The following is a 144154-nucleotide window of genomic DNA, read 5'->3' on the forward strand; positions in this document are numbered from 1 at the left end:
TGGTAAAATTTAAGTGGTATCATTACAAAATGGAGTGGAGCTGCCAAGTGCTGAGGCCCATACTGTGTAAAAGTCAGTTCTCTGCTGGCTTTGGCATTAACATCAGCACAAAACTACGTTCTAAGAGCTTCATGCCATGGGTGTCCAAGGCTAAGCAGCTCTTTTAGGTGTAATGTGCAGGTGGCCTTTTGTACGTATAGCCTGTCTAATCAATCACATTTCAAAATCAATTCCAAAGCATACAGGTGCCTGTGTAATGGAGTGCACATAGGTTATCTCTCACATTGGAATGCAAAAGTTTGGGCAACCTTGTTAATAGTCATTATTTGCCTGTATAAATCATTGGTTGTTACAATAAAAAAATGTCAGTTAAATATATCATATAGGAGACACACACAGTGATATTTGAGAAGCAAAATGAAGTTTATTGGATTTACAGAAAGTGTGCAATAATTGTTTAAACAAAATCAGGCAGGTGCATAAATGTGGGCACCACAAAAAAGAAATGAAATCAATATTTAGTAGATCCATCTTTTGCAGAAATTACACCACCATATTTTACTGTAGGTAGCAGGTGTTTTTTTGGAATGCTGTGTTCTTTTTCCTCCATGCCTAACGCCCCTTGTTAGGCCCACATAACTCAATTTTAGTTTCATCAGTCCACAGCACCTTATTCCAGAATGAAGCTGGCTTGTCCAAATGTGCTTTAGCATACCTCAAGCGGCTCTGTTTGTGCTGTGGGTTGAGAAAAGGCTTCCTCTGCATCACTCTCGCATACAGCATCTCCTTGTGTAAAGTGCTCCGAATGGTTGAACGATGCACAGCGACTCCATCTGCTGCATGATGATGTTGTAGGTCTTTGGTGCTGGTCTGTGGGTTGACTCTGACTGTTCTCACCATTCGTCGCTTCTGTCTATCCGAGATTTTTCTTGGTCTGTCACTTCAAGCCTTAACTTGAACTGAGCCTGTGGTCTTTCATTTTCTCAATATGTTCCTAACTGTGGAAACAGACAGCTTAAATCTCTGAGACAGCTTTCTGTATCCTTCCCCTAAACCATGATGGTGAACAATCTTTGTCTTCAGGTCATTTGAGAGTTGTTTTGAGACCCCCATGTTGCTACTCTTCAGAGAAAATTAAAAGAGGAGGTAAACTTACAATTGACCCCCTTAAATACTCTTTCTCATTACTGGATTCACCTGTGTATGTAGATCAGGGGTCACTGAGCTTACCAAGACAGTTTGAGTTCCAATAATTAGTTCTAAAGGTTCTGGAATCAATAAAATGACAACAGTGCTCAAATTTATGCACCTGCCTGATTTTGTTTAAACAACTATTGCACACTTTCTGTAAATCCAATGAACTTCATTTCACTTCTCAAATATCACTGTGTGTGTCTCCTATACAATATATTTTACTGACATTTTATATTGTAGCAATGAATGATTTATGCAGGAAAATAATGACTATTAACAAGGTTGCCCAAACTTTTGCATCCCACTGTATTTTTGCTGCAATGCTTTGGATAAGGACAGAAGTGGACAGGCTGCATTAAAAGGATGTCATGAATGATGGGGAGAAAACTTCTACAATTTCTTGGATGAAATTATTTTATTTTCATTTTAAAATTCAAGAGGCATTAAGAGGCTATAAAGAATTGTAGAATATATAATAAGTGGCCTTACTGATAGAATATAATATAAACAATATTAAACTGATCACTTGTAAGACAATGTAGCATTCAGATGAGAAACTAGGGTGTTATCTGCATTAAAAAAAATAATTAATGTGATACTTTTTGTAGCTGTGACCTACAGGAAATAATAGCAAAGGAGGCAAAACAGGAGTGTATGTCTACCCAATGCTTGGCTCCTCTTCAGGTGTTTCAGGCAGTCCCAAAGGAAATTCTCCAGTGTGTGATAACAATGTATTTTAACCACTTTTGTTAAGTGAGGTTTCATTTACTCAAGCATAATCAGCATTTTTGTTCATGAAATCCCCCAAAAGGCCCATTTGTAGCTGGAAAAACCTTGAAGTTATTGTCTCATTAGCTTATTGTCGGGGCTCATTTGAATGATTACTACAAATGGGAAGCAGATTTTATCTTTATCTTTAAGATAAGAACATGGTTGCCATTGTTGGAATATCAATCCATCCTTCCAGGTTATAAAAGGTAGATTTAAAGGATTTACAGACCTGAGCTGTCTGATGGTTTGAATCAAGTCAGAAACCAAAGGAAGCACGCTAATCAACCCTCCTGTTGAATTTATATGCAGTCATATAGATTGGAGAACAGGTTTATGTTCTGAGAAAATCTGCTGTATAAAGACAGAAAGGCTTTCCAAATAAATCTTGACTCCTGTTAAACCCAGAGGAGGTTCCCATGTGGAGGAGCAGACCTCTAATTCCATGTTCGGGTCTTATGGAGCCATAAATCAGATCCAACTCAATCCATCACAGCTGAAGGCTGTGCTTTTTCCATTCTGAAAGTAGTTCAGTGGGTAATGTAGGTCACAATGAATCTGAAAATTGTTTTATCACCTCAAACTGGGGACTATGAGGCCACAAGGCCTGGTGGTGCATTTACACTGATAACTCCCACAGAACCAATAAACAAAAACATGCTTTTAAACTTTAAAAAGTAAAAACTGGGCCTTCAAGGATAGTTTATTTTCCCACATTGGCCTATATTTAATGCAGCATAAATACAAAAAAGCTTCAGCAATCAAGATTCCTTAATTAGACCAAGCCTCGATGCATTTTATTGTCTCTTTTTGGGGTTTAAGTATTAAAAACAGACACAGTTTGAAACCGTTGTCTTCATTCAAAAATCAGTGCTGAAGTTCTTTTCTGTTTAAGTTCAGAGTCTCAGCGAATGTGATTGATAACACCTGTGTTTACTTGCAAGGTCACTTCAAGGTGACTCCTGTGTAAAAAGCCACACGGATACATTTTTCAGAAAAGGTGTAAATATAAGGTTTGTTGTGAAAAAAAGCTTAGTTAGTAACCAGTGAATTCCTAGTTCCATATGAGGCATTCAGGGCCTGCTGCATGCATCACTGCAGTCGACTCCACTTCGCCGCTGCACTTTTGACTGCTTGTTAAACAGATTCCTGCTTTGGTTTCTGTTTGTTTTCCACCGTCAATCATGTGACTCGCGTTGGCTCCATAACTCTGTCTGGAGTTTATTTTCCATATTCTAAAACATTTTGGCCTCATCTGCAATACAGTAGACGCTCAAACTGTTCTGATTGTCTGTCAAATAACATTTACTTTGTTAGGATTCTGAAGTCTGTGGTCTACTTTCAGCTGCGGAAAACGGCAATAGATGGGTCCTTGGTCTGGATTTTCTTTTCCTCAAACTTATGTTTTTAAGATGTTTTGGTTGTATTTTTAGTAAGTTGGTTTGTAAAAATTTCTTTTGACTTGGTCTGACTCTTAAATTAAAACTTCTTTATTATGTTTGAACTGCCACAACTCAGAAAAATCTGACTGCCTTGTTTCCATTAGGCACAGAATCTGTGGTGTTTGCTAGAAGCACTAAGGAAGTCTTTATGTCTTATAAAAACCTTTATGTAGTGTATGGTTTTCTACATCTTACAAACGTTGATGTCAAATACAAATTCCAGTGAGCTTCAGTAAAATGGAAAATTGGCGTCTTTGTGTTTTGAAAGACACATTTAAAGATCGTAATGACACCTGTGCAGAATCATTCAGTGGAGGTTTATGAAGATGGATGGTCCATTGGGACACGACGGTCAGCTTCCCAGGAGAACCAGCTCATCCAAAACCCACATTAGAAGCTGTTCTCTTTCTTCTGCTGCTGCTGCTTCTGCTCAGCTGGTGTGGCGATTTGGAAAGTGCTTGCAGATGTCGCCTGTGCAGGCCAGCGCCACCATGTCAGCTCCCCCACTTGGAACGTCTCAGGTTTGGAAAGCAGAGCAGAGAAGAGGATGGCTCATTTTCCATACCAGCTTACATGAAGCAAAGCTCTGTGAGGCCTTGTGAGGAGAGAACGCCTCTTTAGATAGTCTATAGCAAAATAATCCTCCTCTTTAGTTCCAAGTGAGAGACATAAATAAGAGAAGCTCTTCCAGAATTTAAGGAAATCCCCCAGAATCCCAGATAGATTTTACTCTGAATCTAATTTTACAGCACTGCTAGGTTGGATTTGATTGGAGTTCAAGCTGAACGTAATAAAAAAAAGCAGGAAAGTCTCTGCTGAAACTCATTGAAGGTGGAGTAACAATTTGCATTTCATGTCTCTACGAGTTGATTATATAAAAATAAATAGAAATTAATGATGGACTTTAAGAAAGCAAATCAAGAAACAAACTGATGGTTGAGCTGGAAAATGTGCAGCAGCTAGGCTGCACATTTAGGCTGAACATGTGAGGCCACCTCTTTTAAAAGCTGAGTCCACTCATTTGTGGACTGTGGTTGTGAAACTACATGTCTGGCACTCCTGTCTCTTCAGGGCTCCTATAAATGCTCACTTTCTTCTGATTGGCTGACTTATGGAAGCCTGCCTGGGAAAGCACTCACAGCAGCACAAAAAGAGAATTCAGATAAGAGCAATCTGAATTACAGAGATTTTATTTTAAACTTTGTGCAAGCTTCAACTGGGGCTGCAATTTCAACCCAATATCACAACAAAACTTGTAATTGACACCATGTGCATTTCCCACTTTGCCTCCTCAAAACACATGCAGAAGTTTCAGTAAGTTGCTGTAGAAACAGAGGGCGATATTTTACTTCAAGCCAACATGAAAATAATTACGGGAACGTGTTTAAACAGACATTAATAATATATTTACATTTATATACATATTAACCACGTAGCTTAATCGTTTCGGACCCTGGACTGCACTTTGGACATTTTTTGTCTACTAACAAGTTCTTGGCTTTAAATAAATTATCTCAACTTGCTGTTACTGCAACTACTGCATTCATGTCCATGTCATGTTTTGGAGAGGCAAACTGTGAAATGGACACAGTAGACAGGCGTGTCTTATATAGGTTTTGCAGTGATACTGAGTTGTAGTTTTAGGTTCAAGAGGTCCAACAAAACAAAAAAGAATCATTAGGATGCTGAAGATTTTACTATTAACACAATCCCTACCCCCCCACTTACCACCCAAAAAAACATTAACCCCATATATTTGATGGCCCAGCCCCATGATGAGAAATACTGTCCCCATCACAAATAAAAAGAACAACAAAAAAAGAACATTCAAAGCCATTCAAACATAAATGGCTTCTCTTCAACTGGTTCTCAGCTCATGAAGCCAGTTTACAGTACAAGATGAGCAGGCTAACATTAGTTTGGGCCTCTGAATAGGATGCCTCCTAGGTTGCATGTTTCAGACAAGATTAAATGAGCACTTTAATAGTTTGGGGCTCAGACTGTTGTAGCTGTATAGTTTGCACAGCAGTTAAGATTGTGCAGTCAGCATAAATTGCAACAAAAAGAAAATTTGATGCTGAAGGAAGACAGTTTGAGCTGAATTGGGAAATACAGACATTTGGCACACAATTGGTTTCATTTCGTTTGTCTATACATCTGCTTGTTAGCAGTCTAGCATCCACAGTTTTCAAGATGGATTTAATTTGGGGGGAAATCTGGTCAAAAGTTACACCAAATGTGAAAATCAGTAAACTTTGCCCTTCGGGGGGGAGTCATGCTCACTAAGTGCTTTCATTTATCCATGTAACCACATTGTTTGGTCTCTCAAATCTCAAAGCAATGGAGCTTTAAAGGTTTTACTGTTAAAATATGAACAAAAAAATCTGAACTTGATGTCTCATGAAACTCACCAAAGTGTGACTACATGTCAAATGGGACTACAATCTCAAAATTATGACTATTACTCACAAACTGAAAATATCAGATTAGTACCTCAAAATTTCCAATAGTATCTGATAATTTTAAGATAAGTCTAATAGTAACTCTGCCTGAAAACAGCTAGTGGGAATAAGTTTCCATATATGTGAGTGCCGTCAGGCGATGGCTCTGATGGTTCAGTCTCTTAAAGTTTATCATGGAACAAAAGAGACACATTGTTTCTATTTTTTGGAAAAGGCTCTTGTGTCACATTAGTCTGTGTACCTGGACTGGATGTTGTGTGGCCATCTGTTCACAAACATTTAGCTGTCAATCAAATATTGCTTCATCACTGTAATCTGATTGGCAGTTCTTGCTTTGTCTGCCTGGACTTCTGTTATACTTGGAAAAAGACTCAATATCCATTAATCTACTGCTCAGTTTTTGCCATCAGGCTGAGATTGGTTTTGACCCTGGAGATAACATCTCTGGAATGCTAGCAGCTTCAGTTGACTGTTGCGTGTCTTTGTAATTCAGAACGTTTCAACTTTCAGATTTATAAATGCAAATATGTTTCCTGCTGTATCAAGGACGTCTGTGTCCTTCCTTGGAGAATTATTCCATCTCAACCCATCCTCACATACTTGCTTTGCCTCCTCATTTTTTTTAATCTGAACACATGGAACTCCAACTGTGAGCTGCTGAATTGATTCACTGTCCTAACAGCAAGTGTCCTCACAAACGGCCCTTTTCCATAGCTACAGATAGACTTCTAAAAAGAAAAAAAGAAGAAACAGAAGTTGATCCCTTCTTTCAGCAGATGTTATCACGTTATTGTTGTTATTGAGAGCAGAATTGAAACTACATGCAGTTAAGTTTGTGGCAGTGATCTCTGTTTTGGACACAGGCAGTGAAAGCATCACGTCCGGGGGTTTCACCAGGTTTTCCTGAATGGCCTCCAGCTGCAGACGACAGATTTTCTGTGTTCCTGCTGTCAAAGCAATGAAGCAAACTGCTTCAGTCCAGTCGCTTCAATCAGCACAAACAGCTGCAGTGGAACAAGTTACTGCCTTCAGACCATATTCTGATGTTTCAGTCTCCAGAGCGAGAGACAAAATATTCCAAGATGAGCATAAGGAGATGGAATAATAAGGACTCTGTCTTCTAAGGAGGACTGCAGATAGCACACAGAGCAATGTCTAAAGTATGGCTGTAGATTAATGTCTATAACCTTCATATAAACAAGAAAATATGAGTCTTTGTAGAGTGTTACCAAAGTCCCTTTCTCTTGTTCTAATTTAAACTATTTGGCTCATCAGTTTCCAACAAATGTGCAACCCACACTGACGTAGCCACCATCAGGCCTCAAGCTAACCATTTGAAACCAGACGTGACAAGGGAGGGGTGTTTCTAAACTGCAGCTCCATATTAAATCTTCCCCTGCTTTCTGGGCCTGTCTGACTCTAATGAGACCATAATTTCCAAAATGAACATCATATTTTATTAAATAAGACTTGAAGCTAGTGACTGGAACTATAAACTCATCAGGAAAGTGTTTACAGAGCTCAGCGATCAGGTGAGCAATGGGCTCATTTTCTCTAAGACATCACTTCTTTCTTTCTTTTTTTACAATCAGAGGAGTTGCCATCTGATGGACATGCAGGAGGAAATGCAGGTTTAAGAAGCATGTCCAAACTGAAAAAAAAAAAAACTGAACAAAAAGCACAAGCCAGCAATCAGAGAACTGGTAGAATATGCTAGCATATGTAGGTCCCAGTCGCACAGGCCTAGAGATTGGTAGGTTACTTGTCGCTCAGAAAAAACTAAGCATTGCTAATAAAATTGGTAACAAAAAGGTATACTGTGCTGCACCAAAAACGTCCTTGCAATGCCTTTGGTTGCTAGTAGTTTAAATGGAAGATGCTGATTCGTCTGGAAACACTAGCTAGATACTCTATAACTGGTACAGAAACTGTGAAGAGTGCAACACAAACAGCGATTGATTCCCTTCAAAGTAAAATTTTGCTATTGCTTAGTGGTTAGGCAGGGAGTATTTGCAGACAAAACAGCATCTTTGATGACAACTATGCATGACCGCAGCAACCTGGTAGCAACAACACAATCACAAGGTTTTTGGAGCAGTATCATCACCTAGCAATCTCCTGAAAATACTTCCCAGCAGCATACGTAATGTCCTAATGTAAGCTCACTCTTCCAGATGAGGAAAGTTGATGCTTTATTTTCTAGATGTTTCATTTTCATTGGGAGAAACATTTAATCAATAATCCAGGTAACCATCCTTCTTCTTTAGTCTCTCTCCAGGTTTCCCGAACCTGATAAACAGTACATTTGCTTAAAAAACAAAACTGGCATCGTTGACTGACTGTGGGCCTTTGGATCAGTTTCATGACAGACCATTAATGACAGGTCATTAACAGACCAGGGACAGACACAGCCAGTCTCTAGGCCTGTGTAACCAATCCCTGAGCAGGCAACTATAGACTATTGTAAGATAGATGCTGGATACATGTACATGTATATATGAAATATATATGTTGTTCAAACAAAATCAAACATAAAAAGGGTGGTCCAGGATTGCAGCCTATGGTCCACATGTCAGCAACCTGGGACAGGAGAACAAATCACCTGAATGAAGCTAAAGAAAGAGACACGGAAGTTATTTTACTTTCATTCTCACAGTAAAACTGGAGATTTACATTTGGCATTACATACATCAACCGAGAATGCTTTTCCTCATAATAAAATGGAAACTTTACAACTTGTCCATAAAAAAGACAGTTTTTTCTTTAAATATCTTCAGCGAGACCAGCTGGTTTTAATATTTACCACCCTGCATTGCTCAGTGTTTTATCTACCTCTGATGTCACGCTGGCACTCAGGTAAGCTGACCTGCGACCCGTGCTGTCGTCTCCATTAAAGCTGCCGACAGTCTCAGATGATCCAGACGTCACCTGTTGAGTGGAGCTGCAGCCTGAGGTGACGTCAAACAGTTATTTCATCCCTCACGTCTGCTTTTTCCAGCACATGAAACTCAACCTGAGATCCATTAGATGAAACTGATCACTCCAACCTCAAAGAAGAAGTTTTTTTTGGGAGGTTTTTTGTTGGGTTTTTTTGTGTGGTTTTTTTTTTTTTTTTTCAAAAAAAGGAAAACACTTCACAGTTTCAAGGTTTTTCTTTTGTTTTTTGAGAAGCGGTTACACAACCGAAGCTAACTGTCTGTGACAGGGCCTCGGCTCAGACCGCCGAGGGGGACAATCAGAGGGGCGCTTGTTCTCTCCAAGGACTGAGTTTCCCATTAAATCTCCACATGGCCCAGTCCCGATACTTTCCAGAAACCTTTCAAAGAGACACCTGCCCGAGCAGAGCCACTGTGGAGCCAAACTCCGAAATACTGTCTCAACCCTGGAAATGATGCATTATCGCGACGTCAGAGGTCCAAATGTTCAGCCAACAAGACAGTTTTCAACATTTACTGTGAGCTCACTTCTATCAGAGTTTGGAGGCATTTTCTTCCTAAAGAGAGGCAGAAGTGAGGGAAACTGAGCTAGAAGGAGTGCATTGTGGGAGATGTAGGAACTCATGGATTCTGGTGGAAGCTGGTGATTTATTCAGGCCCCAGTGGCTTACCGGTGTGGGGCAGAAGAGCGACATGAACCATCTGCAACAGTCATAAAGAAGCAGCGCAGCCTTCAACTGGTGGTTTTTGCAGCACTCCGGTTTCACTATGGCACCGACGCCAACCTAAACAAGTCTGTGGCTTCATAATTCAGCCTTAAATGAAAAGAAAGTGGCCTACAGTTGCGGCCGCCGATTCTTCATGAGCTGATTTAACTGTCAGCAGAGGGACCTGGTTTTCCTGCGGCTTCATCTCCTCCCATTTCACTGGAAGAGCTGCAAGCGCATCTGGATTCAAATGAGTTCAGGACTTCGGGGCTGAAGACTTTCAGCTCAAAACAACCAATCATGTGTTTTCTGAACAAACCTACTTCACCGATAAGATTCAGGTGAATTTATTCTGCCCTTACCTGAGCCATACTACAGGGTGGGCCATTTATATGGCTACACCGTAATAAAATGGGAATGGTTGGTGATATTAAAGTCATGTTTGTGGCACATTAGTATATGTGAGGGGGCAAACTCCTCAAGATGGGTGATGACCATGGTGGCCATTTAGAAGTCGGCCATCTAGGATACAACTTTTGTTTTTTCAATAGGAAGAGGGCCATGTGACACATCAAACTTATTGGTAATGTCACAAGAAAAACAATGGTGTGTTTGGTTTCAACGTAACTTTATTATTTCATGAGTTATTTACAAGTTTCTCTTTGTTCACGGCCATTGACATGTCGAAGAGGTTAACACGTGAGGAGTGGATCGAAATTGTGTTGATATCTGGTGAACGCAGTAACCGGGTCATTGCAGCAGATTTCAATGCAAGACACCCTACGAGACCACCCATCTCCCATGCTACAGTTAGCAAACTGCTTGCTAAGTTTCGTGAAACTGGTTCAGTGTTGGATTTGCCAAAATGTGGATCCAAGAAAACTGTCACTAATGAAGAAACATCAGTGGCTGTCCTAGCTTCATTCAGCAAGAGCCCACACCGCAGCACTCGCCGCATGTCACTGGAGAGTGGCATTTGTCGAACATCCCTTCGGCGGATATTAGCTACTCACAAATGGCACCCTTACAAATTCCAGCTACTGCAGCATCTCAACGAGGATGACCCAGATCGGCGCACAGAATTTGCAGAATGGGCAAAACAAAAATCAGGTCCCTCAGTTCATGCAGAAGATTTTGTTCAGTGATGAGGCAAACTTTTATGTGAATGGTGAAGTTAACAAACAAAACCACCGCTATTGGTCTGACACTAACCCACATTGGATGGATCCCTCCAAGACTGTTGGAACAACAAAAGTGATGGTTTGGTGTGGTATATGGGGTACAACGATAGTGGGTCCATTCTTCATCAATGGAAACCTCAAGGCCACTGGATATTTGAAATTGCTACATGATGATGTGTTTTCCTCTTTATGCACTGAAGCTGGCACGTTCCCTGAGTTTTTCCAGCAAGATGGTGCACCACCACATTATGGGTGCCAGGTCCGAGCATTCCTAGATGAACAGTTTCCTGGAAAGTGGATTGGTCGTCGTGGGCCAGTTGAATGGCCCCCAAGGTCTCCCGATCTGACCCCCTTAGACTTTTATCTTTGGGGTCATCTGAAGGCAATTTTCTATGGTGTGAAGATACGAGATTTGCAGCACCTGAAACTACGGATACTGGATGCCTGTGCTGGCATTTCTCCTGCGGTGTTGCTATCAGTGTTTGAAGAGTGGGAGAAGAGGGTTGCATTGACAATCCAACACAATGGGCAGCACATTGAACACATTTTATAAGTGGTCAGAAACTTGTAAATAACTCATGAAAGAATAAAGTTACGTTGAAACCAAGCACACCATTGTTTTTCTTGTGACATTACCAATAAGTTTGATGTGTCACATGGCCCTCTTCCTATTGAAAGTTGTATCCAAGATGGCCGACTTCTAAATGGCCACCATGGTCACCACCCATCTTGAGGAGTTTGCCCCCTCACATATACTAATGTGCCACAAACAGGACTTTAATATCACCAACCATTCCCATGTTATTACGGTGTATCCATATAAATAGCCCACCCTGTATTAATATTGGAGTCTCACAGCTTTGCATGAGTCACAGCTCAAAATAATCACTTTTTATATTATCCTGGGCCTTGAAACAAGCTGCTTTACTGCATCACCCTTAAATCAAAAAAAAAAATTCATTTTCATTTTAGTCAGCTTCTGGAATCTTGCAGAGGGGCATAAAAGAGAAAAAGCAATGTAGAAAAGGCAAAGATAGTAAGAAGGGAAATAGGAAAAGGAAAGGTAATGAGGAAAGGAAAAGAAATAATAAAATAATGAAAGGAAAGGAAAAGAGGAAAGTGAATGACAGTAAAGGAGAGGGAAGGAAATAAGTACTGGATAGAAAAGATAAAGAAAGGAGGAAATAGGGAAGGAAAAAATAATAGGGCAACACAAAAAAGGAAAGGAAGGAATAATGAAGGGAAAGGCAAGCTAAAGTGATAAAGAAAAGAAAAGAGGTAATTAAGGATTAAATAAGAGATGAAGGGGACTAAGGAGAAAAAGGAAACAAAGAGGATGATGAGTAGCGGAGATGGATTTGTGATTGGTTCATCTGACATTTTAATTGTCAGGAGCTCTGTCAGCAGGGAGCAGGCGAGCATTCCCATGATGCATCTGTCTGCAGCTTCTGATGTCATCATGGAGTTATTGCTCCCAGGTGAAGCAGCTGCTTCTCATCAGTCCAGGTAACCTTACATAACAATGTTTCCGACTCAGATCCCAAACGCTCAGGTCATTGTGGCCTCACAGAGGACCACGTCACCCAATGCTTTTATTTTGTCTTTGTGCTCTGCTCTGTCTCCACTGCTTTCAAAATAAAAGGATTCAACTCGACTTCAGTTAAAACTGAAACATAGTTAATGACACAATGCCACCTTTAAACTCTGCAGGTTTAAAGTTGGTGTTGTGCTTTGAGAGAAATAGCCTGAATAAAACTCTTCTGTTCAAACAGCTTCAGTCTCGTTTCACTGTCTGAAATCCTCCAGAAACATATTTGTGCAAAATCAATCAGCTTACAGACATTGTTTAGACTCACCAAACAGAAACCCCTGATATCAATAAGAAAGAAGAGAGTCTGTTCTCTACCAGCATTTGCCTGCCTAAAGGTTTCAGAGTGTTTAGAAAGCCTTGCAAGTCAGCACCACTTCATAGTTTTTGGATACTTAAGAAGAAATCATAAAAAAACATAAAAACATAAAAGACTTAAGTTTAAACATTCCTGTGATTCATCAGAATAAGAACTCTGATCTTTCAGCTGCTTTTACTTTCTCTTCCACGACTACACTTCCTGTCTGAGTTTCTGAGTTTGCCCCTCATATCTCAGTAACAAGCATGTGGAACTAAAGGACTATTCAATTTTTCTTTTAATCCTGTTTGTTTCATATTTTCCAGTTTATTAAAGGGATGACTTGAAAAGTGATCAGCTGCAGCACAAAGATGGCATTTAGAGGATGAACTGTTCAAAACTCAAGCAGAAACTTAGCCAAACATCTGATTTTAGACCTGCATGTCCTGCCATCATTATTGTACTCAGATGATTGATGAACAAACCGCTGAACTCCAACACATTGTGTGTTAACTTTGATTCATTTAACCTTTCATGGTTTAAGTTACATTTACTCCAGCTGTGTCCTGATCTGACACCTGCAGGTGTCTTCCTTTCTAAAAATCCACAGAATTAATACATTGTGCCTCCACTAAAGGAGGTTTTACACAAAACAGTGTTTTGTGTAAAACTTCTGCTGGCATTCTTAAATGCCAGCAGAAGATCCAGCTGGCATTTAAGAATTCTCTCCAAATCTCCTCCTCCAAAACCCCCATGACTCCCGTGCTGGTCCATTGGCTATAAAATCCATTGCTTTGCCACTTGATGATTTAGCCCCTTCCTGCTCTACAGTAAGTTCAGAGACTGTGCTTGTAAAAAACAAAAATACCTTTAAAAACTTGGTCATCATCTGTCCTTCAAGGTTGACTTCTTGTGCACCTCCAGACCTTCAGATCACCTCTGCACCTAGAGTTCTGAGAGCATGCTTTGTGCATGTTCAATGTTTCTTCTTGAAGTTCTCCTGATCAAAGAATAAGCACAACTGGGTGCTGGCTCTACAGAAATTATGATCTAAATGTTGTAGCTGTTTACTGTCACCAGAGGGCAGTGACACAAATATGTAGGGTTTGTTACTTATGGTTGGGTCTGTGCTGTTGTTGATCTTTAAAGCTCAGAATAAAAAACTGCACTGTGGTTCTCATACTGCTTTTTGATTCTTTTTTATTTCTTCCTGCATTGGGCCAGGGTTTTTGACCCAGTGTTTTGATTTCGGTCTTTAAAGTTTCATCATGTCATCCTTTCTCTGTTCTGTGGATACTATCCAGGGGTCACGGGCTGGCCCTTCCTATGTGAATGTGCCTAAAGACTTTCACAGAGTTACAGCTATAAATCCAACATAGGATTTCAAAGCAGAGACATGGTGTAACATCCTGGGGTGTCTGAGGAAGAACATTCAGAGGAAACCATTGGAACAGCACTGCTTGTAATGAAAACTTATTTGACCACACCAACACAACTGCTGCTCATCACAACTTTGTTCTCTTTTCCAGACTAAAATTCAGGTTGAAGGGTTGCTGTTTTGACACAGCAGGACCTCCAGGAAGCAATCTAAACATAGCAGGAGTTCTAGGAGTTAGCTAGCCCTGTACACGGTGACCACTTCAAAGCAGATGGGAGCCAACCAAATCTGTCTTTGATTGTTAGCACTGCAGAACATTCTGATTGCACCTTTCTGAATCTTCTTCTTGTGCAATGAGATATTTTTAAGGATCCACAGCTGCAGACAGCTTGTTCTGCTCATAGTTTGTTCCAACAATAATTAAACAGGCATCCAAGACTTTGCTGGAGATACTTTTTTTAACATCCAATTATTATTTTTTTTCTTCTTTGCATGAATGTGTTAGGAAAGCTCTTGGAACTTTAGTTTTGAGAAAAAAATAACCCTCTACGGTGTAAGTCATCATCATGACAACCCTTACCACAAACCTTAATGCCAACTCTAACCTTAGGCGATGAGAATATGTAACTATAGTTTTTATGAAATTGTTCCCCAAAGTCTAAGCAATCAAGGAACAAAGAAAACAATCATTCTGACTAATGTGCCAGTAACTACCTTTTACCTAAATATCAAGTACGGTGGCTTAGACCTCAGGGAATTAAAGTTCTTGAAAGTTTTCATGACAAACAGCTTAGATTTTTCCAAGAAGGGACATACATCATATGTAGACTTTGCTTCATCCAATAAACACCCAACCTCTTTGCTATTTGGCCCAAGCCTGGTGTATGGAGAACAGAGACAACAATGAATGCAGTTTGCTTCATGAACCTGCTCTTATTTCTCAATTTCAGATGTATGAAGCTATTATATTTCATCATGTCACACGTTCTAATTTCTGGTTTTCTCTTTGGTAGAAGCTTCTTGCATTTTACTGCTTACTTTGTTTAAATTTTGAAGTTTTTTCTCTTCTTCTGTTTCTTGCTGGTGTCTAAATGTCTGTTTGACCCTAAATGAGCCCAAAACAAGCTGACAACAACTTGTGTCAGAGCTCAGAGAGGAAGAAGTGTTGAACATTATTAGGTCCATCAAACACGAGTGCTCAGAAAATCAAAAACACGAAGGAGGGAGAAAGGACAACATCCAAAACGTGCAGCAAATTTTCTCATCAAATCAAAAGCAAGCTATGGAAAAACTAAAAATAGAAAGCAGGAGGAGAAAATGAGGGCTTTTCACACATTTGAGCTGAAAGTTTCCAGAGTATCAACTATGGAAACATCATCACTATGGAAATAAACATGTTCATCAAGGACAAACTGCTCGGGGATTTGGATCCTGTGATGTTTAAGAGTCCAGCAGACATCAGTCATTCCTGACAGCTGAAAGTTCAAAAACAAAATGCTTACAGGCTTCCTGCTGAAACACCACCACACCCTTAGCATTACACAACAACCCCCCCCCCCCCCCCCACCACCACCACCACCACCCCCCCTGCCAGTGGCAGACGCCCTCAGACATTGGTGCGTCGGTGGTTCTTGGTGTCTGGGGATGGGCGTCCAGGTACGCACCGGCTCACTCCTGGTGGCTGCTTATCGGGGCCTGGAGCCTGGGGCTCGCTCGGGCCCCTTCGGGGTTGGGGTGCCCTCGGCCTCTGGGCCTGGGGCTCGGTCACTCTGTCACAGCTGGCTGCCGGCGGAGCTCACGGGCACGTCACTGCAACCCCCACTGGCTTCTGCTCTGCGGCTGCTGTGACCCCTCATCTGGGACTCTCCTCAGCTCTTTCCAGGAGAGTGGCGCAGCTGCCCCTCTGTTGGTCTTCCTTGGTCTCTTGTGCTCTGAGGGTCTCTGGATGTCTGGAGCCTTGATCTCCTCCATCACTTCATGCCCTGGAGGACGGGGCTATGGCTCCCCACACCCTCTAGCAGATCATTACATGAAGGAACCTTTTGAATACAAGCACGCTCATGCTCACAGGTGTACACACGGGTGCTCACAGACACAAACTACACCCTTTTTGGCTCCTACCTCAAAGCACACTGTGCGCTGTCGATCTTACGTGCTGCACAATAATATCCAATATTTAGTATTTACTGTTATATTCACATAGATTATCACGAATATGTTGTTTATTATATTGTTCTATTTTTTTGCTTGTTTTCTCTTTTTTCTTTCTCAACAGGTGATCGATATATATTTATGTATTTTTTGTCTGTTTGTTTTGTTTGTTTTTGTTTTTTGCCCTTTATCACCGTTCCTCTTCCCCACTGTTTTTCTTTCCCTACCTCTCTTTCTTTCTCCCTTTTCTTTCCTCCAGTCATGTCTGTCCCGTGTGTAGCAAGTGAAAATAAAATAAAATAAACAATAAAAACAAAGGTCAATCAAATGGACCAATACGGCAAGGCCGGGATGGTCCATTTGGTAAAGTTAATCCGTTGGGCATCTTTCTTGGCCTTTAGACAATAATTCTGATGGCAAAAGAACCAAATGGGACAAATGGGAATATTTTCCCATTTGTTCCTTTATCTGTTTGACATCAGTCTCCCTGAGTGTCTGAATTTAGTATGTCAGATGATGAAGAAAGAGATATATCAGCAGCCTCATCATTCTCTGCACTAAGACTGTTAGCTGAAAGTACTGTATGCAAAAGTCTTGAATCACCCCTCACTCCTTTATATTTTTCTTGGAAAATGGGAAATAGGTACACTGATTTATTGAAACATGTATTCACAGAAATACAGTATGTCAGGCAAAAAGTTTGTACAGTTCTAAAGAACTTGAAAATCATAGTCTGAACTCTCTTAGCCAAGCTCTCTCATAATTTCTTTTAGTCCTCATAAATGGTTCTCTGGGATTCATGGACAATCTATGCTGTTCTTTGGATGTTGGCTACAGTGAGATGTTATCCACTGCTTCAGTAATGTTAAGGTCCGGGCTCTGGGGAGGTCACTCCATGTCCCATGATTTTACTGCACCAACAGTGTGTTTGGGAGTCTTCCCATGCTGAAAATGAATGAAGATTTTCAGATGTTTTCCAGATAGGATTGTATGGTGGATCAAAATCTGATGACATTTTTCTTCATTCATAATTGCAAACAAGATCTCCAACACCACTGGTTGAAATGGAGCTCCAAGCTATGACAGAGCCTCCACTGTGTTTTACAAATGGCTGTAGAGACTCACTGTTGTAAACTGATTTTCAGCCCAGTTCTTGTTTAAGTTTGGCATTGTTTGGCATTTTTCAGAGATTCAAATAAAGATATTTTCCATATACTGAAAGTAAAATAAGAACATTTCAACAAAAAACAACAAAATATTTCAAAATGTAACATAAAATGTATGCTAGTAGTAGTAGTATATATAAGGATCAAAGAACTATTTACACAAAGAAATTTTAAGAATAAAAACAGAGAAAGAAAGAGCAAAAGGGAAAGCATCACATTTAAAACCAGGAGAAACAAATAGACAATGAACCTGAAATCTTATTGTTGTTATAGCTTTTATTCACCTTTACCTCTGCTGTCAGTAAGTTGTTGTGATAATGAGTTTGACTGACAGCTTGTGTATTTGCTCACCTCGGTCACATTCCTCCATCTGACAGCAGTCAAGGGGTTATTACAAGAAACCTTCTTGTAAATGAAAACGACTGGAACATCCAGACTTTGTTTCATCAGACTGTCAGTCACTGTTAACTCTTATGTTTATCAGCATTTAGTAAGTGTAAGTTGAAGCATAACATATTTAATTTACAGTTTACATTCTTTACCACAGAAATTTTGAAAACATTAGTGGTATATTTCATCCGTTCTCATTAGAAGGAAAAAAAAACCTGTGAGACAAATGATTTTGTAAAAAAAAATCCTTTTATTTTAGAAAAATGTGACTGTGCTAGCTCACAATTACACATCATGTCTGAATAGTTTTTTCTCTTCATGCTATTATTGGGTGAAAAATTGTGGCTTGTTAGGGTCATTTTAAATCAGTGAAAAAATAATAATATAAAGAAACTTTCAGAGTGGCCAGACAGATTTAATAATTGGATAGAAAGAAAGAAAATATTAAGGTATATGATATCCTTATTTATAGTAAAAGTTTATATAAAAGTGGGAAATTTATGGAAAAACACTAAAACAGAAACTTGGAGTTGGATGATTTTTTTAAAGTGACAAACATACACCAAGCCTAAACATATATGAAAACAAATATCAGTGGTTGTACTATCAACTACAGTTAGTACAAATCATTTAGTTCATAGCAACAAACAGAAAATTCAAGTACTTAAAAAGAGAAAACATGAAGACAGATTTTAAGAGGCTGTTTTGCAAATGAGAACTTCTATTCTATTTATTTCATCAGTCATAATAATTTGTCTCTCTCTTAGCACCTGGTTCATAAAACTGGAAGTCATGAATTTTTTATAAATGTTTGCTTTCATGTAAGTTAACATCTTGTGCAAACATAACAGCAAATGAATGAAATTTTCAAAACTTTCTCAGTGTAATTTACATAATATTATAATACCTCGTCAAAACCATAACTTCTTGGGGAAAGTTAGTAACTTGTCAGTACAAAAAAATACCTGATTTGACCACCAACACCTTCTCAGAACAAGTCAGTCACCTGTCTGAATAACACCTGTAAAATAATGTTTTACATTGGCAGAACAATAATAGTTACTTGAAACACGATAGGAATTTGTTCAAGCAAGATAGTAAGATACTGCCTTAAGAAAACAAAAAGTACTATATTTATCAGAAACATAACACCTTGGTAGAAAACAATAATGTGTTGAAATGAGACAGTAACTTGTGCAAATACAATAATAAGAATATTAATTTCTTGAGAAAAGGAGAGGAACTTACAGTCATGAGAAGAAGAAAGTTTTTTACAACAGTGTAGTTTTGTGAAAAACCAAGTGAACCCAATGATTTACTGGCATCTCGAGGGGGATTCTACAAGATGTATGGATGGAACTTAAAGTAATCGGTTTCTGTTTGACATTATCATGTCCCATCATTGTGTAAGAATTTTGGCCCACTCCTTTTCTTTGATGGTGCTTCAGCTCATTGAGTTTTGCACAGCTCTCTTAAAGCCCCACAGGATTTCAAACAGGTTGAGGTATGGACTTTGCCTGGATCATTGCAACACCTTCATTCTTTTCTTTTTCAGCCATTCTGTTGGAGATTTGCTGTGTTTGAGATCATTGTCTTGCTGCATGATCCAACTTAACTGCTGGACAGATGATTTGACTTTAGAATACTTTGGCAGGCAGACAAATTCATGGTCACCTCAATGACCTCAATGCCCATGTCAAGTGTTGGCAAAACAAGCCCAAATCAACACCCTTCCACCACTGTGTTGACGGTTGGTATGAGGTGTTTGTGCTGAGGTGCTATGATTGGTTTTCTCCAAACATGATGCAGTGCATAATTGGTAAACATCTCCACTTTTGTCTCGTCTGTCCAAAGGACATTGTTCCAGGAGTCTTGTTGTTTGATCAGATGCAACTTTCCAAACCTAAGCTGTGCTGCCATAATCTTTTTAGAGAGAAGAGTCTTTCTTTTTTCTAAAAAGATTTGCTGTGATGTCCACTCCTCTAAAGATTGTGGCATTGTGTTAACATACACCTGAATGCCCAAGACAAGTAAAATGCCCAAACTTTTGCTTTTGTAGAGGTCACACTCACTAAGGATCACTGACTAAAATGCATTTATTTAGCAGCACCTGTCTGCTACTTACCCTCAAGAATAGATAGTCTGGAAGAAGACAGTACCTGCAGTGACTTATGACTTGTCAGAACATGACGGTGCCTTCTCTGAAGAAGAGAATAACTTTTTGGAGAAAGATAACTTTCTTGAACTTCACAAAGATATACAACACAATGACAGGCTATGCATGTTCAATACATCAGTTAATGTTCCAGCAAGCACTGACTAACAAATGTAAACATTCCCATTTGCAAAGTGACTGGGTGAACATGAAGCAGAAGGGAAAAAAAAGGAATTTTGCTGATTCAAGCATGGTTTTATAGTGATGTATATATTTAAAACAAGGGCTCTGAGATTCTACACATCATATCCCAGAAAAAGCTACCAGAGCAGCAAAGGCACTGATGGGGATGAGCGTTGCAAGTCACAGCTGTCCTGAAAAACCACGTCGGAAAAACAGAAATTAATACCAAAAGACATATATTAAAATAATGTTACTGGTGCAAAAATTAAAAACTATATTTCAGACGCGCTTCTTTAATATGACAGCAGTGACAGGCAAGTTGGGATATTATCAGAAACCCTTGAATTTAAGCTAAGGTGAAAGTGTAAGACAGAGGTATGCAGCTGTGAAACTGTTGAGAGGTTAAAAAGCAGTTACTGAAGTCTTTGTACAGAATAAATAAGCAACACAGTGAATACAGGAAAAGTTGAAGTTTCAAGGTAAGAGAAGAGGCAACCTCAAGGATCCCAAGTTCATTTCAGGGTCCCTCAGAAGTAAAACACTGTTCTTTGAAAATAAACTCCAAGATTGTTGAACATTTGGTCACCTTCACCTCTACTCCCATCCTCAACACACAGACGAAGGCAGGTTTCTGTAGAGAAATTAGGACATTTATGCAGGTCAATAAAACGTTTTTCATCACATAAACAACTAAACTAAGCTTTTATTGTGCAGGAATGTCAGCAAATCTAAGGAGAAAATCTGAGGAGTTAAACATCTCCCAAGCTGAGATGTTTGCAGTGATGCTAATCCCTTTCAGCCACTCTAGATAAAGTCTTACTCTTAAGGAAATACATGGTGAGAATTGTTCTTTATATTTCCATCAAATACTCATTCTTTGGTCAAGACGGGGAGGTCAGGAGATACTTTTGGTTCTATGTATAGTTCGACTCTGAGACAACTTTTGTTATTTTAGCTATTTACAAAATAATATTAAAGTTCTTGTAAGAGTTCACTTTTTGAGGGGTTTAATAGAAATAAAGCAAGAACCATTGAAGAATTAAATGTATTTGTATACATAGTCGACTGTTTTCAGATACTCAAATGCAGTTGAGCAAAACAATGAAAAGCTGGACAAAATTCATAACATGACTTCTTCTTCATTTAAGCAGATTGAAGATGTGGAGATGGTTCCAAGTGAGGAATTTGTATCTGTGAAGCAAAACAGTATGTCCTCAGACTGCAAACAAAATAAATTCATCAGAGAAAACAGTGGGAACATTGGGCAAGCATGAATCACAAATGTGTTCATTCAGAAAACAAAACTACACACTGGTAAGTTCACCAACATTAAAACCTGGACCTTCACAAAAGACAACAGAGGGTGATGAGTCCATCTCCATGGAAAATCCCTTCACAAGATCCAGGCAAGTGACCAACACTCTCCAGGAAGTAGATACATGAATACAGAAAAATCACTTAATATAAAAAGATTACTTCGCAGGGAAAATCCAGAGGATTCCTGTATCGACAGACGCATACAGCTCAGGAACAGTGTTCTTTGGAAAAATGAATCAGAGATCAACCTCTAGCTGGAAAAGCTGGAGGTAACTTGGAACAAATCATGACCTGAAAGGCACAACACGAGCTGGAACACACACACATCTGTTCACGTTAATCCAAATGTAGGGAAACAGTAGAATATTGAACAATTAGACCTGAACCAAGTGGAGCTAGATTTCACTGTTGAAGACAAAACCAAAGCCAAAAAGAGCCGTGAATAAACAAAAAGTGAAGCAAAGAGGAGATAACTTGTTTAGTCAATGAGTTCATTGTCGGCAAAGGATTCTCCAGAAAGGGTTACAAATCAACAATGTAGCCTTAGTTTTATTTGAGACCCTGAAAATAAAGGACTGTAGAGGAAAAAAAGGATGCATGTGCTTGATGGTTTATGCACTGTTATTGTTAAACCGCTCAACTTAAAGTCTGAACTTTGAGTCTATATTAATCTTCATATTCATCATAAAATCATCATATAACTTTAATATGTTCTGGGACAAAACTGAAATAACAAATTGCATATTTCCCTAAGACATGGTCATCTTCATACACACATCAAGAAATGTAGAAGTAACATCTATTTCAGCTGTACATGACCTGTACAGATGAAATCAGCTTAGCCAACATTTTCCTAGTGGCCCAATATTTTTCAGACTTTCCAAAACCAACAATTTGACTTTATTCCACTTTTGCTTTCAGACATGTTCACAGTTTGCCTGTTTTGTTACAAATCAGTGAACAAATTGGAAACAGCGGCAGCAGCCCAGGGTTGGAAATCAAAACCAAGTCCTAGAAATCTACAAACCTTTATTAAAAATGTAAAAAAAAAAAAAAAAAAAAGCAAAAGATTTATGTGTCATGAGAGGAGGAAAATTAGAACAATGCTCCTGGCTGGGTCTGGCTATACTGTCTGAATATAAGCCAAGATCAATCAAATATCAGGACAACAGGAAGGAATCGCACATGGTGTAGATTTGTCTGTGGTTCAAAAATTGTATTCAATATACAGTTAAATGCAGACACTGAGGTGTAACTATCAGTGGGCATAATGGAACTGTGACCGCGCTCTTCATCCTCAGAAATGATCTAACTTTGCCATGTATTTACCTTAGAGAATGGGGATATGTTTCAGATAATTACTATCTCTGCTGTCCTGTAGCTTTAATTCTGTCACATTTTCCAGTGTACTGTAAATACATTTCAGTGGGTGGGTTTGTTGGTACCTGGTCAGAGGCTGCTGGATGGTTATGTGGTGGAGCTCCCTCTCCTCTCCAGGAATCTGGTCCACCAAACAAGAGAAAATTGGATTAGTTTGCTGGTTTTGGCTGCTGACTGATGAGGTCCAAACAGGCGACTTCCAAACCACAAAAAAAAAAAACCCCAAATTAAACCGAAACATAAACAGGCGAGCAGAGAGAGGAAGGAGGATTATTGTTTGTATGTTTCTGCACATCTGAGGTCAGAGTGTAGTTTAAAGCCACTCGCCAGACCATTCCTGCTATTTTTAAATGTTTCCAATGTTTTTCCTCAACTAAACTCTCATCATGATGGAGATTAGGCTGAGTTTAAAGCAGTTTGTTTGGTCTGAAGCTTCTGCACAGGCCGTTAGTGTAACCGCTGAGGAAGTTTCACTGGGTTTTATTTCCCTGGAGTACAAAAGATATTTTTCATACACTTCACGATGAGAGTTTAAAATCATCAACTTAACCACAAAAACCTACAGAGTAAACTCATTACCAGTGGCATGGTGTTTGGATATGATTTGTTTGAGTTTGGCTTTCATTCATTGTATTTTTCATTTTAACATTTATGTACAAAGCATTTCTAAGTTATATTGAAACATTCAGTTTTTTTCCAGTTGCACCCTCGTTTTAGCATTTCAGAAATCATTAAATTCCTCGCTCCATGTTAGTCATACTAGGATTGATCAGAAAATGCAGCTAATACGAAGATTATTTCTTTAGCTCTTTTTAAATTGGATGTTCACACCTTCAGCTTATGTTCACTCTACAAACAGCAATTAAAAAGCTTACATTTGAGTCTGTCGCACAAATTCTGCAAAGTGTTGATCCCTTGCGCACAGCTCGATTATCCTCAGGCGTTCTTGAATCTCCTGCAGAGAGGTTAGAGGTCAGCACAGAGAAAACATGTTTGTGTGAGAGTCGGTCTAGAGGAGAAAGAGGAGGGGAAGAATGAGGACGAGGAGGAGTTCCTGCATGTAAAAATACCCGTCTGCGTAGTACAGACCTCCTGCTGAGACTGAAAACCTCTGATCCAGAAAAATGTCACAACAGTTGGTCGGCTCTGTCTGAGGTGTCAAATTGATTTTACTTGAAGTAAAGCTTTGTGTAGGAGGTGAAAGTCACTTCCTTTACCTGCTGCCCTGTGATCCAGAACTATAAAAATCAAACCCATAAACTGGGTCCTCTTGAAAAGTTTCCTTTTCTAAACATTGTTGATGTTATAAAATCAGCACCCTTACTGTTCTTGATACAACATGCTCAGTAGTTACCCAATTCTGCGCTACATAATAAATTTTTCAAAATCCTAAAACTAAATAGAAATTCATATTTTTCCACTCAATATCTGACACTCAGCTTGTTTATTTAAGCTACCTTTTTTTTTTACTATTTGAGGGCATGTTCATGGTGTTCCACAAGGCTCAGTTTCGGGCCCATATTTTTTTGCAAATGCAACAAATTCCCCTTGTATGCAAATGACACCCAGCTTTACGCAGCAGAAATTTTGCCTTTTTCCTACCTCTTTACTGAGTGTGGTGTTTTGATAGATGTTTTTTATCTCTTCACTGCTGAGGTCTTTAGAATCGCCTACACTGGCAGAGCTGCTGAAGTGAGGGAGCCCGCGATCAGACTCATGGTAGTACTGGGGCACGTCATCATTGTAGCGGCGGTAGTACTGGGCAGTAACAGGGTCACTCTCAAACATCGGGTTGAACTTGGTGGCACGTTCAAGTGTTGGCAAACTGTCACCTCGCCTGGAAGACAACGCAAGTTCAAAAGGTTTGCTTTCTAGAAATGTATTTTTTCTCATTTAATTTGTTTTTAAAACTCCAATGATATTGTTGTACCGTAAAGGGTCCTCTGTGTCCTCGCCATCATACTGCTCTTGTAACGACCTAGCCAGGAAAAAGATAATCCCAGCCGCCACCATCAGGAAACCAGCCACTGAGGCAATGGCGATGCCCACCACCAATGGCTCGGAAACATACTCTTCACAGTGTTCACCACGATACCACCAATTTTCTCCAACACGACACCTGCAGCAAAGATTACAAATTTGTAGTACAAAGTTGCAGTAAAAACACCAAAGATTATACTGAAATGGTCTAATGGTATAGTTTCAGGCTTTTTCTGCCCTCTTTTATTTAATATTTATAGAACTGGCCTAGCATTCATCTACACATAAGTCAATATTCACATTTCTGCAGACAATGCAACTATATGTTTTAATTTTGCTGTAATTTTCATTTAGTATACAGCTGAACATCTAAATGCTTTACAGGTATCCTTCAACCTAGGAACATTTTGTGTTCATATTATTTATATTCTCCAAAGTGCTATGTAGCTGTTTGCAGATGAAAAAGGTATTTATGTTTAAGAACAACTGAGACAGATTATACAAAGTGCCTTGTATTTTGTTATAACATTAATCACATATTCACAAGGGCCACAAAGGACAATTTAATTTTAGAAATATATAATGCAAATCAAAAAAACTTAAAACTTAAAAATGCAATTTTGTTGATAAGAAAAACATATCAAAGTAATATAAGCAGCTTTTATTTTGGAGGTAATGCCCTCTCTTAACATTTATCTTTAATTGTCAGAGACCGTACATAAAAATACTGACTTCATATCATAAAAGATACCTTATACCAGAATTCACTACTAGCTAATTTCTACCTGCTGTACCTGTAAAGGATCTTTTTACTTTCACTGGGGAAAAAGTACTACCTACATCTGTATCTACAGGGCATTAACTGCTTAGTAAGATGCATTTTATTTGAAGAAAGCTGACTGTTTTCTCTTTATTTTAAAGGTTGGTGCATGCAGACATATTGCAGTATATTTATACATTGTAAACTAATTAAATATGTGGTAATATACTGAAGAATGAAACCAATGAGGCATAAAATACAGAAACATTGTGAAACAAGAACAGCGATATTTAATTTTCTCTTACCTGCAGATGGCACCCTTGCCAGGGATGATGTCACATTTTCCATCATTGAGGCAAAAATCGTGTTGCACCTCACAGATGCTCTGACATGGCAGGCCATCCACACTCAGATATCCAGCGTTGCACACACACTCTGCTTCACTTGACCACTGATTCACTATACACCTGGAAAACTTGTTACATGCCTGGAACTTACAGGGATCAGCCCGGTCACCTAAGGAACAAACAGTGGAAAATGAAAGGAGCAATTAGAAGACACAGTGTCATATGAAACCATAAGAAAGAGAAGCAGATGCCATCCCACATAAACAGAGGTAAGGGTTCAAAGAGCTCTAGTAAACTCCAGGCCTCAGTAGTCTGCATCTGGTCAGCACTCAAATGACAAAATGTTTGTTGGCATGGTCTTAATAAAGACAAAAGCAGCATTAGGATAAATCAGTTTATGTTTATGTACCTCAGCATACCCTAGAAAGTGCTGGAAAATCCTAGATGCTTTTCTTAGGCTTTTTCAAGTCTTTTTTAACACAACAATCAATATCTTTAAATATTTCCCATGGAGACACTAGACCAGCAGCAAGAGTCCTGAGTGTTTGTATCTTGGGAAAATCTTTAAGAGTTCAAGAACAACCAACCTAACTAACCTTTATATGACCCAATAAGGTTGACATGTGCTTGTGCAATGGAAAACCTGCCTCGAGAGTACAGGGAAGATGAGAGGAGTAAACTGATTATATGTACACAGTGAGTCCTGATGCAGTGACTCACTGCTATAGCTTAGGGTGATCAGGCAGTGAGGTGCTCCTCTGATTGGCTCAGACAGATTACAGAGCTACAGCTCAGCAGCAGAGGTGGAGGGAAGATGGAGTAATTCCTCCGATAACAGTAAATAAAATCTCATTCTTCTGTGGATAAATCCTAAACTCTGCTGAAATGCAAACATGTATGTCACTGGACTGGCAGATTGGGTTACATGTAAGTCTTGAAACACTATTACAGCAACAAAAAACTTTCTTTTTGGACCTCTTGGTGGCAAATTGTTAATGATGTGTTAAGTGATTGTTCCACTCAGAGTTGTTGTTGTTTTTTTTTTTCCAAATTCCACTATTTTAAACTTACACCACTTTCTTAGTTTTGGACCTGTCAAACTACTGTCTTCCTCATAGGATTAGAGACATTTTATATTCTCGTTGAATGTTAAGATTCTGCAAAAATGTCCTGGTGCTAATTAAATAAAAACAAAAAAAAATACTTTTCAGGAAAACGGGACAGTTATTTTAGCAACATAGTATACAGACCTAAAGAATTAAAAGTGAACCACAGTACCACAAGTAACCACAAGTAAAATGATTTCTCCCTCCTTTTCTCCCTCCTACACCTGTTTAAGAGCTTCATTTAACACATACGTCTTTACACTCCTTTCAAAACCCAGATAAGAATCCTCACTGTCTACACTCAAAGACCTGCAGTTACTGCAACTATAAAAACCAGTCTAGGCTCAAAGGAGCAGCTCTAAGCAGCGGCCATGATGATGTCCCATCAGGGTGAGTCAGTGTGTGCTGCTACTGATCACGTTCCTGCCAGACAGATTATCTCGCGTATTAGATCGCCGTCCTGACTGCTGAAGCCTGTCAGAGCTGCTGAGACGCTGCACATACAAACTTAGGATTTAACAGTCTGAGGAGCATCATGGCAATAAGTGCACAAGTAAACAGTAGCTTTGATTTCATTTCTCCACAGCAATAAACACATCTGACAGTGTTCCACTTTATTCTACATTAAAAATAACTTACTGGAAAAAGAAAAACTATCAGTACATGGCTGGAAAATAAATTTCTGTGTTCAGATTTTGAAGGTATTTATTTATTCATATAGGTATTGAAGGGATTGTTTCTGTTTACCCTGAAATTCAAGCCTTAGATGCATAAAACCATGAATCAGCTGGATAAAAATTTTAATTAATTCTGTACATTGTGGCTAAGTCGCCACATATAGAAGACAAATGTGTCCTGGTTTGTCCCTAACACCTAATCAGTTTAGGGATGTTGTTCTTCGTGAAGCCCACTGTGATCATAATTGAAATATGCTAAAACTGGAAAACTAAAACATCTAATTGTTGGGTGAACTGATTTGAATTGAATCCTACCTGACTCAACATCAAGTGAGTACTTGTCAATTGCGAGGTTCATGGTCTGATAGGCAGTGTTGGCAAAGTCTTCCAAGATTAAATAGACAACATTGGTGACTCCTCTGTGTACTGGTTTACCAAACCTCATCCTACTGTTTACCACAATGCTGCCATTTCTAAAGTTAAGGATCTCCAGGTTCTGGAAGTTGTTCAGGTTTGACTCCAGGTATGGGACCAGCTATGAGGTGAAGATAAAGATGTGTTAGTAGCATGGCATATGAATCTGGAAGGTTCCTATTCACTGAGTCATGATTCTTTGAATCCTCACCAGCTGGAGGAAACGCTGCTCCAGAGCCTTGTATTCCGGGGAGCTCTTGTTGAACAGGTCCATTGAGAACACCATATTGGTCACCCTCAAGCTGAAGAAAATTGTTAACGCCCTGCCAGGTCGGGTTGGCAATGCAATGGCATCTAAATCAGAGGCCTGAGCTCCACTGGAGAAGCCACTGCTTTCCCCTTCAACCGACACCCCGCCATACTGGAAGACATCAAAGCTGACAGCGATGCTGGGCACATCAGATACACCATGTTCAAAAGGTTGGAGTTCAGTCAAAGGAACATGGTCATCAACTTTCTGCACAGAGGAAGGAACAACGACTGCTGGTTTTGACTGTGGATCTGAAAATAGAGTGTGTACTGAGGTTTCACTAAGATCTTCATGTCTTGTGTCCTCACTGAAAACCACAGCTGGTTTTGACTGAGGAACCTTTGGAAGTGGTGTGTTTTTTGAAGCTTCATTAAGATCTTCATGGTTTCGATGCTCATGGTGAACCACTGCTGGTTTCGACTGACGACCATCTAAAGACGGAGCCCTCACTGGAGCTTCAGGAACATCTTCATGGTCCTGATGAGGAATCACTGCTGGTTTTGACTGAGGACCACCTGAAGACGGAGCCCTTACTGGAGCTTCAGGAACATCTTCATGGTGCTCATAATGAATCACTGCTGGTTTCGACTGACGACCATCTAAAGACGGAGCCCTCACTGGAGCTTCAGGAACATCTTCATGGTGCTCATAATGAATCACTGCTGGTTTCGACTGACGACCATCTAAAGATGGAGCCCTCACTGGAGCTTCAGGAACATCTTCATGGTGCTCATAATGAATCACTGCTGGTTTTGACTGAGAACCATCTGGAGAAGGAGTGCTTACTGGAGGTTCAGGAACATCTTCATGGTGCTCATAATGAATCACTGCTGGTTTTGACTGAGGACCATCTGGAGAAGGAGTGCTTACTGGAGGTTCAGGAAGATCTTCATGGTTTCGATAATCAAGGTGAACCACTGCTGGTTTTGACTGAGGACTACTTGAAGATGGAGTGCTTCTTGGAGCTTCTGGAAGCTCTTCATGGTGTTCATGGTAAACAACTGTTGGTTTTGACTGAGGACCATCTACAGGTGCTGTGCTTACTGGTGCTTCATTAAGATCTGTATGCTTTGTGTGCTCATGGTGAGTCACTACTGGTTTTGACTGAGGACCATATGGAGGAGGAGTGCTTGATGGAGCTTCAGGAAGATTTTCATGGTGTTCATGATAAATCACTGCTGGTTTTGATTGAGGAGCATCTGAAGGTGGTGTGATTACTGAAGTGTTAGTAATATCTTTATACCTTGTCTGTTCATGGTGAAACACTGCTGGTTCATTGTGAACCAGATGGTCTAACCCATCTGGAGACTGTGTGCTTATTGAGGATACAGTAAGCTCTTCATGGTTTAGTTGCTCATGATGAATCAGATCATCATCATCATCTGGCACTGAATCTGACACTCGAGTGAATGGTGAGTCCTTCTCTGGTGAGAGTGCAATGCTACTGTGGTGATCTGGCCTTACTGATGACGTTGGGACTGGAGGAGTAGTTGTTGTAATGGCGATCATCACCTCATCCACAATCAGGTCCTCATCTTGTACTTTATTTGCTGGTGCTGTTGTTGTTGTCCCGATATGCTGTTCTTCCAAAATTTCAACCTGATCGTGGGCTTTCATTCCTGCCAGTAGCAGTTCAGGTTTTTCTGTAAGAACTTCAACTATTGATGGTGCATCAGTGATGGCATCAAAGCTGAAATCACTGCCTGTGATTGTGTGTGGGGTAGCAGGGCTGTCCCTATCAGGTACTTTAGGTGGTCCAGATAGAACTGTAACTTGAACATCTACATTCTCAGGTCCATTTTCTGCATATTTAGATTCAGTCGTAACCATTGAAAGCTCTATTGTTGTTTCACTAGGCACTTCCACCTCTTCAGTGGTTTTATGAAGCCCAATAGCTAAATCCGATGGTCCAGGAAAAACGGCTTCCTCCTGAGTCCAAGCCCCAGGTTCAGGAGAATCTGTAACTACTCCCACAGGGGTTTGAGGCTCAGTCAAGGAGTAGTCATCATACATGCCAGACGCTTCCACCGTTTGTACAGAAAACTCGACAGCCAGAGTTTCTTTGGGTGAAAAAACAGGTGCATGAGTTGTGGTTGAGTATCGGGGATCAGTGCTTATGTGTGGAGTCACCAGGACCTCATCCGGAAAATGTTTTTCAATATGTCCTTCTGACGATGCTTCTTCAAAAACAGGAGCTGCTGTTGCTTTTAAAATAAATTCTACTCCCATGTCAACCAAAACAGATTTCTTAGTAGTTAATGGTTCAACAGCAACCTCGCCTAAATCAATGTCCTCCTCTTCAGTCTCCTCTAGGTCAGGCGGTGGGAGCATGTCCAGGCTTCCACCTTCATTGTCACTGAATGTCACTGAAGTCTGCCAGGTCCAAAGATCAGCTTCCTGGTCATCTCCAGAGGACCCAGAGCCAGAGCCATCATTCTGAGTGAGCCCAGGTATTGTCTGCTGGTTTACAGGAGGGGGTTGTCTGGCTGCAGAGGAAATTTCAGGACTGACAGCATCATTCTCTCGGTTGGCTTTGTCACTGGCAGGGGGAGCATTACTCAAGAGGAATCCTTCATCTTCAATTTTTCCATCACCTGTAGAAACGAGAAAACCAAGAACAGAACAGGTTTATTATATATTATTATATATTCTTGTATATATATAAAATATCTAATATTTTATATATCTATATATATATATATATATATATATACATATATATATATATATATATACATATATATATATATATATATATATATATATATATACATATATATATATATATATATATATATATATATATATACATATATATATATATATATATACCTGTGCACTGGTCAATTTTTCCTGATTTTTTTCAAAATCCTCCCTTTGACTATTAAACCAACATTTTCTTGCTCTTTGTAAATCTAAAATATAAACAACAAACTCCAATCTGCAGAATTCAGAATCACCTTCAAGAATTTAGATAGTGTTCAATTCAAGCCTTAGAATTTTTGACCAAGCTATTGAACAATTATAAGATAAACAAGTGTGTTCACACTATACTTCTATTTAAAATTCACTTTTCTGTACAGTAAGTAAGAATTTACTGTTTTGAGTCTCCAGATTGAAGGTCTTCTGTGGAAATTCAGGGTTCAGTGGAGACGCTGTACTCTCATCAAGCAAAAAGACATCATTCTCGCTTGTCCTGTCAAGCTGTGGAGCTTTCCACTGGCTGAAAGGATCGAACAGGAAGTCCTCCTTCTTTGAGAAAACATCATTGTCATCCGCCTCATGCGTTGGTGCATCGGGAGGCTTCTCTGCAGCGAGGACATTGTCCTTGAAACAGAAATCATTTAAAGAGTGTCATCAACATAAAATTGTATACATTTTACTAGTTTCCAAGAGCTATGATTTGCCATATTCTTCATGTGAGAGAGTTAGCAGAACTGTATAAATGCACACTCATCTCATGTTTACTTAAATTTTTTATCAACAGTAATACAGCTGGATGCTTGTACTTTATAAGATGGTGGATACTTTAAAGGAAATGTACATATGTAGAACATGTACCGATAATTTTAAGTATGTTTAAGTTCGACTCACCATGTTGTCAAAGGTGTCAAATGGTTGACTTGTTGGTTTCACAGGAGGCAACAAGTTCTCTGCTGCAGAAAGAAACAGGATCAGTTAGAGTTGAAGATCTGTCTGATGGAATATATTTATTTGTTATCATTCATCGTGAAAAAGAGTAAAATGGATTTGCACTCAGTTTTGTTTTGAACTGAGCTTTAAATAGTTTTTGGTTTTATTTGAGTTGTTAAAACCTTATTATTTATTTCTCAATAATAATATTAAAAGACTTGAGGTAAAGTGTTGAGTATGGTACCATTCTCCAACAGCAGTGGGTCACCCTGTAACTCTAGGGTATTGTTGGTCATGAAGTTGTCTTTGTGCAGAGCCTCAGTGATGTAGTTGCGGAAGTCAGTGATGGTGTAGACAACAGTGGGCTGCTCAGCGGAACCAGGGTAGTTCTTCTCCACAAGGTTGTTCTGCAGAGAGATGAAATCCAACGTGTCGTTGGCAATCCCACTCCCATCCACCTCCAGAGTGATGGCATAGTGCACAAGGACCACCAAACCCCTAAGAGGACGAAAACAGGACTGGTCAGCTTGTTTCACGATACTACAGGAACCTGAATCCCATCAGGTTAGTTTGGTAGGGAATTATCAGGCAATATTGGGGAATTATCTTGACATCAAGATGTCTTTTCTATACTAACCCAATGCCGCTGAATCTTTGATTTTATTTATTTTTTGCTGTGTTTTACTTGGATCTATTTGAAAGAGTGAGCGTAAACACAAAAAAAATATTTTATTTTATATGCTGAAATATGCAGAAAATAGGTTTAAATGTTAAACAAACTTCTTCAAGTCAAAGACTGTTGCATATAACTAAAATTTTGCTTGATGCAATGTGCATAAAGTTAAAAGATTAAAACTATTAAAATAATTTTTAAAAAGAGACTTTTTCATTTGATTCAATTTTATATGATAGATTATGCAGAAAAAATGAATTGGGCTGAAATGTCTGTTGCTTTATTAAGTATTCAGGTTGTGTATAATGTTTTTATAAAGTAATAAAGTAACTAATTACTTTTGAAAATAAGTAATCAGTAAAGTAACGGGATTACCTCCTTGAAGAAGTAATCACTAATTGGTAACTAATTACTATTTTCAAGTAACTTGACCAACAGTGATCAAGACATTATCTGGAAATGTTAAAAAGATGTTGCTTTATTATCCATAAATTATCACAATGTCAATTAAGATAAATATTGGCAAATTGTTATGAGATTATCAATAACAGCTGAGGAAATTATATCCACTGCAGTTCTTAATAAAACCTACAAGTTATAAGGCTATATTTAGTGAAAAGAGTAACTTTTTACTGATGTCTGATAATGTTGTTTCAGCAGTTTGTTCCTTTAAATCACAGCTGACATGCAAACATCTATAATCTGATGATTTTACAGCCTAACTGTTTTCCTCCTGCAGCTCTCAGAGTTCAGGTAGCTTTAGGGGCTCACAAAGACAGACTAACCTGAGGTGGGGTTTCACAGACAGAATAACAGTGAGCCTGTCATAAACCTTTAACGGTAACACTACAGGGTCTACAGGTGGCCTGAAGCTACCCAACGACTTATCCCACTTAAGAGGTGATTGACTGTTGGTAAAGACATTAAGTGGCAGGTAGAACAGAGCTACAGCAGAGCCGTTATTTACTTCAAAGGGAAGGTCACAGGGGTTGTGAAGACATGATGACGTGGAGAGCATGACATTTGGACTCATAATCTACAGGGTAGCTTATCTCCACACGAGCTTTGAGAAGTTACTTCACTGTATTGTCTGTATCAGGTGGTGAATCTATAAAATCAGGGGATAATAGAAAAACTAACGTTTGTCTAACTTACCGCTCCAGATCCTTCTGGGGTCTGAAAAAACAGGCAAAATACAACATAATATAACTAAAACAATAGTCAATGACTTATTTTAAAATTTGTATCTTTTCTTTAGCAAAACTAATTTTACATGAGGGCTTGATAGGTGCTCTTTTTGTACTATATGCCAGCTGAATTGTACCTGAATTCCACAATGTAAACCGTCTTGAAGCCCGGCACTCTATGAAAGGCGTCTTCAATCTGTTTGTCGAAGAAAGGAAGAAAACATGAGTGAAAACCTCTAACATCAGAGTCAAACCAGACTTTTGTGAGGCCAAGTTAGCAACTTATAACATATATATATATGTGTAAAAATAAAGCCCTTTTATGAGATCACAGCTTTTTCTATTGGTTGAACAACAAGTGGGTGGGGCTTCTGTTTCTCAAATGACTATATTAGGGGATATCCATTTTTAGGATGTCGTGCAAAACCAAAGGTCGAAAAACATTGTGTGGAACTGAGCATTTAGAAAAGTCTGAAGCTCACAGGGATTTCTTATATGTACCCTGACCTCAGTGCACTCTAGGTCTAATCCAGGTTCTGTTTCTAGTAGGGGTGCAACGATACTCGTATCGATATTGAACCGTTCGATACAGTGCTTTCGGTTCGGTACGCATATGTATCAAACAATACAAAATTTTTAATTTATTTTATCAACTTTTCTTCTGACGATGCTGTCTGTGTTGAGAGCTCAGTGGACCTGCGTTCGACTACTCCACCTAGGCTGCACTGTCGAGCGCAGATCCACTGAGCGCAGCGCAAGCTAGCAAGACAGAAGCTAAGCTCGTTGCAACATGGCAAATTGAACCTCCCCCACCCTCATTCAGATCTGGCGTTTGGAACTATTTTGGTTTTCATGTGACGTATGACCCTGAAGGTAAGCGCGTCAAGGACAAAAGTAAAACAGTATGTCGGATGTGCCACGCAATGCTCAATTACATGGGTGGGAACTAGTGCGTTAGCGCAGTTTTCTCGTTAACGTGTTGACGCCGTCCAGCCCCACGCACGGGGCAATCCGCGGTAGCTCGTTAACGGAGATTTTATCTCATTTCAGATTAACGCTGACAGCACTAGTGGGAACACAATGAATATGACTGCACATTTACGCCGACATCATCCTAGTGCAAAGACAAGTGGAAGCAGACAAAAACAACAAGCACGCATGCTACAAACTTTACCCGAGTCATTTAGACAGCCGTTAGCACATGATTCTCCTCATGGGGACCTGATATGTTTAATATGCTGCTGAGAATATAGCCCACAAGAAGCGTATAGTATAGCTTTTATTTTGGAAAGAGCCATTTCTCTGTAATAAACTCTCTTTTCCAAAGATGAGTGATTTCTTAATCAGATATATTTATTATTTTATCCCTTTGTTGTTTCAGCAACATTAAATTTAAAAACTCTACGTTTGAGTTAAAATATATATTTATAATTTTAATAAATGACAAATTAAAAAAGCATGAACATTTTTTTTGTATCAAAAAAATATCAAACCGTTGCACCAAAATATCGAAACTGTCACGGCTGGGGCAGCAGTCGTGTTGTGGAATGAAAGGAGGACCCAAAATGCAGGCAGCCGACTGATGATATGAGTGAGAGTTTATTTACAGGTGACAGTGGCAGGAACAGACAACGAATCATGAGACATATTAACGGAAACCTAAACTGGGAAAACTAAAGAGCAACTAGAAATCCTCAGGACACGGGGTGAAAGGCAGAGAGACGCAGACTGACGGAGGATACCAAAAACACAGAGATACACAGATGAACGCAGACGAGCTGACAACGAACACAGACCGACACCCACTAAATACACACACACAAGGTAATCGGGTAATCACACACAGGAGGGGAGAACAGCTGATCCTAATACACACAATGACTGGAGGACACAAGCTGAACACAATGACAACAGACACAGACCTTCAGAATAGAACAGGAAATCTAGAACACGAGCCTTCAAAGTAACGCAGGAAACACACAGACTGATTTACAACACAACACGGGGACATGAACAGAGCACCGAGGACAGACACAGGTAGGGCTGATAAAACACTAAACTTCAGGTTCAACCCTAAACTAATACAAAATCAGAATAAACACAAGGCACAAAAATGAACTTCAAGGAAACACAAAACGCTGGGTCAAAATGACCCAGGACCATGACAGAACCGAACCGTGAATTTTGTGTATCGTTGCACCCCTAGTTTCTAGTAGAATAGGCATGAAACACCTTATCCAGGAAGTGTTCAGCACCAAATCATCATGTTAAAGGGGATTGCTCATCCGAGTGGTCACAAGGCAGACTGGTCCTAGGTGTGAGGCTAGACTAAGAGTGATTATGAATATCCCTATGATAAACTACAACAGCAAAAACCAAGTTACCCTGCCTAGGACAAAGTTACCAAGCACCTTACTCTAGTCCCAGGCCAGGGTTAGTACATTAGGATTGACTGCCTGGTTGAACGAGCCTTAACCCATGGGCTTCAGTGTATGGACTGAGCAGTCAGGGCATGATATTAGAGGCAGAGCTGATGTTGTTTTGCTCGGAACTGCTAAAGAACTGATGAATATTTCTGGAGAGAAGGTGGACTTCTCATTTGTCAGACAGTCTCATAGTTGAGATGAAAATAATCTCTTTAAATTACTTTTGGCTGTGAAATGTGTGCAGCTAAAAGCTGCAACGAAGGATGACTGGACTCAAACTGTCAGAGAAAGAAACATTGACCTTTACTTAAGACTGCAATCTGTAAAGATTTAACACACTGTGAATAATTGACTATATAAATATATGGCTTTAAGTTGTAACAGTGGAAGTAAGTCTTTTTCCATATGAGTATTGTTCATGTCAGCCCTTTTTCTGCTTTAAATTATCAAGAAAAAATGATCTGCTGATGGTGAGACGTACTCTGAAGATCTGCTAATGTTCATAAAGCTGGAGGTTTATACAGTCTTCTCAGAGAGTGACCACTGTGTGCATTTTTAAACACGTATTAGCTCTTCAAGTTGGAAGTCTTCCCACTTTGTAAAGCCATCATGGAAAGACATAAACTGATAAATGGTTGGCCATTCGGTTTCTTGATGCCCAGTTAAAGTCATGCTTATCTGGATAAATTTTGCATTTGCACTCTGCTTCTTCTTCTTCATGTGTGTTTCTGTGCTGCAGCAGAGCTCCTGCTGTTTCTATTATCCACTTCATACTCCCTCATTAACAAGCCTGACCCCGATACTCAAACCATAAACTGCCTTCCCGCGTCACTAACGTGGAGCGGAGCCTGAAAGCCTCCCGGCAGTTCGGGAACTTACCGGCGCTCTGCTTTCCTGGCAAAGCAGCTTTTTTTCCAGCAGCTCGTGGTGACTCACTGCTTGTATACTGTACTGTATGTCCTCTGCAGTTTTCCAGCTCTGTTTCTGCCTCATCGGCTCGTATAGCCGATTGCTGGCAGCGGGGAGGAAACTGAGCTCAAAAGCGTGAAGAATCCGAATGCGTGAAAAACAGGCAAATGCCTTTAAAGACACAGCCAAACTCCTGAGTCTGCAGTTTGTGGGAAACCACAAGCAAGTCAGTTTGGTGATGAGTAAGTATGGTGGACGTCAGAGAAAGTAGTTAAAGAGAAGGAAGGAGGGAAGAAGAGGTGTCAGCAGGAAGCACAGAACCAAAACAAGGAGGAACAAAGTTAAAACCATTCTGAGATAAAAATCATTTCCAGAAAATCCCTGCTGTTTCCAACATAAAATCGCTGACAGAGTACAAACAACAATCACTTAGAAGGAGATGCGCCTTTTTTTAAGGCCCCTAGACTCTAAACTGCTACTTTCATATGTTTGCATTTGCTTTGAACAACTTTGTGTTCAACAGACAAAAACTACAGTTACATTAAACAGGTCTCCTGGCACCTATAGCCCCAGGTACAGTGACTTGACCCATGTGTAAAGGGTTAGATAAACCGACACCAAGTAAGTAACAAAGATTGCAGTTCCTCTAATGCAAGGCTGGGGAACTCCAGGCCTCAAGGGCCAGTGTCCTGCAGATTTAAGATATTACCCTGGGTCAACACACCTAAATCAAATGATTAGTTTATTACCTGGCCTCTGGAGAACTTAAATACATGTTGAGGAGGTAATTTAGCCATTTAAATCAGGTGTTTTGGATCAAGGACCCATCTAAAACCTGCAGGACACCGGTCCTTGAGGCCTGGTGTTCCCCCACCCCCCTGTTCTAATGTCTACTTGAGGCTGGCTCCAGCAGTGATTCAGTGTTAGAATATCCACCTTTGCAGCAGAAATACACATGTTTACCTGATACAAAAGCCTGTTACAAAAAAAGACCCTAATGTCCCCCTTCATAACAACTATACAGGGGATAATTTTTATAACTCATCTGTTTGAATTGTATTAAGACTCAAGGTTTGTATTATTAGAGGCATGACCTCGTAGACTGGCAGACAGATGATGACATATGGAGCTGTAGCTGCTAGCTGTCTTCCAGGCTTCGTGTCAGCAAATCGATTCCCTAGAATAAACTGTGTTGAGCTTTTTGGAGCATTTTAAATGTAATTGTCTGAGTACTAGTATGGCTGTTCTATGCTTAATTGTACTAATAGGCCATTCAAGAAGTTTCTTTTGGTGAGCGAAATTTTGGGATTTTATTTATATGTTAATTAGCACAAATGTACAAGTATTTGTGTCAGCTTGCTGAGAAAACTAGCTAGCATTTGCCAATAATTTGGGACTCCACTCTCACTTTGACATTTTCACTTCCTACTCCAAAAAAACACCGCACCACCAGACCTAATATTAAGCCTTAAAAAGAGTTTTCAAATCCATTTCACTCACTGAAATAAACTCAAGTAAATAGCTGCACTGATTTGATGAAAGACGGACCACAGATTCTAAGGTTCTTCTTCAGATTTGTTGAGTCATTAATATTTGCATTAATATTCTTGATTTATATGAATGAAAAAAGAATCACACTCCTTTTCCTACTTTTTTTCATTTGACATTTTTGGCTGTTATCTAATGCAAAGAATTTGAAGTCAAGCATATAAAATATATATATATAAAATTCTTTAGAAAAATACCTGTGAGTATACTCTTAATGCTATATACAAGCCACTGTTCAGGTAATGACTACAGCAGGTATGTTGATATCTCAGAAAGTCATGTATATCCAACCCAAAATTTCATAGTGGTAAAGCATCTTAAAAAGTGCACTTTACATGGCATGTCTGCACAGACCCCTTCATATATAGAGCAGATTGAAAATATAGTTGACTCACCCTGCGTTTGAAGTGTCTGGCCAGCTGCTGATACTCAAAGCTGCTTGGGTCTCTCAGCGCATCGTTGTAGGTTTCCTCTTTCAGTTTCATGCTCAACTCTACCACCTCATCCTTCAGGGGCCTCGGGGGCAGAAGTAACGTGTCTATCTCATTACCAATCTAAATTTGAAGGTAGGCATACGGATATGGGGTTGGTACTGGAATGTCATGTATGAAGGGATTACCTCAAGTCATCTGATTAAACATATTGTCTTACCAAGTTCTCCTCCTCATCTTCCAACTTGAAGCCGTTGTTTCCAAAAAAGTTGCCATTTACGTCATAAACCCTCTCTGTAAGATCGGGAAAGTTGCCATTATTGTATTCGACCACATACTTGGTCGTAATCTCCAAATAGGAAGTAGGGGTAGACTCCTCAGTGGCACCCAGTGTAGTACTTTGTGTTCTCTCTTCAGTGAAATCCACAACTGTTTCTAGGGTGATGGAATCAACTGACTCAGGTGCCACTTCTAGTGGAGTCTCTGTTAAGAGTTCATCCACTTCTTCAGTTGGGGAGTCACCCTCAGCTGATTCTTGATCAGGGTCTTCTAAAGCTACCGGGACACTGCCCTCATCTGAGGCACCATCTTCCTTACTGGGAAGCTCTTTAGGAGACTCTGGGGTGACCTCCTTAGGGGTTTCTACCTCTGAAATTGTGCCTGGTTGGGCATCAGTGACAGCTTTTGAAGATGTTTCAAGTGGAGCCTTTGAGATTTCTTCCTCACTTCCCACTTCAGATCCACCTGGAGGTTCCACTGTTATCTCAGGTGCAGATGTCTCTGTGTCTTCTGGAACAACAACAAGCACAGGAGTGATTTCCTCATCAGATTCTGAAGGGGTCTCTGTAACTTCTGGTGAAGTTTCATCTGTTTCTGTATCTTCAAATCCAGCTTCTTTCTCCGTTACCTCATCTAAGCTCTCAGAGGCAGCTTCTTCTCTGTCCTCAAATGTTTCCCCTTCAGCTGCTTCTTGAGTTTTATTGACAGATGTTAAAACAAAATCAGGTTTATCATCCTCCGTTATTATTTTGGGTTTTGATTGTTCTATAGATTGTCTTGTTGGTTCATTTTTTTCACCAGTTTCTTTTGTAGATTCAATTTGGGCTGGTTCTGTTGTGGGTTGTGTTTTTTCTGTAGTATCTTTGATGAGTTCGCCTTCTCTTGGTTCTTCTGTGGGTACTGCTCTGAGTACTGGTCCTTCTGCTTCTTGAACTGGATCATTTTTGAGTTCAGGTTTCACTGTCATTTCTTCACTTAGTTCTGTTTTTCTTGTCGGTTCTCTCTTGGGTTGTGGTGACTTCTCATGAATCTCTTCTACGGATTTGGCCTCTGTCACTGGTTTTTCTACTAGTTCTGTCTTTTCTGTGGTTTCTTTAACAGGTTCCAGTTCTTGTGCCAATTCTTCCAGAGGTTTAGTCTCTTCTCTGATTACTTCTACAAGTTCTACTTCTTCTGCTGGTTCTATTGTGGGCTCAGTCTCCTTTGTTGTTTCTTCTATGGGTTTGACATCCTTTGTAGTCATTTCTGAAGGTTCTACTATATCTACAATTTCTTCCACAGGTTTGAGAGGTTCAGGTTCATGTAAAGTTTCCACTAAAAGTTTTGGTTGTTCTGTAGTTTCTTCCTTTCTTCCTTCCTCCTGTACAGTTTCTCTAAAGTCATCAGTTGTATCATCTTCATCTTTAACTGGTTCTCCTGTAGCTTCAAATATTTTCCCTTCTATCTGTGTTACATGTTTTTCCTCTTCAAAAGGTATTTCTACAACTACCTCAGCACTTTCTTCCTCTGTTTTGTCTGTTGCGACATCATCTGAGGTTTTTAATGTAGTCTCCACTATAACTGTTGCCTCTTCTGCTTTTTTGTGTAGTTCTTTTGCTGCTGCTTCTGGTGCTGTTACTGTTACTGTTTGAACTGCAACTTCTTCAGCAACTGTATCTTTTGGCCCTTCTACACCAGTCTGTGTTATTTGTTTAGTCCCATCTACCAGAACAACCTCTTCTTGTTTGACTTCTGCTTTTACCTCCTCTTTTGACACCACTGGCATTTCTTCTTTGCTGTGTTCCTTGGATGTAGTTATCTGTATTGCTGGCGGTTCCTCTGTGACACTATATTTTTCACCTTTGTTATGTTCTAATATTAGAACAGGCTTAGAAGTAACCTCAGCCATTAGTGTTGGTTTGTCCTTTGGAGTGTATTCAACAACTGTTACTTCCATCTTATGTGTTGTCGTCAGAATAGAGGCCTGGGAGGGGACTTCTGTTTCTACATTTGAGGCGGATCCTTGTTTTGGAGTCACATTATTGAATATTTCAGCTTCTTCTTCTGCATCTGTTATCAGTAATACAGTTTCTGTTGCTTCTGTGATGACTTTGGTTTCTTCTTGGCTCACCTCTACAACTGCCTTTGAAGGATGTTCTACTGGAGGTGCATGTATTTTGTCTTCAGCTGCTTCAGGAATTGGAAGTGGTATTGCTTCATCAATTGGCTCTTGTAAATCCTCTGAGGGTTTCTCTACAAAATCCTCAGTGAAAGTTTTGTCATGGATATCCAGAGATTTTTCTGGAATTCCTTTAATTTCTGTCTCAACAGCATCTTCCGTGGTTGCCTTAGGGACGTGCTGTATCATGACTTCTGAAGGAGCCTCAGAGGTCAACTTCGGATGTACCTTCTGCCCTAATTCCTCCAATGTGATAGTTTCTGATGCTGTGGTGGGCTTCTGAAGAACCACAACAGTTTCTTCTGTGGGTGCTTCATGGGCCACAACCTCTAACGGAGGTTTCTCACCTTTTGGGGTAACTTCCTGAATGACCTCAGAGTCAACTATGATCACATTTTCAGGGATGATTCCAATGATCTTGTCATCTTCAACTACAGCCTCCTCCTTATCTGATATTTCAGGGATAGTTTTGTCTTCCCCAATTTCTTGATCGATCCAATCTAAAGGCTTATGTGTAACAGCGTAATCAGCCTCTGTTGCCACCTCCACAGAATCCTCAAGCAGCCCCCCAACACTTAAAACCTCAGTGTTAATGTGTGCTGTAGACTCTTGATGTGGACCTTCAGTCACAGAGACCGGAGGAACCCAAGAAGTGACCTCAAGATCTACAGTAAGATTGTCTTGCTTGATTGTGATTGTCTCTGATCCAATGATGATGTCACTCTCTCCTATAGTTGCAAAAAAAGAGAAAACTTGAAGGAGGAGGACAAAGAAAAGGTAGCATTTTAAGCATTACAACCAAATTCTACTGCAGAATTTTTAAATTTTGCTCACCTTATTGTTGATACACTAATCTCGAATACAACAAATAACACCAAAACATTTCTGTGTATATATTTAACTTATCAGATATCATAAATGAGTTTTTTGTAACAATGAGGGTAAGTATAAAATGCTTAAAAGAACTGAAGAGAAGAGCACCAGTTTTTAAGAAATACTCAGTTTATCCTCGCTATTGCAGTTTTCAGCTTCATAAAACAAGGTGTGTCCTTCGCCTCTTTGTTCCTGCTTGTAATTGACATTGACTGTAGAGCTGAAGAATGTTACTTAACAATGCTAACCTGTGACCTAAAGTTCCACTGGAAGTCCGCCATGTTTTCCTTGTGGATAAAATAACTTCCAGGTCTGCCAACAAGTAACTAATCCTTAAAATGATCTGCTAAAAATAGGCTGCAATTCATGACTTCTGACAGCAGGGGTTCTGTTGAGAATCTCATTGAGATCTGGGGACTATCATGAACGTCACAGACTTCATGAACCAAGAGTGTCATGAAAACATTCTGCAGTTTTCTTTCTATTGGATGTCAATGGGAAGACCTCATAGCCGATGCACTTTGACAGAAATCGTACTAATGATGACATGAAACAAAAACAAAGTCAAAATGAACCATCTGTAGCTGTGATCTCACTAACCCTGATAGTTGTCCTGCAGTAACTCTGTCATGTCCACATTTCTGCTTCCAGTCCTCTACTCAGTCTCCATCCATTGACCAGACACTTGCCGTAAATCGTAAATAGGCTTACAGATCTATTCTGAGAGTGGAGCGTGTCACGGGAATCAGCCTCCTGCACCCACTCCTACTTCACATAAGACAGATTTGGTTGTAAGGTGAGTGACTGCGGCTGCTGACACTTTGTGCCACCAATTGGGGTTTCAACAAAGACTTTCAGTGGCTCGTAAAATAGTCACCAGTAAGGCACTAATCTGTATGCACATCCAGTCCATAGATTCCTTCAGGTAGTTGTAAAGCCCATTCATGAATATTTGTTAGGGCTATGCCAAAGATGGCAAAACATCCCTAAACTAGAATTTTTTGGCATGCGCGGGGGCTTCTCAAATCCGTATTTTTTTTTTTTCCAATTTATCAGTTTTAAACCAAAGTCCTGGTGTCCTGGTGGGTTTATCAACTTCCTTGACCCACAATTTATTAAGGTACAATATATAATGATAACACCCTTCTCTGTACAATTTGGCTGAGATGTATCTTTGGAGATGCATAAATCAAGTAACCAGCAATAGTCCACCTTGTGTACACCTGTAGCTACATGTTGAGGCTACAGTGAGTTGTGATTGGCTTTTGTCCAAAACGTGTTTCTGGACAAAGCTGAGCTTTGTGACCAAACAGAGTAAAAGGCTCTGTCTGCCAAGTTACTAAGTTACTACCAAAAATATCTTCATGTACTTTGTGTTCTTGAAAAAAAAAATTGGTCAAAGTTAAGGACGTTTTGAATAACTGGCTTATACTGACCAGAGCACAGAGTTCAAAAGACAAATATTGCCAGATGAACTGATTACCATGATGGGAATTATTTCTGATACACTGGAAAATAACTAAAGCATCTAGTAGTATCTTAAGAATAACTGCTTATTGTATTAAAAGCTCCTTAGAACATTGAAAGGGTAATGGAGACTCCCTGATATCGAAAATATTTACCTGGTGAGATCTTGGTCACTGCATCTCCAGTCTGAGTGGTCGGTGTCTCCGAGCTACAAGACAAACAGAGACAAAAAGCAAAGCATTTAGCAAAAACATGATTTATCTCCTCTAGCACTCAGCTGAGAGAAACATCATTTAACCAGTAGGACAGTGCCAGCTTCTTTAATACTAATGCTTTAATACTTCTGTTTTTGTCCTCTTCTGTGATGGTATGCTGTGAGGTCTAACTTTGTTCAGTAAACAAAGATTTGATGTGCTACAAAAGACATATACAGCATGATAACGTGACTTCTAAAGGGGAACATCATCTGTTTTAAGGTTTCTATGTCCTTCTTGTTTCCCAGTTTAGTGAGAAGAACAATTTTAAAGTCTCGTATTTATGTCCAACATTTACCAAACCCTACAAGTCCACAAACCCTGGAGCCTCATTCATTGTCAATGTACACAAAACATCTGTGAATCCTTAAAATAGTTGGCATTCCCCTTTAAATTTATTAAACTGCAACAATTCCCATGCAGCTGGACTGAGGCATTTTTATTAACAAAAACCACACAACTGTAAAATAAATAAACAAACATGCAGCAAGCCAAAGAAAGCAGAGATGATAAACAAGCCACGCACGCGAGCACTTCACTTTCTCTTCTCCAAACTCTAAAACTGGCCAGCGTCCTGCCAGAGTAGAAAGCAACAAAGCTCAGTTTTCTGTCTCTGGGATGGAGTCATTAAAGCTCTTCAAAATCTCTAGATTAGACTAAAGTTGACACTTTTTTATTTATTTTTTACTCGGATACATTTTGATCTTAGTGCTAATGCCAACGAACACTGTCAGATGTATGCTGTAAACATAGACATAGTGTTAAATAATGAGTTAACCACTTTTCTTTCAACTGTCTGAACTACGTCATGCATTTATTTACTACACACAGCTCAGAAAGTCTGATGTTTGCCCCTCAGCTGGCTTCCAGAAAAGGGGGTAGGGGTGTTAGAGAAACCGTTTAGAGTACAATGTCAGTCACATGTGTTTAATCTCTGTAATATTCTCGATATATAAATATATATATATATATATATATAAGGACCTGATTTCACTTTTTAATATATTGTATTATTTAATTTAGTTCAGTCATTTACCCTCCTTATTGATTTGGAGCAATTTCCTTGGAAATTTATAGAGTATTCTGATTCTGAAGGGCTGCATAGAGATTCAGCATTATAAATAAATAGTAATAAGTTCTGAAGTCCCAGAGTCAGAATATAGAGCACTAAATTAGCAAAATAGGTCTCCTAATTCCACTGCCTGACTCCGGCCCAGCTCTGTGGTTGGTGTTCAGTGTCTGCAGGCCTACCTGCATGGAGTAGGGCTGATGGGCACACTGCAGCAGGTGATCAAACACAACATAGATGTAAATACACAACCACCACTTTTAGTTTTTGAACTAATCACTGCTGGTACAAAAAGTCTAACAAACCATTTACTTCAGTGTCAGGTCCTCAGAAATCTTATTGATTTAATACTGATTAAACTTGATTTAATACTGTTAGGCTATACATAGTGCATAAACTCATAATTTGCTTTGAACTAGCGTTGTACAATGTGTTGTATTGAAGTGAGATATTTTATTTTAAAGACCACAGACTTATTAAGTTAAAAATAATGTTCTAGGAAAGCAGTGTTGGGGAGTAACGGAATACATGTACCGCCGTTACGTATTTAAAATACAAAATATGAGTAACTGTATTCCGTTACAGTTACCGTTTAAAAAGGTGGTATTTAGAATACAGTTACTTTGTTGAAATAAATGGATTACACGGCGGTACTTCCCTGTTTCATATTGTCGCGGGTCAGGACTGGTTGGGTTTTGTTTGACAGCTACGTTCTGTTGTTCCAGGCGGCCGCGTTACGGTTGCCATGGTTACAGGGTGACGCTCTCTCTCTGCGTGTTTCCTGGGTGAGAGAGCGCCTGTTGTTGTTGTGCTAAGCTAATAGGCAGAATGCTACCGGTATAGCTCTAAAGAATGTAGCATCATAGGCAGTGTAGTCCGTGCTGCAGGGAGAATGGACTGCCATACACGTTATGTGTCTGTGAGCGAGGGAGGGAGAAAAAGGAAAAGTACGAGCTGTCATCGAGCAAAAACGGGAGCTGGAAGCATGTAAATATAATAATAACCACTGCAGCCAAGAAGAGTGCCTGACGAGCCCAGTTGTAAGTAAGCTATTAAGACTCGACTGTACACCGTGTTCGTGTTTTCCTCCAAAAACAATAAGTTCCGTTGGAGCAGCCTTTCAACGCCTCTCTATGTCTCTCGCTAACAAAGTTGACCCAGACAACAAAGTAAAGCTATTTTTCGGCTACGAGCCCGACACAGAACCCACCGTATTAGCCAGAGGTCCCTTTACTACGGTTCGGAGCCGCAGACCTTCAGTAACAGTAATAAATCACAGCAATAGTACATTCATGTAGTTGTAAACAGCATGATAATATATTAAGTAATCCAAAGTATTCAGAATACGTTACTCTCATTGAGTAACGTAACGGAATACGTTACAGAATACATTTTGGGGCATGTATTCTGTATTCTGTAATGGAATACATTTTAAAAGTAACCTTCCCAACACTGTAGGAAAGCAATAAACTAAGAATTACATGTATCCATCCATTCTCTTCCACTTATCCAATTCAGGGTGGCGGGGAGCTGGAGCCTATCCCAGCTACCATAGGATGAGGGGCAGGTACACCCTGGACAGGCCGCCAGTCTGTCGCTGGGCCAACACATAGAGACAGACAACCATTCTCACTCACATTCACACCTATGGGTAATTTAGATTCAACAATTAACCTAACCCCACTAACTGCATGTCTTTGGACTGTGGGAGGAAGCTGGACTAATATGGACGCAAATATGGGGAGAACATGCAAAGTCCACACAGAAAGACCCTAATGGTTGAATTATACTTAGGACTATTTTGCTGTGAGGCAACCGTGCTAACCACTGTGTGACCGTGCTGCTGAATTACATGTAGACTGTTTATAATTAGCAGTATTATCAAAGTTGTTGATTAAGATTTTGTTGCTTGAAAGCTTTCAAAGTTCAAATCGTTAAATAGTCCTGTCTGACCTGACAACATTATTTACTGTTTTTTACTTTTTAAGATATCCATGGACATGACACATCACTTAGTGATTTGTTAAATTTATATTTGTACAGTTTACACAATAACACATTTGACTGTCTAATTGCTGGTAACTTACATGTTCATTGCAGCAACCAGAGCAATTCTCTGAAATACAGAAAAACACATAATCACCAAAGAATATCACCAAAATTTACAACTTCTCAAAGAAGCATGAACATGGTTTGCTTTAGCCTGTTACTTTTAATTTAACGTGGAAGGGGAAGAATGGAAAACCACAGCAATCTTCTTTTTGTAAATGTATAATGATGAGAACAGTGGAGAATAAAACATTTTGCACCAATACCACTATCCGAAAGCAGGGCTGCAACTTATAAATATTTTTATTATTGTTTAAGATATCAATTAATGGATCAATTATTAGCTTTAGTGGTGTTCTTACACTCCTGATGAGACTCCGATGCTCCTCTGATTGGCTGAAGAATCTGCCTATGTCCATGACACTGATGGAGCCATCCATGCAGCGGCTCACCCAGTCCTGGTACTCATCCCGCTCGGGCAGCCGATCCCAGAAGATCTTAAAGGCCTCCCAAACTGTCTCCTGACACACTAAAACACACAGAGACACGAATTACTGAAGATAATAAGATCCTGAAAGGTAAAAACTTACTGTTGGGTCCACATTAAAAAACAAAAGTTGTCTGTAAGGCTGTCATTTGTCAGGTTTGTGGTCCTCACAAAGCTACATGACTATTTTAGACGTTATCTTGCCCTAACAAGCAGCTTTTTGTCTGCCTCCATTTTTTTACTTCAACAACTAATAGCACCCCTGCAAGCTCTGACTGATAGGACTTTTAACCTATATCTGACGTAATGTAAATGTGACAAACAATGGAAATCAAAAAAGAGACTAAAATTAGACTATACATGTATATAAATATCTGTAATTCCATATGATTAGAGGCTTCTTTAGATAGTGCTCTGTTATTCAACCAAGTGGTGCTCTACTCAAGGGTACAACATTTCCATATTATAAATCAGCTCCACATCTAAAGCAAGTACATTTTAAAAACACCTCTGTCTTCAGGCCAAGACAGTATCCAAGATCCATCCACAGCAGACCAACAAAAAAATCCACTGTGCTGCTTCTATTTGTTGCTTTTTGTCACTTTGAACACATTTCTTAATGCTAATCTCCTGGGGCTACAGTGGACATATAGTAGTTGTAGTAAGTTACATAGTAATGTGAATGTGCTCAAAGAAATCAATGAATCTGAAGAGAAAGAGTGCAATGGAAAAGAAACGAGGCCTAAAAAGAGCTGGAGGGAAAGAAACATGATGGATGGTTGATGAGATGTAATTTCAACCACATCTGCACTTTGGGGTAAAAAATAAATAAATTCATCTGAGTAGAGCTGAGGTGATTGATTAAACCCTGTAATAACGTCTGTTTCTTCAGCAATATCACATTGCTGTTGCTTTATACAAAGTTTGAACCAAGAATACCCCCACCCCCCCCAAAAAAAGAAAAAAAAACCCTGAATGTGTGAATGTGTTTAAGGGGTTGGTAGTTATTGGTGTGGGATTAGTTTTTAGTTAGCATCATGCCAGCAGAAACCACGTCCGAGCATTAATGAAATCATAAGCATAACTAATTTTAATGTTATAATCATGCACATGACACAGGAATAGTATGTTATCAGAGAAATTTAAATCAAGGATCAAATTCCAGCAATGAAGGTCAGAAAATAGCATCAGTATAAACGAGGAAATACTTTTTTTGTTTCTGGCATCAGAGAAAAGAAACACAGATGTTTCATTTGCTATTTAATTAAAAAAAATTTATATTCTGTACAAAATGTCATTTATGAGTCTGTTTACATGAATTCAATCAAATCAACAGTAAGATTATGAGGCATATGAAAGAAATCCTTTCATGCCAAAAGCATTCAGTGCTTGTTTCTGAAACCTTCCCCGTTGTGTTTACTTTGGGCTTTTCTTTCCCATTATTACTGATCATTGTATTATTTTAATATGTTCAGGTTATGAGACAGATGAATTACGAAGCTGTTGTATTTGTGGTTCTTTGTGTATTTGAGTGCATTGTGTTAAATCCTGTTGCATGACTCCTGCCAACATTTGTTGTAACAGCAATAAAGTTAATTTAGTTCATGTGTTGGTCCAGTTTGCTTTGGCTCATGTTGCTGCTATTTAAAAAAAAATCTGAACTTTTTAATGATTGTTCTGTTTCTTTTGACCCAAATAGAGACTAGGACACACAGAGACATGTTTTCACTGTAATAAAGGTTTGAAGCTGATTGTTCACCTTGGAACCATGTGAGCTTTACTCAGTGGTTTCTTTAAGTGCTTATGTCTGTGTTGTTGTGTTAAGGTCTAAGCCATAGCTAGACTTAAATACAGAGAGATGTTTTTTGATTGATATAGAGGGATAAACTTGATTAAAGTAGAGATTTGACTCATGCTTTAAATCTGCTCAGAAAATCCCAGCAACTCAACACAATTGACAGAACTGAAACTAAAAGGCCGAACGAGCTGATCGGCTTGTTAAGAAACAGTGCATCTGGTGTTGCATGACCTCTAACCTCTGCCACAGAGGTGACAGCAGACTTGCTGCTCAAGCTTATGCTTGGATCAGAGCCTAAGTGAAAACGCTCTAGCTTTGAAGAGAAGATGAAGGGGAAAACCTTGTCGCCTGCAGGCACAAATATCAAAATTAAGGCAGGTGAATCGAAAGAAGTGCAGATGGGCGGAGAGATGTACCTCTGAGATGGAAGTAGCTGAGGTGGTTCGCAATAGCTTGGTCGAACGTCTCCTGAGAGCAAAGCTTGACTCCGCTGGGAAACAAGACGTCCCTCTTCCTTCGAGTTAGAGCGCCGTGTCGTCTGTATAACAACTCATCAGAGGCCGCCACTGGCTCTCCTGTAGATTCTCCACTCTCCTCCAAGCCCACCTCCAGCTCGAAGGTGGCATCTGTGGTTTAAATTAATATTAGTGCTGCTTTATACTTAATATTAAGGACAGCTAAAGTACACGGTACTGCTTTACAGGTACCTGACTCTTACCTTAAAGTTACTTCATATTTAAAGACAAATGATAGGTTCTGTTTTTGTCAGGTTTTTATTTCTGTTAGGACTGGAACTAACAGTGCTTTAAATTTTAATCACCTAATCAAAATATTTGCCAAATAGCCTTCTGTTGATTGACTAGTTGATAAATCAGTTGATTTTAAGGAAGCAGGCACTTAAATTTCTCATACAATGTCATTTCAATAATTGTGGAAGTTACCCAAAAGTTTATTGTTGCAGTTTGAGTTTGACTTCATTGTAACATAGTAAAAGTTACCACACTGAGTACCAGAGGTATAATTCTATTGTATTTTCCTCCTTAAACTCTGTCCCATCCTTCCCATTTTTAATGTGTCACTGGTCTTCCTTTGATGGCCCATTTGAGGGCCACACCTCCCCAGATTAGGAGTCGCTGATTAAAATGGCTCCAGCAGGAAAACACTACTGAAGATTTGATGTGTCAGGATCAATAATCTGATCAAAGTAAATAGAATTAGTGCTACTCCAAACTTTCACTTGACTGATGGTGCTGTTTTCCCATGTTATGCAATGCTTCAGCTCATACTAGAACATTTTTATTAAAAGAATCAAAGCATGTGATACATCGGTCATGACTTTTACTGTGATATTTTGCTGATGACACTGTGCTTTTACTTTGTAAAGCAGCACTATCATTCAGAGCATTTTATCAATAAAAGGAAAGAAATAACTGTTAATAACATCAACATACAGACCTGTTTCCATGTACAAGCAGCATGAAAGCAGCATGGCCCCAAGCACCCACAGCACCAGCTTCCCACACTTTCCAGCCATTTCTCAAAAAAAACACCTCCCCCAAAGATCCACCCCGCACTCGCTGCTCCTTATTTCCACGTTCTCAGCTCATCAGCAGCTTCCCGCTCATCCATCCACCAGATCTCATGGCAGAAGAAACACAAAAAGAGAAGACAAAAGAGATCCTAAAGTGTGTGTTGTCTGCAGGCCGCTTCCTCTCAGGTGAGCAGATGGGACTTTGCTACTGCTGTCGGAGATTTTTTTTTCCTCTTCGCTCTAATCCTATTTGTTAAGCTGCTGGAGTGGATGACTGTCAGAGCCACGGTGCGACGGGCCAGTCAGAAGGAAATCAAACAAACAGGCTGTGTCGGGCAAGGAGACAGTCCACAGGGTTAAAACTTAGTGGTAAAATATAGAGTTAAGCCCAAGTAAAATGTGAGGCGACAAGTTAAATCCAGACCTAGGTAACAACATTAACCACCACAACCATGCTGAGAGAAACAGAAAATAATCCTAACTAACAAATGACTGAAAAAAAAATTATGAAGCCCTGTCAGATAATCCAGTTTATTTTATTTTGTTTTTGTGCTCAAATGCAGCTCTTTAAAGTTCAAGATACATTATCATTAAAATAAATCTTCTACAAAAAAGGTAATTACTTTAAAATAAAATGAAGTTCCACCAAAACAACTGACATTTGTGAAGGAAAAGTTCTTCTGTGGTGCAGCCAGGACGATGATGACCATAAATGATCTTTTCCTTTATTTTTCTAGGAGCAAATTTCATTTCCACTAAAACAAAGTCGCTGGCTGATTCCAGCTACAATCCAACTCAAATGCACCACAAGTCAGTCAAAATCTATCTACAATCCAGCAATAATCCAGCTAGATTGCATCAGAAATCAATAACCAGAATAGGTCCATAATCCAGTTTGAGACCAGTTTGAATTCAGATGGAATCCTACCAAAGTCTTGTCTGGTTCCATTTTTAGCTCAGTGATTGTTATGTTTAAAATATCTTGCATTTATTTTCTGGAGCTCCATACATTTCCTCTCCACTAAGAAAAAAAAATTGCTGTCTGAATACATCTACACTCCAGCCTGGTGAAATACTAACACGTCAGATTCTAATAATGACCCTAAATTAGTCTTCTATTTATATTTATGGGAACAAGTCCATTAAGGCAATTTTGTATCTAGAATGCATCATACAAGAATCCAGCGACTGAGCTGAGATTGAGTGGTTGCGTTGAGTGGCGTTTTATAGTCACATTTCTGATCCAATAGGACAAAGTTAGTGTCTGATTCCAGCCACAATCCTGCCAGATTACAATGAAAACTCAAAGAATGTAGCCATAATCCAGTCAATCAATCTGAATTGACTGGTTGTATAAGTGACCATCAGAGATGGGCAGTAACGTGTTACTGTAATCCAATTACTTTTCTCAAGTAACGAGTAAAGTAAGGGATTACTATTGCAAAAACGGTAATTCGATTACTGTTACTTTCCCGTAGGAACGCTGCGTTACTGTGTTACTAAAACCGTGATTTTTTGCAAGAATGTCTCATGACAGTGACGTAAGCGAGTGCAACGGTTGTGACAACAGCTGTGTGCAGATCATCAATGGATAACATATGGAGTGCGGGACAGAGTATGAGCGTGCAGCGTTTAAAGCGTGGAAGTACTGACCTTACTTTGAGTTTGATTCCATAAAAAGTGACAAAAACATTAGTGTCCGTTGTGCGTGGGAAGAAAATTTCTTTTTACAGCGAAAAAAACCCCCTAAACTTCCAAGCAAACACCGAGTGCGCTATGACGTAATGGGAAATTCACAGAGAAACTCGCGGATTCTTCCACTGACCGCTGCAGCACACCTGCACCAGGGTAAACCTCCGCCTATCCCACTCCTGCTTTACAGGTGAAAATAGAGCAACAGGACCGCTAGTCTTTGACTTTATTTTCTGCTGTGTTTTACTTGGATCTATTTGAAAGAGTGAGTGTAAAAAAAATATTTTATGTGCTGGAATGTGCAGAAACTAGGTTTAAATATTAAACAAATGTCTTGTTTAATAATGCATATAATTAACTTTTTGCTTGATGCATAAAGTTAAAAGATTAAAACTGATAAAACAAGTTTTAAAAAGGGACTTTTCCATTTGATTACATTTTGTATGATGGATTAAGTAGAAAAAGTAGAATTGGGCTGAAAGATCTATCGCTTTATTGCCTATTCAGGTTGTAAATCTTGTTTTTAAAAAGTAACTGAGTAACTAAGTAATTAATTACTTTTGAAAATAAGTAATCAGTAAAGTAACAGGATTACTTTTTGGAGGAAGTAATCAGTAATTAGTTACTGATTACTTTTTTCAAGTAACTTGACCAACACAGGTGACCATGCATCCTGTACATATTTTTCTGGGGTTATGTCCACTAATTCATATTTTCCAGCAGAATCCAGTCAGAAATCAGCAACATTCCAGCTAGATTACAGCCAAAATCCAACCAGTACATGGTTTCAATACAATCCATCCATCTTAAATCCAGATGAAGTCAGTGGTGGCAGTGACAACCATAAATATGTCATGTTTATTTTTCCTTGAGTAACATTACAGTCTTCACAGTCATTTAAAAAAAGAAAGGGAAAAAAACAAAACACTTAAGTGACACTAAATATAAAATAAATTCTCAAAATCTCCTGAGAGCATGAATAACCCAGTCAACCCAGGTTTTGCATTTTTCAGATTATCCATAAGGTTTAAATGATTCATTCATTGTATTTTTTATGATTTCAGCAGAACGTGCTAACATGGTTAAAGATTAAGCTCACAATCGTTTTCAATACCATTTTAATCAAAATCTTTCTGTATTTTAACATTTTTTGCAGTCAATAACAAAAAACAAAACAAAACAAAAAAAAAAGTACAATACATGACAAAAAAAAAAAAATCAAACCACTTAATTTTGCATTACATGTCACATGTCCATATTAACATAATTTACATGAAATATACAAAAATTATATGTATTATTATCTTTACATGATCTATTTTATCATATAGATATTTTCTACAGACATAATGAAGAAACCTAAAGAAACATGCAGGTTAAATGACAACAAACGGAGAAGGATTTATTCAAACTATGACTTCCAGTTTTCCGTCTTCAGGGCTCACTTAGATTATTTTGGAAGGTCTCATAGGGGCCATAAATCTGTCTAATCTCAACCTCCCATCGCTAAGATTAGCTGGTTCTATGGCCTAAAAAAAAAAAAAAAAAAAAAAAAAAAAAAAAAAAAAAAAAAGGTCAGTCAATCAGTTCAGAGTCAAACCAGGACCAGAACCAGAGAAGAGACAGAACAGAACATTACATCCAGGACCAAGGCCCGAACAAAAGATGATTGGACCAAGTCTAGATGTAAGAGATACCAGAGTCCATCCAAGCCTGGGACCAACAGAGGGCCACACTGGGCTGGACTATGACTCAGGATTCAGGGGCTCCCTGACCAGAGTCAACTGGAACCAAAAAGGGACCAAACTGGGCTGAACTGATGTCAGACCAAGGCCAGACAACAAACACATTTAGGCCAGGAGAGTACAGGCTGACATTTCTAAGGTGTTTTTAGTGTTTTTAAATTTTAACAAGTTTATTTTGGTTAGAAAACTTTATTCTCTCACAGTTCTCTGACAGCCGTTACGTTGACATGCGGCGGCTCTATGGTGCATCCCACCTCAGTTAAAAAAGTTTTTTTGGGCTCCATAGAGGTGAGTAATTAGCGGTCATTATGCTCATCCACTAATCTTGGCCTCTACTGTGGCGCTCCTGTCTTTAAATGTATAAGCCCTCCTTGAGGCCAGCGCCCCCTCCTGTCTGATCCACTTAATAAGCGGTAAGCCGATTGGTTCTCAGTGGGGGGGCGCTCGGCTAAAACCACAGAGATTACCCAACTAGCCCACACAATCGAACGAACACAAAAGCAGACATAAACATGTTTTTACACAGACACAGAAATAAAAACATTGCATCATGTTCGAACAGGAGACGACTAAAACATGAAGAAACAGAGGAAAATAAATTAAAAAAGTGAATTAAAGAAGTCGGAATGCTAGAAAACACCAAGACACTCACTGGTAGTAACCCAGTGACCTCTGACCCCAGCTTAGACAAACACCAAGGACACACTCTCCTCACTTCACTCACAACTGATTACCAATGAATTCATCAATTACACGCTTCACTCTGCAGCACGCCAGCTCCAGGCTTTCAAAATAAGAGCCTCACATTGTAAAATTTAAATAAATACTTTTATTTTAAAAACCAGGAAGTGTCAGTATAAATTTATGTACATTCACAGACATAGTTTGACTGAGTGAAACAGGAAGCAGTCAATAAAGCAGCAGCAGCGGCGGTGGCGAGTTAGCGGCTCGGCGACGGTTTTGGCTCCTCCTCCTTCAGCTGACTCTGGTGCAAACTCATGATTAGACTCCGGATCTCATCGCGCTTCTGTCGCGCTCGCTGCCGCGGAAACCAGCTCTCCAACCGCAGCGGGATGTCAAAGTGCACCACAGGGTTCTGGAGGAGCCAATCAGAGAGCTCGATTAAGCCTCAGACCATCAGGACATCAGATAAAGCGCACCATGAAGACAATAACAGAGCGACGCAAAAAAAAAAAAAAAGCACGTTTCTGTAAGTTTATAAGAATTCAAATTAGGGCTGCACGATATTAGGAAAACCTGCGATGTGCGATAACTGTGATCAATACTGCGATAACGATATGACTTGCGATAAAATAAATAGCAAAAAAACCCCCGAATACATAATTTCTGTTTTACTGCAACAGTTTTATTTAATGAAAGCTGCTGTATTAGCAGTGTAACAACAAAGTGCACTTTAACATTGAAACAATGCCCCCATAAAAAAATTTCTGAGGCTTGAATTCTGAAAGACATCCTTCGCGGTCTCTAGAATTCGTTTTAAATAAACATAATTTAAATTATACTGCAAATTATTTCAGTGCAGCTGTTCATCATTTTACCACTCACCAAGTAGTTATGATGTAAGTCAAAACTGGAGAGGAAACTTTACTGTAGTGCTTGCGTAGTTTTCAGCTTGGCTCAGTTTAAACATGACGGTCTTGCGGCATGTTTCGTACATTTGTGGAATGGCAACATGGGAAAAGTAGTTTCGTGAGGGGATGTGGTATCTCCGGTCCACTTTATGTATCAGACTGGTGAAGCCCTCTCTGCTAACTGTATTTATAGGCATCATGTCTTTGTCACAAAATGTGTAATGGCCTCTGTTATTTCTTTGTACCGCTTCGACGTTTTCTCATAAGGAGTTCCACTTGAAAAACTTGGATACAGAGACGGCTGTTGGACTGCTGTGCTCTTTGTCTTAACATTAGTAACCTTTGTTTGGCTGGCCCTGTCTTTCTGGAACTATTCAAACAGTTGTCTGTGGTTGTATTGAAGATGATGGTGGACAGGTGAGGAAACACAACTAGTGTTCGGCAAGTTTTGCAGAGTGCCTGTGTTTGTAGAACTTCGCCTTTATCAAATCCAAAGTACCTCCAAATAAGCGAGGTACTATTTTTTTCTTTTAGGCACGAGTTCATAGTACCGTTCTCGTCATGCGTCTCGCTCTCAGCCTTTACAACTGACTCGTTGCTGCAGCGTTGTTCGCTTCCCAGGCCTCTAATCCATTTGATTGGTTAATGCCGTGAAGGGCTCTATTCGACTGGTCAAATGTGTAAAGGGGTTTCTTTGATTGGTAAATTCTTTAAAGCACGTGTAAACATTTTAAGGTACCCAATTATCGCAGTTTACGTCGTCTTTTGCGATGGGCCCATCGCGCAGGCTGATATCGCGATGACAATAAATTTTCGATTTATTGTGCAGGCCTAATTCAAATATTATTTTTAGTCATAACGTCAGAAAAACGCACTTGAAATACGATTCAACACATTTACCCCCAAAAAAGATAACAAATAAAATGAATTTAATTAATATTTTCTTTATCAGCATTCTGTGATTTTACACATTTATGTTCTTATTTTTCACATATTTCAATAGAATTTTTACTGTTTGGTAAATATTATTCTGATACAATTTATTTTTAAAAAAAAAAAATAATTATTTGGAGACTTTGTTTTACATTTTTATAATTACAATTTATTGTTTTCTAGATAATTAAATACATTCTTGACATTCTTCACACAGTTTATTACTCTTTTGTTCTCTATATCTTTTGTTAATATTTTGTTAAAATTACCTGTGTGTGTGTGTGTGTGTGTGTGTGTGTGTGTGTGTGTGTGTGTGTGTGTGTGTTCACCTGTAGGAAGCTCTCGACATACTGCAGCAGGTAGAGTCCACAGTCGCTGCTGTTGTCCTGCTGAGGGACTCTGCAGTTGAAGCTCTTCATGGTGTCGGACGTGAACAGACGAGGCGACTTCCTGCGGACCTCCCACTCCACCTGCAGGTAGCTGAACAGAGCGAGGACCTTTAACCCTGCAGCTCGGTGGGTCACAGTTAAATATGTTCAAATACCACAGGGACGTGAAAGCAACTGTGACGCTAACATAAAACCCAAAAATCTTTACTCAGTGAAACTAAGTCTGAATGTGATCAGTTGATCAATAATATTCCCTCACTTTATTAATTTGCAATTGACATTGACTTAGGTGATTGTGTTGACATCATAATACCTTTTAATTAATTTTTGGTGCATGTATTAAGCATTTCTTTCATTATTTCTTTATTTATTTTTTGTACTTTTATTTAATTCTTTATATAATATTACATTTAATAATATTACCGTAAAACAGTCAAATAAGTCAAACTTTACTCAACTTATTCTTCTTGCTTCCTCCACTTCCGTACCATTGATGTATTAATGTTGAATTCTCTCGCTGCTCTATTCCCATGTTGTTGCAGTATATTAATGACTAACCTCATATTGTGGATGGATTATCTCAGTTGTTCTCCTGACTGAAGTTTTGGACCCAGATTACTCTGCGAGGCTCCTGACTATGGTAGCTGTAATGCTCCAACAATCCATCAAGCGGTGCGGCTTCATAGCTTACCAAAGTCGTACTAAAACATTTTTTGATAGATTTTTGAGCGCCGTGTTCCACATAAAATCAGTTCGAGGTCAGTAAGCACAACCAGAATTCATACACAAGGCACACTGTTGATTTTTGAGAAAATTAAAGGATTTTAAGTGCGCGTTATAGTGTGGAAAATACAGTATATAATTTTTTTCATATTTTTATGGGATCCTAAATATTTTCAACAATTTGTTACATTGTAAATAAAACAAATTATACAATTATTTTAGAAATTGCTTTAAAAATATTTTAATTGTGTTAACTATATTAATATTAAATATTTCATTAAAAACTAATATAACATCACTGATAAATGTGGGTTTGGTTTGTTTTCTGTCCTCTGTGCGTGCTGAGGTGGAACTCACTCTCTGATGAGTCTGCAGACGTTGTCGTGGTACGACAGTTTCAGTGAGTCCATGACCAGGAGGCACGGCCTGCAAACGATGACAGTGTTACACAACCATGGAAGGAAACTGGACAAACTGCAAATAACAGAAAAAAAAAAAAAGAAATAAAACGGTCCACAAATATTAAAAAAACTGAACAAAAAAGGAATAAAAACTGGGGAAAAAATGGAAAACTGCATGAAATGTCACAAAAGTAATAAGAAAAAGCAAATAAACTGAAGAAAAATGAAGAAGAAAAACATGAAAAGAAACATCATTGAAATGTGTCTGGTAAAATAAGGAACAGAAACCTTCGTGATTGAAACTAAATGATGTATAAACTTGATAAAATCTGTCATATGTGCAGAAAAAGTGACAAGTTAAATAAAAAAAATAAAAAAAAATAGAATAAAATCTGATCATTTCTGATTAATTTCGATGTAAAATCTCATGTGGGTGAACTCTGACCTCTTTAAGACTCTGTCCTTCTTCCAGCCCTGCTCACTGGACTCCTGCAAACACACAACACAGTTACTCAAACCCAGGATTTTAAAACAATAACGGAGAAAAACATCTCAGTGATTGTAAAGAACGCTGCATCTCCTCCTCTTCAGCAGCATCAACTAACCATCACATTTCACATTCAACACAAAGGTCAGCCCATGTTTTCCCAAACAGATCTCACTGGAAGATTCAACACTGAACTGATCATTGAGCCAAATAAACTGTGTGAACCAATGAATGTGCAGCATGAAAGCTCAGAGGATCAGTTTTACATAAATATAAATAAATAGTGTCGTCACAGCTGTACGAAACGAGGGGGAAACCCTCCTCAGACTGAGGACACTTGCTGCAGTTTGATAGATTTACAGTCTGTACTTACACTTTAAATACCAGGTACTGCTTAATTACTGTGAAACCAGTGGTAACTTTCACATGTAATTACAGTTTACTACAATCAACTTCACACCTAAAGTGAAAAAGTATATTTAAACGGTAATTAAAGGGTAGTCAAGTTCAAGTTTAATTACAATAAAGTTACTGCTCATCAGTCTGTGTAATCAGTGGAGCTGATCTATAATTACAGTATGTTTACACTGTACTTACAGTATATGTGGATTATAATTAAAGTGTAATGGCCATAAATAAAGTGCCTATGAAATTAGTCCTGTACTTACAGTAACAGTATATGTTGGTTGTTTTTTTTTCAGTAAGTTTCCCCATTGGCAGGTTTCAAAAATGGCATTTTTTTTTATTAAAAGACCCTCACGACTCATCGAGTGACACCATTGATTAGCCAATCAGTGACATGGAGTCTGTTGATGTCACTTTCTCAGATCAGCTCAGAACATTTACAATCCTGGCTGAGTAGGTAATACTGAAAAAATGGTTATTTATTGCTGACGGCAGGTTGCCAGTGGACATTTCAGGCTCTGGTAGCCTAGGTAACCGTGTGATGCATTTACATGTGAGTCAAGGGTATCCTTTCACTCTCATCATTCCAGCTTCAGTTGCTCACCTCAAAGTTGAGAAACATTTTAGACCCACCCATGTCACAACCTGAATGTCACCGGCTTTCTGTGGTCGTGACACAAGTGGATATTTACACCACAATGAAAGCAATGACAGTGTATGAACTTACTGGTGGCTGCTGCGACACAAGACTAGAGTTTGGCTTTCCCACAGCTCCGGATTTCCCTGCAACAACAACAAAAACACGTTCGCGTCTTCACGAGCAGCTCTAAATAAAACTACATGTGAGGTTAAACATAGAACACCAAAGAAAAAAAACCGAAGATCAATGAATGAAATGGAAAGATTGTTTAAAAAAAAAAAAAGAAGGGGAGAAATGAGCACAGATGATGAACCAGATGTGACCTCCAGTTTACTACGAGCTGATTTATAGACCATAAAGATTCAGAAATGTCTAAATGGGTCTTTAGTGGAGAACATATTTAAGTCTGGAACATTTAATCCTTTAATTTTGGGTGTCAACTTCGAGCATGGTGTTTTAATCAGCGCTGGCGAACATCGTGCCCCAAATACCCTAAAATTCTGCCTCCCAGAGGGACGTAAACACCAGTATGTCTGGTGCCCATTAGAGACGCTCTGCTGAACGTGACCGAAGCCACAGCTTTCATTCAGCCACCGAGACAAAAACCAGGTCAGCTCACCTGCTCGCCTCTGAAACTCCTCGTACCGAGCCTCCTCCAGACCTGGGAAACACACCACCACCAGGTACCAGTGAGCTCTGCCAACACAAAACCACAACATACAGCTGAGGAGAGACGGGCAGAACAACCCAAAACCAAAGCTAAAAACACCCACACACACTCAGGGTTTAAATATTTAAAAAGAAAAAAGAAAAAAAAAAAAAAAAGGGAAAAAAGACAAGACTGGAAAAATGTGGTACAACTGAGCTTGTACAGAGAAAAAAAAAAAAGAATGTTTAAGAAAACAAAACTATACAAAATAAATAAAAAGGTCAAAGAAAAGAAAAATGGACATTTTGCACTAAAAAGTTTTATAAAATACCAGTAAAAAAAAAAAAAAATTGAATTAAAATTGAATTAAAAATTTAAAAAGTAGTGGCTACCAAATAAATACATGTGTTAAAAAATTAATGTCCCAGAAGAAAGAAAAAAAAAAAAGCATAAAAATGGCACAAAACCAAAAGAAAAATGGCCTAAAGTTGTGAAATGTCACATAAAAATTGAAACAAAAACAAAAAAAGCCTAAAATTTTTTAGAATTAAATAAACAAAACAACAGAAAGAATAGTAAGAATACTTTAAAACAAAAAAAAATACATAAAAATATTTTTAAAAATAATGAAATAACGTGGAAAAAAAAATGGAGATAGTCCCACCGAACCTCCTCAAAATCAGCAGACGTTTTATTCAACAGTAATAATAATTAAAAAAAAAAATGTTAGTCTCCATTTTATAATGATTAATAATGGGACATTATAGACTATGTGCACGTTAGCATATTCTACTTCCGGTGCAGAAACTCCTGTGGGGAGTTTTGTTTCCGGTGTCCTATTCGCGCCTTGTTTATGGTCCAAAACAAGTTAAGCAAATGAATGAATCAAGCGGCGATTTACATTTCTATAGATGTCTCGGGCATTTACCCAATATATCTGTAAATTATGTTCATCGACTTGTCGATATTTTTCCCCCCGCGCCTCAGAGCAAAAGAGAAAAGGGATTCAAATGTTATATTTCTCAGCTGTCCCTCGTTTATCGCGGGTGTTATGTTCTAAAAATAACCAGCGATAGGTGAAATCAATTAGCCAATTTTATTTTTTGACGGTGCAAAACGTTTTCGTGGACATACAGTACATGCTAGCAGTGTGACTCTGTACTGTACAGGAGAGACGTCACGGAGGAGATCGTCTGCAGCAATCAGGATGCAGGACACAATGTGATGTTAAAAAAGCATGCAAATTTGCAATAAAAAATCTGCGAAACAGCGAGGTGAAAGGTGAACCGCGTTATTAGCGAGGGACCACTGTCATTTTGAAGGTAAGTCACAACATACCCTTCGTAAATACTAATGTACAGAAACCGTTACCAGCAATCATTCATTTTTTGTGTGGCTTTTTTTCACGGTTTGTTAACATGCTGTGTAGGTGTGTACTTGACTAGCTGATATTGACATAACGGGGAAACATCTGGTTTGACTATTCTTCACCTGTAGTTTGAATGCTGAACATTTGCCTGTTTAAATCATAAGACCAGTCACTATACAGAGATGTGCTTCTGAATGTTGACGATGTGTCTTCTGCTGCAGTTCTGCTTGTGTTGAGTGATGTAAACAACTGATCGATCTAAACTCTTTAAACGCCAAAATTGATCATTAGATTTTTTATGACACAATAGTGGTGAGTGTTCCCACCTTCTGCTCTTTGTAACTTAACGCGATCTTTCCGTTTTCGAGTTTTGGACATGATTTTGGAGTACAGTAGCAATTGACCGCAAAGTAAAGCTACCGGAAATGTACAACCCTACATCCGGTCTCAAACCAGGAAGTTAGCATTTTCTCGTGCACAAGGTCTATTGAAACTGTGACGTTGGTGCTGAGAGCTGGCCAGAGGAAAACAAAGCCAGGTTTTCTCTGTGGTTGTGACTCTGAGTGGGAAATAAACTGATTTGGTTGCACTTTTTTTTCCCTTTTTTTTTTTTTTAAAGAAAAACTGAGTTTAATGTGTTTTTCAGGCCTGAGTATTTTATGTGGATATCTGCTGTATGAACGTATGAAGGTGCCACATTAACACTGTGCCTCTGAAAATATTCTCAGTGTGGAGGTAAAATGTCGCCTGGCCTCGTTAAAAACACGAAGGAATGGTGCAAAGATGCCGTAAAACGTAAAAGCAGCCTGAGGTTTAAGATGTCCTGAGCAGGTCTGGATGTTAATGAGGACCCTGAGGGGGGGGGGCTAGGGTCAGAGTGGAGCGACAGTGGAAGAAGCGTCTCTGGTAAAGCCATCACGTGCGGCCAGTTGGCAGGTACGCGCGCTGATGAGGTGCTCGAGTGCAGCTTTTATTGAAAAGTGGCGTCTCTGAATGTGGGGCGAGGAACTGAGGTCAGTGCGGGCAGCTCCAGGAGGTTTTATTCCAGCTGACCACAGCGCCACTGTGAAGGTGGAGGAGGAGAGGGACTTACTCTTGATTGACAGGCACGAACAGGAAGTCTTTGGTGAAAATGTCCACGTGGCGAGTCCACGTCTTCACCCGCTGGTGCCGCGTGTGACGGTCACTGAAGACACATGAGCATAGAGACACTCAAACATCTGAAACCTCGCACACTTTTTTTTTTTTTTTTTTAAATAAAAGAGATGCACACGCTTGCTCTTACGGGACATAGGGGGCGGTGCCCTCGCCGGCCGCTCGCCGTCTGCTCAGCTGCTTGTAAAAGAAGCTGCTGAAGATGTGACTCCTCTCAGCCACCGAGCCGCCAACGCCCTCCAGGAGGAGATACCTGCAGCACACAGAAGGAGGGGAGGGGGACCCCTGCAGGTGACCAGCAGCTACTACAACCTCTGAAACCTCTGAGGGAGGTGGGCGGGGGAAGGATGGGAGAAGGAATCAGGGTTGGAGGGAGAAAACAGTGAAGGAATAGGGAAAAAAGAAGGAAGGAGGGAAGGAAGTAATGAGAGAGGGAGGTATAGAGGGAAGAAGGAAAGTAAAGTAGAAATGAAGGCAGAAGAAAGGAAGAATAAAAAAGGGGATGAGGACGAGTGGATGAAGGAATCTGGGAAAGAGGTAAGGAATGACGGAAGAAGGAAGGAAAAACAGAAGAAAAGAAGTGAAAGGAGGGGAAGAAGATAGGAAAAAGAAATTGGGGAAGGAAGTAAAGAGGAAAGTAAGGAAGTAACAAAGAAGGACGACGGAGGGATGGAAGAAATGAAGGAGGGATCAAGGAGAAAAGGAAGTGAAGAAATGAAAGAAAGAAGGAAGAATGCAGAGAAGGTAGAAAGGAAGGAAAGCGTGAGGGAAAAGAAAGAAGAAGCAAGAGGTTAGGGGGCAGGGAAGAGGGGAGGAATGTAAAGAAAGCAAAAAGCAAAGGAAGCAAGGACAAGTAGACAAACTGACTTGAGGTAGAAGTCGATGATGACATCATTGAGGAACTCGCCAGCATCCAGACAGGCCAGGTCCTCCTTGGTCACGGTGATGCGGCCTTTGCAGGGGGCCATGGGGTACTGGATCAGCCTGGAGACCAAACTCAGGGTTAAAGCCCATATATGTACCGTTTGTCCTGGTTATACTGGTTATACTGGTTTTACCTGGTGGGAAGACCAGCAGAGTTTAGGCTGGACTTGTTTCTCTGACCTCTGCTCAGTTGATTCGACCTCTGTCAGGAAACACACATCTGTGACTTTAAACCTAATTGTGACTTTTGACCTTTAATAGTAATGTTTTGTGACAGATTGATTAGTTTGTGTATCAGGTTACAATCTGTGTCTCTTTATTTAATGATCTGTTTTCAACCATAACTTTTAGTCTCATAGTCCGTCCTGATGGCATTCAGCGCCACGGCAAGAGCAGAGGAGCTCAGAGGAGGTGAAGGGAGAGGACGAGTCATCTCTTACCGTCGAGTGTCCCAGCAGTCTGAGGAGGTGCTGGTCCACAGGAGGAGGACAGCTATGGAGGAGCAGCAGCCCGTTGGCCCAGTCCAGAGGAGAGGCCGGGCCTTCAGTGGAGGAGGGGGTGGCGACTTTGTACTCCTCCATGTCGAGGATGGAGGCCAGCAGGGCGGCCTGGAGCTCCTGCAGCTGCTCCTTCAATAGCAGGAGGATGAAGCAGCATGGAGGACCTGCAGAGAGTAGGAGATGCCAGCTTATCCAACATGAGTACATTAAAACCAGTTATAAACAGACTGGTCCAGGATCAGCCCAGTCAGCCCAGCGCTGTGATGTCATTGAGCACTGTGAGCCCAGTTGAACCAGTGAGAGCTCTTCTATTCTCCCAGTAAACACCAGCAGCAGCTCTCTCTCTGTTTCCACCCGCAGGTCTCTCTGGCCCCGTACAGATGACCTCACAGCTGGAATCGGTACACTGTGCCTCCGGCTTGCCACGATTGGCCGATGGCTGGGTATGGAGCCCTCTGATTGGCCGGCAGGGGCCCGGCCCAGCGCTGCACGGCTGCAGAAGTAAATTTTCCGTGAAGCCTCAGAGTGAAGCTTTGATTTTGGGCTGTGTGCAGAGATCCTGTGTGAGGCTGATGGATCACTGCATGGGGAAAACAGCTTGACTCTGTAACAGTTTTATAATTGAATGTAATAAACCGACTCCAGCCCGGTTATCCTTATCCTCTGAACACCACCTCAGACTCTGCAGGTTTCCCTGGGAGGAGGTCAGGCTGGTTTGGTGATGCAGAGTGAGCGGTCGCTGCAAGTTAAACTGGGAAGCAGCTGAGTGGAAACTGTGCGGTGATGGAAACTGAGCAGAGCAAACATCAACCGGAGCTTTAACCCTCGCCTTACCCGAGCAGCAAGACGAGGAGGAGGAAGAGGAGGTCTGGATGGAGGACAGCTCCTTCTGCAGCAGGTTGGCCTGAGCATCCGTCACCCACAGGAAGAGCAGCGAGGGGGCAGGGCCTTCCCAACCAGCCAGCAGAGTTCCACCGCGGGCCACGCCCCCGTCCCACAGTCCGTAACCCCGAACCTGAGACGCCACCACGCTGACCTGACACTCCTCCACCCCTGAGAGGAAAAAAAAATGAATTAATTTGTCTCCTAATTCTGACTTTTTAAATTCATCTTCATCTAATAAACTGTGACTTTAAACCCATAATTACACCTGATCACCTAACATCTGTCCGATGGAAAACGAGGTCATAACATCTGTGGAGCAGTGAGACCTCCAAGAATGAAGTGTTGAAAAGATGGCAGTAAAAGGAGTGTTTTTACTGATGCAGTCTCCATGTTTAACAAATCAGGTGAGACAGCAACTTGTCAATCACAGGTAGCTCCCCCTTAAATCCTTTAAGACTAATGAATCCATCATTTCCAACATGAACATCCTGTTTTATTGAAGAAGGCTTTAAAACACAGACCGAGACCACAAACCCATCAGCTAAGTGTTTACTGAGCTCTCAGTGAGAAGTCTTCTACAAAAACAGACGTTCAGGGTTTGAGAAGCTACATCCATCTTTCCTCACAGACACCTGAACGCTTCTTCCAGCTTCTTCCTTTAGAGGTCACCACAGCGGCTCACCTGCCTCCATCCAGCATGTCCACTTTTAAAAAACCATAGCTGCGACCCTTCACGAGACATCTATCTCCAAAACATGACTTTTGAACTATGAAATATGGCCTTTTAGTAAGATTGAAATCATAAACGTTGCACTTTGTAAATCAGAATTGTCAGTTTCTAATCATTACGTGTCATTACACACACACACACACACACACACACTTATTTATTTATTTATTTTAAACAGTAAATGGGGAGTTTAAGTCTAAAATTACACTTGGACAACTATTAAAGAGTCTGACTGACTGCATGTGTCAGTGTTAATGTTTCTGTCTAATCAGTGGGTGGAGAACATGAACCAGAGGGTGGATAAGTTACCTTTCATGGGGATCATGATCCCGCTTTCAGTGATCTAAACAGAGAAAGAGATCAAACTGTTAGACAACAAAGAAATGCTGCTTATGACTTTAAAAGTTTATTTAAAAAGTTTATTTAACTTGAGTTGAACAGACGACATTCAGGAGCAGACCCTCCACTGACCCCCTGACCTCCTCCTCTGCCCCCTCCTGCTTTTTAACAGCGCTCTAACTGAACCTTTAATCACTCATTACAGGTTGAAATGTTTACAACCTTGCAGGAAACAAACAAAGCCGCTTCATAAACTCAGAGTTCGGCAATTTCTCATCTGAGCTCTGGCTCTTGTTTTACCTTTGCTTCAGCATTTGTATCCCACCCTCACACACTAAAGAAAATAAAAGATGCTGGAAAAGATGTGGGATTATTAAAAGTGCAGAGCAAGCAGCAGAAAGTTGGACTAGCATGTGGAAAAAAAGAAGAACAAGGTTAAACTTTTGTTTAAATCCAAAAACACAGAAGCTGGACACAAACACTGGAACATCCCACAGCCACTGCTTGGCCTCAGCAAACAGGTTAAACAAGGGAAAACCACGACTGCCTGTGGAGAAAGATCATGTGATCATATGACTGAGCGCTCCTGCTGGGCACGTGATGCTGCCCCCAGTGTGACCAGTTTAAGGTACTGGGATTATTATTATTAGATTATTTTTAGATTAAAAACGTGAATGTAGATCAGTGAGGTATCGATTTTAAAGAGTCAATAAATGTGTTTCATTATTGTAACATTATGTGCCTTCATTTAGACCCTTCGATATAAAAACGTCCCATTTTCACAGCAGCAAAACATTACAGTATGTTAAAGGGTTCAGCACATCTGGAGCTGGGAGACGGGGTCACAGTAAAAACACCTAAAGTTTAGCTGTTAATTTAAATATATAATTTTTTTTAAAAAAATGAATATTTTATTGTGTACATTCACATAACAAAGGTCTTCTCTGAGATTTTAGTCATAATTTATGTTTTTAAAAAAAAACAGGTAAATTTGATGGAAAACACTTGGACATTCTTAGATAAAAGTTGCAAATTTATGACAAAAATGCAAATAACGACATTTTGAAATTTTTACAATGAAAAAAGTTGTAAATTTACAATCATGTGACTAAAGTCACATATTTTACTTTAATTTTAATTAACATCTGAAATTTTCATTGTTCCACCAACAAAAACACCTGCAGTTCTTGGAGACAGTCAGAAAACAGCAGAGGGTCTAAGAGTAGAAAAAAAATGTATATCAGCATAAATAAACGTGTGAGGGGAAAGAGGAGCTGTAAACATGCTGTTAGTGACACTCCTGTCTGTGGGCAGGAGAGACCCCACGATAGTGACTCAGTAAAGCTGCCACACCTCATAGATCACAAATAACAGAGCACTGATGCTCCTGTGTCCCGTCACACTGAGCGTCTCCGTGTTTATGGTTTACAGGTTTATGTGAAGCTGTGACAAACTGTCTCACCATAATCGGCCCGTTAGCATCTGCAGCCGTGAGGCCGGCGTGAAGAGAGGCGAACTCCAGCTGCAAGAAGGACGGTGGCGTCACAGGAACTGGTTTGGGAGCCTGTCAGACAGCGCAGAGGGACAGAGTGAGCCCACAGGTACAATGTGTGCGAGTGGAAAAAAGCCACTAACACACAGAGCAGTAAAAATACAATAATGCAAACAATAAAAGCGCCGCAGACGCTCGGGCGAGCGACTGTTTGTGCAGCAGATGGTGGACTCTCAGCTGGGATCAGGTTCTGTCTGTAAACACAACAACAAACACTCAGGTCCAATCTGGATCTGCTTAGAGGAGCATTTACAGGCCGGCAGAGCCACAAACAAACGAGGTGACTCACCGCGGCCTCAAACATGCGACCGAGAGCTCGTGGACGCCCCGCAGCTAAACTGGGTCATCTTAACAGGAGAGACCGCAGCAGATGGCACTGATTATCACACAGGTATTGATTCTCACAGAGATTATTAATCTGCAGCATCAGGAACAGTTTAAATCAGGGGAATTCACCATTCTACACTTCATCATCTGATTATTTACACACGGAGTCATTATTGTGAAGTTTCTGGTTTTTCCCACAGATTATTAAATCTTTGCCAAATCAAACACTCGCATTATCACATGTGGTGCCTCCCTAAAGGCAGCGGTCGACAGAGGAAGATGATCTGGACCGGTAATCTTTGGTCATTCATAAGAGTCTCCTGGAAACGTTTTATTCATCGAATTCTTGTTGCAAATTAAATATAATCTGCTGACTGTGCAGAGTGCAGTGGGTAGTCCTCACTTTAGCAGCTCATCGACTAGGGTCTGGTTGGATTTAAGACCACAGAGGAGAAGACAAAAAAGCCAATGAAGACAACTGCAAAGAAAACAATAAAAAAAGATAATAGTGAAGAAGACGACAGACAAGATGAAGAAGATGATTACAGGACAAAGGAGAGAAAAAAAAGGAGACTGAAAAAAAGATGTCTTAAGTAAGACAAAGACAAAGTCAAAGGAGACAAAGAAAAAGAGACATGGATGAAGTCCAAGATGATGGAGTCCATCTAACCACGGAGGGACTGCAGATTCTGCTAGTTTAATTTTCACTGTGGATCTTCCTATTTTGGTTTTAATTTTTCATACATTACGCTTTACAATGTTTCTATTTGCTCATGAGCCTAAAGGTGGCCATGTTGGATTTTACTAAACCTGATGGTTTGTTGCCAGTGTAACTGTGACTGTTCTTGGCTGAGCCTTGCAGGACTTTCCAACACTCTGTAACTGACTAGTCTAATACACTTTTAGTAACAAAAACAAATCACACTAATGATAAAACAATGAAAATGGTCACTTGCAGTAGCCTTCTGTCTCGTTGGGCTGTTTTTGGTTCCTTTGCCTGTTGACTCCTGCTGTTGTTCTCTTTCCTGTCCAAGCCCACTTTTCAGCCAATCAGCATTCTACCAACACCATCATCACGTCACAACACTGTGCTGGGTTTCTGGTGGACTGCATGCAAACACATCTGCACTGGCTGCACACTCCAAATCCTTTTAATACCTTTGAATTTCATGAGTTTAATAAACATCACCTCTAAGGACCCGTGCAGAGCCCAGACTCTGCTCTTTGGTTAAAGTGGATCCTGGTTTAATCATCTGCTGTTAAACTTAATAAACAGAACCACATTGTTTGGAAAGGCAGTTTGAAACGTCTGCTTGTTGTGGATGAAGTGATGGTTTTAAAATGCCGGATTTGTGGGTCACACGAGTGCACCACATAAAGCAGCGTCCTGTTTCTGAGCAGCTGCAGGTGGAAATGAAAGCCTGCTGTTCTTAAACGTGACTCTCATAAAGCAGCAGCAGCAGCCGCCACCGCCGCTTGTCCCGCCAGCGAGATCCCCCCTGTGCTTTTTTCGGATTATCTGAGGAACAACCCGGCTGACTTCTGGGTGAGGTTATCATGAAGCCTTCGGCCTTTATTTCTCACTTACAGACATTTAATTATCGCAGATATTAAGAGTCAGAGGTAATCACTTTGTTCCTCAGTGCCCTGTATTCTTACAAGACAACACTTATGTCATATTTTAACAGCCTTTACCAGCATTTGTACACCTTAAAACAACAATGTGCTCTGAGATTTATAGATAGAACATTTTATTCTGTCCTGAAAGTCCACGCCTTAAACATGGGCTAAAACTCTAAACCTGGGCTAAATGACAAGAAAACAAAATAAAGAAAATCAAACCAAGACTGGACAAAAAAGACTGAATCATCCTTGAGCTATAAAATAAATGCAGAGGACCAAAAACAGAGCCCTGAGAAACACCATGAATAACTATTAAAGATGCCCAAGTGATTTTGAAGCCGCTGTTGTCGAACATGTTATAAAACAAAGTTACTTTATTAGTTCTGCAAGAAAGCATCAAACCTGAGTTTCCAAAGAAGAAACTCTGTTTCTGTTCTATTTACCTACCTGCACCTTCTCAGAGTTTCCCTGACGAGATTCATCGACCTGGTTGCTGCTATGTGATGTCCTCTTTGCTTCGTCTCCCTCACAGTCCTCCTCCTCCTCCTCACTGGACAGCACGACTAAAGGAAGAAACAAACAAGCGATATCAGAACCTTCAAATCATGTCACCATTGTCACTTTTCCCTCATGAGCATCAAGCTGTGGGGCTGAAAATTAAACATGATTTTCCAATTAATGCCAATTTACATCCTAGAATTTCACTCACTAAACATGGAGCACATAGACTCCATCACATAATTGTGGAAGTCAAACTCACTCGGCTCAGTTGGTTGGCTCAGCTTCGGTTTGGGTGTCCTCAGTCGGGGGTGGAGGACAGCTGACCTGTTGTTCTTAGTCTTCTCTTTGAACTGCCTCCACCTCTCTCTCTCCTTCTCCCTGTCATTGACCTTCAGGTTGCTGGTGAAGGCAAGTCGCACCCTCCTTACTGGCGTCGACGACGACGATAAGACCATCTCCATGGTCTTATCGTCACCCTCAGGCCTTTGTAGGCCTGAGGGTGACGTTTGATTCAATCTGGAGATAGAAGAGTTCTTTATCTGTTGTTTCAAAGGAGATTCGGGAGGAGTTCCTGTGTCGCTCTGAAACAATCAGACCGAAGGTGAAGATCCAGTTTGTAACAGGAAATTTAAAGTTTACAAAACATTCACAATAAAACCTTTTTTATTCTCTGCAACTTTTTCCTGCATCTCAGGTGTACCTGTTTAATCCTAAACAATTTTATTGCGAAAATATTGCAACTCCCCTCACTTAAGTTTCATGACTTTACTTTTTGTGACTTTCACTGTGAAAGTGCAGCAACCTTTGACCTTTACCTTCTCCTCAGAAGTGTCTCCATTAGACTCAACTCTCCTCCACCTTTTGTCTCCCAGTGTAGAAGAACTAAAACTCCCAAGATGCTCGTCACCTCTGAACTCAGCCAGAGAGTCCACAGAGTCCACTGAGATCCTTTTATTGACCAAAGCTGCAGAAGAAATGACAATCAATCACGTTGATCAATAAATCTCAGACAGTCCTCTCTCTACCTGTGAAAAGCTAACCTGACAGCTCTTTCTTCTTCTGTGGTGGAGACAGGTGCTCTAAAGCCACGTCAGGCTGCAGCAGCCGGTCAGACGCTCTCTTAGGACGCCATCTGGTGGAGAAATCAGAGACACTCAGTGAGAATAATTTAAATTATCTCGCAGCCTGCATCACTAATGAAAGACTTAAAAGTATATCAGAAAATTTTTACAATTATAGTTAATAACAAAATAATTCTAATGAAATATCATTGAATTAAAGTATAAAAAAAAATCAGAATCCTGTCAATACGTGTAAAGAAATATTGAAACATTTAATAGTAAGTAGCATGAAACAAATCTACAAAAATTTTAGAGAAAATAAAGTAACTTTCCAACTAATAATAAGGACATGATTAATAATTTTCTAATAATATTTATTGTAATATTATAACTAATAAAAAAAATAACTAAAAATCTTTAGAAATGCTCCCTAAACACATTAGGTTGTAAATAAATAAATAAGAAATATTTAAGTAGAAACCTAAAAATATTATTAAAATATTGCACCACAAAGGATATATTAAAATATAAACTCTGTAAAACCGCTGCATTAAATGTCATTAACACAACAAAACAGTGGGTGAAACTAAATTTATGAAAGATATTTGAAATGTGACAAAATACTACCTTTTTTTAAAAAAATTAAGTAGAAAATAAATCATGCTTATAAATTTAAATACCTGAAGATTTTTTAAAAACTGTAAACTCTCAATTCAAATGAATGACATGTACAAACAAATAAGTCAACATTAGTAAATCTAAACATTAAGGTTATGATTAGAGATGCAGATGAACTTGTATTAAAACCCCCCAAAAAACAAACAATAAAATTAGTTTAAAAAAAGATTTTGGTATGAAGTCTATGATTTTAAGCGGATGTTGGTGCAGCTTCAGCTCGTTAAATTATTGAGTGCAAAAAGAAAAACTCACCTGTTTGACAAACAGCTTGATGTCACTTCTCTTTGCCCTGCTTGTGATTGGCAGCGCCAGGTGCCTGCTGCTCTTTGATTGGCATCTGAAGCTCCGCCCCCGATGGGGCTCTTGAGTACCTGCTGTGTTTTGAAGTTTCCTAAGAGCTGCTTACACGGTGTCCTGCAAGGAAATGACCTGGTTACTTTTAACATTTCATGGCAAGTGTAATGAACTATTTAGACTGCAGAGGGTGCTGCACTCACCTCTGTCTGGCTGACAAAGCGCCCACAGGATTCCCAGAATGCATCCTGTCAGCTCCACCTCTGCCAGACTGATTCCCGTAAAACTGCACACAAAACAAACAAACACAACCGCTTGATTAACTCAAACATACCACCTTAAAAAAGGTCCAACACTTTATAGATACCACCTTAAATGAGCCTTTCCTTAAATAAGTGAATGGGTCGGACACTTTAAAAAAAACAACTTATACCACCATAAGTAAAATCAATCTTACTCAAAACAGCCTTAACATAAATCATCACCACACATCAAGAATATGGGCTGGTACCACCTTAAAAAAGGAGTGGTGTCTCATGAGTTGCCTCCTGTTCAACGGGGAAGGTGACTGAGTGGAAGGAGTGGAAGTATCCTGATATGCACTCTGCACACTCTATATAAGGGCAACTCCTTCCAATCAGTCACCTTAAAAGCAGAATTTTCAATTATTCCACCTTAAGAACCTATATCACCTTAAATATCGAAGGTTTCACTGGAGGCAGTACCACCTTAAGAGTACTCAAAACTGTAGATTAGCTTTTCATATGACTAATCAACTAAACATGAGAAAGTTTACAGACACCATCTTTAAATATCCCAAACAATTAACCTGTCAGATCATTAATACCACCTTAAACGGTTAATCAGAGGCTTAAAGGAATGTAATATCACTTCACGGGGACAAACGGATGACACGAGGAAGATTTACGAATACCACCTTTAGTTGAGGGGTGGAGGTCTGGAGGCGGGACAGAGGTGACTGCATGTCTAGGGGACTGGAGTCAGAGCCATGAGGATGTTTTTTCTTGGGAATCTTGAAAGAAGATGCCATCCTGCAATGACACGAATACCTCAGACCATACAAAAAAAACAATCAGGCAAAAGTACAGGAGCCGCCTCATAGAGCTGCTGTATCCAGAGAATTGGATGTACAGGGGACGCTATGCCAAATTCCATTAAAAAAAACTGGACAAGTTATGCAGAATTTCATCAAACTCAGTGTATAAATAAAAAATAAATAACAGTAGATTTAAAGCAATTTTGTCACATGACTGTCCTGCATCTTTAAAAAAAAATTAACAATTAACTTAAAGAATCCTACAGTAATTAAAAACTAACTTTTTCTATAAATATGGGTAAGGACTGCTACACCACGCACAAAGGATTTCAGGAAATTTGAAGCGTAGTTATTATGTGTATTAATCTGTAGTCTGAGCCCTCAAACAAATCAGACAAAACTAATCTGTTCAGAATAATATAGCTGCTTAAAAAAAATTAAAAAAAAAAAAAAAAAAAAAAAGGTCTTACATGCATTTCTGAATGGCCAAATATTGGGCTTCTGGGGCTAGGAACTCTAACCACCAACGTTCAGATCAAATCAAAAAACATCCCGGAAATTATGCCTGCGAGTGAATTTTAAACATATGCGAGTAAACACGACATAAAACTACTGTAAAATCGATGCTGAGCAGACCAATGTGCATTTGAAAATTTCGGGGTTTTAACCTCACCATCGTTCCCTGCCACAAAACACGACTCTGTGTTTTCACAAACACTGGGACTTTTGATGTTTTATACGTACAGGATTAAATAAAAAGCTAAAATGACCGTTATATATATTATCACCAGAATTTGTGGCAGTTTTCCCTCAGATCTTCCTTTAACTATAGAAATAAATATATTTGCCCCGTCTATCACAGCTGGTGGGTTATTTTTGCGCCGAATTTTCAAAAACAAGTTAATGATTTGTAAGGTGTTCACTGCAGAAAGCTACCACAACTGTGGACCCGTTAAATAATTAAAAACTGAATAAATTTACCAACCCGAAGTCCGCCGGGGGAGCCAGCTAAGCGGCTAAGGAGCCGGGGCTAGCCGGTGAGCTAAGCTAGCTGCTGGCGGACTCTACGCCGTTAAATGTTGCTGAATTATCCGGACGCCTCATGGGGCGGCAGGCGGAGAAGCTGGAGGAGTCCCACCGTCCGGTTAAGCTTAACCAACTAATTCAAAAACATCTTTTTCTCTTTGGGCTGGACACTCAGCAGGACAACTGCTAAATAACAACAACCACAGCGTAGCGACGTCACTCTGCGTGATCACGTCACGTGGTTTCCTGTTCCCTCAATAAAAAACAACTATGCAAACAGAAAATAAATTGATATTTATTTTATATTTTATTATTATTTTACTTCATTCTGTTATATATCGTCCCTTAATATTAATGTTTGTAAATATTTGCATTGTGTTTTTACTATTTTAACTGCTATAACATTAAAAACGTAATAAATAGTTCCTCTTTTAACAGTTGTATTTTGATGTTGTACATTTTTGAAGAACTCTTACTTTTTCTCAACAAGAAATTAATTACACTAAACACAAATCAATCAAGAGAGGTCAAAGTGATCAAACATGTTTTCTTCTTTCATTGGCTGAGACATTGCTCTAAATGGTGAGGTGATTCACATGGTTCCTGAAGTCCTGCTCAGGTGGCCTCTTTAGCTTGGTCAGCTTAAAAAAGCCTTCAGAGTAACAGACAGTGTTGGGGAGTAACGGAATACATGTACCGCCGTTACGTATTTAAAATACAAAATATGAGTAACTGTATTCCGTTACAGTTACCGTTTAAAAAGGTGGTATTTAGAATACAGTTACTTTGTTGAAATAAATGGATTACACAGCGGTACTTCCCTGTTTCATATTTTGGCGGGTCAGGACTGTTTGGGTTTTGTTTGACAGCTACGTTCTGTTGTTCCAGGCGGCAGCGTTACGGTTGCCATGGTTACAGGGTGCCGCTCTCTCTCTGCGTGTTTCCTGGGTGAGAGAGCGCCCTTTGGTGTTGTTGTGCTAAGCTAATAGGAAGAATGCTACCGGTATAGCTCTAAAGAATGTAGCATCATAGGCAGTGTAGTCCGTGCTGCAGGGAGAATGGACTGCCATACCCGTTATGTGTCTGTGAGCGAGGAGGGAGAAAAAGGAAAAGTACGAGCTGTCATCGAGCAAAAACGGGAGCTGGAAGCATGTAAATATAATAATAACCACTGCAGCCAAGAAGAGTGCCTGACTAGCCCAGTTGTAAGTAAGCTATTAAGACTCGACTGTACACTGTGTTCGTGTTTTCCTCCAAAAACAATAAGTTCCGTTGGAGCAGCCTTTCAACGCCTCTCTCTGTCTGTCGCAAGCAAAGTTGACCCAGACAACAAAGTAAAGCTAGTTTTCGGCTACGAGCCCGACACGAACCGACGTATTAGCCAGAGGTCCCTTTACTACGGTTCGGAGCCGCGGACCTTCAGTAACAGTAATAAATCCCAGCAATAGTACATTCACGTAGTTGTAAACAGCATGATAATATATTAAGTAATCCAAAGTATTCAGAATACGTTACTCTCATTGAGTAACGTAACGGAATACGTTACAGAATACATTTTGGGGCATGTATTCTGTATTCTGTAATGAAATACATTTTAAAAGTAACCTTCCCAACACTGGTAACAGAACAGATTAAAAGTGTCTCCATCTTCACAGCTGATCTTCTTTTAAGCCTTCAATTCCATGACAAGAAGGTGAAAGTATCTAATACCACCTTAACATCCAATCAGGCTACAAAAGTCACTTTCATTAAGGTCAACTGATGAGTAATACCACCTTTTATGAGGCTGACAGACAGAGAAAACTTGTTTAAATAAAGTTTTATTTTGAAACATAAAGATGCATTTCACTGAACTTCCTCCAAGCGTGAGGGATTGATCGCTGTGATTGATCAATGGTTCGCATGACTGGGTGATTCACAGGCTGGTGGTTCTTTGGTTTGACCTTTAACCCCAGCACAGCTGGATGTTTAGAGTGTGTGTGTGTACGCAGGTGAACAGGTGTGTTTCAGTCCTCGGGAGGAGCACTAAGACCAGATCGAACTGGATCATTCTGGAAGTTGTTTGTGTCAGATCAGCAGAGTGCGACTAACACTCTCACCTCCTGTCTAGGGTCTTCTCACATGTTCTTCGACATGCTAAAGCTGAGGCCACACTTCCTCTTCCTGTCACATGATAAGTCTGTCAGTTTTTAGCTCTGTGATGTGGTTCAGCTTGTCTGATCGACGGTGGTGGCAAAGTCATCCGAGTGTCCCTCTGCTTCACCATTCCCACAATCCTCTGGGCTTCCTGTGGCGCTGGCTCTGGGCACCATAACCTCCTTGTAGTAGCCCTCCCTGTGCAGCTGGCGGCGGACCGTTCTGGCTGACACGCTGTGGCTCCGCCCAGCGTTCACGCTCTCCGTCACCTGAGCCAGCGTGGCGCTGCGGTTCTTCTTCACAAACTGCACCAGTGCCCGTGCGTCGTGCTCACCTAATGAGCGCTGCCGCCCGCAGTTCCCCACGCGGCTCACCGATGATTTCCCCTGCGTCTTGTATGCCGCTGTCACTTTTGTAACTGTTCCTATGGAGACGCCGGTAAGCTGGGCGGCCTTGGTGACTGAAACTCCCGCCATCCGAGCCCCAACAATGACGCCGCGCTCAAAGTCGCTCAGATCCCGACCTCGGACCATTAGGGCACCTACAAAAGGAATCACATCAGACCCGGTCAGGGGTCATGGGGAACACCTGAGAGAACACATGCACCGTCACCCTGTTCAGACCCACCTCTGAGAATCTGCTCCAGGTCTTCTTCTGGCTGTATGGCCGTAGATTTTAAGGCGGAAGTGATAGAGCAGCTCTGAGGAGAAACAGAATATGATTCAAACCCAGCAAGCGTTATGTAAAACAAAACACTACTAATACCACCTTAAAATGCCTAAGGATCATCAGCAACAACCCTTCATAACCCTACACTGACAGTTCAGTAATACCACTTTAAACCACCAAAATCCTAAGGGACAGAAACTGGAAATAAGTTAAAAACCACCGTAAATCAGTCACAGGTGCTACAACTTTTACAAAAATGAAAAGCTGAGTAATTCCACCTTAAAGAGGTACCTAACTGGATAAAGTTAAAGTGAAGCCGACAGAGGGACACTTCACTGAAGAGGTGGAGGCGGCTTCAGGTGAGGAGTAGAGAAAGGGGGAGGAGAAAGAGGGGCGTGAGGGGGGAGTCTGTGAGGAAGAGGAGTAATACTCCACACTAACGAGCTTGCCTGGAGGCCAGCCTGCCGCCCTCTGACCTCTCTGCTCGGACTGTAGTCCTCTGTGTCCCGCTCTGTAACACACTGGAGGTTATTCAGACCTTTAACTCATCTCTGGCCCGCTCATCTCGCTCCTCCTCTCGGCTCCAGCTCCTTCTTTAGCTCCGTGTTCCAAACACAGCTTCCACTCGGAGACGGTGTTAGCGCCGTCCCACTCCGCCTTCAGCAGAACCGCTTCTCCTGCCCCAAAATGGCGGCCGAACTTTTGTTTTCTTCCTACTGGGCTTGTTCTGGTTGACCCACTGCACATGCGCATTCGTGTTTTCCAAACTGGGCCCGCCCACCACTTCCCGCTCTTTTATTTTTTAATGTTTTAAACTTTATTGATATCAAACATATAAAAAAAAATTACGAATCCCCTTTATAAATTATTTATTAAGTATATAATTAATATACAAATGTTAGTAAATAATATATATTATTACTAATGTTAGTAAATAATATCTATTATTACTAACATTATATATATATTTATATATTGTAAATAATTATATATACAGGATACAGAGACAGTAAAAAACAATTATACACTCAGTAATAGCCAAAGGTAAATACACCATTCATCTAATCTATCATGAATTTTTTCCACTGAGTTATTTTTCAAGATAAATAATCCTGAAGCATGAAGATGAAGACTTATATGTGCATCAGGATAACATATACCTGATACACATAAAAAGCAACTAAAACCTGCTCTAAATTCAATCTACATCACAGTTTCAGCTCATATAAAATCTGCGTAATAACATTAAACAGTCCTGTCCTGGACTGTCCGCTGAAGTCCATCGAGGAGGTTGGGGAGGAGAGGATGTTGTCTAAGCTAACATCCATCATGGACAACACCTCCCACCCCCTGCATGAGACTATACGAGCACTGAGCAGCTCGTTCAGCTGTAGACTTTTACACTCACAGTGTAAGAAGGAGCGCTACCGCAGGTCATTCTTACCAGCAGTTGTCAGACTCTATAACACAGTTTAACATCCTTTTGGTTAACTTACTAATCAGCTTGTTTGTTCACTGCACATTTTATACATATCTCTGTACAATTTTTCTATACATATTGTTACCTGTATATACGAACTTCAGTTGCTTATGTATATAGGACCACGTTGTGTCTTCCTTTTATATTTTATATTCCCCTTGCTATAAGAGCCGTGTGACACCCAAATTTCCCATCCGTGGGATAATAAAGGGTTTTTTTTCTATTCTATTCTCCATTTCTCCAGAAAAGACTGACTGTGTGAAACAAATGCGGCAGCTCAGAGCAGACACACAGCATTTTTGTACATTGTACTGAAATGCTTCATCATTGCAAACATTTTAAGATATACTTATTATTCTTAACAGATACTCTGACCTGTAACTATCGTAAAATGCTTCGACCGGAAGTAGAAGCCTTTCGCACATGTGTGGTACGGATCGGGTTTACGCTACGGATCGGGTAGTGACAGAGCCATCCTTAGTAAAATTCAGGGAAATGAAGGACGCATTTTGAGCAGCCTTTGAATTGAGACAGCCTTCGTCGCGTCGCTGTGACGTAATCGGCCTTAAAATGCGGCCTTTGAGGCTGCAGACCCTGAATTGGGATACAGCCTCTGTTAGCCATCGGGGCGGACGGGTGAGTTTTTTATGCTGGGTGAGTGCTGAGTTTTGTATATGTATGCATGAGGATGGGAATGCACGTTTGGGTCTGTATGTGCCTGTTTGTCTGTGTCTACATATCAGGTCGAGTCTCACACTCCACCTCTCTGGGAGCATCTCAGGTCCTCCAAAGAATGGAGGCATATCTCCCCTCACCACACTCCCTGCCGGTGGCTGATGCCCTCAGGCGCCGGTGCATTGGTGGTTCTTGGTGCTCGGCACTCAGGTATGTATAGGCTCAATCCCGGTGGCTGCTTGGCGGGGCCTGGCGCCCGTGGCTCAGTCGGGACTCTTCCAGGGGGCCCTCGGTTCACTCTGGCACAGCTGGCTGCCAGTAGAGCCCATGAGAACGCCAACGCAGCCCCCTCTGGCTTCTGCTCCGTGCCTGCTGGGTGATCCCTCATCTGGGGCTCTCCTCAGCTCTTCCCATGAGGGTGGCACGGTTGCCCCTCCGGTGGTCCTCCTTGGGTTCTCCTCCATGCCTGCTTCATGCCCTGGGGGACGGGGCTATGGCTCCCACACCCTCTAGCAGATCGTTACATGGAGAAACCTTTTGAATACAAACGCGCTCCTCCACACGGCTGTTCACTGTTCAAAGACACAAACTACACCTTTCTTGGCTGCTACCTCAAAGCACATTGTGCGCAGTCGGAAAAAAAATCTCCTCGATCACCTGTTGAGAGAAAAACAGGTGATCGAGGAGATTTTTTTTCTTTTTAAGTGCCCTTTCTCACTGTCCCTCTTCCCCTCTGCTTTTCTTTTCCTTCATCTTTCTTTCTCCCTTTCCTATCCCCCAGCCATGTCTGTCCCGTCTGTAACAACTGAAATAAAATAAAATAAAATAAATAATAACAACAAAGGTCGATCAAATGGACCAATGCGGCAAGGCCGTGCTGATCCACTTGGTACAGTAAATCCACTGGGCATCTTTGTTGGCCTTCAGACAACAATTCTGATGGCTAAACAACCAAACAGGACAGGCGCAGAACCCCCCCCCCCCAAAAAACAAAATAAAGAAATTCTGAATTTAAACAAAACAAAGCTGATGATATACACAAGTACATGAAGCTTCTAGCTACAGCTCATTTAAAAACCTTTCCCAGTTTAAAACACAACATGTGAATACGCACACAGAATCAATCAATAATGGCAACATGAGCTACTAGCACAGAGGGACACAAACTTGTCAGATTAACAGAAGATCCTGTTCAGTGATCACAGATTTGCCTTTAAGCCACAATTCAGCTTTTGCATAACATGTTTAAAACATAGAAAAGGCTGAAGAGTAACAAAGGGTATATTATATTACACAGAGAAACAAAACGGTGAGCAAATCCAGAATATATTTTCAGTGAATACAGTACTGTTCAGCTGGGATAGGCTCCAGCTTCCATCATTATCAAATGTTAGAAATCATTTTTTCTCAGTCTGTTTATTGTTTCAGTTGAAGTCATTTCAATCTTTTTCTCTGCAGCGTCATCCACAGCAGAGCCAAGATGCACTGATAAAGTCTCCATCACTTCAACAGCACAAGTCTAAACTGTAAAGAGTGATTCATTCCTCTTCGAGGGTTCATGAAAAACATTTAGTTTCCCACCACAGACAAGCAGAGACAGTATTTAGCCTGGCTGCAGGCTTCATCCTCATTCGTGTTCAATTGACAACAATGTGTGAATGTCTCTTAGAATAATTGTAGCTTTCATCTTTCATCAAGGACTGAAGAGGAAGAAGTTTACAAAGAATCATTTAGATTATTATTAGTTTAAAATCATCAACTGACTTAATCCATGAATTTTAAAAAAGTGTTTCTGAGTGAAAGAGACAGTTCAGTCTGTACATGTCTATTTGTTCAACAGCCAGAATGTTTCCCGAACAGGAGAACACTCTTTACACTCAACTCAGCACAGACACACTGAGGAACCCAGAAACCAGAGTCTAAATCCAGGATAAAGAGGTTCAGTGAATGTGGTGTTGAAGGTGTGGAGGTGGATCAGAGTGTCAGAGGAGACTCTGTAGAAGGACAGAGTGCCAGCAGGATGATCCACATACACTGCTACTCTGTTAGAGACAGAGGAGGAGGAGGAGGAGGAGGAGGAGATGGATGTTTGTATGCTTTTGTGCCTGACAGAAGAAGGCCCATCATCAGAGCAGTACAGACTCCAGGACTGATCATTGTTTCCAAACAAACACTCAAGACTGCCTCCTTTCCTTCTAATTCTTCTGTAACTCACTGATATGAAAACATGTCCTCTCCACTCAACCTCCCAGTAACAGCGACCAGTCAGACCATTTCTACACAGTAGCTGAGGATCAAAATCAAATCTGTCTGGATGATCAGGATATGATTGAACCTCCCACACAAATGTCACCTTCCTGTTGTTGTCAGACAGTTTGAGGTTTGTGTGTACTGTGTTTGTGTTGATTGTGAGTTGACAGGAATCTGATGGAGAGAACAAACACAATCCAGCTGCAGTTATTGATCCATCATCTGTTCATTGATTGACACTTTGATGATGACTCCTGACATCAGAGATGTGAATGAGTGATGTGACAGTTTGAAGATGGTTGAATGTATGCTGCTTTGTTTTCATGAATCACATTAAAAGCACACTTACACTTCCTCAGACCTGGTCTAAACCATCGGACTCCAGCAGGCTCCACCCTGAAAGGAGGAGGGGAGTCAGACCAGCACAGTCTCTGATAATAAGAACAGTTCAAAATAGGGAGAATATTGTGTGATTCGCATGATCCTTAAGCTGCCCTTACTCTTTACTGTTAGAGAGCTCCTGCTTCAGTCACACAGGAACAATCCACATATCATTTATTAGCACCACGTACTGAAAGATAAACGAAGTGTTTCCTGCTGCTGCTTGGAAACTTTTAGGGAGGTGTAAGGAAGATGTTTTTCCTTCATCTGCCTCTAAAATCAGTTGATACTTTCAGTGCAGATACATTAATGAGGAGTTTTTATTCTGTCCTCTTCCTGTTGGCTTTGAATTGAGAACATTCACCACTCTGTGACCTGTTCACTGAAATTTAGTAAAAACACCAACAGACATGTTTAAAACACATTTTTGGGTTTGACTGTTTTGTTTTCATGTCCTTGATGTGCTTCTGTTTGCTCTGAATATTAATCAGTGACCTTATCATTGCTGCAGTGGACAAACAGGTTACTACAGTTTACAAGAAAAGCGACTCATTACTATCACTGCTCCAGAAGTCTTTCTTGGAAACAATATAAAGAAATTAGGTGGCTCGAGACTTTTGCACAGTGATATATTTTCTTCATTAAGAGCAGAAAAGCTCTGCGGTCAGCTCCCTAACAGGAAACTGGAGAGGACCAATCAGAGTGAGCTACAGTCCAAACAACAGCTGAGTGCCACATATGAACACAGAAGTGTGTGAAAAGAATTTATTCACAAACACTGAGTCAGGAACAACATTTAGACACACATTACCTTTGTGCAGCAGCAGCACCTGGTCCTTTGTGAAAACTTAGACCAGTATCCATTGACTGGGCACGCTTTAAGGCCACACTGCTATTTTCAGATAAAGAAAAATATGGGTCAGATACATCTTGACAGGAAAATAACAACGACAATAATAAAGGTGAGAAATAAACAAACAAATCAGAGACATGATGGACCACATTACATCAGAAATAACAAACGATATCAAACTATTTCACTGACAACAATGTATCCTCTACATGATCCAGCCCTGATTAAACTCGTAGAATGACTCACTCTGTGTCACACAAACGTCTCTATTTTAAATCACTTTTAAATGTTTCTGATCCCACAAATCAGCTGTTAGACTTTTTGATGATTTTATAAAAGTTTAACCTGCTCTGCATTTATCCAGAGAACAGCTGAATGAAGATCAGACACAATACTGTTGTAACTGCGATACTAATAGTAGTCTGGATACTTCTTTACTTTTTTATGCTTTAAAACAATCACAGATAAAAATAAAAAAAGCCCATCACAATCTTTACTCAAAACAAGAAGTGAGAGATGAAAAAAGTCAAAGGAACTAAAAATGATGAACATTCAAAAAGGTTTTACTAAGAATCTAATTTAGTCCAGGAACCAGTTTGTCATCAGGTCTGTAAACCTGCTGTAAAATCAAGGATGTAGAAACAAGAAGGAATTCATCAGGAATCTCAGTAATTCCTAAAGATGGTAAAGCTGGCAATCCATGGTCACCATGGAGACCAGTGTCACTTAGAAACACTGATCAGAAATATTTGGATCAATAAGAGCAGAAAGGCTCTGCAGTCAGCTCATTAACAGGAAACTGGAGAGAACCAGAAAAGCTGAGCTTCACATATTTCATTTCATTTATTTATTTCACACTTGGTACAAAAAATCAAACAAACCAACCACACTTTCTATCAAAAAGCACTACAACCATGTGTGAAAAGGAGCAGGAAGAAGAAAATATTCTTATTAAACCCTGCCCCCTATCTACAATCCAATTTATATTACAAGTGGGCATCAAAAATCAGGGAACAAACTAACATTAACATTTATCTCCAGTCCTAACCCAAACCAAACAACAAATTTACAATCAGAATATACCACTCCACATAGTAACAAGGAAAAAAATTAAAATTAAAATAAATAAAACAAAAAATTATAATGGATCCTTTTTCAATGAACTCCAATTTCATTCACATTCTTCATATTGACTTATCGTTTTAAGCATGTAACACTTTTTAAAACAATATAAATTTATACAATTCTTTAAATTATAATGAAGTGAGTTCTACAGTCGAAATACCCCTAACCGTTGGACTCATTAATCTTTGTGTAGTTCTAGCTAACTGATGCTTAAAATAAAAAAAACATATGAACACGGAAGTATGTGAAAAGAATTTATTGAGTCAAGAACAACATTTAGACACACATTACCTCTCTGCAGCAGCAGCACCTGGTTCTCTGTGAAAACTCAGACCAGTATCCAATGACTGGGCACGCTTCAAGGCCACATTCCTATTTTCAGTTTGAGGAAGATCTGGTCTCAGAAACATCCTGACAAAAAAAAATTATTTTACATTTTAATATGTAAATATTTTAATAAAAGTGAAGGAATAAGGGGAGGAAACCCAAAATAAAGAAGTCACAAGAAGTCACACACATGATGGACCACATTAAATCAGAAATAACAAATGATCTATTTATCAAACTATTTCACTGACAACAATATATCCTCTGTAGAGAATACAAGTATAACCTCTGAAAACTGGCAGGATTACCATTATTTTATTCAGTTACAACATCTGTGTGACCTTTGTCAGGCACAGAGAAAGAAGCCGTTGTTTTTAAAGTGAGTTGTTCTCTTGCTTATAAGCTTTTTTGTGTGTTTCATGTCCTATACTTATACTATACGATCCTAAATTATCAGATCCCAGGAACAATAGCGATTGCTGTTGCAGGAGAAATAGCAATCGCAATAGCAATCAATTGAGGATCTCAATAAACTAAACTAAACATCACTGAGAAACACTGATCAGAAATATCTGAATCAATAAGAACAGAAAGGCTCTGCATCAAAGCAGTGCTCACTAAACTGTTTGTCCTCCTCCATCCAGCAACACCTGAAACACCTGACTGGATGTTCCTCCCTACAATGTGTTTGAAGCAAAGCACAAAGGAGACACCTGCTGGAACAGCTGGAGTCCTACAGACACTCAGCCTCTACACTACAGAAACACCTCCTACAACATCTGTTCTTTACACTCTGACTGCTGTGTTTGTGGAAACACTCCAACACACACTGCTTCACATATGAACATAGACATCTGTGTGAAAAGAGCTGAGCTGACATTAAACATGAAGGAGGATTTCTTCACAGACACTGAGTCACCAACAACTTTTACACACAAATTACCTCAGTTTAGATTTTAATTTTTTTTCTTCCAGTATGTTCAGAGGGTTGCTGAAATTGAAGTTAAAAGGGGGAAAACAACTGTTAAATATTTTCTTAAATGTATTTTAAAATTCAAATAATTGAATAAAACCTAACAGGAAAATCCATAAACAAAGAGAAAAACAACAGCATCACCCAAAAGATTCTAACATTCTGCAACAATTTGTAAAGTTGAACTGGATGTGTGTCACTGGGTGTAATTGAACCAATGTCCCTCGTGACGCTGGGCTTGATGCTAGCTGCTTTGTTCAGTTAGCCTAATCGGCTAAGTAAGAGGAAAGATGGGGAAAGAATTTAAATACAGGCACGTGTTTCATTTACATTAAAATAATTCTGTATTACTTAAACCAGCCTATGTCAGGATTTAAAGTATTTTTTTCATTGTGAATGAAGTTATTTTGGTTGTTAAAAGGAGCCATTGTGTTACTTTCCATCAAAAACAGTCTTTATCAACATTCATGAAACCTCCTCTCAAACCTAGCTAGATGTTTAGGGTCTGTACCACTTCACATTTTTCACACACATTTCTATGTGTGTGAAAAAGCTGACATAAAACATGATGGAGGATCTGTTCACAAACACCGAGTCACCAACACCATTTACACCCATTACCTTAGTCGAGGAAAATATTTAGAGGCCGGTATATACGGAAAGCTCATCCTGCCAAAGCTAAGAGAGAGAAAAAATATAAAAAGCTTTTTAAAATTCATTTATAAACCTAAAGTTTAATAATAAAAAAAAAATAGCAGGAAAATAAAAGAACACAAACAGAAACAAAAGAAGTCACAGACATAAAGCACCGAATTACATCCAAATCACAACCTATTTACCTGATAATAGGTTCTTTAAAACAGAATTACACTCTCTCTGTGCCAGATAAATGTCTTAGTTTAACGTCAATATTAAAAATGTTTTGTGTTCTTCTCCTGCAGCTGACATTAAACATGATGGAGGATCTATTAACAGACACAGAGTCACCAACAACATTTACACACACATTACCTCAGTGCAGTTAGGGATCTTGAGGACAAACTCCAAGGGTCACTGAAAGAAGAGAGAGAAAAAAACTCTTGTTTGAATACATATTTTAAAAATGAAAAAAATTCTATAATTTAATAAAATATAAAACTGAAAATGAAAAAAGAAAAACAACAACAACAAAAATTCAGACTTAAAGGACTAGATTTCATCAGAAATTAATCCAAATGAAAGACGATTTACATGAAAACAATTCATCATCTAGAACACAATCATAATCAGATTTAATAATGACAATGACTCACTCTGTGTCAGACAAATGTCAGGAAGAGAATGAAAGTTCATTATTCTGTAGTTTTTGTGTAGACTGGAACTAATAGAGAAGGATACTGGAAAATATTCTGATGCTAAGCATGGCCCAGTGTGATTTTGGATGGTCATGAAATGATGATGTCGGAGATCTCTGAGTCAAGCTATTCCTTGGATTCCACTATGAAGGAAGTTATGTTGGTTGTTAACCTCCTAGGACCTGGCGTCCACATATGTGGACATAACATTTTGGGTTATTTAGACCAAAATACTGAATTTAGCTCTACAAGGGCCTGATTTGATTAAACAAATTTCCCAGAGGAACCTACCCGAGGGATTAATAAAGTTTTATCTGATATCCACTTATGAGGACATTATACTGCCACTCATATGTGGCTCTTATTTTTCTTAAAAACAAAAATAAGGTAAAAAAATAAAATAAAATCTGGTAATTCTTTGTTTTTACATTCATCATCGGGCCCCAATGTGACCAAATATCAAAGAGATATTAAAAATGCATGCCATGGAAGACATTGGGTCTTAGGAGGTTAAAAGGAGATCACACACATATTACCTCTTTGGAGATAAATAACGTTGTGAATGTGGTGCCTGAAAGGGACAAGGGTGCCTGAAATCAAAGGTAAGAGAGAAAAAAAAACCTCTCATTTGAATGCATATTTTTGTAAAATTCATTTTAATTTATTTTATCAACTTTTCTTCTGACGATGAGCGCTCAGTGGATCTGCGCTCGACAGTGCAGCCTAGGCGGAGTAGTCGAACGCAGATTCACTGAGCGCAGGGCAAGCTAGCGAGAAAGAAGTTAAGCTCTCTGTTGCAACATGGCAAATTGAACCTTCCCCACCCTCATTCAGATCTGGCGTTTGGAACTATTTTGGTCTTCATGTGAAGTATGACCCTGAAGGTAAGCGCGGCATGGACAAAAGTAAAACAGTATGTCGGATGTGCCACGCAATGCTCAATTACATTGGTGGGAACTAGTGTGTTAGCGCAGTTAGCTCGTTAAGGCACGGGGCGATCCGTGGTAGCTCGTTAACTTGCCGTGTTGTGGCGTTAACGTCATTTCAACGAGATTTATGCTGACAGCACTAGTGGGAACACAACGAATATGACTGCACATTTACTCCGGCATCATCCTTGTGCAAAGACAAGTGGAAGCAGACAAAAACAACAAGCACGCATGCTACAAACTTTACCCGAGTCATTTAGACAGCCGTTAGCACATGATTCTCATTATGGGGACCTGATATGTTTAATATGCTGCTGAGAATATAGCCCAGAAGAAGCGTATAGTATAGCTTTTGTTTTGGAAAGAGCCATTTCTCTGTAATAAACTCTCTTTTCCAAAGATAAGTGATTTCTCGATCAGATAGATTTATTTTTTTTATTATTTTGTTGTTTCAGCAACATTAAATTTAAAAACTGTACTTCTGAGTTAAAATATATATTTATAATTTTAATAAATGACAACTTAAAAAGGCATATTTTTTTGATTTTTTGTATCAAAAAAATATCGAACCGTGACACCAGAGTGTCGAACCGAACCGAACCGTGAATTTTGTGTATCGTTGCACCCCTAATATATATATATATATATATATATATATATATATATATATATAACAGGATATATTACAGCAAAGTTGCAGTTATTTATATTTCCTATCACCTTAAATCTTCACTCAAAGACAAGTATCTTTGACAGTGTATATACAGATGTGTTATATATAAGACACAAATATTGTTCGTTTAATATGTTGGCATTATTACATTTGGCTCATTGCTTACATACATGTGTAAAAAGAAAATGTACGAGCTGTGATAACTGTGTCTGATAGAATGAAGAGTAGACTGATATATTTAATATTCCTTTATTGGGTGAGAAAATCAGACCATGTCATAACTGCTTTAAGTCATACAGAATAGATATCAGAGCCTTAAACAGTCTGACTTCTGCTAAATGGGTCAAACTGGGCAGAAAGTATACAAACACATAACATCCTTATAGAATATGATGTAACACTATAGATCAACTTACCTCAGAATATATAAAGCATATAAACAATTACAGCAATATGATGCAACAAACACAGCAGTACTACTAATCCAAAATACTCAAAGCTTCATAGAACTGAAACAAACATTTATTTTTAGCTCCATTCTGCTGCTGATACACACTTTAGGTTTCTGAACATTAAACTTGTTGCTGCCTTTCATAGTGTGTAACTTGAAGGCCCTGAGTACTTTCTCCCACACTGAAAACACTGGGATGATAAAATTATTTGAACATTACCTAATAAGACTGATTTAAGACAGACAATTAGTTATTTTGAACTTTTTTAGCAGTCCTTCAAAAACAGGGAACAGTCTGTCTATTCTCTCCATCTGTCAGCTGCTGCTGGCTCTTCCTCCTCCTCTTCCTCACACACTGCTGAGTTTGTCCTGGTGGATCATCAGGGGTGCAAAGCCTCACAGATGATGTGCAGCAGTGGGTCCCTCAGTCTGTCCTCACTCTGGACACTTGCAGTTGTCACAGATGGAAATCAAATGTGTGATAAGCTGCAGGATTCAAACACAAGTGTAACTTATAAATACATGTTCATCCTTTTATTCCACAATCAGAGAGAAAGAAACAGAGAGAGAGTGCAGGTTCAGACAGGTGACAGTCTCAGGTGTATACACTGCTACAAAACAGCACCAGAGAAGGAGGATTTAGTGTTTGTGTTATTACGAGTGCTAAACAAGAAGAGTTCCCAGATGGTACAGTGGACACATGTGTGACTGCTGTGATTAAAGCATCTTTCTTTCAGCTTAACGCGTGAACCGTCAGCTCGTTCAAACACACGTTAAAGTCCGTTTGGCTCGACACCACCGAACAGAGGCAGCAATATAACATAGCTAACATTAGCAGTGCAGTGAATCCTGCTTGTGCCGTGATATTCAGGACTGCAAACCGAGCAGCATCACTGACTCAGCTTGTTGTGTTTGTGGATATATGACTGACTTTAATTATCCACAAAATCATCACATTCTCTGTAAGATTAAAGTTGACTATTGAACGCCGTATATTTTAAAGTAAACATCACTAATGTCACATAACTCTGCCGACATGTGGCCAACAGTAATGTTTTAATTTTCTTCATTATTAAACATTCGCACATAAATAAGTGACATCATATTCAGTACTTACTTTTGACAGTTTACTCTTCGGCCGCTCCCTTCTGCCATATTTTGCGGCAAAATTATCCACACCCACCGCCGCGCTATGAATTGTGGGATATATGGGACCACGCAGCCATCTGCTGCGACAACCGGTCGCAGCAGATGGCCGCCCCTCCCTGAGCCTGGTTCTGCCGGAGGTTTCTTCCTGTTAAAAGGGAGTTTTTCCTTCCCACTGTCGCCAAAGTGCTTGCTCATAGGGGGTCATATGATTGTTGGGCTTTTCTCTGTATCTATGAAGCGCCTTGAGGTGACACATTTGTTGTGATTTGGCGCTATATAAATAAAATTTAATTGAATTGAATTGAATATTTGAGGAAATCGACAGCGCATTTGAAGTATGCATTTGAAGTACACTTCGGATTGGGATAGCCGTCGTCACGTGGCGTAATCGCGTTTTACCTGTTTTGGAGTTTGTACGTGTTTCAGGGTTTGTACGTGTTTTGTCTCTAGGGGCCACCATAAATAGACATTTATTTATTCACTCCACATAAAATGTAATAAATAAATCATATAATACAAAAAACAATTATTCACATTTCAACTTTTAACTATTTACATTTTCAGCTTTTTCCTTTTAAACAAATTTAAAGTGAAACAACACAAAACACTGCAAACCACAACACAATTAAACATAAATTAAAATATGAAAACAAAAAGAAGTTGCACATTCTCTGTCATATGGGCCTGCATGAATAAACTTTCTGCTGAATCCTCTCCCTCCCGCTCTGTTCTGAGTGTAGAGGGTGAAAGAAAGAAAAAAAAAAAAAACATGGCTCGCGATAAGGAGCCGGCTCGCGTCGTTCACGTCAAAGACCCAGCTCTAAGAGCCGTTTTGTTCACGACCGACGCATCACTATAAATTAGTGTGTGGTTTTCCACTAACAGCAATGATTGGTATGAATGCAAGTGACTGGACTGATGATGCGGACTGCAATTTGACATTGAGATTAAAGACTGCACCTATTTTAGGATTAGTCACTTCTAATGTCTAATCCACCCCAAACATTAAAAAAAGTGTGGATGTATGTGTTTTTTGTTTGCTTATTTGCAGGACCAGGAGCAGGAGGACGACAGAGACCAGAGGAGGGGGGACTGTAGGTTCCCTGCAGACTTAACCCTTCAGATAGATGTGTTTTATTGGCTGCTTGTTGGTTACAGTATCACAATGTATTGTTGGAAAATGTTAAATGTTACAGTGGGAAAATGTGTATTCAATGTGAAACACATACTGTGTTGAGACCAGTATCACTTCTTTCACAAAAAAGGAGGGTTGACCACATGATTTACAGCAGCACCTCTGGAATCTGTTGATCCAGACCTGACTTCCAGACGCTCCACTGCTAATGTTAGTTTTCTCTGAGGATCTTTGTGGAGGATTCGTCACAGACACAGACAGACATGAGTGAAGATGAAGCAGGATGTGCAGTGATTACAGAACATCTTAGTGTTGGGCTCATTATCATATCGTCGTTGAGCTCATAGTGTGAAAACAAGTGAGTGACATTACTTAAGAAAAGTCACTGGTTACAGTAGTTTTGATTAAACACATGGCATGATCCATGATTTAGGTAAATAATGGACACGGTAGTGTTTTAATGATTTGGGGAAATAAACTGCACATGGCACACTTGTGTCTGTGGTGCTGAAAGCCTTATTACTCCTATGACCCTACAGTTGTTTGCAAGTGTGAAGTTTGTTTTAACTCACAGATTTTGTTATCTAGGTAATTGTGGTGTGGATGCAGGCTCCAGGCGGAGCCAAGTGTTAGTACTGATTTTATTCTCTAACAGTTTTACAGGCCTGGAGTGAAGCTCCAGACGATAATTTCTGATGTCAGTTGAGAAATAATATTATCTTTTTTTATAAAAGATATTATAATATCTTTGTCTTTTTATTCTCCTAATTCTAGTGAGTTGGCTCATGGGAGAGACCATGTGTCAAACAGGAGGGATTCCAAGTTTAACATGAAAACAATGCTTTCCATGATTTTACTGTGATTTGTGTGATTAATAGTTAATTGTGTATTCCGGTATTTAACCTCTACAGGTAGTACATCCATGTTCACATAAAGGTTTGATGATGGTTGATACTTTTTCAAACTGTTAGAAGTTTTTCCTCCTAGTAAGGTGATACAGGTGCAGCAGCCAAAGTATTGCTGGAAAAAATCATCCCAAGGGTGGAATCTCCAGACTGAGACTGGGTGCTGATCAGAAGTATTCAGAGACCCAGCGAGAAGCAGGGACCATTCATGGCAGTGGTTGAGGGTCAAGGGTCATGCGGTTTGGGGTCCTTTCTAGTCATCATGAGAAGATTCCAGAACCACAGCAATAACCATAAAGCTGCGTTGGAATGAGAGAGTAAGGGGTGAAAATAGCACCCTCCTCCAACAAGAGCGTGCCAAGTTCCAACTCAGCGACTGCAGAGCGGACTGTGGGATCAGCGATTGAATGCAGACAACACCTGCTTAAACAGCCAAGCAGTTTTGCATGAAGAAGTTCGGTGTGTTTTTGTGTTAAGGTGGTTGTTGGTGTGACGTTTCTAATCATTTTACAAATGATATGCATTTACACAACTCTCCGAACATCAGATACTCTTTTTAGAGTCCTGAGCCTCAGTAAAGTGACTGGAGTAGTAATAGCATGCAAGCTTTGCAGCTACTTGAATAATAATTACTTGTGTACATTTTGCAGGGCAGCTAGACTGTTTTTCTAGCATGTCAATTCCTGGTGTGTAAGTGCATTAGGTCCTCATTATTTGAGTAAACATAAGAATAACAACAATTGTGGTTTCTTTTGACATGTGTACTTAATTTTGACACATTGTTTGACACCCCAAAGGTAGGATTTTGGATTCATCACATTTCATTGAGGGATTTTGACAGGCCTCAAACATGCTGGAAGCACCTACGGAATGAGGTAGTTCTTCCAGAGTTAAATGTGATTGTTTTGGTTTCCCAATAGGCATCACTGATATGGGAATAGTAAGGGTAATTGTAAATGCCTTTGAGATGTTGTGAACTGTTTAAATGGGTCTGTTGCCCTACAACAGTGAAAAGTACAGTGCGCTGCATAGATAGGGGGCAAGATCAATTACTCGGAGTGTGTGATGTTTGGTGAGGCATGTGTGCCTCAATCCCTGGGCATGAGAGTTCTTTTACAGAAACAGTTAATAAATTGGGAAACATGAATTTATGGATTTAATGATGAAGTGAAGTAATAGGTCTCACACTAGAGGACTTCCTTATCTTAACAACAGGGTTTATGAATGAACAATTTGATGTAACTAAGGTTGAAGTTTTCTTTTGCAGATCAACAACAAATGCTGATTAATTTCTGTATATGGTGTCATATTTTGTTTTCTTTTATGAATTAACTGTCATTCTTCAAACAAAGAGTGGAGACTGAGTGAAGATGACCATAAAAGTGTGAAATTGTTTATTTCGTCAAGCTATAGGAAGGATGCACATTGTGAATTCTTTGAGTACACAATGGTGTTGATATTATGTTCAGTAGTCAAAGGAGCTTGCAAAGAAAAGCGTCTGGACTTCTTTAAGTTGGTTGAAGACGTTTCACCTCTCATCCGAGAAGCTTCTTCAGTTCAGTAGTTAGAAAAGAAATCTCCATGTTTGTTTTAATGTGATTCTAATGGGGTTGAATCCAAAGGGTGGAATGTGGTGGTAGATTTCTTTTCTCATGTATTAATCACATATTTTAACCATATCACTTTAGTATAGTAAGAGCACTCCTGTCACCAGTTTGTATGCATGTGGAATGTGATCACAAATGTGCCCCAAGTTTTATTGCACCTTCACAGCAGACTCATTTCCCTTTTGAGGGCTCTGGACATCCTGTTGTAAAGGAGGTGAGGGTTGGTCAGAGCTTTTCTTAGACTGAACAGTTAAGGATCTGCTAATAATTGATCTGCTGTGGAATGTTCTTTGTTTAAGAGTGTCTGTGTCTGCGTATATAAGATGTAAGGGCAGTGGCCACAATTCAGAGATGGTCCTAGTATTTCACTGGGATGCTCTCTCCACATTGCAATGTGTTTATTAAACCCACTTCAAATCAAGCTCACTGGGTGTGTTGCAGGTTATTATTAAATTTTCCACAACATCACCCTGCCTGGGATAGGTTTACCAGGGCCCTGCCCTGGAGCCAGGCCTGGGGAGGGTGCCTGAGAGCAAGCATCTGATGGTTGGGTCTTAGTCCATGGGGCCTGGCTGGGCACAGTCCGAAAAAAGCCCATCTGCCTGTAGGCCCACCACCCGCAGGAGGTGCCGTAGGAGTTGGGTGAAATGTGTGTTGGGCGGCAGCCAGGGGTGGAGGCCATGGCGGCCAGATCCCCAGCTACCAAGACTAGAAAGTGGGACATGGAGTGTCACCTCTCTGGTGGAGGAGGAACCTAAATTAGTAATTGAGGTTTAGAGGTATCAGCTAGATATAGTTGGGCTCACCTCAACATCCTGGTGGACGAGGGCATTAGTTGCCTGTGCCTTCGGGTCAGGAAATGGTTTTCTGACTGTCATCTGCACTTATGCACCCAACGACGGTTCAGAGCACCCAGCCTTGTTGGAGTCTCTGGGCAGGATGCTTGAGGGTGCTCCACTAGGGGACTCTGCTGTCCTACTGGCAGACTTCAACGACAGCAAGATTTGGAGGGGCGTGATTGGGAGGAACAGCCTCCTGGATCTGAACCTGAGTGGTGTTTTGTTGTTGGACTTTTGTGCAAATCAGCAAATCACAGTTTGTCCATAATGAACACCATGTTCGAACATAAGGGTGTCCATAAGTGCACGTGGCACCAGGACACCAGGTCGATGATTGATTTTGTAATCGTATCACCAGACCTGCGGCCATATGTTCTGGACACTCGGGTAACGAAAGCGGCTGAGCTGTTAACTGATCACCGCCTGGTGGTGAGTTGTATCAGGTGGCGAATGCTGGACAGAATGCCTGGCAAAGGACCCGGCCCACAATGCACACCTCCGGTAAAGAGTCAACAGCAATCCAAGGGAGACTGGGGACATTGAGTCCGAATGGACCATGTTCAGCACCTCCATTGCTAAAGCCGCTGCACTGAGTTGTGGCCACAAGGTGGGTGGGGCCTGTCGTGGTGGTAACCCCCGAAACAAACTGTGGACACCAGAGTTGAAGGGAGCCATTAGGCTGAAGGAGGAGTCTTATCAGGCTTGGTTTGTCTGTGGGACTTCGGAGGCGGTTGATGGGTCCGACAGGCCAAGCAGAACATAGCTCAAGCAGTGGCTGAAGCAAAAGCTCAGGCGTGGAAGGAGTTTGGACAGGCCATGGAAAAAGACTTTCGGACTGCCTCGAAGAGATTCTTCTATACATAGCGCTCCAACCGCACTATACATAGTGCAGGTGGAGCACTGCTGACTTCAATTGAGAACATTGTCAGACGGTGGAAGGAATACTTTGATGATCTCCTTAATCTGACTGGCATGTATTAGTGGAGAAACCAGAGACTGGGGACGAGGGGACGACTCATCTTTCTCCAAGGGCGAGGTCACTGAGGCAGTTACCAGGGTGTGTACTCTATAGGGGGATCACTCTCCTCAGCCTCCCTGGGAAAGTCTATGCCAGGGTGCTGGAAAGGAGAGTCCGTCCTTTAGTCACACCTTGGATACAGGGGGAACAATGTGGTTTTCGTCCTGGTCATGGAACAATGGACCAACATTTTACCCTCTCAAGGATACTTGAGGGTGCATGGGAGTTTGACCAACCAGTCTACAAGTGGACCTGGTGAAGGCATTCGATCGTGTCCCTCGGAGAGTCCTGTGCTGTGCCATTTTATTGGAAGTGACCCATGACCGCTGGCCAAAACTGACATCTATATTAATTGCATTTCATTTTGCATGCGCAAACAGACTCAAGAAAAAAGGGAATACATACGCACTTGACATGTTTATTGAACATCTTGAACAAATAACTCTCTAAACATTTATCCGCATTAACTTGGGCCTGTTACTCCTCTTTCAGCCAGTTACTGAGACAAGCTAACTAACAGGAATACGTTATTTTCTTCTGTGAGGATCATCCAATGTGACCCGACAACCTTGTCTAGACAACGGCCTTGCAATTATATTACAGACAAGATATTTAAATATTATATCTGAAGTCCTCGTCCTCGTCCTCGAAAGCTTTAATTATTGAATTACAAAAAAAATCTCTTAGCTGACATTAAACATGATGGAGAATTTATTCACAAACACTGAGTAAGAAACAACATTTAGACACACAATACCTCTCTGCAGCAGCAGCACCTGGTCCTCTGTGAAAACTAAGACCAGTATCCAATGACTGGGCATGCTTTAAGGCCACATTCCTATTTTCAGTTTGAGGAAGATCTGGTCTCAGAAACATCCTGACAGAAAAAAAGAAAAACACTTTTCTTTATGGTATTGTAAAAAAAAAAAAAAAAAAAAAAAATCATTTTAAAATGTAAATGTTTTAATCAAAGTAAAGGAATAAGGGGAGGAAACCCAAAATAAAGAAGTCACACACATGATGGACCACATTAAATCAGAAATAACAAATGATCCATTTATCAAACTATTTCACTGACAACATTTTATCCTCTGTAGAGAATATGAGTATAACCTCTGCACTAGCAGGATTACCATTATTTTATTCAGTTACAACATCTGTGTGATCTTTGTCAGGTACAGAGAAACTTTGAAATGATAAAAAAAAATAATGGTAAGTGTGCAGAGGTTATACTCTTATTCTGCACTAAGATTTCTTTCCCTCTGCGTACCTGTAGATCAGCGGTCTACGCCACAGACCGGTTTATGCCCGACAATATTTTCACAGACCGGCCTTTAAGGTGTCGCGGATAAATACAACAAAATAAAACTAGTACCGGTACCAAAAAAAAGAAGATTTATTCATAACACACATGAAAAGACCCAGGAAAACCAAATTAACCATAAAAACGATAACAAAATAACGCTAAAAACCGCTAGAAACCCTGAAAACCATACATTTCACACCTGAGCCTCAACTCTCGCGGCCCGGTACCAAACAACTCACGGACCGGTCCGAGGCCCGGGGGTTGGGGACCGCTGCTGTAGATGATTCAGGCATGCAGATTTATCCTCTAAAATAAGATCCAGCCCTGATTAAACTCTGAGAATGACTCACTCTGTGTCACACAAACATGTTTATATATACTCTGTCACATTTATCCAGAGAATAACTGACTTAAGATCAGACACATTGCTGTGATAAGTGTGATACTAACAGTAATCTGGATACTTCTTTACTTTTTTATGCTTTAAAACTAGATTTCTTTATAAATCAGTGCTCTGACTGGTCACCATGGAGACCAGCACCACTGTGAAATGCTGAGAAACCCCCACACAGTCAGAAATGGATCCATGACAACATCATTATCTGGATCAGTAGCACAATCAGGTCTTACAGAGGGGGAAAAATAAAGCTTGCAGGAACTAATTTCATGTATTTCAAAATTAGATCCATGTATCAGTGTAAATGTAGTAAATATGGTCACTTAAGATGATGTCATTTGGAATGTTTCTTGTTTCCCGTGTTGCTTTTCCTAAACTTACCTGATAATTATTTCATGATTTTTCTCATAATATGTATCGCTTTTCTCAATTTCTTCTGGTGATCTTCTTAGCTGGGCTTAAAAAGATCTGGGTTTTTCTACCAGTTAGAGACTGTTAAAAATCCACACAGCCATGGCTCAATTCTACCCAATCTGACTGCAGTGAGTTCATAAGAAGTGTGATCTGTAACCAGAAGAGTTACTAGTCTGTGCCTAGTTCTTGAAAAAGGGACAAGAAGTGTTTCAGCTTTGTTTTAAAGCTCCAAGTCAAAAATACATCATAATGCTAAATTTACCAAATAATGAATACAAAATGTGCCCAAAGACTTGACTAGTCATTTGCACTGAAATGTTGTAAATCAGGGCTCACAGTAACTGATAAACTATGAGTGGTGACTGTCAAGACAGAGAGTGTTACGGCCACTAAACACAATGTATTTGTATCAATGTCTCGTCCAGAATAAAGCCAGCCCTACAAAAATCAGACTGCATAATGAACTTTATTCTTTTAAAATACGCCTACATTTTATAATATTTTATTAAATGCACAAGGAGAAAACCTGAATAAATACAAGCAGTAAAGATGGTTTTTATATTAAGTTAGTCACTTTTTTGGGGAAAGCACAATCTACTTTTACTTCATTTTTACTTAAGATTAGGAAGTATTTATATACGTTTTGTAAAGATCAAAATCTCAAAGGATTCTGCCGTAAAGAGCACAATATTTTAAATATAGAATCAGCAGTGCTACATCTTGGGCAGGTGACGGTAATACTGATCCTAATGATGGAAAACTCTGGTCCTTTGAGATCTTTGCAGGTTCTGCTGGAGCTGATAAGTTAGCTGTGCTCTGTTAGAGCAGACAAACCCATGAGGAACAGCTGAGCTTCAGCTTAAAGCCAATGAGGTGCTCGCTCCACAACAGCACAAATCAAAGTCCAAACTTCTTCACATGGAAAGGTCAGAGCTCACAGTCCATGTTCTTCATTTTTATCACTGCAAGAATCCAGAAACCTCCATGAAGACAAACTTGTCAGCAGGACATCAAAGCAGTGCTCACTAAACTGTTTGTCCTCCTCCATCCAGCAACACCTGAAACACCTGACTGGATGTTCCTCCCTACAATGTGTTTGAAGCAAAGCACAAAGGAGACACATGCTGGAGCAGCTGGAGTCCTACAGACACTCAGCCTCTACACTACAGAAACACCTCCTACAACATCTGTTCTTTACACTCTGACTGCTGTGTTTGTGGAAACACTCCAACACACACCGCTTCACATATGAACATAGACATCTGTGTGAAAAGAGCTGAGCTGACATTAAACATGATGGAGGATTTCTTCACAGACACTGAGTCACCAACAACATTTACACACACATTACCTCAGTGCAGTTAGTGATCCTGAGAGCAAACTCCAAGGGTCACTGAAATTGAAGGTAGGAGAGAGAAAAAAAACTCTTGTTTAAATCCATATTTTTAAAATGGATGAAAATGATATTGCACTGGGCCTGATTAGAGGCACTACAACTCCAACACACCGCTTCACATATCAACATGGAAATGTGTGTGAAAAAGAGCTGAGCTGACATTAAACACTATGGAGGATTTCTTCACAGACACTGAGTCACCAACAACATTTAACCTGACCAACCAATTTACCTGATAATAGATTCTTTTAAAACAGAACTCAGATTAAATACTGAGTGACTCTCTCTGTACCAGACAAATGTCTTTGTTTAAAGTCAATATTAAAAATGTTTTGCGTTGTTCTCCTGCAGCTGACATTAAACATGATGGAGGATCTATTAACAGCCACCGAGTCACCAACAACATTTACACACACCTCAGTTTAGATTTTAATTTTTTTTCTTCCAGTATGTTCAGAGGGTTGCTGAAATTGAAGTTAAGAGAGAGAAAACAACTGTTAAATATTTTCTTAAATGTATTTTAAAATTCAAATAATTGAATAAAACCTAACAGGAAAATCCATAAACAAAGAGAAAAACAACAGCATCACCCAAAAGATTCTAACATTCTGCAACAATTTGTAAAGTTGAACTGGATGTGTGTCACTGGGTGTAATTGAACCAATGTCCCTCGTGACGCTGGGCTTGATGCTAGCTGCTTTGTTCAGTTAGCCTAATCGGCTAAGTAAGAGGAAAGATGGGGAAAGAATTTAAATACAGGCACGTGTTCCATTTACATTAAAATAATTCTGTATTACTTAAACCAGCCTATGTCAGGATTTAAAGTATTTTTTCATTGTGAATGAAGTTATTTTGGTTGTTAAAAGGAGCCATTGTGTTACTTTCCATCAAAAACAGTCTTTATCAACATTCATGAAACCTCCTCTCAAACCTAGCTAGATGTTTAGGGTCTGTATAGGAAATGATATTGCACTGGGTCTGATTAGAGGCACTACAACTCCAACACACCACTTCACATTTTTCACACACATAGAAATGTGTGTGAAAAAGAGCTGAGCTGACATAAAACATGATGGAGGATCTATTCACAAACACAGAGTCACCAACACCATTTACACACACCTTACCTCGGTCGAGGAAAATATTTAGAGGCCAGTATATACGGAAAGCTCATCCTGCCAAAGCTAAGAGAGAGAAAAAAAAATATAAAAAGCTTTTTAAAATTCATTTTTTAAATGAAAGTCAATATTAAAAATGTTTTGTCTTCTTCTCCTGCATTTCCTTTAGCTCAGCTATTAGAGTGCAGAGTTTTATGCTGCAGCAGTTTGTAAAAAGATACAAATGTGCTTGAGTCACAAATTATAACTGGAGAATAAACAGCCTGATTTGAGACTCTGTTAATAAAACTGTCCACAGCAGACAAACAGATCCCTGAACTTTAAAAGGTCAAATCAAGCAAAGTTCAGAAAAAAGCTCAGCAGTGATGTGAGTGCTGAGCTGTGACATGGAAGAATGTGGCAAGGAAACTGGAGAGAACCAATCAGAGTGAGCTACAGTCCAAACAAATGTACACACCTGCCGTCACTGATCACTTCCTGTTGGCTCAGGTGTTTAGAAACCAAAGGCTTGTTTTTTTAAAGGAGACAGTTTAAATGGGATCGAGGGAATGATGTGTTTGCCTGCAGTTTATATCCAACAACATCAAGCAGTTAAATGAGCTCAACTACAACAGCTCACCTCTCTGCAGCAGACGCCTCCCTGACTTTAAAGTCAACTGGCTCATCTTTATGCTAGTCACTCTTTAAGGACACACAGCTTGAACCTGAATCTGAACCAGAAGCAGGTTCAGGTCCAAGTTCAGTTTCAGGTTTATGTCCAGGTTGGTTCCTGTGAATAATGATGGAGCAGTGATGTGAGTGCTGAGCTTTGACATGGAGAAGAGTCATGGACAGATGATCATCTCACCTCTGAGCTTTGGTCTGGCTCTCGTGTTCCCCACACAGAGTGGTGACTCCCTCCTCTCTGTCCTCACACTGATCCATGCTGCTGAATTCACATCCACATCAGCTCACACACACTTTCTACCTTCACCTGCAAAGGAAATACAAATCATTCATACGCACATCAACTGAAATCCTCCTTTCCATCATGCGTGTTGTCCAAATATCAGCTGCTTCTTTTCTGCTTCATCTCAGTGTCAACTGAATGCAGTCAGACAGCAGTGTGAGGTAGAGGAAGCTGCCATCAGCTGATCTACTTCTACTATCAGTCTACTAGATGGAGCCATGAAGCACACACGATGCATTCACTGACACACACTGATTCACTGTGACTGGAAGCTTCAGTCTATTAATATTCAGTCAATTCAACACGTCTGAAAAACATTTTTAAGCATTTCCGCTGATCCATGATTCAAAGAGGATCAGCAGAGTTAAAAACTTCACACTAATTATTCCTGCTGAGTTTGCAGAAAACTGTAAACATACTGATTATTTATCAGTTTGGTTACTTCCATCTTCTTTAAGACATTTTTTATAATATTAAAATGGTTTTATATTCTATATAAACTATAAAAATGTCTAGTTTCATATCTGCGTGTTGCAAAATTCCTGTTTCACATTGAAATACAAACAGACATGATGACATCTGTAACATCTGGACTCTCACTGTTATCATATCAGTCACAATGACGGTACTTTACTGTCAGACCTTTTTTTAAATGCATTTACATGTTTGAAATGTCTTAAAATCATATTTCATCTGTTTAAAGAAAATTTGTTAGTGATGGGTCATCAGCTTTAAATGGCTTGAGTGAAGTTCAACACACAGGCCAGTTTTTAGGAGTGCTCAAACACCTCTACATTTCATCACAGCACCCATAAAAAAAGTGTAGTAATAACAGTAATAATTATGTATTTTTGTTTTCGTCTTCTAATGATTTATCCTACCAACTCCTCTCCTGGAGACAGAAGACTTAAATCTATCCAGTGTTGTTGATGTCATGATGCCACTGTGTGCTCACACACTTTGACATCATGACATCACACAGAGGCTGCAGGTTTGACATTAATGGAAAGAGCAGAAAGAAGCTGCAGAGGTCATTTCAAACCACTGGAGCAGATTTAAAAGACAATTTAACTAAAATATAGCAACAACTGTTCTGATAATGCTGGGACATTGTTGTTGTTCATAAAGTGTCTGGTTATTTTTATTTGTTCTCTAAATGTCAAAAACGTTAGCTAACGTAGGCTAGATCACTAGAGATTATAAGGTCATTTTTGCCAACCAAGGAGCTGATGCAAAGGGCGAGAAAGGGAGAGAGAGCATGATGAAAACAGCAAAGAGAGGGAGAAAGAAATAAACAGGTAAGAGTGGACATGTATGTCATTGATGATGATTCACATATCTGCAGTGCGTTATACTGATATCAAATACGGATCCCCAACCTGCTCTTATAATAATAATAATGATCAAATGTATTATTTGGTTATCTTGTAGTCTAAAACAGGGTGTTGTGACTGTCAGTGCAGAGGAGGGGAGTGAGGGATTGCACAAGAGCTGAAAAAAAAAAACAGATGGGTAAATGGGAAGATAGTGAAATGAAGTGGAAAAACAATAGTTTTTTACCTTTCTGTGGAGTTTCCTCTAAACATGGTGTAAACAGGATGGCTGATGTTATATTAATTTGACAGACTACAAATCTATTCTCCACTCTTGGAGTTGGGATACATGGCGATGCTCTGTACTGCGTCTGCACAATAAAAGAAGGGTTTGTGTGAATTGGTAAAGCAGCTGTTACAAGTTATTTCCTATCTAGGAGTGAGGAGTGGCAGAGTGGTTTCACTTTTATTGAAAAATGTGATAGAGGTGTTTGAACAAATCATCAATGTGTTTAAAAGACAGAAACAATGTTGTGCACGTTTCTTTTTCTCCTCACAAATTGTTATTTAACTGAAATGAGGTTTGCAAATGTGAAAAGAGTTGACTACAAGTAGAATATTCTATTAATATTAATTGTAATGCACTGTAAGCATGACAGTATGACCGAGGTCTCAGACCCCTAAAACGCTGAACCTTTAGATTTGCCCCCGGTTTAACTTTGCTCTCTAATGCTGGACAGACACTGTGCGATTTTTTCAGTCGCGCGATTCAGCTCGTGCTCAAACTGCACGATTGACTTGCAGGGGTTAGAAGTTCGTAGGTCACGATTCAGGGTCTCACACTATACCACCAATGCTCTGATGCGACCTGAGTGCTCACACTGTGCGTCCATAAAATGAAGGTTATAACAGAAATTCTGTCGCTCGCTCTCCCTTTCTGTCTTTCACTCACACAGACACGCACACCACCACCACCATCAACTTTGCTAAATTGCTAGTGAAAAACATTGATCAGGCAGCTGTGATTGAGCAGCAATGTAGATCCAACTATTTTCACGGTTGTTGTGGTTGTAAGAATTTTGTGAGGCCACATCGGAACGGCTCGAATCCTTTCAAACAGGTTTGAAATTTTTTCAAACAGGTTTGAAAACAGGTTTGAAATTCTTTCAAACAGGTTTGAAATCCTCCCGACCAAGCGATTGATGATCGGGAGCTGGTCGTGAGGTGTTAATCGCTTCTCGTTACCCATGTATACTACACGATGCACGACGCACGATGAAGGCCAAGCTCGGGCCGATCACCAAAGCGGTCGCACGACTCTAAAAACGGCTCAAAATGGGCCAAAAATCGCAGGCAGTCTCCGAGTCACGTGACTGAGTCCCGGGCATTAGACGCAAACGTTTGTGTGGCACACCAGGATGTCGATCCGCAGTAACAACAACTCTTCAGTTCAGCTGCTGACCATTAACTAACTCTGCTGCTGCTCTGATATCACACAAGCAATGATGCAGATTAGTGCTGAAACTAAGCTTCACACAGCTGATTTTAGCCAGGAAAACATTACATACTGACTTTAATGGAGAGACCAGACAAAAAAAACCACACAGTTTGTTGTGTGAAGAAATCAAACATGAGCTGAACAAACAGTAAAGTTCCTAAGGACAAACTGTTAAAGGAGGAAACAAAGCAAACTTACAGTTTCTTCGAACACACACACCAACAACAAGCCCCACTCCACACCTGAACACTAAACACGGACACTCAGGTGAGCTGCTTCCTGTAACGAGGCGGGACTCCACCTGAAGTTTAGCACTGGTCAGGAGTCAGACTTTCACAATAAGAGCACGTCCTGTTGTCAGTGGCGGTCCTAGCCTGTTTGGCGCCCTGGGCGAACACTCCCTCTGCCCCCCCCCCCCCCCCCGCCCCCCCCAATTTAAACATAAACACGGAGTCCACAGACTCTGGACCATGACAAATAAAGTATTCTGATTCTGATTGAATCAGGATACATGACCTGCCGTTATCCAATGACACATCTGCTTACCTGCATCTTTTGCTCGTTTCTTCTCCTCCTCTCTTTTTTCTAAACTGAGCACCTGATGGCTTTGAACTTTTCTTGTCCATCTTCCATTGGTTTTAATTTTGCCTTCCAGTATGAACACAAATCCACCAACTCGAGGATCGCCACAACATAACCTAATAGACCTATACCTTAGTTCACATATTCACTTTGTCTAAGGTTTATTTCTGGGATTTCACAAAGCCCAGGATTCAAATCATGAATACATAATGGGCTTAGATTTACAACATTATGAATGAAATGTGCTCTATTTGGAAGCAGTAGGTCTCCCTCCCCTTTCGACGGGTTGTGTGTGAGACTTTAAATCATCAAACTGTACATTTTAAATTGTTATTGATCCCTTTATCCCTATTCCCAAAGTGTATATTTATTTTCTTACTCTTCTTATATATATTGTTTGTTTACTTGCACTGCTGTAACTGGAGCCTCGTCGCCTCGTCATCTCGTCTCTCTATATACTGGACTGTATGTAGCGGAGATGACAATAAAGTTTACTTTGACTTCAGCAGCGAGCAGGCGCACCGAGGGCTCTCTCGCTCACTTTTCGTGTATAGAATTTCCAAAAAACATCGGTGCAAATTATAAGTCTGTATCATAATGTCTGGTGTTTTCATGTTTGTTGGTTTGTTTTTATTTTGTTTTATTTTGCGAGTTGGTTATTAGATGTTGCTCCAGCCGGTCAGAGAATCCCCCGCCGCCCCGCCCTGTCCTCTCTGCGCCGCAAGCAGCAGGCGCACCTCGCAAACGGAGGGTGCCCCGGCAACCGCCCGTGTCGCCCGTATCAAAAACCGCTACTTCCTTTTGTTCAGTATATAAGTTAATTTCTTCTTTGACTCTTTTGGGTTCTTTTATTTCCATCTTCTTCAGCTTAGATACAGAATGGAATAAAATATCCCTTTAGTGTCGTTGTGCATGTACAATGAAATTGTGGGTTCCCCGCACCAACTGTACTGAAATAAAATATAAATGTAGACAGCAGGAATAAATAATTGAATAGAGAAAAATATACAAAACAAGAGAGAAGACACACGTTAGAGAACAGGTTGCAAAGTGTTTGCAAGTACTGGAAATATTCCAAAGTATAAGAATACGTGGTAGCTTGTTTAATTTTTACAGTTTCCTAATATTTATTTTGAATGTAGTTGTAAAGTAGTAACAAGAAACAGTGTTTATTACTTAGTACTAATAATATTTGGTTTTTGTGTTATGTAAAAGTGGAAAATGTAGGGAAAAAAACTCTCCCTCGTTTGTTGCAATCATTCACCTTTACTTCTTTCATTGTGTTGTTAGCAAATAGTTCTAAAATTCAACTAGAGCTTTTCTTTAAAACACACATTAGGATGATTTAAAGTCTTTTGAACATAACCCAAACTTTACAGGTACTAACTATAATGGGAGTGAAAGTATTTAAATGTGTCAGATGGTCTTAATCAAAAGTTTAAGTTAATTGTTTTTCTTTAATTTAATACTTACAGATGTCATTAAAACCTTCCTCAGTGACTTTTCAGACATCTGATTTCTTTACGTTATAAAAACAAAAGTGACGCAGTTGAAATCTCTCCAGAGATCACACTGAGCTGAAGTTTAAGCTTTCAGCCTCGTGGTGCCATCATGTGATCATATCAAAAACCAAACACAACAAACATGTACAGATGCTTTTTTACTGGGGTTCTGGAGGATTAGCGCCATCTGCTGGATCCTGTAAGAAACAACTCTGACCTGTGAGAGATTAATAACAGATCAGTGGTCTTTAGAGTCTTCTTCTTTTGTTCTCCTTGAGCATCACTTTGGCCTTCATAACAAAGCAAGTCGCTGTTACACCCCAGTCCATTTTTTATTTAAGAGAAAAACCAAGAAATAATATTGATATTTTTCACGTGTACATATTTCTACTAAATATGTTTCTGTTTTTCTGTTAGTTCTGGACTGTGAAACTGAATATACAAGATCACATTTCTGTAACAAACACATTAGTGAGGTATCTTCAGACCTTGCATCAGAGTCCTGCACACTCAGGGAAAAATTCTGCCTAAGAAAACTTTAACTACTGTGATTAAGTGGAAATGTTCCATGTAGTTTTGTTAATTTAATGAAAGCTTCATTTTACTCCGAATTGTTGCTTTATTGTTTATTGAAGGTGAAGAATGATATTTTTGGGGGCTGATGCTGTTACTGATGATGATGATGATGACTTTTAAGCTTTCTGGGAGTTTTCAGTATCATCATGTTTGTTCAGCACTTTTTTAACTAAACCTGGAAGCAGCAGGTGAGCCACCTGTTGAAACCAGACTGAAACACATCAAAACCTCAATCAGCCGTGGTCACATGACCTGGGTGTTTTGAAACCTCAATGCTTCATAAACTCGATGACACACCATGGAAATGGCAGCATGCAAACGGCAGGCGTATCCTGGATTATTCAGTCTTTCTTGGTGATAGTGAGATCATAATTCACATAATGAACATATTTTATCCATCAGCTTGTGAATTTGATCACCTAAACTTGTTTCTCAGCTATGGAATTTATTTATGTACTCCAGAAAAGGGCCAGTATAGGTTACCACCACTTCATCACACTGTGCAGGTTCGTAAATCATTACAGTGACAATCATTACATGACACACTTACTGTCAGTGATCTAAGAACTGTCCAGCTCCATCTAACGCATAAACACTTTATGTTATCTACACTCAGCTGGAGTAGAGACCTGTGCACCACCTACCTGTGATCCACCTACACCTGGCCTCCAGGACTGTTTCTCTTTTCATATTCATACTCTTTCAAACTCCGTATCTCATACTAGGCTCTAAACCAAACTATGACCTCTGCAGCTGTCAAAGAGTTTCAGTACTGATGCCTTACAGATAAACTGCAGGGTAAATAAAATGTCAGTGTAGTTCAGTTAGAGTGAATTTATGCATTTAATCACAAAAAAGACAGTTTGCTTCAAATTTAACACTCACAAATTAACCAAACAGCGAGAGACTCTGCCAAATGTCCTCTAAAAGTTATTCATTTAACGTCTTACACACACGTCTTTAATGTAAAGCTTTCAGTCTGCTTAACTTTAACTCCCACTCGACAAGCAGAAAAGTTTGATTTATGGTGATCCACACCTCTGAATGAAAACATTCATTCAAAACAAAGCAACTAAGAGGGAAATAGAAATAAAGCAAGGAATGGAGCAACACTGTACAGAGAGGGTGGTAATACACTTTCTAGTACTGCATGCATAATGTTGCATATTTTCACAAATCTGTTTCAGTGAGTATATTGCACATTAGTCAGTGATTTAATCCCATTGTATATTTGAGGTGAGATGAGGTATCGCTGTGTTATTTTAAGTGTTCAGTGTTTTTTGTTTGTTTTCCAACAGTCTGACTGTGGTGTGTTCAGTGTTGTGTGAGTATTTCAGTGTTTGTGTTTTGCCATCAGTCTGACAGTTGTGGGGAAGAAGCTGTTAGAAAACCTTGTTCTGTGTGTGATGATACTGTCCTCTCTGTTGTGTCTCAGATTGTACGTACAGTTTTTGTGTCTGAGCAGAGGGTGAGCTGGATGGTCTGAGTCCCTGATAATTCTCTCTGCTCTTTTTCGGCAGTGTTGTCTGTACGGAAAGTCGATGGAAGGAAGTTTTGTTCCTATGATCCTCTCTGCAGACTTTATGACTCTTTGCAGAGCTTTCCTTTCTGCCCGTGTGGTGTTTCCGTACCAGACAGTGATGCCTGCAGTGAGGAACCTCTCTATTAGTCCTCTGTAGGCTTGCGTGAGAGGGCAATGGTTCATGCCGGCTTTCCTGAGTAGCTGAATGTCCAGTATTAATTTCTTGGTCTTGTCCGTGTTGAGGATGAGGTTGTTTTCCTTGCCATAGAAAAGAACATTGTCTACCAGAGCCCTGTACCCAGATTTGGTACAGCTGAGAAGGCATTTTTGATGTTCCTGTAACAGTGATCCAGTGTTTTATTTCCCCTGGTGGGGAAGGTTACAAACTGATGCAGTTTGGGTTTTTATTTTCGTGCTCGCTGATCATGTCGTGCAGCTTTTTCAGTGCAGCCTCCTCATTAGCGGATGGGGGTAATATACACGGCACTCACAATGATGCACTGCAGTTCTCTGGGCAAATAAAAAGGCCTTGACCTCAGATTCAGAAATTCCACATTTTTAGGACAGGATTTGCTGGACGAGGGCGGTCGTTCCACCGCCACGGATCTTGCCGCTGCTCGTGGGGCTTCAATCCGCTCTGAAGACCGTGTTGCCCTTTGGTGTTATTGCCATATAGGGTATCCTCTCCCCCAGCCAGGTTTCACAGGAACACAGTATGGACCACTCCTGAATGTCCGGAATGTCTTTTTCTGTGGAAATTCAAGCATGGAGTTCAGCCATTTTAAAATGAATGAAGGCGCTTTTAAAAGAAACAAATTTAAAAGCATCTCTAAAAACTCCACAAACCATCCTTTAAATAGGGTGACCATATTTTGATTTCCAAAAAAGAGGACACTTAGCTCAGTCATGAAGAACTTGTTTAAAGAAACATATTTAACATATTTAAATGATGCCTTCTCTGTGCGGTTAATGAATTGTGAAATAAAATATGTCATATAGGCTTTTACAAGTCAACAAGTGCAAAAAACAAACAAACTTCAAAACCTCTGGAATTAAATAATGGTACAGATATAATGCCGCATCTGCATAAGAAAAATTACCAGTACTGGGTCGGTATGAGGGCTGGACTGGGACAAAAAAATTGACCTGGGCATTTTGACTACTAGAAACCGGCCCACCAAGTATTATAGGAAAAGCCATAAAGCCTTTGAATGAAAACAAATGCTGTTGTGACAGTGATGTACACTGTCTTGTTGGTATATATATGATTTCTATACATTTTACATCAGATAAAAACTTTGGTTGTAAGATTCAGATAATTATTTATTATAAGGTAGACATTTTAAATGAGAATAAGAAAGAAAAGTATTTCTTTGTGCTCCCCTCTCCCTGTTAATGCCCTACCTGGCCCCCTGGTAAAACTTTGCTAGACCCGCCCCTGCACAGTTACCAGCTGTCAGCTACGCAGAAAACGGATCCTGGTGTTATTTGTCTCTCAGAAACAGTTCATAACTACCCTTCAACTCATTCATGTCACCTAAAAGGTAAACCTGTTTCTCCATCACCTGTTCAGCTCTGATGATTCAGTAAGGACATCTCCTGATTTTATCTTCATGTTTCCCTCTCGCCACATATCCAAACCAATATCATATCACTATCATAACATCATAGCACCCACCCAGCTGTATAGAAACTCCGTCATGCTAGCTAGTACACAGTACAAGTTATTGTAACTGACTGTAAAAAGTCAGCATAACGAAAATAAACTCCACCTAAACTTGGTTTATATCTGACCAGGGGCAATTCTAGGATCAGAGCTTTGGGGGTGCTGAGCACCCAGAGAGCTGCCCAGCCAGGCAAGATAAACCTGTCTCTGTCAGTGCCTGTATCCTTAAATATTGTCCCGAGTTCTCTCTGACTGTCACTTTGTTGCATTTAAACCCCTGTTCCTCCCTGTCCTCATCATCTGTTATCTTCGTCTCCGTTATCAGTCATCATAATTTTACCATTGTTAGGTTTTGTAATGTTGATTGTCATTTATGCTTAGAAATATCTACTTATATATGCTTAGAGTTTTATAATTAGTTTTAGATTGGTAGAGGTGTTTAATTAATTGTGTAGTGATAGGATGTGTGATCTTTAGCAGGCTGCAAAGGCTTAGTGTGCATTCCAGAGTGTTCTGGAATCCACACCTACATCCTGGGAGCATGGGAAGAGGTCGTACCTTGTTTTATTGTTTTATGGTAGGATAAACGTTGCTATATTTGTTTTAGGCTAAGTGCTTTTTGTTTAGATGGTTTAGGGAAGTCATTTATGGGGTCACACTCTGACCCCACACACACACACAGGCAAGGTACTCTTTATTTGTATGTAGACGTCGTATGTTAATGAACCTATGCATATTCATGTAACCACAATAAAAGAGCAGTGTTACGGGGGAGCGGACGAGAGCAACTGGGGTCAAGCGAAGGAACGGCGTTTGTCCGGTTCTCTCCCGTGCACGAGAAACATGAAGAACTTTGCCTACTTCGTGTCTTGCTTTGCTGTGTAATTATATTGTCTTCAACGTTCCAGCGAATAGGTTCAAGCTACAAACCTATCATTAATTGGTCCTTCGATGCCGGATCCCTGGAGTCGACATTCACCGAGGGGAGAAGAGACACACTGAAAGACTGACGTCAGCCAGGAAGTTCCTGTGGATGAACTGTCTGTCGTTCCTCCTCGATGAATGACGATCGGCGGGATCCGAGGCTGATATTACACGCTAAGCAACACCGAGTAAGTTTAGAGTCCAACTCTATAACTGTACGTCTTCGCCGCTCAGTGGGGCGTTGTCCGTGGCCACTTAGTGGGGCTAAAATTCGCCGTCTTAGTGGGGCGATGTACAAAGCCGCTCAGTGGGGGTTTTTTGTACAGAAGCATTAAGTCGCAGAGTTGCGCAGTTCGAACTTTTTTTGGTTCGCCGTCTTAGTGGGGCGAAATGTAGACCGCTTTGTGGGATCCGCCGCTTTGTGGGGAATTGAGAAGTTCCGCGGGGTCCAGATTGTGCTGGACAATAGGCCTACTCCTTGTTGTTGTTCGTGGTGTTTGTGTTTGTGTGAGTGAGTGTGGAGTAGAACACGTGGTCTGAGACGCCAGCTGTTGTTGTTATCATGGGTTCCTAAGCAACCAAGAGTGCGTCAGAGGGTGACAGACGTTTATGCTGGACTTCGCTCCTGGCAGCGCAAAGTATTTAGTATTAGTAGTATTCTTTTTTAAAAGAGAGCGACGGCTCCTTAGCTGCGCGCGTACACGCGAGCACGGTCGCACGCGGACCTGAGCCGTGCGGTTAATCGCAGGCTTATAAATGGAAGAGATTCAAATGTTAGAAGTTTTCAGAAAACACACCAGCCTTGAAGAGCGTGTGGAGAAGGCCAGCCCACATCAGCAGCACTTAAGATACGCTCTGGTGAATGGCTTTCCCCCACCCCTTGCTGACACAAAATGTTTATTCTTTAGCTTGCCCTGATCGACAACAGCCTGTTCTCCAGACCATAGATTTAATTGAGGTGGATAATTGTTAAAAGAATCTGCATTAAGCTTAGGGTTGTTCAAATGAAGTACAATGACATATGAGATGAAGTGATATAGGCAAATATTTTAACTAATGACGTACATAGAGGCACTTGACCTGTTTGGTAAAACTGTCATCTTAATATGAGCCATTGTTGAGATATAGAGCACATCTGTGAAAACTAATATGCTGAACCCTGTATGAAGCAGCTGAAAACTACATGATGGAGAAGCTGAATTGAATATGAAAGTGCAAGTCTTTGCCACTGTGGGGCAAAGCACACAACCACTGTGTGAGGTTGTGTTGTGGTCTCTTCTGAGCTGATGATCAAGCTACACATTATCAGATCAGGAGCTGGCTGAGAACTCTTCAAAGAGAGGGAAACAGAACTATGATAACGGTGATAACTGGAGTGTGCAGCGTTTTCGTGAGCAGTTTTCCTGCATCTTGACTCATGTGTGTAGAGAGTTCATAGCATCAGCATCGTGTTTTTGTTTATTTGTTTTGTTGGGTTGAAAATAATTAAATAAACTTGTGATCTTATTTATGGATCACCATGGCACATGCCATTGGCCAAATGATTTATTTACGCAGATGCAAAAAGCGAGTGTGAATGTGTCTGACGCCACAGTGTTTTTGTGCGCTGTGTAAAAGTAATTGCCTCTGATTGTGAGAGCGGTGATTCTGCAGGTCACCAGCTATTGTAAAGAAGGAAAAAAAGAGTACAAAAGAGACAAAATTTACATTGTAGATGAAAAATAATCATAGAAAAAAGGTTTTGTGTTTATCAGCCAAGAACAACCACAATCTCATTTTCTGCTTTTAAGAAAGGACAGTTCACAAAAACAGAGAGATGTGTGTTGATTAAGCAGTGATAATAATAATGAAAATGTCTTAGTTTGTCACTTTCAGATGAAAAGCAGACCTGAATCAATTTTCCACATGCAGCGGTTGGAAGAAAGTTATAGTTTAACATCATTGGAAACGTTCAGGCCAAGTTTCTGGCTGACTTATGTACAGCTCCATGTATCCCTCAATCTCACAAGCGAGCTCTCACTCCTCCCTGAAGACAAGGAATGCAGCTCCAAAGAACAATAACATGGCAGATAAAGAGACAGCAGCAGAGTCCTGAGCAAAGAGTCCCAGCAAGCAGCAGCAGTGTGGACAAACAGCATCAGAGAAGAAGAGCAAACCCATCATCCTGCCTGATTGGATGAATGGCACTGTGTTTCCAACAAGCTGCAAATTCACTGTGCATGTGAAAAGAACTTTTGAGGAGACTGTTGGAGTTTGACATTTGCCACCTTTGGAGAAAATGGCAAGAAGAGACAGTGAAACACAGGACAAAAGCTGAAGAAGAACTGCCGGCTATTGGACTGTTGAAGTGGGAGAGGACAACAGAGTGAGAGGGGTGGTGAGAACACATAGGAATTTTGTTGTTTAATCTGGGAAATCAAAATTGGGGTTAGCAAACCTGGGGAAAAGAAAACTGACTGCTTAAGTTGGAAAATTGAGAAGGAGTCTAAAACACTGCAAAAAAAGAAACATATACAAAATCACACACACAAGCAGAACATGCATTAACCCTACTAACACAAACACAAGAGAGCTCATGAAGATTAGACAACATCTTAAGTCTGTTTATCATCTTGTCCAAGTCACTTAGTGTGATGCAAAGACCAGTGGACTCATAGCACATCAGTTACAAAATGATCAAATAATAGCAGAGAAGTGTGTAGGAAAGGCAGCTTTAAGAACATGCCCTGCTGGAGATGCAGCTCCACAGACATTGATTAAATCTGCCTAATAACACAAACACACAAGCAATGAAGATCAGCTTGTTGTCTCTCATCAGTGTTAAAATAGTGTGAATTTAACAGACACTTGTTATCAAATGCTGAATTTATCCAATGCAAAAAATTGACTCTCTAGGTTGCAGGACAACAGTTTAACTTTTGTGGGAAAAGAGATTCTGGTTTGACCAACCAGTGATCAGACAATAAATTTAGTTGTTAATATAGTGAATTGGGAGATGCTTTCTGCTTGACTGATGCAGCACAAGTAATTTACTGTATGAGGGAAATTCTATTTTTGTGATAATATTTTGAACATGCATTTCTGTTGTCCTGTCATCTTAGTGGGTTAATAGCTGATATGCAAATTAGTTGATCGTTCTTAGATTAAGGAAAGGTGACTGAATTCTAGCACGAGTGAATGGGATGTGTTAGAGTTTGTTGTGTGTTGAGTGGAGACTCTAAAACACTGAGTTTCCTGTTTTGATGTGCGAGTGAATCCTGTACCTAAATACACAACTCTGAATACGTCAGAACAAACTTCTTTTGTGAAGTGCATGACTACATGTCACATGTTTTATGATGAAGGGAAAAAGGAAAACTGAATAAAATGGGTGTGTGGCCTAAATGAGTGAAAAGTATAGACCTGGGGATTAAACTCATAGCTAATAAGACATTAGGCTTATGTTGTGTGTTGTGCAGCTGATGGTTGGTTTGGAGTGAATCTAGCTGATGATTTTTCTTTTGTTGTGAAGTTGAGCCTGCCAATTAGTATGATGGTATGATAAATCATGCTAATGGTATGATTTACCCTCCTGAGACGAGGAGCTTGTGTCATGACTTAACAAGGCTTTTTTATTTTGATACTTTCACAGTGCACTGAAAGTTTTGTTCGATAATCTCTGTTGAGCAGATCTGCACGATTAGAACAGTGCACTGATTTCTGTTTGTGAATTTCTTTTCTTTAAGCAGATCTGCACGTCGGGAATTAAAAGTGCTACACGTCGTCGAGAAAATTGTTACAAGTGAGTGTCTCCATATTAAAATGGACTCAGGAGAAAGTCACTTATCTGGGGACAAAGTAAGTTCCTGTCCAAAGAGGATTCAGCGAGGTAATCCGATCTAAAGTTCTTCTTTTTCTTTTTGAAATGACGTCATTTTGCTGAGGGTGGAAATCTAAATGCGACGATAGGTTCCACTATCAGCAAAGAAAGAATGAATGCATGAATGAATGAGTGAAAGAGAAAAAAAACCTGATTGGTAAAAGCTGACGAAAGCTGACAAGACTTTACTGATGTAACACGACTGTGCAAAGTTAACCCCCACCTGACAAAGGATCAGATGAATCTATGTGTGTTTCTTTTTACAGGAGCAAAAAGATGCCAGCAACATTCGAGGTTGCGTGATGATTTAACCTTTTAGGTGCCACTTTCTGTGTCTGTGTATCTACCAGGGGTGTTATTCACTACCTTGTGTTGCTCACAGAGGAAACTGTGAGAAAGAGTGTATACATCTGCGCAGCGCTAACATTTGCATTTTCTTTTCTACAGCATTACAGTTCTTCATGTGATTTGATCATGTGATTTATACCAGGACAGCTGGTTGATGTTTTTTCCTACTACAGGATTTCTGGGTTTATGTGTGAAGAAAACTGTGTTTACAGGTTATGAGTGGTGATGCTGTTACACTGTGTTTTGGGGAAAATGTGAAGGTTACTTTGATGATGTGAATAACATTCTTTCCACAGCTATGGATGGCTAACTTTATGGTCTTTTTATAGCACCTCTGGAACCTGTCGACCTCCGCCTGGTCACCATCTATGTGTGTTGCTAATGTTTGTTTTTCTAAGAATGCATGTAGCGGATTCGGCAGAAGCGGACAAGTGACATGAGAAAAACAAATAAGAGATGCAGTGTTTATGGAATAGTTTAATATGGGGCTCATTAGCTGGCCACATTTGAGCTCCTAGTGATACATGAGTGGAGTGACTTTGCTTAAGGGAAGTCACCGATTACATTAATGTTAACTGAGCACATGGGATGATCCATGTCTGAGGCAAATTATGGAAATAATTGTAGTTTACTGATTTGAGAAAACCTGCACATGACACTTGTCTTGCTGATGTTGAATGCTTTATTACCCTTATGATATAATTGTTTATAAGTGTGAAGTTTGATTTCACTTCCAGATCTTGTTTTCCAGGCCATGATGGTGTGTATGCAGGCTCCTGGCAGAGCCAGGTGTTAAGCAAACTTAATATGCAAAACACACTAACATCTTTTAATGCAGGGTTACGGAGCTACTCCAGAGGAGACACCCTGATGTTGCCTGGGACATGATCTAGCTAACCTTTTTCTTTAAGACAGGAATCTAGGTTTGATGAGTTGACTCATGGGAGTGTCCATGCGTCAAGAGGAGGGGTCCAGGATTAACATGAAACAATGTTTTCTATTATTGTTGCAGTGATTTGTGTGATTAACTGTTCATTTATGGGTATTAAACCTATGCAAGTGGTGCATCCATGTTCAGATGAGGCTTTGATGGCCTATAAGTGAAGTTCACTGAACTAAAGAATGTGGTTTGATGATTGTTGACATGCTCTCCAAATAGAAGTTTTTCCTCCTAGCAAGGGAATACAGGTGCAACAGTCTGCTGAAAGGGATCTCCTGAGAAATCTTCAGAGGCCCAGTGAGAAGCAAGAACCATTCCAGGCATAGCTGACAGCCCAGGCATTGGTTGAGGTCAAAAGTCGAGCTGTTTGGGCCCATCATGAGATCAGACTTTGGAGCCCCAGCAAGGAACTGAAGCTGCGTTGGAATGAGAGCTGTGCCAAGGGGGCTTTCCAGAGGCCAACAGAGGAGATTGTGGACAACAGACGGGCACCTGAAGGATGAGGGGAGCGTGCCAAGCTCCATCGACAGCGCAGAGGGAGTCTAAGGATGGCATCATGATTCTATGAAAAGCACATGAACCAGAAGCTATGGTGGTGATGACAGCAGTTTCCTATGAACATCACCTAATGCTGTGTCACTGTACTGTGCATACGATGACACACTGAAGACAGCAGGAATCTTAACAGCAGTAAGATAACTGGACCCAGCACCCTTTCCACAGAGGGGTTTTTCTGCAGAGCACGGACAATGGAGGAGTCATAAGTAACCCCCTCGCAGGACGAAGGCCTGAAGTGAGGTGATGGGGGTTGATGGAGGCCATAAAACTAGAGTGCTGAAGAGGTCTGCAGCTTTGGAAATAACTGAAAGCCTCATTGACAAACAACAAAACCAACTGGTATGTTTGAATTTCTATTCTACATACATTTGGACTCTGGTCCTATGGACAGTGATGGAAACAACTGGAAGAGACATTCATGACACCCTGCCGAACTAAAACCACTCTGCACAGATGATGGGTGATCACCACAGAGCTGGGAAGTTTTTGAAAATGTTACTTTCTTATTTTAACTATTAACTTAACAATTCATTTGTTTGCTCATAGGATGCAGTTTGCCATTGGATGAGATCAATGAGGAATGGGATAACTGCTAATACATTTGTTAAACTGTGTACTTTTACAGTAATTTAGGGTGATTTGACATATGCTGTGTATAAAAATGTTTGCATTTACACTGTCAGACATGAGGTGATCATAACTGGGAACTTTTCTAGCATAAAGGTCAAAAAGGGGGGAATGTTAGGTTTTGTAATGTTGATTGTCATTTATGCTTAGAAATATCTACTTATATATGCTTAGAGTTTTATAATTAGTTTTAGATTGGTAGAGGTGTTTAATTAATTGTGTAGTGATAGGATGTGTGATCTTTAGCAGGCTGCAAAGGCTTAGTGTGCATTCCAGAGTGTTCTGGAATCCACACCTACATCCTGGGAGCATGGGAAGAGGTCGTACCTTGTTTTATTGTTTTATGGTAGGATGAACGTGGCTATATTTGTTTTAGGCTAAGTGCTTTTTGTTTAGATGGTTTAGGGAAGTCATTTATGGGGTCACACTCTGACCCCACACACACACACACACACAGGCAAGGTACTCTTTGTTTGTATGTAGACTAGAGATGGCACGATACCACTTTTTTTATGTCCGATACCGATACCGATATCATAAATTTGGATATCTGCCGATACCGATATGAATCCGATATAGTGTGTTTTTTAATCAGTAAAACTGTTTTTTTAATATCTTGCTGCTTTTTGTATAAGTTCATACTCAAGTTAAAAAACAACAACAACACTAAAGCTATTCTGTTATACCTGTATGTAAAAAAAACACACTGCACCCAAAATATTTCATAGATCAGCAACACTGATCAATCTAATAAAGTTAAACCTACCCCATCCTCCCTATTCTGGTATTTTAAAGAGTACTTAGCAGAAATATTAAGCAACCTAACTAATAGGGTTGCAAACTCCCAGCAAAAGAAAATAGGGAACCACCCTCTTCCTCATGATGCTTAATCAATGTAATCAACTTTAATTTGATGCAGGGGGAAAAAAGTTCACAGAAAAAAATTATTTTTCAAGAATAATTAAATAGATTCAACATCTTTCTTCAACAGAATTGCAGACTGCACAGATGGTATCTTCCCACAGGAAAAAGTACTACTACTAAAAAGTACTAGGGTATATTAGACTTAACAGTTACTATGTACAGTAATGGACTTCTATACATTTTACATCAGATTAAAACTTTGGGTGTAAGATTCAGATAATTATAAAATAATTAAAAGCTAGATATTTTAAATGAGAATAAGAAAGTAAAGTATGTCTTTGTGCCCCCTTTTGCCTGTTCATGCCCTATCGGCCCCCCTGGCTAAACTTTGCTAGATCCGCCCCTGCACAGTTACCAGCCGTCAGCTACGTAGAAAACGATCCTGGTCTAGAAAGTAATATTAAATAAATTCTAACAACAGCTTATCAAGCTTAATAGTGCTGCTGTTGTTCAGCCGCTGGTTTCCTCTTTCTGGTGCAAAGTGGGCCAAAAACAAAGAAGAGAGACGGACTCGCGACAGAAAAGCCGATCAGCTGATCATTAAGCAGTTTCACGATTGAAGTAGCAGCAGGAGAGAGAGAGAAGAGGCAGTTGCTCTATATATCGGTTGTTAAGCTTAACGCGGGAATGCTTTACAAACATTCAGAGATGAACTTACACACTTGCTTTACTTCTCTCTGAGATAACTTCCTCGGAGATGAAATGTTTGCTAGCAGGCTACAAATACGCACAGTCGCTCTATCACGTGACCACACTGCTCCGGCTCGCCATGTCGCTAAGTTTTGTGAGGTGCTTTTTTGATATTTAATGGATCGGATTACATTTTTTATTTCTCTCCGATATCCGATCCAGTAATTTAGGTCAGTATCGGACCGATACCGATAGGTAATATCGGATCGGTCCATCTCTAATGTAGACGTCGTATGTTAATGAACCTATGCATATTCATGTAACCTCAATAAAAGAGCAGTGTTACGGGGGAGCGGACGAGAGCAACTGGGGTCAAGCGAAGGAACGGTGTTTGTCCGATTCTCTCCCGTGCACGAGAAACATGAAGAACTTTGCCTACTTTGTGTCTTGCTTTGCTGTGTAATTATATTGCCTTCAGGGTTCCAGCGAATAGGTTCAAGCTACAAACCTATCAACCGTCTCTGTGCAAGTCTGCAAATTTCTTTATTAAATCACAAGATTCTTAAATTCATCAAGTCTCTCTGTGCCTGGGTCCTCGTCACAAAACATGACATCACTGTTTTGTACATTTTAACACAATTTAATCCCCACATTTGTGAAAGAAAAGCAAAACACTTTTTTGAAAAGTCTGTAACAAAACCATGAAATCTGATAAAGGTTATTTAAATGCTGCAAAAGAAGAATGGACTGGAATAGAAAAAATACATATCCTAACCTTAATTACTGGGGGAGAATGGAGGCAACTTTGTATACATTCTACCACAGGCAATGTATGAAAAAAATCTTTATTGCAGATACTAATTTTGTGTTGTAAGATTTATGAGTTTCATGCTTTCATAGTGGTACATAGGAGAGCTTGACATTTTTATCAGGTGGTACACACTGTAAAAAGTTTGAGAAATACTGATAAGTTAAGTGTGTGTGTGCTTTTGGAAAACATTTAAAGCTGCAGTACAGAATCTTTGAAACAAGCTTAAAACATTTTTAGAATATAAACAGAGCACTCTGCTTCTCTTTACAGCTCCTCACTCCACCAGGGCACGTTTGGCACTTTCTGATAGTGTGCAAATGTGATGTACGTACTGCGGCTGAGGTTTTAGTAGAGTTGTGGCTGAACCACATAAAAATATATCATTAATTTTAATCTCCCCGATTAATTATAATGTTATGTTGGAATGTTGTTAAAGAGGGTCAAAAATGTTTCAACCCAGTTTGTTTTGCAGATTCTGTATAGCAGCTTTAATATAGGGAGAACACAACTTCCAGATTGTGTGAGTAAAATCAGTTTTTTTTCCTCGTTGTCAGTTTAACAGTTTCTGTTTTGCCTGTCACTGTTCCCTGTCTGTTTTCTTACCTGGTTCTTCCTGACCTTGTATATTTTCTCCTCACGTTCCCCTCTTTCCTCTCTCCCTCTTTGGACTGACAATCATACACAAATAGATTGTATTCAATTAGATGAAAAATTACATTAATATGAAAAAAATTCTATCAAGATCAATAACAAAAAGTCCTCTCTCAGTGTACTTTCAACCAAAAGGCAAATAACCAAACCACATGAACATCTAATAAAAGATATAAATATTGAAACACTGATCCAACATTATTCTTGAATGACGGATCATTTGACTTTTGTCACGGACCCGGCTCTGGGGACTCGGGGTCCATGGGCAGTGGGGACTAGGACTGTTGTTATTGTTGTTGTTATTATTATTATTATTATTATTATTATTATTATTATTATTATTATTGTTATTATCGTTATCATTATTGTTATTATTTGGTGTGTTGTCTGCACTGCCCCTGTGCACATCTGTATGTAGGCAGGTGGCTGTGTTGCCTTTCTTCTGTGGCCAAGTTACAGGCACCTTCAGCCCTGGGGGCGTGGCCTGACTTGAGGGCTGGCCACACCCGAAGTCCTTGCCGCACACCTGCTCCTCATCTGGGCTCGTCGGTGGAGCTATTTAGAAGAGTGATGGAGCTTCCACCGACGCTGGATTACACTACACGTCAGTCTTCGAGCACAGTCAAGTGTTAGTGTATGCCTGCATGGATACAGTGTGTAACGGCTGCCTCTATTGTTTTCCCCTCAGGAGGAGTGTGGGACGAGAAGGAGCAGTGAGCACGGGGAGTGCAGGGACACTGGGGCAGAGAGCACGACACGGGGACTTTTAGGAAGAAGACACTACACGGGAGTCTGGGAAACTGGGGGATTTATTGTTTACTTCACCACCTTGTAAATAAACACTGTTGCACTGAAGAGTCCGGCGTTTGGGTCCTATTTCCCCATCTTACACTTTTACCTGAATGTGGCTCCTTTTTTTTGGAAAAAATTTCTTATATCCATTATAAACCTGGCTGTCTCTCTGCACACACACACACACACCAGGAGTTATAAGGTTAATGGGCATTCAGTCAGTTAGCTAGTTAGTATCCATTTCAAACAGGACAGTGGTAACCAACAGTAGGCTGCGGACAATTTTAAGTTTTAGATTTTAAATAGGCTATATACATTTCAATGGGAGCAACAGGACAATGAAATGTAGCTGATTTTACTACAGAGGAGGACGGATTGTAGAGTAGCAAACATTGTCGGAAAACATGTTTTCAACACTGCAGGTTACCTGGTGTAAGGTTTTTCAGCTAAAAAGAAACATGGTGTGACTCCTACCTAACTATATAAAGAGCAACTGAAGGTTAAACGCAGCTAACATGTCCTGTTTTAAGCCAGACACTTACACCTCCGCTCTGCTGCGTCTCAGCCACCATCGCTCTGGCAGCAACGGCGCTAGAGCCAGAGTAGGGGAGAGCTGGAACAAACCATTTTGGGAGGGGGGGTTATCTATACTTTTGTTGTTAAAATGTTATGTCTCAAACAAGTACAGTACTGTATGCTTTTTATATTTTTAGTAATGTGTCACACAAACAGCAAATATTGTCAAAAAAAGTAAGAAATCTTTGGGGGTGCTTTGATTCCTTTTGGGGGTGCTTAAGCACCCCTAAAAATGGGCTAATATCGCCCCTGTATCTGACCCAGATAGATTGCAGGTCATAACTTCTCACCTGAAGTTCAGTTCACCTGACACTAGGACCGGTGGCCACCTCGAGTCTCTCCTCCTCCTGCCTCCCCTTTCCCTCATCCACCTGCTGGCCTCTGTGGAAGCTCCGCCATAGCCACCACCAAATAACTTAGTTATTTTTACACATTGGCCAGGATCTAGCCAATCCACCACCTTTCATTGTTTATACCGTTACAACAACAACAACAACAAAACCATCTGCCGTAAAAACCAAAAATCACCATAGGCCCACCGGTATGGGCTCAAAATGTGGTCATAAATATTTTGTACTTGTAAATCAGGATTTGTATGTGTAAAAATAATTTGTGTGTGTAAAAATAATTTGTGTGTGGACTTAGCCAAAAAAAACCCTGCAAGTTACAAGTACGAATTTTGACCCTATTTTTCTTCCTTTCATCTGATTGGTCAATGTCATGTCAATCACAAATGTAACAATCCAATCAGCGAACAGATGGGTTTGGCTGTCGGAGGGGCGCTTTTTTTGAACTGCAGGTCTTTGAAGGGAATAAATGCCCTTTTACATGCCAACCCAGCATTTTCCTTTATCACCACGAAGGAAAACAGTCTGTGGTCGTCTGAGTTTGGTAATTTTTGTGTCACAGGTCTATGTGTTTAATACAGGGACTTCCACAGCCTTTTCAACAGCGCTGCGGACCGCGGTGGGGGGAGGGGGGGCAGTGTTTTGGAAATGACAGTCTTCATTACAAAGCTTTCTTCGTTATGAATTAGTGTAACAGGGTCATAAATCACATTGTTATAATTACACAAAATGTGTTCTAAACCCCCAAACTGTTCCTTTTATACCTGACTTTTAGGACCTCCAAGCCTGTAGTTATGTTCATTATCAGTTAGAGCCCCTCCTCATTCTTTTCTTCTTCTTCTTTGGTGCAGTCCTATAAATACAGTGTACCCCATTTGCCTCTCCCCTTTTCTACAATTCCCCTGTGGGAGAGGTGGGTGTCATTTCTTCCCAACACTGTAAAACACTCATATAATGCATATTTAGCCACCTGGATGTTTCTGATTGTGATTTTAGTTCAATTATTGTCATTATTAAGCCTGTTTTTTGTTAGATGTTACAAGTGTGTAGTATGTATGTATCATAAATGAGTTTTAGGCGCCATAAATGCTAGCATGAATATATATACTTCTTGCTAGCTTGGAAGTTGTGGTGGGTTGAGCTAACCCTCTTCCCCACTGTTTGTATTTGGTCGTAGGAGCTGGAGTGGGCAAATTATTTACTTGGAGGCCTTTCTTTCTTTTACCTTTGTTATCAGGTATGTCGGATTTTGTGTTGTTGTTTTTGTTTTATCTTATGTCAAATATGTTACGTGTAAATCCATACTTTATGTTTAATGTACAAATAAATGCCAGCCCTTTTCTACAATTCCCCTGTGGGAGAGGAGCTGGAGTGGGCAAATTATTTACTTGGAGGCCTTTCTTTCTTTTACCTTTTTTGATCAGACACAACGCAGGATCACACCGGTTACACTAGCATACATGTTTTTATTGAACATTTGAAGAACTAGTAAAAAAAACCCAGAAACTCTTGTAGAGGACATAAAGTCAGAGATAGAAACGACAAGGAGCAGGTGCATCTAGTACAGGTAGAGCTGCTGCAAAAACCCACAGAGCCCAGCAGCCAGCGCAACAAATTCTGGATCCTTTGCTTTTAGCTAGCAGTTAGCATTAGCAGCACATCCTGCGTCAGATGTGAAAGGACTTTTATGCTGCGCACTGTGACTCACAGCAATGGTCCCGGGTCAGCCCTGACTTTGTGTTAAACTAGTCCTAAAGTAATAATGGTATTTCTAACCACTGATATACCACAACTTGATCCTTTCAACAGCTACTGAAAGTTAGGGGACCTAGCTGCTATCGGATATTTATATAGAGATCCTCCAGCTTCAAACTGTGTCTGTATTCAGTGTTGCCAACTCCTCAGTAAGGAAAATCGCTATTGGTTGTCCTAAAAGTCGCTAGAAGTCGCTAAATGACGTCATCACCTAATTTGCATAATTGGTCATGCTAATGTAATTGTAACCTACGCTGCTGGAGAGAGAAATAACATCGTGGACGAGACATAAAGTGAGCAAAAAACATCCTAAATGCATTTAGAATTTATTTAGAACTACAAATTAAATTTCTTTTAGCAATTATTGTTTTTTGTAATGTCACAATTCCAACCCTGCTCCTTTACCCGGGCTTGGACCGGCAAAAGTGACCCGAAATAGGCACTCTGGTGGAGTTACTTTGTGTGTGTGTGTTTATAAGTAGTTTTAAACCTGATCCACAAAACAGCATAAGAGTAAAAGAAGAACTGACTGCGTTACAGCACCCGCTGCTTGTTGAGAGTAAAAGCGATATGCGCTTTCATGTCTTTTTTAGCGACTTTTTTTTTTTAAAAAAGTCGCTAGGGGGTCTGAAAACTTGCTAAATATAGCGACAAAGTCGCTAAGTTGGCAACACTGTCTGTATTACCCTTCAAGGACCTGCAGTTCAAAAAAGAGCCCCTCTGACAGCCAAACCCATCAGTTCTCTGATTGGATTTTTACATTTGTGATTGACATGACATTGACCAATCAGATGAAAGGAAGAAAAATAGGGTCAAAATTCGTACTTGTAACTTGCAGGTTTTTTTTTTTTTTTGGCTAAGTCCACACACAAATATTTTTTACGCACACACACATTCTTTTTACACACATACAAATCTTTTTTACACACACAAATTCTTTTTACACATACAAATCCTGATTTACAAGTACAAAATATTTATGACCACATTTTGGTAAATGGCCTGCATTTGTATAGCGCTTTACTCAGTCCCTAAGGACCCCAAAGCGCTTTACACTACATTCAGTCATTCACCCATTCACACACTGGCAATGGCAAGCTACATTGTAGCCACAGCTGCCCTGGGGCGCACTGACAGAGGCGAGGCTGCCGGACACTGGCGCCACCGGGCCCTCTGACCACCTCCAGTAGGCAAACATGGGGTTAGTATCTTGCCCAAGGATATTTGGCATGCAGCCAGGAGGCAGCCTGGGATCGAACCACCAACCTTCTAGACCTTCTGATTAGTGGCTGACCTGCTCTGCCACCTGAGCTACATTTTGAGCCCCATTTTGAGCCCATACACCGGTGGCCAGTCCAGCTATGGTCGGTACGAGGGAAATTTCTTTTGCAGTTTGTCTGAAAAGATGCACTTGCGCTTTGGGATCTTTTAAACATCATTAGGCGCCTTGCTGCGCGCTGTCAGTCCCGTCTGTCAGCGCAGAACAAACGCTCACAAAGCAGCAGTTCAGGAATGACGTCACAAACATGGGTCCTCTGTCGGAATACAGGAAAACCCGGACATTTTTATCAAACTCATACACATGTATATGAAGTAAAGACTGGATTACATAAACACTCACTGACCTTCAGCCACCCATGAAAGTCCTTTATGGGGGAGGTAAAGTTTAGGGTGACCAACCGTCCTCTTTTCCCCACTTTTCACGTTCTGTCCGGGGCGTCCGGAAAGATTTTCGAGATGGATTTTACATGTTACCAATATAAAAAAAATAAATGAAGTAAAGAACTGAGGATTGGAGTGGATAATTTTTATTTACATTCACAGCACTGATTAAAGCAGATTAAATAAGTTTACTAATTTAAAGATAGAGAGAGCAAATTTGTTTCTCAATGTGTCCACCAGGTGGAGACACAGCTCCACCTGGTGCTGTGTAGTCTGGCGCTCCAGCAGTTGGAGCTTTTATTGTGAAAGGCAAAGACAGGCCTTTTGGCACATGTGCAGATGCAGTTCGCCTGGTGTGAGAGTGGAGCCAGCTGAGGTTAGAGAGCAAGGGAAGAAGAAGAAGAAACTGAGCCTGCTGGATGGACATGGAGCTTTTACACAGGTGTGACGTGCAGCAGGTCCTTAGGTGTTCACTCCCAGCCTTGCTCAGCCTGTCTGCTCAGGTTCAAAGAGAGGTAGGAGAGCTCTCAGAGTTACCTGTGACAGGTGAGCATGAAGCTCAGGGACACAGACAGGCTGACAGTAAGAAGCAGCAGTTTCTCACATTTGTGCGTTTCACTTCTTAACACAGACATTCAGTGACCCCACAGAGGAAGCTGCAAGGCTGAGAATCCTTTCAAAGTAAAATCCTTAACGTGTGGTCTGCTCACAGTTCAGACTTTTCAAAGTAAACCTACAAACACACCTCTGAGCTGTGATGAGAGTCTGACTCAGGTGTACCTTAATCATCTGTGTGTCCACAGAGCTGCAGTCACCTGCCTCGTCTTCATCATCTCACACACAGGTGAGTCTCCCTCTGTTCTCTCATCAAACAGGAAGACTTTAAATTCAACGCAGCTATGTAGAGTCCAGTAATCAGATTGCAGTTACTGATCAGACAGATGGGTAGACTTTGTCTCTGTTGTGTTTTAAATGCAGTGCAGGTTTTTCCACTCTGTGAGGTGGGAGCGTCTCATTTTTCTCCAGTGTGCTGATGTTTCTCCTGAAGCCTTCGTTAGTCACTGTCTTTACTCGTCATTGGTTTTGGTGACTTTTGGTGATGTTGGTGCGTCTGTGTGATGTCACATGATACTAAAGCAGGAGAGAAGTTTAGTATCTTGGTTTAGAGAGGAACGTCATCGTGGTGAAGAGAGAGCTGTGGGTGAAAGCTAACCTAATCATTCAGAGGGTCTTAAGGTAGAGCTGCTGCGCCTCCACATCAAAGGGAGGCAGTTGACTTTGTTCAGGCATCCGGCTGGATGCTGCTCTGACTCCTCCCAGACGAGATTTTTCAGGTATGTCCTCCTTTGAAAAGTCTGTAGTGCAGATCCAAGACACACTGGAGAGATTATGTCTCTCAGCTGACTTAAGTGTGATCTAAGCTGGTGTGAGAAATCTACGTTCTAACATACAATGTAGCAGGAAACCCCTTTTAACGCTACACTGTAACCTTCCATGTCACTCATTCATTAAGGGCTGTGTCGACCCCACGTGTAGTTACGCTTTTCTGAGATTACGTGTCAGGTAACCTCCCTCAGCATGGTTTCGATGCTTGCTGTTGTGTTTGTGTGTCTGTCAGTGAGCAGAGTGGTGCACGTGTGCGCCCCGGTTGGAGGTGAAGTCCTGCTGCAGTGCGTCTGCCCCGAGCTGCGGCGTTTGCCTCACAGAGTCGGTGTTTTCTGGAGGGACAGAGAGGACCGGACTGTGCTGGACATCATCCTCAGCAGCCCGTATGTTCGCTTCCAACATCACCTGTTCAGAGGGCGAGTGCAGAGCTTCCCTCACACCTGTAACCAGGGAAACTTCTCCATCCTCCTGAAGCACCTGCAGCTGTCAGACAGCAGCAGCTACACCTGCTTCATCCCACAGCTGAAGCTCAAGGAGACGATCCAGCTCACTGTGTCAGGTTAGCTACTCCTCCTCTCTGAGCATGTTCACAGCTTTGTTGTCGTGTCCCTCTGAGCTCCTCTGCTCTTTGCTCCTGATGCAGATCACTGCGTGTCTGAAGCTCAGAGGACTCCTGGACCTTCATCTGCAGACTCCAGCTTCACAGCAGGTTACCTTCATCTCACCACCAGCCTCACGCTCCTCATCTTCCTCCTACTGAATCCTTGATAGGAGCGAGGCCTCGAACACAGACTGAGCTGGACTCTTTCTTTATTTAAAGACTAAATACTTTTATGGATGATCCAAGAGCATTTATTATTATTATTAATGTTATTTATTGAGTAAATAAATCCACAGGATGAGGAGAGGAAATGTAGACCATTATCTACACACTGATCATAAACACTGGCACTGTGTTTGGAGGTGGGCGGGGTTACAGCACACCTGAAGCATGAATAAAGCTCACCTGGTGGTAAGATGGTCACAATGAAGTGAACTCTGACCTCTGAGGGATAAAAGGTACAAAGAGAGCATCAAGAGGAGGAGAAGGAAGGTTTCATTGGAGACAGATGTTTGTGATGATGTTCATGGTGGTGGGTCAGTGATGGTAAACAGCTGAGGCTCCCTCTGGTGGACACATTAATAACCACAGCTTTCCTCTCTCTCTTTATCCCGTATCTTTAATTATTGTCTCACTTTCATTGTTATTGTTTGCACATTTTTTCCTGTTTGTGATTTAATGTAGATTTTTCTGTTAGTACTGTAAAGATATTTTTGGTGGAGTGGGTGTGTGTGTGTGTGTGGGGGGGGGGGGGGATCTGTAGAGTTTGAGCTTTTTAAAGTCTAGTCTCTGCAACTTTCACATTAAACATTTTCACTGACAAACATGGGAATGTTGAGTTTTTCTCTTTGAATCCTGGTTATCATGCATCATGTGATCATGTGACTGAGAAACAGTTGAGCTTATTTATTCATACACTGTACGTGTGCAGGAGACAGCAGGATCAAGTATGATGCTTTTAGTTCATGTCTTCACTAACCCTTAAAAATCCTGACTCGTTTTACCCCAAACACAAAAAAAATGCCCCTTGCCCCAAATCTCTCTAAAAATATTAAATTGTAATATTTTTCCCCTTTTTTTGTTTTGTGAGTTTCTTTCTTTATTGATTTTTTTATTTATTTACTTTTTTTTTTTTTTTTTATCAATTTAAATGACTTAATCTTTTAAAACTACCCCAGCCTGAACTATAGTACTGAGCAAAAGTTTTAGGCAGGTGAGGAAGAATTGCTGTAAACAAAGAATGCTTTCAAAAAGTGTTAATCATTTATTTACATCAATCAACAAAATGCAGTAAATGAACAAAAGAGAAATCTAAATCTGATCAGTATTTGATGTGACCGCCCATCACTTCTTCTAGGTACACTTACACAGAGGCTGAAGGAACTCGGCTGGTAGGTTGTTCCAAACATCTTGGAAAACTAACCACAGATCTTCTGTGGATGTAGGCTTCCTCACATCCTTCTGTCTCTTCAATCCCAGACACACTCGATGATGTTGAGATCTGGGCTCTGTGGGGGCTATACCAGTACTTCTTGTTTTTCTTCATGCTGAAGATAGTTCTTAATGACTTTGGCTGTATGTTTGGGGCCGTTGTGCTGCTGCAGAATACATTTGGGGGTAATAAACAATCATTTATAGTCAGAAAGCATTCTTTGTTTACAGCATTTTTTCCACACCTGCCTAAAACTTCTGCACAGTACTGTATAAATATCAAATATTAATCCGATTTTCTTTTTTATTTAAACCCTTTAAATACCAGTATGTTTACATAACTTCACTGATTTATATTGGGAAAAAATCCATAAAATCCATTACAAGAAGTCCAAACTGCTTTAAAAATGAGGGAAATTTGGGGTATATAAATACACTAAAGTCATGCTAAAATAGAAAATGACACCTGGACTGTGTTGACTACTGACAGATAAAATCTGAGGTATAAAAGCTGCGAGAACACACAAAGTGAAGTAAATCAGTGACAATGGAAGCAATACAACATTTGGATTAACTGATATGAGCAAAAAATGTCAAAATAGCTTCAAGTGTCTTGTTTTGGTTTAAAGTAGGCAAAACCCCCTTAAAATCAGTCAAGTTTTCCCCTCTTATAAATTGGTTCAGCTCTTTGTGTCACCTTTAAAGTTTCACACACATCTGAGGTTTGCATATTTGAGCTCCCATAAAGACCGCTTAAATGTAAAATATGTAGGTAAACATGAAGTCCTACCGGAATTGGCCCAATGAGGGACAATAAAGGATGTTTCTATTTCTATTCTAAACAAAGTGAAGCTTAACGATTGTTTATAAGGTATATATATATATATATATATACCTTATATATATATATATATATATATATATATATATATATATATATATATATATATATATATATATATATATATATATCCTGCCAGCCTTGAGGATATTTTCACATATTTGTTTTAGAAACAGCAGCAGTGGTGGTAAATATAAAAACCGGCATATTTTAGGTGTCAACTGTCATTTTGTTAATAAAAGGTTATTTAAACAAGGCATGAAGACTATCCTTAAACAAAGAAGCACAACAACGAGTCCTCTTTGCCTACTTTAAAGAGCTGAAGAGCACAAACAGAGGGGCAGAGAGGAGAGAAAGGTGGTGTTTGGAGGTCGTCACTGCTGCACCACGAGTCGTAGGAGGCTCAGGATGTGGAGGTTTCACTGCAACACAAAACAACCAATCATCAGTTTAATAAGAACTGAACATGTAAAGAAACACTAAATTATTTGATTTTAAGGAAGGAAGCCTAAATCTGAAAATGGGCATTCATGTAGGAATTTCTGAAACATTGCTGCTGCTGATGTAAAAAATAGAAACATTCAGCTACTTTGTTTCTGTACAGCTTGCAGATCACAGCAGATCACCTGCAGTGTGATCTCTGTCTGGTGCTAACACAGCCAATAAAACCACATCCTTTGACTGTTAGTTCAGATGTTTCCTGTTTTTTCACTCTGCTTTTAACACTACTGCAGCTCTTTAGCTGAACCTCACACTCAAATACTGATCGACTGATGATCGGATTGATCAGAAACAAACAAAAACAAGCAAGAAAACATCTTTAAGCAGACTGAGTTTGATCACAGACTGAACAACAATCATACAAAACACCCACACCTGCTAAAGGATCATTGGGTTCCACTCATGAAAATTTAATCTGTTAACGTTTGTCCGCCTTCCACATTTGCTTGCTGCTATGTCTTCATATAGGATCTGATGTCTATTTTTTCTACATATGGTTACAAAAGAGCCAGAACAGTTTCTGTGGGATAGTCTTACATATGCTGCTGATTAACCCCTCCACTGTGCATTTTGTGGGAGGGGGAGTTAATTCATAAGGAGGCTTTTTGTGCAGCAGTCAGCTCTTTGTGAGCTTGAGGCTTCATCGACACTTACTGTGAACAGTTTCTGCAGTAAATCAGACTTAAAAAGGAAACCTGTCCTGACTGTCTGACTGTTTGACCTTCATCCATCCATTTCTACTCACTAATCACTGCAGCTTATCCTTTTCTGCTGCTGCTGCACAAACATTGAGGTGTTCCTAATGAAGTGCTTGTGCTGCTGAACTGACCTGTGACATTCAGAGTAATCTTGGTCTGATAGTCCACTTTGGGGATGTTGCAATCGTACGGGCCGCCGTCGTCCGCCCTCAGGCCCTTTATGAGGATGGAAAGGTTTCCAGTCTTGTATTGGTCTGGGAAGCTGAACACTCGACCTGTGAACTTTGCATCTATTTTATCTTCTCTGCTGTTGATGATGTCCAATACAACTTTGTCATCCTTGTCCCTCCAGAAGGCAGTGACTGGCTCGGACAGCTTTTCAGAGTAGATGCAGGGCAGCAGGACCTCACCCCCGATGAAGCCGGTCCTCACAGACTGGCTGCTGGCTGCAGAATGACAGGACAGGTGAGTTACAGGTTACCTGTGCACAGCTTCAACACAGCTCTGTGCTTTAGCTCACTGTGTGCAAAGTGAAGAACTCAGCAAACCCTCTTGAATTTCTCTAAATGTGCAGAGAGGCCAGTTTTACAGGGTTTGTAAACATGAAGACATTCTTGATAAAAAAAATCTGGAAATCTCAATCTCGCACATTCTGTGCATTGAATGCAGACAGGTGAGGTGGTTTTGTTAGATTTTGTTCTGGGCACACTCAAATGGACAAGACCCCGGGGTAGACCCAGAAGGTCGAGTGTGATCTGATCTGTCCTGTAAACATCTCGAGATCCACCAGGAAGAACTGGATAGTGTGGCTTTGGAGCATTTATATTTATAAAATCTCTCTATCATCATTATCTATGTTACAAAAAAGGACAATAAGGAAAATCCAAAACTTGCTAGAGAGTTGGTTAGAGAGATCATAATGAATGATTCTTAAAAATAAAAAAACACTTAAATTCACTCACCAATTCATTTTTAACTGCACAAAATATGTATAAAGCAATAAACAGCCAACTTCCTGATAATATCCTAAAATAGGTTTTTAAAATAGGCGTGGGACACAGTTTGATGGAGGCAGTTATATTTAAACCATCCCTGTGTCCACACTACACTACAAACTGTCTCTTAATGTGGAGTAATGACAGGAAGCAATGTGGAACCAAGAAATATGTTTGTCTGTAGCACCAACCGTCTACACTTCTACTCTATTTCTGATGTAATGTCCTTAACCAGTGTGTCAGATGACCACCCACCAGCATGCACAAGCTCTTTAATCTAATTTACATTTTTAGTGCTAAAATATAATGATTGATGTTAATAATATAGCTTTTAAATGTATCATTTTACAAAAAACTGGGAAAAAATAAGTACAGTAATATTATTTGATACCACTGAGGGTTGAAATGCAAACAGGAGGCATCAAGGGAGCCGGTGTTCCCTACAGCTTCACTAACTGACTTGTCTATATGTTTATGGGATTTATGTTTGTGTTGATTGTGTTGATTACAAAGATCTGCAGAAAGGCTCCAGTTATTCTTCACTCTGTACATTGCTGTACATGCTTTGTAAACTTTCTTCAGCTGAACTGTGTACATTCAGGAAATATAACTATAACTACTGAATCATGCAGACCACTCAAACAGTAACAACATTATCATCACTGAAATGGATACAAACCGAACCAAAGAGAACAAAGCAAATCCAAACCCAGTGGCTGTGATTGGAGGTCTGAGCTCCACACTGAGATCCACACCTGGGATCAAGTCTCAGATACAAGTCTCAGTAGTGGGAACTGAAAACAGGCTTGAGTAGGATGAATACAACAAAAGATCCTGCCTTCAAAAGTCCACCATAAAAGTTCACAGACTCACTGAAATCTTTATTCTGTCCTCTAAAAAACTCAGAGAAGGACTAATCCCATCTCACAGCTGCCAGAGATGTGACAGCTGTGAGTCCCTTCTCCAGCTCAGAGTCTCTGAGCTGGATGGACTCTGAGGTCCTCGTTTCTCCCCAATGAATCACAGTAAACAAATTTTAAAGCTTAGACTCACCCGAGCTGCACAGCAGACATAGCAGCACCACCAAGCTGCAGAGAGTCGACCACTGAGAGACGCACATGAAGGTGATTACGTCCTGCTGCTGATGTCAGATGCAAATTTAACTGCCAATTTGTTTATGTACTCTGACAACCTTAGAGTCAGAGTGGAACTTTGTGGAACAGTAGAAGCTTCATTACTGATGAGGAAATTTTCCTTTTCATCGTTCTTTCTGTCACAGCCGTCTATGATAGACTGAAGTAACACCCGAGTGCTCCGTGCTGGTGGTTGGAGTGAAAAACCAGTGGAAAGGAAGCAGAGATGTGATTGACTCAGAGACGGTGGTGTGATTTTTTTTTTCTATCCACGTTTTTTGTCAGGCTTTGTTTGTGTGCAGGAAACCTTTAAATACGTCCGAGGCTTGCTGTGAATTTACGTCACTGTTTATATTGTTTTGTTTACCCGTGCTATTCTTCATAATGACATCATCAGACAGTTTATTATCTTGTAAATTTCCTATGACTTGTACAGTTTAGGCAACATTGTGCTACTGTATAGTTACATTGTATGTGTCATTTAATCCACAGTTTTTGGACTTTTGTTTATTTAAATATTCTGCTTGATTGTTTGTTTGTCTAACATCCACAGTTTTCAAGATATCGCATTGAAATATTGTGTGCTTATCGATACCAACAATAACAGCTTCAGCTGAGCTAATTCTGGTGAAAATCGGGTCAAAGTCACAGCAAATGTGAAAGTCAGTAAAACCCCTTTATCCACATTTTTTATAGATTGCCTTAAAACTTAACAACAATACACTAGGCTTGGGGAACATTAATAATCGTTTCACCCTGACCTGTATTGTTAGCGCCTAAGGTCAAAGTTCACCTTGAAAAGAATTTTCAAGAAAACATATTTAGTATAATATTAGCAGGCATGGAAACAGCTGTACAACGCACTTTTTATTTTTTCAATTTAACAACATCACAGTGACACCTTAACAGACTGATGTCATCATGTTGCCATAAAAAGATCATCAAAGTTTTATTAAAATCCTTGTCCTTTTACAGGGTTGTGCTCTGTGACTTCTCTTGCTTTGTGTGTTTTCTTTTAGTGAACTAAGTTTTTTTTTCTTGGGTTCTTGCTGGTTTAGTGTTTGAGTCTTCCCTCAGTATTGCATTCATGTCTCCGTGTTTCCTCCTTTATCTCACTTCCTGTCTTATTTTTACAGTTAGTTGCTTTGCTATTAGTTTTGCTTCCCTCGTGTTGTCCTCTTTGATTTAGGTAAGCTGTGTCTTGTTTCCCTGTTTGCCCTTCTATGCGTATAAATTGTGGTTAACTTCCACTAGTCTTTTGTCTGTTCTGCTTGCCCCACTGTGTTTTCAGGCTTTGTTTCAGTACAGATGCAGGGACAGGGTGAGATGCTAGAAGATTAGGAAAAAAAATCTAATTTTTACAGTTCACACAAAAAGTAATCTATAAGTTTTTTACATTGTCATGTGACTCAGCAAACAGCAGAGATCTACAAGGGAAATGCATAGCATGGAAACAGAAGCAAGCCGAAAATACTGTGTAAAGATAAATAAAGACAGAATGAGAGAACATCACACTCCTCAAACGCACTTTAAACACTGACAAACTGTGAGCTGTGCTTGACATTTACAGCAGAAAACAGGAATTTAAAACATATTAAAATCAAACAGACTAAACCATAAATAACAACGGTATTTGGTCATCAACAAAACGGGTTCCTTCAGGCATTAAATAGCATGTTAGATGGTGTAGTACCTTTATATTTTTGTAAAATAAATAATTCCAGAAGTTCAGACAGCAGCAGAGTTATGCAGGACTGGCCTTCATTGTACAAAAAGAATGAACTAAAGCGTGTGAAGACATCTTCAATCTGAACAGAGCTGTGAGGACCCTCAAGCATCAACTCTGTGCACACACTTAAATCACAGATCACAGTGACTCCACTGCAACACACACAGTCAGGAGCATATTTTGCTGAGGAGACATTTTTAGGTTTCAACAGGAAAGCAGAATAATAAGAACCACAACCAGAGTCGGAGGAGTCGTTGCATTGACAGCTCCTGCAACATAAACAGGATCCGGATCAGTCGGGTTAATATGAGTGACTCTTAAAGATTCGGCTATGCATGACATGAGGCACAGCTGTGTGAGGGAGCTACAAACCTGACACGATGAGGTGAACTAAGGCCACCATTGAGATGAAGCAGTCGTAGGAGCCACTGTCTGACAGCTGGATGTTCTTCAGAATTATGGAGACGCTTCCCTCTTTGTACTGATCAGGAAAACTCAATACTCAACCTGTGAACATCTGGTCCTGATACTTAGCAGATGACATGATGATGTAAAACACAGGTTTGTCATGTTTGTACCAGAAGACAGGGGGAAGTTATTGATTTAGACGCACGTCAGCAGGACATTTTCTCCCACCAAACCATGGACCGAACCACTCACTGTGAAATATCAAACACAATAGTTGTGTATACACGGACTTCATAGACAGTCCAGCAGTGATGTAGGTGAGCTGCCTATCAAGAAAGACTAAACTCTGAAGTCAGAACTGAGAGGAGGGTTACAAACCAGGACCTCACCTAGATCTGATCTTGAGTCTAAGAAGCAGGTGCAGTTCACTAAAACAACACTGTGGAGAAAAACAAATGTACAATATAAATCGTCTGATAGGGAGGTCAAGCAATCATGCTTTCAACTGTAGCAAAAAGAACGTCCACAGAGCTCACAGTTTGAGTATAAGTGTAACAGTGCGACGGTTTGCGGGGGAAGCCATGTGTAAATTAAACATATAAATAGTAGTGAATAAAATATTCTGATTCGCAAATCTCATTAACTCTTATTTTAATCACAATAGAATCCAGAAAATATATCAAAGGTTTAAACTGAGAAAATGAGCTTTAGTGCAGAGAAGCAGCGTTTCTGGATAATGTTCACATACAGCTTCTTCTCTCCACGATGATGAGTTTTAATGCTTTTGTGGAAGACCAGAGTAAGCTGTGTTCACAGACAGTGATTTCTGAAAGCGTTCCAATACTGATTTCCAACCATGTCATTTGGACACAGAGTTTTCTTCAGATTCTCTGAATCTTTTGGTGATATTATGTACTGTGATAATAAATTTATACAAAATCCAATTTAATCTATTAAATTTGATCCATGTAATTTTACATTCAGAAATATTATGAAATTGTTCCACAATTTGTAGACGCAGTTTGTTGCAGATTAGTGAACGTCTGCAGAAGATGCTCGTTTATATACCCAATCACTACCTCCCAGATACTGTCACTTAAGACTAGAAAAAACACAGTAACTAGAGAAATACAGTAAGTAAGATAATCCTTTGACTCCTTGCTGTAATTAATAATTAACACTATAAAAACAGTGACTCTTAGCTGTAATTGTGTCTGACAGTGGGTAATAAAGCAAATTCACTCTGGAATGAATTTTTATTGATAGTAATTGGCACATCATTGAATTTAATTTCATGGAAACTGACTTTCACCATAAAAACAGACACAATGTAGAAACTGTGGATGAACCTGCAGATCAACTAGACACAACTGCACCACTGACAGAGGTGCTTAGCTGCCTCCATGTAACTCATAATCACCCACTGCACAGTGGGTGATTATTATTATTACTGCTTATTATTACTGCTTTGGTGTTGTACCCTTTCTCTGTCTGGACCACTGGACAGAGGCAAGTCCATGGTCCCGTGCAAAACTTGAAACTTCAATCTTTTAATAATTTTTGAAAACGTATACTTTGAGTTTGCTCATCTTGTCTCACAAAAGAAAAGCTTTTTGTTACCAAAAGCTCTCAATAGAAATTCTTGTGAGTTATGATTCTTTTCCCCACACTGAGCCATTACAGCCAATTTCAGGGTTCACCCACCTGCTGAATCAACTTTAACCCCTGACTGTACACATTTTCGTGTTTAGAGGTAAAGTCACCCTCTACAATGTAGCAACAGGAAATAGAAATATATTTTTATTTTCCTTCTTTTTCTTTATATTCAAGCTGAATTCAATTAAAATAAACAAATTAGACTTAAGTTTGTATTCCCATCTTCAAATGTTATTTTATTATTATGTTAATACAGCACAAGCTTTGTACAAAATAGAAACGTCCTCCAAAGAGATACTTTTTAACTTTCTTACTTTGAGTACATTTAAGAGCCTGTGATTTCTTTTACTTTTACTTGAGTAAAATCAGTCCATCAGCTTTTACTGGAGTATTTTTTAACAGTACTATCTGCACTTCTATAGAATAGAAGTATACAATGTATACAAAAAGTATACAATGTCTGTACCTTTGCCAATTTTGCATTTTATTCAAAGCAGCTTTATCTATAAGTTGTTTCAGAAATTTTTAAAATGCTCCTCAAGGGTTCGGGTTAATGGGTTAAAAGAGCTCAAATAGGTAAAAACTAAGAAACAGCGAGTAAGTGGTGGTCAATGTTAAGTACAATAGCTAATGCCTCTGTCACACAGAGCTGTGGCTCTCCAAGACTAAGGCTAAGGGCTTTTTTTTTTTTTTTTAGTTTTGATGAATCTTTTCATTGTTTTCTCACCTAACTCTCACAATCATTCTCATTCATCCATTCACAAACTCCAAACTTGTTAGTGCCTGTCATGCTTTTTTCTCTTTTTTTCCTCTACTTTGCTGGTGACTGTGACTATCCAAGTAAAACTTGAATACAGTTAATCTAAAATACACTTAGAAAGCATAGACATCTTACCCAGTTCACTGTCTTCCAGCACTCTCAGTAATGCCTTGCATAAAAAGAAAGATGGAATGGACTCAGTGCTGTTATCTCTAACAAGGAAGAGACCAATAGGATCAAGGGAAAATAAAATGAACCATAAAATGTAAATGAAATGAAGAGGGACAGCCTACTATTCATGCTATAGCCATCACCTGGTGTTACAGCCAAAACTGAGTGAACTGGTGAAATGAAATAAAGAACACCATTGTTGTTGTTTTTTGTAATTTTAGTTTTGTACATACTGCAGGTGTCCGGAAGTTTTGGTTGCCCTACCTAAGCATCTACCTAGCTCAGGGGTAGGCAACCTTTAACACCCAAAGAGCCATTTGGACAGGATTTCCACGCAAAAGAAAACACTGGGAGCCGCAAATACTTTTTGACATCTAAAATGAAGATAACACTGTATATATTGTTTTTTTTTACCTTTATGCTTTGTGTAAACAACTAAGGTGTGTTGCTTAAATCCATGAAGTGCTACAGAGAAAATTACGTTTTATTTATGTAATTAACACATTTTGAACTTTGAAATATAACAAAAGGAAAGACACCCAGCTGAACTAAAATGATCCATGTAGCAAACATAAACTGTTGTGAGCCGCCACCCTTATATCGCCTTTGGGCTTTTGGAGCCTTGATCTGACTTTTAAAAAAAATAATTGGGAAAAAAAGCACTATGCTGCTAAAAGATGAAAAATAGATATTTGCAAAATTATGTATTTTACCTGGTTAATGTGTGTGGCGGGGCGTGGTCTGCAGTGCCGCTGCAGGGGTGGCGGATGCACCTGAGCGGCACCCGCAATCCCGCCTCGCAGCCTTAACGTCTGTGCTGTCTATGCTGTTTTGTTGGTATGTGTCGGGCTGTGCGCTTTAACACCGGCTGTATGCGTACAGCAACCGTGTGTGAAAAGTGGTCAATAAAGAGATGCTGAAAAGCATGTTCATGGAAACATCGTCGGGTCTGTCGTGATATGTTTACAATGGAACTTCTGGTCCTGAACCTCTGCGTCTGCAAATCGGGGCTGTACGAAGTCACTTTCATCTTTACGCAGGACTGTAAGCTGTCATCTGTGAGGCGTGAGCGGTGTTTGTTTTTAACATAGTTCACAGTGGAGCTGCTGACATAATGTGGATCCGAAGATCCAGAATTGTCTTACCTGGGGTTGAAAGTCTCGATAAGTGCACGGCGTTTCGGCGGGTATATCGGCCTCCGCAAGTGTGGCGCTTATTTTGAGCGATCAAAAAAAATAATAGAATATAATTTTATATTTAGATTTCAATATCACAATAAGCTTCCAATTTAGAACTACGAGTTAAAAAAGAACTAACATAAATAAAATACACTTCAGCTAATTACTTAAAAAAATTATTTATTTTCCCAAACCATGTGGAGCCGCACTAAAAGGACTAAAGAGCCACATGCGGCTCCGGAGCCGCAGGTTGCTGACCCCTGACCTAGCTAAAGCGAAGCAAACAAAAGGAAGTAACTTTTTTCAAGTAGCAGGTAATTTGTAAAAGCAACGTTACTATTAGTTCAAAAAAACAGTGAACACACAAACTGTGTGTGTGCAGTTTGTCATATGTCAGATATTGGGGGTGTGCATGTGACATCATGTTTTTTCATATTGTTACACATGCAGCTAAACAAATTGAGGTGAACTAACTATGTTATTTAAAGCTTGCATGGAAATCCTCTGCAAGTTAGTGCAGGATAAACAGGTTAGTTTGTTAGTTTGCTGCAAAATCAGCCTCTACAATAAAGACAACAGAAAATAGATATATATTTTTATTTCCCTTCTTCTTCTTCACATTCAAGCTGATTATAATCAGAATTAGAATTATTAAAAAAAATTATGCTAAAGTTTGTATTCCCATCTACTGATATTATTGTATTATTATGTTAACATAGCACAAGGTTCAGTTAGCTTTGCACAAAAATAGAAACATCGACCAAAGACCAGCGTGTGCTCACTCAAAAGCAGAATTTGTCAGTGTGTTGTTCAGAGCCGTCACAATTTCAGATTTTCACCATAAAGTTGTCAAGTCTCTGTAGCAATTGCTGTGCAACAGCAAAAAAAAAAAACCCACCAACATAATAGCCTGTCATTAACATGACATAATTTGTCTGAAATGTGTCAGCCATGATCATATGACATTAAAGTATCCAGATTACAAATGCAATGTCGATGACTTTTGGGGTGACTGTGGGTTTGTGCTCCACCCCACGGCTGTATGTGTCATGGTTGTTAAAGAGTGGACTCAGGCGCGGAGCTCAGAAATAATGACAGTGCATTTATTTACAGTGCAGCAAGGTGACAACAGTTCAAATGTGCAACGATGGTGATAGTGCGTCCCTCCTTCCGTGTAAGCCCGTGCGTGGTAGTGAGTGCCCGTCTCTCCTCCAAGTGCTTCCTTTGTGTCCGTAAATCCTCCGTCAATCCCTGGGTGAACACACACAAGACAGCAAAATGAGTACGAAGATCAGACAGTACTTCAATAACGTTAGCGACTCGAAAACACTACCAGGCTTAGTGCAATACTCCAGCGCTGTCTGTCGCTCAGCCACACCATTAAGTAGCCCTGCTGAAGATGGTAGTTGATGGGCAGCAGCTGGTGGATTGACTGCAGGTGCGGCAGCTCCGGGCGACAGCACTTCCGGGTCGGAGGTAGCCTGTTGCTAGGTTACCTCCTAACACACAGCGGAGCCGGAGGGGAAGACAGGGCGATAGGAGAGGCACACATACACACGCACACAAATATACACACACTGGCAGGTCGACCGGTCAGGGCGCCGTCAGATCCTGACAGTATGTTTCCCGATTTACAAAATCCTGGAAACACCCCTGCTTATACCTTCTTGTTTCTCCCATTTCCCTTTACCTTTTTTGTTTTAATAATTGAATATGTTCATTTTGTGTGATAAATATTTTGTGTGTGTGCATGCTTTCAAGCATATTGGGTTTCTGTTCACAGTCACTGCACTGATTGTAGGCAGAATAAATAACATGAAAACTTTCATCCTGGCAGCTGTGTAAGGTGAGCGATTCTCTAAAAGATACACGCAGACATCATCAAACTGGGGCTCTTGTAGAGATGTTACCCCAGAATTGATAGTTTTTCTTCATTTCTTCATTTTTTTCTCCATGGATAGATGATCCAATTAGTCTTGGCTTGAGGCAGGTGAACAAAAACAAAACTTTTGTCCAGCAGTACGACTGACTGTCCACTACTGGGAGTCTGATGTTTTGCTCACCAGGGTAGCAAGCCGGTCACGTGACTGTATACTGTATGATGAGATATGTTCATATTGCTTGAATGTGTTGTTACAGTAAACAAGAGCAGAATAAATGAAAACAAACTCAACAAAAATCTTTCAGCTTTGAAATGAAAATACACCAGAATGTATCAAAAATGAATCAGATGTGCAAATATCACATTATTATGAACAAGAGCAGCTTAAAGAACCCCCAGAAAACCCTGAAAGACATTTCAAAGAAATACATTTAAACTTGTTGAACATCACATTGTAATACCATGGCCCTTGTAACCCACTGTTTATTTTTGGCCACTAGCTCCCGCAAGATTTGGGTTGGGTCCCATAGGATGCCAGATGCCAATGCTGGGCTCTACCACAGACCTCCAGGTGTGTTTAACTCCTACTTCATATGCAAATTTCAGAGGTGAAATGAAACCCTGCCCTCCTACGTACACACTAGCAGTATTTTCTTTCCATCTCGAAAAAATGATTTTTTTTGCACTAGCAGCAGTAGTGAATGACAGTACCGATCAGTCTGTTTTGGAAACCGTGCTTCATTAAGAGTTAATGAGAAAGATCAGAAATGTGAGGTTTGTAGTGAGATGCAGGTGGCCCGGCATTGACTTGATGTCTCCAGGTGAAGGTCCAGAAAAATTCGTCTCAGGTTTGGAGACACATTTATCTGCAATAAGATAAACCACATGAGGCAGTAGCTCTGATATCACTTCTTTTTCTTGCATCCTATGCATCTTCTAATGATATAATGTGGCATAGGATTCAGAATGAAAAGAAACTTCTGAATTATTAATCCAATCCAATGTTTGGGGAGTGTGATTGTGTGTACATGTCCATTTATGTCAATCCTTACGTTGGGTGAGTGCTGAGAGTTTGTATATGTGTGCATGAGGGTGGGAATGCATGTTTGTGTCTGTGTGTGCCTGTTTGTCTGTGTCTACATGTCAGGTCGGGTCTTAGACTCTACCTCTCTGGGAACTCCCAGGCCCTCCAAAGTGTGGAGGCCTATCTTCCCTCACCACACTCCCTGCCGGTGACTGATGCCCTCAGGGGTCGGTGCATTGGTGGTTCTTGGTGTCCAGGGCTGGGCGCTCAGATATGTACCAGCTCACTCCCGGTGGCTACTTGGCGGGGCCTGGCACCTGTTGCTCGGTCAGGCCTCTTCCGGGGCGCGGGGGGCCCTCGGGCCGGTGCAGCCCCCTCTAGCTTCTGCTCGGTGGCTACTGGGTGACCCCTCGTCTGGGGATCCTCAGCCCTTACCATGAGGGTGGCACGGATGCCCCTCCGGTGGTCCTCCTTGGGCTCTCGCGCTCTGGGGCCTCTGGATGTCTGGGGCCTGGATCTCCTTCATGCCTGCTTCATGCCCTGGGGGACAGGGCTATGGCTCTCTACATCCTCTTGCAGACCATTACATGGGGAAACCATTTGAATACAAGCGCGCTGATTGACACAGGTGTGCACACGGGTGTTCACTGTTCGTAGACTTAAATCACACCTTTCTTGGCTGCTACTTCAAAGCACATTGTGCGCTGTCTGTCCTGCGTGCTGCACAACAACATTCAATATTTAGTATTTACTGCTGTTTACACTTAGCTAGATTAATGCGATAGTGTTGTGTTTAGTATGTTGCTTTGGTTTTTTTTTGCTTGTTTTCTATTCTTTCTCTCTCAACAGGTGATCCAGGAGATTTTTTTTCCCTTTCTCACTGTCCCTCTCCCCTTCTGTTTTTCTTTTCCTTCCTCTTTCTTTCTCCCTTTCCTATCCCTCACTCATGTCTGTCCCATCTGTAACAACTGAAAATAAAATAAAATAAACAATAAAAACAAAGGTCGATCAAATGGACCAATGACTGTAAGAACCAGAAGAGTTTTGAGTGCTATACGATTATGCTGTTTGTGGGGAGTGTGATCGGTAGGAGTTCTAGTTTAACTGTGTTGTTTGAGCACATTAACTAAACCACATACCAATAGATGGGAAAATGTTGCTTACATCGCTTCACTGAAATTGGATATTCTCCAACTATAAGATCTCTGACGGTTGTTTGACATCATTTATTATGCCTGCCTGGATGTTTTGTTTGATCACAGTGATACGAGCACACTGAGCTGTGGGAGGAGTCTGAGTGCGACCAACCTGACACAGTGACCTCGATGACCTTGAAGTCCATCTGTGGGATGATGCACTTGTACAAATTGCTGTCTGATATCTAGATGCTCTTCAGGAGGACAGAGAAGTTTCCCTCTATGTACAGATGAGGAAAGCTCTGAACCCGCCCTCTGAAAGTCTGATGTTGAAAGCAAACATCTGTGTTGCCATCAGTGATGTCCAACAGGATTCTGCCTTCTCTGTCCTCCCAAAGAACCTCAAACCTCTGAGGTAAACGCTGCAGCTCGGAGCAGATGCAAGGCAGCAGGACGTCATGTCCAGCCGGAGTGCAGACATCCAGAATGCTCACTGACAGATACACAATGTGTGTAACAGGAATAGGATGACATATAAAAGCATGGCTCAGTGTGAGCTACACATGAGATAATGTTTAGCAAAGGCGCTCACAGATCCCAGTCTGATCTCTCTGTTCTGAAAACATCAAACACACTGATCACTGCAGACGTCTGCAGGGGATTTAAACCCTTCCAGTGATTGAGAACGAAAAAGAACACAGAGGAAGACTCACCTTTGTTGAAGCTGAAGATGAAGATGGTGAAGAGGACAGCGGGGCTGTAAAGCAAAGATATAATGTGTCAACACACGACTGCAAATATATCTCAGTGAGAGCAGGTGAACTATAGGCCTCTCCCCAGTCTCTGAATACTGCAGTTTGGCTGAACAGGGCACAGATGCAGGCTACTTTAAACTCTCAGCAGACCACAGGTGAAGCAGCGTTTTAGCTGCAGACATTAAACTGGATATGTTTGAAAAGACCCGAGGAACTCACAGACAGCGCATACAAATAGAGAACAGGCTCTCTATTTGTATTTCTGCAACTTTGCAGTCACTGTGTTTTCCATGCTCCCCTCCGACTGCAGCTAGCTACTAAGGAGCGTGTGATCGGACAATCAATCCTAGCTATTCTGCCAGCCTTCCTGGTGCTGCCCACTGAACTCACTGCATTGCCTCTGCAGCAGAGCCGCAGACCACACCCTGCAGCACACCCGAGGATTTGTGTGGCAGTTTCACTTTTTTTTGCCAAGAACGAACACAAATTATTATCTGACATCTTGAGATCACAACTAATTCAAAACTCTGCCATTCATTTGTCCCATTGGAGCTTAGTAAGGCATCATATGCCCTGTC

The 144154-nt window shown here is 40.2% G+C and overlaps 6 protein-coding genes and 1 long non-coding RNA gene across 14 annotated transcripts; 1 reads left to right on the forward strand and 6 right to left on the reverse strand.

Annotated features, from left to right (window-relative positions):
- Window positions 1-17912: 17912 nt before the first annotated feature.
- LOC102784848 (uncharacterized) lies at window positions 17913-51065 on the reverse strand. 2 transcript variants are annotated; one of them, XM_087836274.1, is made up of 21 exons: window positions 50987-51065; window positions 49948-50157; window positions 47609-47775; window positions 47285-47313; window positions 45380-45406; window positions 44030-44082; window positions 39318-42262; window positions 39062-39220; window positions 33921-33979; window positions 33752-33772; window positions 32168-32421; window positions 31885-31946; window positions 31389-31617; window positions 28192-30884; window positions 27882-28101; window positions 25742-25952; window positions 24627-24815; window positions 24299-24533; window positions 23572-23651; window positions 22762-22817; window positions 17913-20630 (listed from the first exon to the last, which is right to left on the reverse strand). In XM_087836274.1, exons 1-20 carry the CDS (start codon window positions 51063-51065, stop codon window positions 22784-22786), a joined length of 7956 nt encoding a protein of 2651 aa, XP_087692400.1. In that variant the 3' UTR covers window positions 17913-20630; window positions 22762-22783. The 2 variants fall into 2 exon arrangements, with proteins under 2 accessions (XP_087692400.1, XP_087692399.1); XM_087836273.1 differs by lacking the exons at window positions 33752-33772; window positions 44030-44082; window positions 45380-45406; ... (2 more) ...; window positions 49948-50157; window positions 50987-51065 and having other exon boundaries at window positions 39318-41792.
- Window positions 51066-54314: 3249 nt separating this feature from the next.
- On the reverse strand, window positions 54315-74978 carry senp7b (SUMO specific peptidase 7b). 3 transcript variants are annotated; one of them, XM_087836052.1, is made up of 23 exons: window positions 74699-74978; window positions 74184-74278; window positions 73594-73708; window positions 72860-72942; window positions 72615-72776; window positions 71664-71755; window positions 71439-71587; window positions 70883-71204; window positions 70570-70685; window positions 68083-68184; window positions 66591-66624; window positions 65501-65719; window positions 64607-64830; window positions 64301-64368; window positions 64110-64226; window positions 63373-63495; window positions 63181-63273; window positions 60689-60765; window positions 60157-60212; window positions 58983-59026; window positions 58494-58562; window positions 57354-57504; window positions 54315-55595 (listed from the first exon to the last, which is right to left on the reverse strand). In XM_087836052.1, coding segments are annotated over exons 2-23 (2574 nt in total). In that variant the 5' UTR covers window positions 74186-74278; window positions 74699-74978; the 3' UTR covers window positions 54315-55439. The 3 variants fall into 3 exon arrangements, with proteins under 3 accessions (XP_087692178.1, XP_087692175.1, XP_087692177.1); XM_087836049.1 differs by having other exon boundaries at window positions 58494-58610; XM_087836051.1 differs by lacking the exon at window positions 74184-74278 and having other exon boundaries at window positions 58494-58610.
- A 1564-nt stretch (window positions 74979-76542) lies between these two features.
- On the reverse strand, window positions 76543-78288 carry LOC148096038 (uncharacterized). 5 transcript variants are annotated; one of them, XM_087836154.1, is made up of 3 exons: window positions 78083-78288; window positions 77503-77575; window positions 76543-77416 (listed from the first exon to the last, which is right to left on the reverse strand). In XM_087836154.1, exon 3 carries the CDS (start codon window positions 77406-77408, stop codon window positions 76947-76949), a length of 462 nt encoding a protein of 153 aa, XP_087692280.1. In that variant the 5' UTR covers window positions 77409-77416; window positions 77503-77575; window positions 78083-78288; the 3' UTR covers window positions 76543-76946. The 5 variants fall into 5 exon arrangements, with proteins under 5 accessions (XP_087692280.1, XP_087692281.1, XP_087692284.1 ...); XM_087836155.1 differs by having other exon boundaries at window positions 77986-78288; XM_087836158.1 differs by lacking the exon at window positions 78083-78288 and adding an exon at window positions 78021-78051.
- A 3293-nt stretch (window positions 78289-81581) lies between these two features.
- On the reverse strand, window positions 81582-99621 carry LOC118455021 (uncharacterized). The gene is made up of 11 exons (XM_087835827.1): window positions 99578-99621; window positions 99117-99158; window positions 96406-96525; window positions 87479-87532; window positions 86620-86661; window positions 86230-86286; window positions 85579-85626; window positions 84600-84719; window positions 83142-83222; window positions 82299-82345; window positions 81582-82123 (listed from the first exon to the last, which is right to left on the reverse strand). Exons 3-11 carry the CDS (start codon window positions 96522-96524, stop codon window positions 81582-81584), a joined length of 1110 nt encoding a protein of 369 aa, XP_087691953.1. The 5' UTR covers window position 96525; window positions 99117-99158; window positions 99578-99621.
- Window positions 99622-100904: 1283 nt separating this feature from the next.
- LOC118455018 (uncharacterized) lies at window positions 100905-104334 on the reverse strand. Its single transcript, XR_004843991.2, has 4 exons — window positions 104238-104334; window positions 102789-102912; window positions 101127-101252; window positions 100905-101048 (listed from the first exon to the last, which is right to left on the reverse strand). It is a non-coding gene; the product is annotated as an uncharacterized LOC118455018 (long non-coding RNA).
- An 18751-nt stretch (window positions 104335-123085) lies between these two features.
- On the forward strand, window positions 123086-127994 carry LOC118455017 (uncharacterized). Its single transcript, XM_087836283.1, has 5 exons — window positions 123086-123111; window positions 125631-125733; window positions 126095-126135; window positions 126910-127236; window positions 127321-127994. Exons 2-5 carry the CDS (start codon window positions 125711-125713, stop codon window positions 127443-127445), a joined length of 516 nt encoding a protein of 171 aa, XP_087692409.1. The 5' UTR covers window positions 123086-123111; window positions 125631-125710; the 3' UTR covers window positions 127446-127994.
- A 1702-nt stretch (window positions 127995-129696) lies between these two features.
- LOC148096039 (uncharacterized) lies at window positions 129697-133068 on the reverse strand. Its single transcript, XM_087836288.1, has 3 exons — window positions 132798-133068; window positions 130881-131195; window positions 129697-129972 (listed from the first exon to the last, which is right to left on the reverse strand). The coding sequence occupies exons 1-3, from the start codon at window positions 132862-132864 to the stop codon at window positions 129857-129859; spliced, it is 498 nt and encodes a 165-aa protein (XP_087692414.1). The 5' UTR covers window positions 132865-133068; the 3' UTR covers window positions 129697-129856.
- Between the last annotated feature and the right edge of the window lie 11086 nt (window positions 133069-144154).

This window comes from Neolamprologus brichardi, chromosome 23, assembly GCF_056152115.1.
Source record: "Neolamprologus brichardi isolate AB-2024 chromosome 23, ASM5615211v1, whole genome shotgun sequence".
NCBI lineage: Eukaryota > Metazoa > Chordata > Actinopteri > Cichliformes > Cichlidae > Neolamprologus > Neolamprologus brichardi.

Coding starts and splice junctions, on each gene's coding strand:
- LOC148096038 (XM_087836154.1), bottom strand. CDS start 77,408: ATGGTCCGAGGTCGGGATCTGAGCGACTTTGAGCGCGGCGTCATTGTT.
- senp7b (XM_087836049.1), bottom strand. Junction 68,185..70,569: donor GAAACTCTGAGAAGGTGCAG/GTAGGTAAATAG, acceptor GCTGTCTGACAG/GCTCCCAAACCAGTTCCTGT. Junction 64,369..64,606: donor GACTGCTGGGACACTCGACG/GTAAGAGATGAC, acceptor GTTTCCTGACAG/AGGTCGAATCAACTGAGCAG.
- LOC118455021 (XM_087835827.1), bottom strand. CDS start 96,524: ATGTTTCTGAGACCAGATCTTCCTCAAACTGAAAATAGGAATGTGGCC. Junction 86,662..87,478: donor CGTTATTTATCTCCAAAGAG/GTAATATGTGTG, acceptor CTCTTCTTTCAG/TGACCCTTGGAGTTTGTCCT. Junction 83,223..84,599: donor GGTGCTGCTGCTGCAGAGAG/GTAATGTGTGTC, acceptor ATCTGAAAATAG/CAGTGTGGCCTTAAAGCGTG.
- LOC148096039 (XM_087836288.1), bottom strand. CDS start 132,864: ATGTGCGTCTCTCAGTGGTCGACTCTCTGCAGCTTGGTGGTGCTGCTA. Junction 131,196..132,797: donor ATGTCTGCTGTGCAGCTCGG/GTGAGTCTAAGC, acceptor GTCATTCTGCAG/CCAGCAGCCAGTCTGTGAGG. Junction 129,973..130,880: donor GATTACTCTGAATGTCACAG/GTCAGTTCAGCA, acceptor TTTGTGTTGCAG/TGAAACCTCCACATCCTGAG.
- LOC102784848 (XM_087836274.1), bottom strand. CDS start 51,065: ATGGCTGGAAAGTGTGGGAAGCTGGTGCTGTGGGTGCTTGGGGCCATG. Junction 45,407..47,284: donor CTGGTTGCTGCAATGAACAT/GTAAGTTACCAG, acceptor CACCTGCTGCAG/TGTGCCCATCAGCCCTACTC. Junction 31,618..31,884: donor TTGACACCTTTGACAACATG/GTGAGTCGAACT, acceptor TTCTGTTTCAAG/GACAATGTCCTCGCTGCAGA.
- LOC118455017 (XM_087836283.1), top strand. CDS start 125,711: ATGGACATGGAGCTTTTACACAG. Junction 125,734..126,094: donor GACATGGAGCTTTTACACAG/GTGTGACGTGCA, acceptor GTGTGTCCACAG/AGCTGCAGTCACCTGCCTCG. Junction 127,237..127,320: donor GATCCAGCTCACTGTGTCAG/GTTAGCTACTCC, acceptor CTCCTGATGCAG/ATCACTGCGTGTCTGAAGCT.